Source organism: Manis pentadactyla, chromosome 12 (assembly GCF_030020395.1).
Source record: "Manis pentadactyla isolate mManPen7 chromosome 12, mManPen7.hap1, whole genome shotgun sequence".
Lineage (NCBI taxonomy): Eukaryota > Metazoa > Chordata > Mammalia > Pholidota > Manidae > Manis > Manis pentadactyla.
The window spans coordinates 22,076,807-22,220,985 of NC_080030.1; the positions used below are offsets into that span (position 1 = coordinate 22,076,807).

The following is a 144,179-nucleotide window of genomic DNA, read 5'->3' on the forward strand; positions in this document are numbered from 1 at the left end:
AATGCTGGCACTTGTCTGGGTGCAGAATTTCCACACTCAAGATCTGGTCCCTATGTGGTCTGCCATCCCAGCTGTGAGCATGCTCCCACCCAACTGCAGCCCCTTCTCCAGGCCTCCCAGTGCTCACAGTCCAACACAGCCCTGACATGTTTGTCCTCTCTTCCCCAGGGCTTCACGGCTCTCCCCTCTGATGTGTTCCTGCTTCTCACGCTGGCTTCAACTTAGATGTCACCTCCTCCTCCAGGAAGTGTTTCCTGACCCCCTTACGTTGATGTACTTATACCTATCATAACTCTTGTCTGTTGAAATAACCTGACACTGGCTCTTAATCTCTTAAAAGACAGGATCTTTGCTTCACCAAACTCTTTATTCCCAGAACATTTTCTAGTACTTTTCTCATAAAGTTCATTTACCTGTTTCACTAGCAAAGAGTTTCTAAATTTTCAAATTTACAATTTATAGCAAATGTATACCTTTTATTAATAATGTAAAAACTGTCCTAATAGAGTTTCCATCATTACTTTCCACTTTCCTATCTCTTGACATTTTCAAGAATAAGCGACAATAACTTTTTGATTAATACATTCCTTACCAGGGTATAATGTCCATTGTCAAATTCACTATTAAGCTAGTGGTCTACCATTTATAACTTTTCACTATTTGCCCATCTTCCATAAATAAATAACAGCAGAGAACCAAATCAGAAGTGTATAGTTTCTGGATCTTTTTATGTTAGCTGATCTTGTAGCTAAATTGTGTTCATTCTTTCTTTAAGCTATAACCCTCTTACCTTGGGCACATTAATCTTGTTTCCTTCCTTCAGCAACGTTTTAGTATTTAAAAGCCCTGTAAGAGACCATCAGTTAGCAAATTACTTCTCATAAACTGAAGCTTCTAGGATGGACTGTCTATGGCCAGGAGGGCACGGTTGCTTAAATCTGAGGCCAAAACACCCTTCTCTGTGGGGTTCCAGCCTAGAGGCATCCAATGAGAGGGGCTTCCTTGGGATCGGAAAGGCTAAGGGGAGGTAAAGGGGGGCCATATGGCCAAATAGGACAGCAGACAGACACAGAGGGGCCCAGCATGCCCTCACTCTGCTCCGGCTCCATGCCTGCCTCTACGTGCTCACAGCAGCCCCAGCCCGCCCCATCCTGGCACCTGCAGAGGCTGCAGATCCCACCCTCCACACTTTGAGCTCCCCTCTCATAGCCCACCTGGTGGCCACACCTGCGTGGCTACTGGGCTCTCTTGCAAGGTGCAGCTGGTAACTCACACCAGCTTCAGTTGGACAAGTTTGGTGGCTATTTCTCCTCCAGCAACTCCTGAATGCCTGAAAACTCCCCTTGCTTACCCATTACCTTGGACTGGCTCTTTTCCTGACTGCACCCTGACCGTACCCTTACTTAGTTTCTTTTTTCCTCTGGGGATGCCATCCTAGGAAAAAAATTGACAAGAAAAATAATCTTGGGGAAATCACATAAATGTCATCAAAACCACCACTTGGTCCAGCAGTGGTCCTCGTCGGTAATCACAAACCCCTGCACTCTTTCATCAGCTAGCATTGTGGGAAGGGGTCATGGACATGGTCCAGCACATCGATACTGATGCCCCTGTCTCCAGATGTCCTTTTGTCACCTGTCATCTCCCTGGTGGTAATCAGAATGAATGAACGAAAAGCTTCCATCAGCATGATGAAATTTTCCAATGTGAAACTCAATTATTAATTGTGATTGTAGAAAATATCACTGAAAATAAGTGTTTCCATTGGTTTACTGGTCAGATTAAGCTAGACTGTGTTGCAGTAATGAATAAACTCAGAATCTTAATGTCTAGAAACATAGGAGTTAATTTTTTGGTCATGTAAAATCCACTACAGATCTAGTGCTCTACAAGGCAGCTCCTTTCCAAGGGGTGACTCAGAGATCCAGTGTGCTTGCATGTTATAACTACGCACCTGAGACACACGGTTTCCAGGAAAGAGAGTGTAGAGAGTTATGGACCAACTATTAAATGCTTTGTCTTGGGAATGACTTCGGCTCACAGGTCTATGTGTGTGCACCATGCATTTCTCTGCCTGTACCCATGCATGCAACAGCAGTTTTGTAAGAGCTCTAAACTGGAAATGATCTAAATGTCCAAAACAGTAAAACAGATGAGTTTAATTTTGGGTTTTATGTTATTCAGTCATGAAAATGTGTGAACTGCAGATAAATATAATAATAATGAATCTCACTAACACACTTAGGATCAAAAGAAACCAGACACACAAAAATACAATTTGATAAGCTGTATATAAAGTTTAGAAATGGGGAAAACTAAGTGGTGTTAAATGTCAGAGTAATTGAGGATAATTATTACGTTTGGGAAAGAGAGGGGTCATGGGAACCTCTGATAGTTCAGATATATGCTGAGTGGTGGTTACGTAGGTGATCTAGCTAATCATGCTTGTTTTACTCACAAGTTGCATTATATTTCAAAATAATAATGGTAAAAAATATTCAAACCTATAAATTGTATTAAATAGGACTGATGATTATTTGTGTTTTAAAGAACTATTTGCTTTAACCTAGCATAGTACTAATTACATACCATACACCTTTTGAATTAAATAACAGACTCTTATTTAATTCAATTTAAATGTGATTTGAGTGACCAAAATCCTATTCATGCACAACTTTTCCAGGAACACAAATCATGAAGTCCTGTTGATTTACACCTCTAGTAATTATTTTTAATATGGGTATCATCTTCTGTAAGTGCTGTTTATAGGTGCTTTAATATTTTTTAACAATCAGAACTGGTCCTGCAGGATCGTGGTGAAAGAGGCGAGTGGCAATGGGTGTACACAAGTCCTGGAGAGAGTGGAAGACCAGGAGGGCTCTCAGAGGGCCGCCAGGGAAATGTGCTCAGGAGCTCGCTGGAGAGGAAAGGCTGGCATCACTGCAAATGCTGAAAATGAATGCCAGGCACAGACGGCTGAGCTGCACCGAAGGCACCCTCCCCACCCCATCCCCATCTGTAGTTTCCTCTTGGAAACTCCCCTTCTGCGTCTTTCCCAGCTGTTGCAACCCTGCCATTCCCCCTCTGTGAGAAGAGCCGTTCCCTCCTCTCAGAGCGGCTGCAGCACTCCCGCCCTCCCAGCTGTTCTGACCCTTATGATAGAAAAGCCTCCTTCCCAGACCTTTGCGGCAACTGATATGCTTCCAACTTCCCTCCCCAAACAACTTCCCTCCCCAAACACACGTCACAGAACCTCCCTGGGCCAAACATTTTCCGGCTGCCCAAATCCTCACAGATGATAAGAACCCTTTAGAAACTCTTCTTAACTATTGCAAAACCTTGATCTCCTCTAATTTTTCAGCCATCTGTAAGATAAGAACTGGCCACGTAATCATCTCCCAACAACTGTAGTCACCCCGGCCAGCAATTCTGAAGTGATAGGATGGTCCCATTCCCTTTCAGAAACTGCAACCATCTCTTTTTTCTAGATCTTCCCAGCTGAGGGCAAGGAAGCACCCACGTCCTACAATGCAGAAGAGAAAGGAGTTTTCATATATTCCAAGAGTTGTCAAAATCCATTACTGGGTTTGCAGTCATAGCTTAGCACTTTGAATGAATGTGTTCACATCCAAATGCCTTACTAGCCTGCCTAAGTCTGTCTTTAAGAAGAAATAATGTATCATGGCACCCATTTTCTGTCTTATGCATTCCAGAAGAATGTATCAGGAGGTGGAAACGGCTTCTGCACACTGGAACTGTGACGTTAATTTGATTTTGGATGGGAAGGTATGGGGTTAACTACATTACTGGGTGGAGGGACCCAGCTCATGAATTCTGCATGACTAAGCGATCAAAATGGGCACATCTGCACACATGTACTGGGATTATCTCTGGTCTTTAAGGAGTTACATGATTCTAGTAAGAGAGAAAATCTCTGTAAAATAACTGTAATGCAAGAGGGGGTAATGGTAAGTACAAAGTGTAGTTGAAAGAAGATACCTGAGGAAAGACTTCTGGATGGCGAGATGTGAACACCCTTCCTCAGAGACAACCGAGCAGACTGGTCAGAGCAGCCTTGTATTCTAGAAACACCCTCCTCCTGTCCCCTACCCTGTCTTCTGGGTGCTCATAAAGCTTCAGCACCTTATGGGCTTCACAGATCGGGCTCATAAGGGCCTAAACGTTTTACATGATTGCCATACTTTAACACTCACAAACTCTAAACACAGGCTATTATTTCCCTGGTTTTATAGATTAGAGAACGGTGGCTCAGGGAGACTGAGCTCTCCAAGGTTGCTCAGCTAGTGACTCCCCAGAGGGAGAGAATTTCCCTGCACCCTGTAACTTCACCCTCAAACCATCACACCCACTCTGGACCACAGGGCAATATAGTTATTTTAATAACAATATATATATTTTTAAGAAGCACACGTTTAGCTGCATGTCATAGTTCCTTTGCTCAGTGATTCAATATGAGGTACACAGATTATGTGACGAAACCCCGGCCAGTAGCAGAGACCAAGGAAACAGGCCTCTGTCTTCCAGTATGTATCAGGGGAGGGGGGAAAAGCACAAATGTGTGTGAAATATAAAACCTAAGAATTAGGGAGAAAAAGAGAGAAAGCCCATAATAATGCAGAAACTTAAAAGGCTGGGTAAAAATTTCCCCTTGTTAGCTATTTTTTATGTTTATGAAGATATTTAGAGAATTGCAGATTTAAGCTTATGCGGTTAAGTACAAGGCATATCATGTCCTATTGACATATCATTTTCATGTGTGTGTTTCACTAATTGAAGACATTTTAATCTATTCATTAATTCCATAAACATTGATGAAGGCCCTTAACTTAAAAACATGTTAATGGTGAAATATTTAATGTCTTAAAGTTTTTCTGTAGTTCTACAATTTCATTAATTCAGATGGCTTCTTCATCAGTCAAAATTGGAAAGTCTTAAATCGCATTTAAAAACATGTCATACAGTTCTCAGTGTCTGGAGAGCCCTTTCTTTCCACTGTGTTCGCATGGTTAAATCATAAGGGTCTTTGCCGGTCCAGCTAGAGATGTGGCCATCGTTCACCCTCTGTGGTCACAGCTCAGGCCTCAAGGGCCTCTCTCCTCTCACAGCCTGGGCTTGGTGGGCGTGGAGCAGGGAGAGAGACGTGAGGCTTCGAGGGCTTAGGGGAGAGGCCCCCACCCCTGCCACGCACTTGTGGGACTGACTCCTAGAGCTCTGTCCTCCCGAGGATGGCAGGGCACCGGATCTGGGAACCACGGGGGGAAATCTTCTGGGCTGTGCCTCCATAGCCCAGCTGCTCTCGAGATCTAGTTTCTGTAAAATATGAAACTCTGCCCTTTGGGACTTGAGAGTGCAGAGCGACTTCCTGTCACGTATTCCAAGGGAGTGCCTTCAACTTCATTCACCTGAAATAACCCGGAAGATGATTATGAGCAATGGGAGGGTTTTGTTGACTTAAAAAATATTAGTTTGCTTTTCCTTTAATCTTTACAACAGTAGTCCTGGGATTTTTTTTAATAGAATAAAATAAAATGAAAGGCAGAGAAAGACTGTCAGACAAGAAAGGACTCAGGGAAGCACCAAGCAAAATGGGGGCATTTGCCGGGTTCCAGGAACAGCCACTTCCCCAGTACCTCAAATCATGGCTGGCACATAGTAGGAATTTAATATGCATAGAATGGTATGATGAATGACATATTCATCATGAGAAATTATAATAGAGGGACAGCTTAAAGTGTACGAAGTCGGGAATGGTAAGACATACAGACACCACAGGGAAAGAGAAGTGGTAATTATCCATGTGAAGTGGGAGGTGTGCAGAAAAGCATTCGAGGAAGAAAGTAAAACAGGCTTTTCTTTAAAAGTTAACCCTTTTTAAAGTTACAAGTCACAGTTCATTATGAAGCTGTTTCCATTATGACTATCCACAGATCAAATAATGCAATACCCAGTAATTACAAGAAGTGCAAAGGGGTATCGATAAGACCATGAAGCAAGACAGATCCAATGAACCAAACATAAAGTATAAAGTAGCTAAACAACATAATCAAGGCATAGCTTACACCTATATATTAAGCTTTTCCAAAACACAACTTCTTCTAAAGTATAATGATCATTCACAAAGTGGATTATATATCAAGCACAAAGAAAATGTCTAAGTTCCATAAAGAATAAATATTACATGCTAAGCCAGATAAGTCAGACAAAGAAAGACAAGTACTGTATAATATCACTGATATGTGGAATCTAAACGAAAAAAAATCAAACCTATGAAAAACAGACTGAAATGGTAGTTACCAGAGGGTTGGTCGTTGGGGAGGAGGAGATTAAGACTTACGTTGTTTAAGGGCACAAATTGAAATAAGTAAGTAAGCCATAGAGATCTAATGCACAGTGTAATGAACATAGACAATAATATCATGCTATAATTTTTTAATGTGAAAATATTACTACCCCAGCAGTCATATTAGAGTGTATCAATACGTCAAAGCAACATGCTGTGCACCTTAAATTTATACAATGTTAGGAGTCAAATTTATTCAATTAAAACAAACAGGAGCTGAATCAGTGGTAGAATGCAAGGATCGTTTTTTTTTTTTTTTTTTTTTGCAGATAATTATTTTTTATTGAAGGGTAGTTGACACACAGTATTACATTAGTTTCAGGTGTACAACACAGTGATTCAACATTTATATACATGATAATTCTAGGTACCAACTATCACCATAGCAAGTTGTTACAATATTTTGACTATATTCCTTATGCTATACATTACATCCCGGTTACTTATTTATTTTACAATTGGAAGTGTGTACTTTTTTTTTTCTTTTTTTTTTTTGTGAGGGCATCTCTCATATTTATTGATCAAATGGTTGTTAACAACAATAAAATTCTGTAGAGGGGAGTCAATGCTCAATGCACAATCATTAATCCACCCCAAGCCTAATTTTCGTCAGTCTCCAATCTTCAGAAGCATAACGAACAAGTTCTTACATGGAGAACAAATTCTTACATAGTGAATAAGTTCTAACATGGTGAACAGTAGAAGGGCAGTCATCACAGAAACTTTCGGTTTTGCTCATGCATTATGAACTATAAACAATCAGTTCAAATATGAATATTCATTTGATTTTTATACTTGATTTATATGTGGATACCACATTTCTCTCTTTATTATTATTAGTTTTAATAAAACGCTGAAGTGGTAGGTAGATACAAGATAAAGGTAGAAAACATAGTTTAGTGTTGTAAGAGAGCAAATGTACATGATCTGGTGTGTGCCTGTAGACTATGTGTTAATCCAAGCTAGACAAGGGCAATAAAACATCCAGGTATGCAGAAGATTTCTCTCAGAACAGGGGGGTGAGGTTCTAAGCCTCACCTCTGTTGATCCCCAATTTCTCACCTGATGACCCCCAGTGACTGTGCCTGTCTTAGGTTGTTCCTCCCTTGAGGAATCTTACCTGTCTGTGGCTAAGCAGTCATCTTCCGGGGCCATACAGGGAAATGTAAACTTGGTAAGTGAGAGAGAAGCAATATTGTTTGAAAAGGTTAGCTTTTTACTTCTTTGCATATTTATGCCCTGTGGCTTCTATGCCCAACATTTGTCTTGAGGTATCTTTACCACTTGGAAGAATTATGATACTCGGTAAATTCGATATGAGGCACGAATTCTGTTTAAGGGTTGTAATTAGGAAGGAAGAAGAAAAGCTATAGAAGTAGCAGGTGGAAGAAAACATGGGAAGATTGATTATTTCTTTGACATATCTTCTTGTAGAGTAACTTCAGCATGTATAGGTTTTAAACTACTAGTTAAATTGTGCACACACATTAACATAATAGGAGTACAGTTACATAACCAAAGCATGCCTGTAATTGCCAGCCATCTCCAGTGAAACCAAGAAAACCAGTTAGGCACCTTAGGCATTTGTGAAAACTTATCTATGATATGGTGGATATTGTCCAACTGAACTTGAACAGTCTGAGGGAAATCAGACAAATTAAAGCAACTCATTCCTGGGGACTGTTCACATCCCACATGTTCTTTTAACAGTAAATAGTCTGTAGCTGTAAGATTTTGGAGCGCTACAATTTGCACTTATCCTAATTCTTGGTTGAGTTCCAACAGTATAGATCCAGTCAAATTTGTTGTTTTACTGTATGCACAGGCCAGCTTAGATATCTCCTTCTTCATTCCCATGGCAAGTCCAGGAACTGGTGGGATGAGTGCATCTACACCTGTAGCAGCGCGTGGATCTTTGTTGGGGTTTTTGATGATCATCTTCTGGCATGAGTCTTCCAGAGAGTGCTGATGTTGGAAGTTCTTTTTCATATCATATCTTAGTTCATTTTCGGGGTAGCCAAATTAGGCTTTGATCCTCTGTATAAACACAAACAGACCCTTTGCCTACACTTTTATATGCCCTTTATTTTTTATTTTATTTTATTTTTTTTAAGAAAATGCCTCTAATTTAATATGCTTTGCATTATCAAGTTTCAGGCTCTTGGCAGTAGAAATGTTACTACATGCCTGATAGGGGGTACATTTTCTAACAGTTTTTTTTTTTTGGAGATAATTATTTTTTATTGAAGGGTAGTTGACACACAGTATTACATTACATTAGTTTCAGGTGTACAACATAGTGATTCAATATTTATATACATGACAATTCTAGGTACCAGCTATCACCATACCAAGCTGTTACAATATCTTGACTATATTCATTACATCACGGTTACTTATTATTTTACCATTGGAAGTGTGTACTTTTTTTTTTTTTGTGAGGGCATCTCTCATTTTTATTGATCAAAAGGTTGTTAACAACAATAAAATTCTGTAGAGGGGAGTCAATGCTCAATGCACAATCATTAATCCACCCCAAGCCTAATTTTCGTCAGTTTCCAGTCTTCTGAGGCATAACAAACAAGTTCTTACATGGAGAACAAATTCTTACATAGTGAGTAAGTTCTTACATGGTGAACAGTAGAAGGGCAGCCATCACAGAAACCTTCAGTTTTGCTCATGCATTATGAAATATAAACAGTCAGTTCAAATATGAATACTCATTTGATTTTTATACTTGATTTATATGTGGATACCACATTTCTCTCTTTATTATTATTATTTTTAATAAAATGCTGAAGTTGTAGGTAGATAGAAGATAAAGGTAGAAAACATAGTTTAGTGTTGTAAGAGAGCAAATGTAGATTATCTGATGTGTGCCTGTAGACTATGTGTTAATCCAAGCTAGACAAGGGCAATAAAACATCCACATATGCAGAAGATTTCTGTCAGAACAGGGGGGGGTGAGGTTCTAAGCCTCACCTCTGTTGATCCCCAATTTCTCACCTGATGACCCCCCTGCGACTGTGCCTGTCTTAGGTTGTTCCTCCCTTGAGGAATCTTACCCGTCTCTGGCTAACCAGTCATCTTCCAGGGCCATATAGGGAAATGTAAAGTTGGTAAGTGAGAGAGAAGCCTTATTGTTTGAAATGGTTAGCTTTTTATTTCTTTGCATATTTATGCCCTGTAGCTTCTATGCCCAGCATTTGTCTTGAGGTATCTTTACCACTTGGAAGAATTATGATACTCCGTAAATTTGATATGAGGCACAAATTCTATTTAAGGGTTGTAATTAGGAAGGAAGAAGAAAAGCTATAGAAGTAGCAGGCGGAAGAAAACATGGGAAGATCGATTATTTCTTTGACATATCTTCTTGTAGAGTAACTTCAGCATGTATAGGTTTTAAACTACTAATTAACTTGCGCACACACATTAACATAATAGGAGTATAGTTACATAACCAAAGCATACCTGTAATTACCAGCCATCTCCAGTGAAACCAAGAAAACCAGTTAGGCACCTTAGGCATTTGTGAAAACTTATCTATGATATGTTGGATATTGTCCAACTGAACTTGAACAGTCTGAGAGAAATCAGACAAATCAAAACAACCCATTCCTGGGGAATGTTCACATCCCTTATGTTCTTTTAAGAGTAAATAGTCTGTAGTTGTAAGATTTTGGAGTGCTACAATTTGCACTTCTCCTAATTCTTGATTGAGTTCCAACAGTATAGATCCAGTCCAATTTGTTGTTTTACTGTATGCACAGGCCAGCTTAGATATCTCCTTCTTCATTCCCACGGCAAGTCCAGGAACTGGTGGGATGAGTGCATCTACAGCTGTAGCAGTGCGTGGATCTTTGTTGGTATTTTTTGATGATCGTCTTCTGGCATGAGTCTTCCAGAGAGTGCTGATGTTGGAAGTTCTTTTTCATATTGTATCTTAGTTCATTTTCGGGGTAGCCCAATTAGGCTTTGATCCTCTGTATAAACACAAACAGACCCTTTGCCTACACTTTTATATGCCCTTTATACTCTTGTGTAGAACTCATTGGAGGTTATCACATAGGAACTGCCCTTTTTTTTTTTTGGTATCACTAATCTACACTTACATGACTAATATTATGTTTACTAGGCTCTCCCCTATACCAGGTCTCCCCTATAAACCCCTGTACAGTCACTGTCCATCAGCAAAGCAAAATGTTGTAGAATCACTACTTGCCTTCTATGTGTTGTACAGCCCTCCCTTTTCTCCTACCACCCCATGCATGCTAATATTAATAACCCCCTACTTCTCCCCCTCCTTATCCCTCCCTACCCACCCATCCTCGCCAGTCCCTTTCCCTTTGGTACCTGTTAGTCCATTCTTGAGTTCTGTGATTCTGCTGCTGTTTTGTTCCTTCAGTTTTTCCTTTGTTCTTATATTCCACAGATAAGTGAAATCATTTGGTATTTCTCTTTCTCCGCTTGGCTTGTTTCACTGAGCATAATACCCTCCAGCTCCATCCATGTTGCTGCAAGTGATTGGATTTGCCCTTTTCTTGTGGCTGAGTAGTATTCCATTGTGTATATGTACCACATCTTCTTTATTCATTCATCTATCAATGGACATTTAGGTTGCTTCCAATTCTTGGCTATTGTAAATACTGCTGTGATAAACAAAGGGGTGCACTGATCTTTCTCATACTTGATTGCTGCATTCTTAGGGTAAATTCCTAGGAGTGCAATTCCTGGGTCAAATGGTAGGTCTGTTTTGAGCATTTTGATGTACCTCCATACTGCTTTCCACAATGGTTAAACTAACTTACATTCCCACCAGCAGTGTAGGAGGGTTCCCCTTTCTCCACAGCCTCGCCAACATTTGTTGTTGTTTGTCTTTTGGATGGCAGCCATCCTTACTGGTGTGAGGTGGTACCTCATTGTAGTTTTAATTTGCATTTCTCTGATAATTAGCGATGTGGAACATCTTTTCATGTGTCTGTTGGCCATCTGTATTTCTTTTTTGGAGAACCGTCTGTTCAGTTCCTCTGCCCATTTTCTAATTGGGTTATTTGTTTTTTGTTTGTTGAGGCGTGTGAGCTCTTTATATATTCTGGACGTCAAGCCTTTATCGGATGTGTCATTTTCAAATATATTCTCCCATACTGTAGGGTTCCTTTTTGTTCTATTGATGGTATCTTTTGCTGTACAGAAGCTTTTCAGCTTAATATAATCCCACTTGTTCATTTTTGCTGTTGTTTTCCTTGCCGGGGGAGATATGTTCAAGAAGAGGTCACTCATGTTTATGTCTAAGAGGTTTTTGCCTATGTTTTCTTCCAAGAATTTAATGGTTTCATGACTTACATTCAGGTCTTTGATCCATTTTGAGTTTACTTTTGTATATGGGGTTAGACAAAGGTCCAGTTTCATTCTCCTACATGTAGCTGTCCAGTTTTGCCAGCACCATCTGTTGAAGAGACTGTCATTTCGCCATTGTATGTCCATGGCTCCTTTATCAAATATTAATTGACCGTATATGTCTGGGTTAATGTCTGGATTCTCTAGTCTGTTCCATTGGTCTGTGGCTCTGTTCTTGTGCCAGTACCAAATTGTCTTGATTACTATGGCTTTATAGAAGAGCTTGAAGTTGGGGAGTGAGATCCCCCCTACTTTATTCTCCTTTCTCAGGATTGCTTTGGCTATTTGGGGTCTTTGGTGTTTCCATATGAATTTTTGAATTATTTGTTCCAGTTCATTGAAGAATGTTGCTGGTAGTTTCATAGGGATTGCATCAAATCTGTATATTGCTTTGGGCAGGATGGCCATTTTGACGATATTAATTCTTCTTAGCCACAAGCATGGGATGAGTTTACATCTGTTAGTGTCCCCTTTAATTTCTCTTAAGAGTGATTTGTAGTTTTCAGAGAATAAGTCTTTCACTTCCTTGGTTAGGTTTATTCCTAGGTATTTTATTTTTTTTGATGCAATTGTGAATGGAGTTGTTTTCCTGATTTCTCTTTCTGTTGATTCATTGTTAGTGTATAGGAATGCCACAGATTTCTGTGTGTTGATTTTGTATCCTGCAACTTTGCTGTATTCCGATATCAGTTCTAGTAGTTTTGGGGTGGAGTCTTTAGGGGTTTTTATGTACAGTATCATATCATCTGCAAATAGTGACAGTTTAACTTCTTCTTCACCAATCTGGATTCCTTGTATTTCTTTGTTTTGTCTGATTGCCATGGCTAGGACCTCCAGTACTATGTTAAATAACAGTGGAGAGAGTAGGCATCCCTGTCTAGTTCCCGATCTCAGAGGAAATGCTTTCAGCTTCTCGCTGTTCAATGTAATGTTGGCTGTGGGTTTATCATAGATGGCCTTTATTCTGTTGAGGTACTTGCCCTCTATTCCCATTTTGCTGATAGTTTTTATCATGAATGGATGTTGAACTTTGTCAAATGCTTTTTCAGCATCTATGGAGATGATCATGTGGTTTTTGTCTTTCTTTTTGTTTATGTGGTGGATGATGTTGATGGACTTTCGAATGTTGTACCATCCTTGCATCCCTGGGATGAATCCCACTTGGTCATGGTGTATGATCCTTTTGATGTATTTTTGAATTCAGTTTGCTAATATTTTGTTGAGTATTTTTGCATCTACGTTCATCAGGGATATTGGTCTGTAGTTTTATTTTTTGGTGGGGTCTTTGCCTGGTTTTGCTATTAGGGTGATATTAGCTTCATAGAATGAGTTTGGGAGTATCCCCTCATCTTCTATTTTTTGGAAAACTTTAAGGAGAATGGGTATTATGTCTTCCTTGTGTGTCTGATATTTTTCCGAGGAAAATCCGCCTGGCCCGGGGGTTTTGTTCTTTGGTTGTGTTTTGATTACCGCTTCAATTTCATTGCTGGTAATTAGTCTGTTTAGATTTTCTGTTTCTTTCTGGGTCAGTCTTGGAAGGTTGTATTTTTCTAGGAAGTTGTCCATTTCTCCTAGGTTTCCCAGCTTGTTAGCATATAGGTTTTCATAGTATTCTCTAATAATTCTTTGTATTTCTGTGGGGTCCGTCGTGATTTTTCCTTTCTCGTTTCTGATACTGTTTATTTGTGTTGACTCTCTTTTCCTCTTAATAAGTCTGGCTAGAGGCTTATCTATTTTGTTTATTTTCTCGAAGAACCAGCTCTTGGTTTCATTGATTTTTGCTATTGTTTTATTCTTCTCAATTTTATTTATTTCTTCTCTGATCTTTATTATGTCCCTCCTTCTGCTGACCTTAGGCCTCATCTGTTCTTCTTTTTCCAATTTCGATAATTGTGACATTAGACTATTCATTTGGGATTGTTCTTCCTTTTTTAAATATGCTTGGATTGCTATATACTTTCCTCTTAAGACTGCTTTTGCTGTGTCCCACAGAAGTTGGGTCTTAGTGGTGTTGTTTTCGTTTGTTTCCATATATTGCTGGATCTCCATTTTGATTTGGTCATTGATCCATTGATTATTTAGGTGCGTGTTGTTAAGCCTCCATGTGTTTGTGAGCCTTTTTGCTTTCTTTGTACAGTTTATTTCTAGTTTTATGCCTTTGTGGTCTGAAAAGTTGGTTGGTAGGATTTCAATCTTTTGGAATTTACTGAAGCTCTTTTTGTGGCCTAGTATGTGGTCTATTCTGGAGAATGTTCCATGTGCACTTGAGTAGAATGTGTATCCTGTTGCTTTTGGATGTAGAGTTCTGTAGATGTCTATTAGGTCCATCTGTTCTAGTGTGTTTTTCAGTGCCTCTGTGTCTTTACTTATTTTCTGTCTGGTGGATCTGTCCTTTGGAGTGAGTGGTGTGTTGAAGTCTCCCAGAATGAATGCATTGCATTCTATTTCCTCCTTTAGTTCTGTTAGTATTTGTTTCAGGTATGTTGGTGCTCCTGTATTGGGTGCATATATATTTATAATGGTTATATCTTCTTGTTGGACTGAGCCCTTTAACATTATGTAATGTCCTTCTTTGTCTTTTGTTACTTTCTTTATTTTGAAGTCTGTTTTGTCTGATACCAGAATTGCAACACCTGCTTTCTTCTCTCTGTTGTTTGCATGAAATATCTTTTTCCATTCCTTGACTTTAAGTCTGTGCATGTCTTTGGGTTTGAGGTGAGTCTCTTGTAAGCAGCATACGGATGGATCTTGCTTTTTTATCCATTCTATTACTCTGTGTCTTTTGATTGGTGCATTTAGTCCATTTACATTTAGGGTGATTATTGAAAGGTATGAACTTATTGCCATTGCAGGCTTTAAGTTTGTGGTTACCAAAGGTTCAGGGTTAGCTTCTTTACTATCTTACTATCTAACTTACCTTGCTTGTTGAGGTATTATAAATGCGGTCTGATGATTCTTTATTTCTCTCCCTTCTTATTCCTCCTCCTCCCTTCTTCATATGTTGGGTGTTTTGTTGTGTGCTCTTTGTAGGAGTGCTCCCATCTAGAGCAGTCTCTGCAGGATGCCCTGTAGAGGTGGTTTGTGGGAGGCAAATTCCCTCAACTTTTGCTTGTCTGGGAATTGTTTAATCCCTCCTTCATATTTAAATGATATTCGTGCTGGATACAGTAGTCTTGGTTCGAGGCCCTTCTGTTTCATTGCATTAAGTATATCATGCCATTCTCTTCTGGCCTGTAGGGTTTCTGTTGAGAAGTCTGATGATAGCCTGATGGGTTTTCCTTTGTAGCTGACCTTTTTTTTCTCTCTGGCTGCCTGTAATACTTTGTCCTTGTCTTTGATCTTTGCCATTTTAATTATTATGTGTCTTGGTGTTGGCCTCCTTGGATCCCTTGTCATGGGAGTTCTGTGTACCTCTGTGGTCTGAGAGGCCATTACTTCCCCTAGTTTGGGGAAGTTTTCAGCAAGTATTTCTTCAAAGACACTTTCTATCCCTTTTTCTCTCTCTTCTTCTTCTGGTACCCCTATAATGCAGATATCGTTCCATTTTGATTGTTCACTCAGCTCTCTTAAAATTCTTTCATTCCTGGAGATCCTTTTATCTCTCTCTGCATCAGTTTCCCTGTGTTCCTATTCTCTGTTTTCTAGTCCATTAATGGTCTCTTGCATCTCGTCCATTCCGTTTTGAAGTCCTTCCAGAACTTGCTTTATTTCTGTATTCTCCTTCCTTAGTTCTTGCATATTTCTCTGCAAGTCCATCAGCATGGTTATGACTTTTGTTTTCAATTATTTTTCAGGAAGACTGGTTAAATCTATCTCCCCAGGTTCCTTCTCAGGGGAAGATGTAGCAGATGCCGAAGTTGTCTGGGTTAGTCTTGTCTGGATCATATTTTTTTGCCTTTTCATGTTGACAAGTGCTATTGACTGTCAGCTGGGAGGGCCAAACTTTTCACTTGCTACTGGCCTTTCCTTACTGGGACAACTGCGACCCCTAGTGGCTTGTGTTGGGTAATTGCGTGTAAGCTGGGTCTTTGTGTCTTGTGTGGCCGATATGGAGGGATCTCCCTTTCTGTGGGCATGGTTTGCCTTAGGCTGTTTGTCTGCTTTTGCAGTGCCTGGAGGGGTAATGGATGGGGGGAGGGGGGGCTGTTTGGTTGTTTACCTCCGTGAGGGGTCTCAGAGCTGTTGCCCAGGGGGTTAGTGTGCCCGGTTTTCCCTGTAATTTCCAGCCACTGGGCTGTGACCTATGTTGTTTCTGTCTAGCTGTTAAGTCCCTGTCCCTTTAAGGCTTTCAAAAAGCACTCACTTTTCTTTGTCACAGGGGCATCAGCTTCAGAACCTGCTCAGAGGTCTTGCTGCCCTATTTCCCTAGTTTCCAGCCCTCCATGCATGCACTGTGTCTGCGCTCTGGTGCGGGTGGCTGGGGCTGGGTGTTTAGCAGTCCTGGGCTCCCTCTCCCTCCCGCCGGGAGCTAGGGGGAGGTGTGCTCTGGTCCCGCCGGGCCGGGGGTTGTATCTTTCCCCTTTCACCAGGCGCTGGGCTCTCGCACGTGTGGATGTAGTCTGGCTGTTGTCCTGTGTCTTCTGTTCTCTCTTTTAGGATTAGTTGTATTTGTTGTATTTTCAAAAATATGTATGTTTTTGGGAGGAGATTCCCACTGTGCTACTCACGCCGCCATGTTGGCTCTCCCCCCGCAAGGATCGTTTTTAATGTTATTCTATAAAACATCGATTGTAAGAATAGCTGCAACAGTTCAACAAAAACAGAGGGAAAACAGATAAACCCATGTCTGCAATCAGAAGGGTTAATTAGAAAGCCTGGGAGTGAGGAGTGGCTTACTGAGTCTACGCGGTAAATGACCAACCAACCTATCCTTGCAGGTAGACCACCGAAGGCACCAACCAAACTCTATGCAACATCCAAGGTGTGATGGAAACTCGTAGACATTCAGACGTGTGAGGACTGTAATAAGAAGGAGCCCCAGAAAGAGCATTCCTAAGGAGGATAGAACATCAAGTTGAAGCCTAAGCAGCCTCGTGATTAACTAAAAGGGCAGATGTGGCATTCCTTAGTGTAAATACTATTATATTTTATGAATGTTTAACTATTGAACTAAAAACAAGAAACTGTACAAACATTTTCTGCTCACAATGTAGTGAAACTAGGGATTATTAACAAGAATGAACAAAAATAAATGAAAATTTTAGCATGGAAATAAAACATCCAAAACTTAGAGAAAGTTAAATTACAACTGGCAAACTGTGAGAAAACATTTGTGATATCTAACAAAGCTAAAAGGTTACTCTTCCTCATACATAAAACACTCTTTAAAAAATAAAGGAGCAAAAGATGAAAATTTTGAAATAAATAGGTGAACAACGTGAGCCTGTCAATTCACACAAAGATACATATATGGTCCTTAAATACAGAAAAAGATGCTTAGCCTCACCTATTATAAGATAAATGCAAATGAAAAACTATACTGAAATCGACTTTGAAGGCTGGAAAAAGATAAATCATGTAACCACTAATAAAACACTAATGAAAAGAAAGCCAGAGGGCTAAAATCATATCAGGCAAAGTAGACTTCAGAACAAGGAAAATTACCAGAGATAAAAAGGAAAATACATAGTGATAAAAGTATTAAGTCACCAAGAAGATATTAATGCACCTACTAAAAGCATCCCAAAATGCTAACAGAAAGAAAAGAAAAACTAATAGAACTAAAGGGAAAGCACAGACAAGTCCATAAATCTACTTGGATATGTCAACACTTTTTTTCTCAGTAACTGATAGGACAAGTAGACAAAAAAATAAGCAAAGATGCAGAAAAACTGAATGGTATCATCCACCAACTAGATCTAGTGAATACTAATAGAACATTCCACTCCACAACAACAGAATTTTCAGGAGCATATAACATATTTATCACATAGATCACAAAAGTGAACTAAATTTCAAAGAATTGAAATCATACAAAATATGTTTGTTCTCTGACCGTCGTGCATTAAATTACAAAATCAGTAATAGAAAGATATCTAGAAAATCCCCAATCACTTGAAAATTAAATAACTTAATAACACGTGTGTTATTTACAATAGCCAAGAAATGGAAGCAACCTAAGTATCCATCAGTAGGTGAATGGATAAAGAAGATGTGGTACATATACACAATGGAATATTATTCAGCCATAGGAAGAAAACGAATCCTACCATTTGCAACAACATGGACTGAGCTGGAGGGTATGATGCTCAGTGAAATAAGCCAGGCGGAGAAAGACAAGTACCAAATGATTTCACTCATCTGTGGAGCATAAGAACAAAGCAAAAACTGAAGGAACAAAACAGCAACAGACTCACAGAACCCAAGCATTCACTGACAGTTAACAAACGGAAAGGGACTGGGGGATGTGGGTGGGGAGGGAGAAGGGGAATGAGGGGCATCGGGATCAGCACACATAATGCAGGGGGCGGCGCGGGGAGGGCGGTGCAACACGGAGAAGACATGTAGTGACTCTATAGCGTCTCACTACGCGGAAGGACAGTGACTGTAATGGGGTGAGTGGGGAGACTTGATAACGGGGGGAATCTAGTAGCCACATTGTTTTTCATGTGATTGTGTATTAATGACATCAAAATAAAAATAAATAAATAAAAATAACACGTGAGTCATCTCAGGAAAAATTACAAAGATCATTGAAAAAAATGAAAGCCCCCGCCTAACAGCCCTCGAGGCCAATGAGCGCGCAGCTTCCAGAGCAGGCCCGCCCCCGACTGACGGTAGTTGCAGCCAATGAACGAGCGGTGACGCGAAGCAGGAGGCCATTGGGCGCGCGCGCAGAACCCGTAACTCCGGCGGCTGCGTAGTAGCTGCAGGCGCCGTCGCCGCCGCCATATTCAAGAGTCAATAGCGTCGCGAGCGCCGTCGGGAGGAGCTGCTCCCTGAACTCTGTCCGTGCTGCGGTCCGCCGGCCCAGTCCCGGCGCCTCCGGCCCGTCGTCCCGTCGGCGCAGCGCGCCCGGCGGAGCCCAGATGGTGGAACCGCGCTGTGCTCGGCTGCGCCTTCCTCCCGGCACGCAGGCCCTGGCGGCACCGGCCTCGCCCCCCGACCTCGGATCGCCTCCTCGCGCCGGCTGGGCCCCCGGCGCCGCACTCGCCGCTTCGCGGCTCTCCCGCGGCGGGCGGAGGGCGGCGATCGGCCCGGACTTGGAGCGTCCGCCCCGGCCTGACCTGCGCTCGTCCAGCTGTGCCTCCTCTAGCCTGGCGCCGTCGGACCTGCGGCGAAACATCCAGAGCGCGCCCCGCTTCAGGGGTGAAGGCGACAGCGACGGCTCTGCGGGCCGGAAGGTACGTGGCCGCGGGGACCCCAGGCGCCGCGGAACGGTGAAGGGGCGGCCGTGCGGGGGGCTCGGCGGGCGGCGCGGGGCCGGGGAGCTGCCGACCCGGGTGGGGGGCTCGCGGGGCCCGGCCTGGGGCCGCGCCGCCGACCTGCCACCGCCGCCCGCGCCGGGGCCGCAGGCGGAGGGGCCGGGCCGGGCCGCGCAGACGGGGAGCGCCTCCAGGATTAACAACTGTTTCCCAAGGCTCTTGTCGTCCTTGTCATTTGGGATTACCGGTTCCGTTTCCTTGCTGGTCATTGGTCTGTTCAGATTTTCTGTATATTCCTGGGTCACCCCCTTGGAACGTTGCATTTTCCTAGAAAGTTGACCATTTCTTTTAGGTTGTCCTGTTTGTTACTATATGATTTTTCATAGTATTCTCTAATCTTCATATTTCAGTGGTGTCAGTAGTGATTTTTCCTTTCTCATTTCTGATTCTGTTCATGTGCGTAGACTGTCTTTTTTTCTTGATAAGTCTGGCTAGGGGTTTATCTATTTTGTTTATTTTCTCAAAGAACCAGCTCCTGCTTTTATTGATTCTGTTGTTTTATTCTTCTCGGTTTTGTTTATTTCTGCTCTAATCTTTATTATGTCCCTCCTTCTACTGACTTCGGGCCTCATTTGTTCTTCTTTTTGTAATTTAGTTAATTGTGAGTTTAGACTGTTCATATGGGATTGTTGTTCTCTCCCGAGAACAACAGGCTTGTATTGCAATATACTTCCCTATTAGCACGGCCTTTGCTGCGTCCCACAGATTTTGCGTTGTTGAATTATTGTTGTCATTTGTTTCCATATATTGCTTTATCTCTTTTTATTTGGTCATTGATCCATTGGTTATTTAGGAGCATGTTGTTAAGCCTCCGTGTGATTGTAGGCTTTTTTGTCATCTTTGTGTAATTTATTTGTAGTTTCATAACCTTGTAATCTGAGATGTTGGTTGGTATAATTTCAGTCTTTTTGAATTTACTGAGGCTCTTTTTGTGCCCTAGTATATGATCTATTCTTGAAAATGTTCCATGTGCACTTGAGAAGAATGTGTATCCTGCTGCTTTTGGGGGGCAGAGTTCTGTAGATGTCTGTTAGATCCATTTGTCCTAATGTGTTGTTCAATGCCTCTGTCTCCTTATTTTCTCTCTGGTTCATCTCTTCTTTGGAGTGAGTGGAGTATTGAAGTCTCCTAAACGAATGCATAGCATTCTATTTCCCCTTTTAATTCTGTTAGTATTTGTTTCACATATGTAGGTGCTCCTGTGTTGGGTGCATAGATATTTATAATGGTTATATCCTCTTGTTGGATTGACCCCTGTATCATTATGTCATGTCCTTCTTTGTCTCTTGTGACTTTCTTTGTTTTAAAGTCTATTTTGTTTGATACAAGTACTGCAACACCTGCTTTTTTCTCCCATGAGTTGCATGAAGTATGTTTTTCCATCCCTTCACTTTTAGTCTGTGTATGTCTTTGGGTTTGAACTGAGTCTCTTCTAGGCAGCATATAGATGGGTCTTGTTTTTTTAATCCATTCAGTTACTCTCTGTCTTTTGATTGGTGCATTCAGACCATTTACATTTAGGGTGATTATCGATAGGTATGTACTTATTGCCATTGCAGGCTTTAGATTTGTGGTTACCAAAGGTTAAAGGGTACGTCCTTACTACCTAAGAATCTAACTTAACTCACTTAAGTATGCTATTAAAAACACAATCTAAAGGGTTTTTTTTCCTCCTCGTTTTTTATGTATTAGGTATCATATTCTGTACTCTTTGTCTGTCCATTGTTGTTACCTCTGGTGACAGCTGTTTAACCTTAAGAACACTTCCATCAATAGCAGTCCCTCCAAAATACACTGTAGAGATGGTTGGTGGGAGCTAAATTCTCTTAGCTTTTGCTTATCTGGAAATTGTGTAATCCCTCCAAATTTAAATGATAATCTTTTTTAAAAATTTATCATTATTATTATTATTATTTTTGTATGATTAATCTACAATTACATGAGCAAGATTGTGTTTACTAGACTCCGCCATTGACAGGGCCCCCCCCACATACCCCATTATAGTCCGTGTCCAACATAGTAAGATGCTGTAGAATCACTACTTGTCTTCTCTGTGTTGTACAGCCCTCCCCATATCCCCCCTACATTATGTCTGCTAATAGTAATGCCCCCTTTTTTCCTCGTCTCCCTCCCTTCCAACCCATCCTCCCCAGTCCCTTTCCCTTTGGTAACTGTTAGTCCATTCTTGGGTTCTGTGATTCTACTGTTGTTTTGTTCCTTCAGTTTTTCCTTTGTTCTTATATTCCACATATGAGTAAAATCATTTGGTACTTGTCTTTCTCCGCCTGGCTTATTTCACTGAGCATAATACCCTGTAGTTCCATCCATGTTGTTGCAAAGGGTAGGATTTGTTTATGGCTGAATAATATTCCATTGTGTATACGTACCACCTCTTTATCCATTCATCTACTGATGGACACTTAGGCTGCTTCCATTTCTTGGCTATTGTAAATAGTGCTGCGATAAACATAGGGGTGCATCTGTCTTTTTCAGACTGGGCTGCTGCATTCTTAGGGTAAATTCCTAGAAGTGGGATTCCTGGGTCAAATGGTATTTCTATTCTGAGCTTTTTGAGGAACCTCCATACTGCTTTCCACAATGGTTGAACTAATTTACATTCCCACCAGCAGTGTAGGAGGGTTCCCTTTTCTCCACAACCTCACCAACATTTGTTATTAGTCTTTTGGATGGTGGCGATCCTTACTGGTGTGAGGTGATATCTCATTGTGGTTTTAATTTGCATTTCTCTGATAACTAGCGATGTGGAGTATCTTTTCATGTGTCTGTTGGCCATCTGAATTTCTTCTATGGAGAACTGTTCAGCTTCTCTTCCCATTTTTTAAATGGGATTATTTGCTTTTTTTTTTGTGAGGTGCGTGAGGTCTTTATATATTTTGGATGTCAACCCTTTATCGGATCTGTCATTTATGAATATATTCTCCTACACTGTAGGCTGCCTTTCTGTTTGTTGGTGGTGTCCTTTGCTGTACAGAAGCCTTTCAGCTTGATATAGTCCCACTTGTTCATTTTAGCTTTTGTTTCCCTTTTTTTTTTTTCGAATTTACTTTTTTTTCGAATTTTGTTTCGAATTTACTTTTGTGTATGGGGTTAGACAATCATCCAGTTTCATTCTCTTACGTGTAGCTCTTCAGTTTTGCCAACACCAGCTGTGGTAGAGGCTGTCATTTCCCCATTGTATGTCAATGGCTCCTTTATTGTATATTAATTCACCACGTATGTTTGGGTTAATTCCTGGACTCTATTGTGTTCCATTGTTCTGTGGGTCTGTTCTTGTGCCAGTACCAAATTGTCTTGATTACTGTGGGTTTGTAGTGGAGCATGAAGTTGGAAAGCGAGATCCCCCCTGCTTTGTTCTTCCTTCTCAGGACTGCTTGGCTATTCGGGGTCTTTTGTGGTTCTATATGAATTTTAAAACTATTTGCTCCAGTTCGTTGAAGAATGCTGTTGGTATTTTGATGGGGATTGCATTGAATCTGTAGATTGCTTTAGGCAGGATGGCCGTTTTGACAATACTAATTCTTCCTAGCCAAGAGCATGGGATGAGTTTCCATTTGTTAGTGTCCTCTTTAATTTCTCGTAAGAGTGTCTTGTAGTTTTCAGGGTGTAATAGGTCTTTCACTTCCTTGGTTAGGTTTATTCCTAGGTATTTTATTCTTGTTGATGCAATTGTGAATGAAATTGTTTTCCTGATGTCTCATTCTGCTAGTTTATCGTTAGCGTATAGGAAAGCAACAGATTTCTGTGTATTAATTTTGTATCCTGCAACTTTACTGATTTCAGTTATTAGTTGTAGTAGTTTTGGAGTGGAGTCTTTAGGGTTTTTTTATATACAGTATCATGTCATCTGTAGATAGTGACAGTTTGATTTGTTCTTTACCAATCTGGATGCCTTGTATTTCTTTGTTTTGTCTGATTGCCGTGCCTAGGACCTCCAGTACTATGTTGAATAACTGGGGACAGTGGGCATCCCTGTGTTGTTCCCAATCTTAGAGGAAAGGCTTTCAGCTTCTTGCTGTTAAGTATGATGTTGGCTGTGGGCTTGTCATATATGGCCTTTATTATGTTGAGGTACTTGCCCTCTATACCCATTTTGTTGAGAGTTTTTATTATGAATAAATGTTGAATTTTGTTCAGTGCTTTTGCAGCGTCTATGGAGATGATCATATGATGTTTATCCTTCTTTTTGTTGATGTGGTGGATGATGTTGATGGATTTTAGAATGTTGTACCATCCTTGCATCACTGAGATAAATCCCACTTGGTCATGGTGTATGATCCTCTTGATGTATTTTTGAATTTGGTGTGCTAATATTTTGTTGAGTATTTTTGCATCTATATTCGTCAGGGATATTGGTCTGTAATTTTCTTTTTTTGTGTGGTCATTGCCTGGTTTTGGTTTTAAAGTGATGTTGGCTTCATAGAATGAGTTTGGGAGTATTCCCTCCTCTTCTATTTTTTGGAAAACTTTAAGGAGAATGGGTATTATGTCTTCCATGTATGTCTGATGGAATTCAGCAATCAATCCTTCTGGCCCAGGAGTTTTGTTCTTGGGTAGTTTTTTGAATACGGATTCAATTTCATTTGCTGGTAATTGGTCTGCTTAGGTTTTCTATTTCTTCCTGGGTGAGTCTTGGAAGATTGTATTTTTCTAGGAAGTTGTCCACTTTTTCTTGGTTATCCAGTTTGATAGCATATAGATTTTCATAGTATTCTCTAATAATTCTTTGTATTTCTGTGGGGTCTGTAGTGATTTTTCTATTCTCACTTCTGATTCTGTTTATGTGTGTAGATTCTCTTTTTATCTTAATAAGTCTGGCTAGGAGTTTATCTATTTTGATTATTTTCTCTAAGAACCAGCTCTTGGTTTCTTTGATTTTTTCTATTGTGTTATTCTTCTCAATTTTATTTCTTTCTTCTCTGATCTTTATTATGTCTGTTCTTGTGCTGACTTTGGGCCTCATTTCTTCTTCTTTTCCAGTTTCAATAATTGTGACTTTAGACCATTCATTTGGGTTTTTGGGATTGTTCTTCCTTCTGAAATAGGCCTGGATTGCTATATACTTTCCTCTTAGAACTGACATCTCCGTGTCCCACAGAAGTTGGGGCTTTGTGCTGTTGTTGTCATTTGTCTCCATATATTGCTTGATCTCTGTTTTAATTTGGTCATTGATCCATTTATTATTTAGCAGCATGTTGTTAAGCCTCCATGTGTTTGTGAGCCTTTTTGTTTTCTTTGTATAATTTATTTCTAGTTTTATAGCTTTGTGATCTGAGAAGTTGGTTGGTAGAATTTCAATCTTTTTGAATTTACTGAGGCTCCTTTTGTGGCCTAGTAATGTGGTCTCTTCTGGAAAATGTTCCATGTGCACTTGAGAAGAATGTGTATCCTGCTGCTTTTTGGGTGTTAGAGTTCTGTAGATATCTGTCAGGTCCATCTGTTCCCAGTGTCTTGTTCATTGCCTCTGTGTCGTTACTTATTTTGTGTCTTGTTGATCTGACCTTTCAGACAGTGGTGTGTTGAAGTCTCCTAGAATGAATGCATTGCATTCTATTTCCTCCTTTAATTCTGTTAGTATTTGTTTCACATATGTTGGTGCTCCCTGTGTTGGGTGCATATATATTTATAATGGTTATATCCTTTTGTTGGACTGCCGCCGTTACCATTCTGTAATGTCCTTCTTTCTTTGTTTTGATGTCAATTTTGTCTGATACAAGTACTGCAGCACCTGCTTTTGTTTGTTTGTTTGTTTGTTTTTTGTTTTGTGGGGTCTTTTTTTTTGGTATCATTACTCTTCAATTACATGAGAAACGTTATGTTTACTAGACTCCCCCCATCACCAAGTCACCCCCACAAACCCCATTACAGTCACTGTCCGTCAGCATAGTAAGATGCTGTAGAGTCACTACTTGTCTTCTCTGTGTTGCACAGCCCTCCCCGTGCCCCCCTGACATTATACATGCTAATCATAAGGCCCCCTTTATTATTCCCCCCCTTCTCCCTCCCAGCCCATCCTCCCCATTCCCTTTCCCTTTGGTAACTGTTAGTCCATTCTTGGGTTCTGTGATTCTACTGTTGTTTTGTTCCTTCAGTTTTTCCTTTGTTCTTATATTCCACATATGAGTAAAATCATTTGGTACTTGTCTTTCTCCACCTGGTTTATATCACTGAGCATAATATCCTGTAGCTCCATCCATGTTGTTGCAAAGGGTAGGATTTGTTTATGGCTGAATAATATTCCATTGTGTATATGTACCACATCTTCTTTATCCGTTCATCTTCTGATGGACACTTAGGTTGTTTCTAATTCTTGGCTATTGTAGATAGTGCTGCAATAAACATAGGAGTGCATCTGTCTTTTTCAAACTGGGCTGCTGCATTCTTAGGATAAATTCCTAGATGTGGGATTCCTGGGTCAAATGATATTTCTATTTTGAGCTTTTTGAGGAACCTCCATACTGCTTTCCACAGTGGTTGAACTAATTTACATTCCCACCAGCGCTGTAGGAGGGTTCCCCTTTCTCCACAACCTCACCAACATTTGTTGTTTGTCTTTTGGATGGTGGCGATCCTTACTGGTGTGAGGTGATATCTCATTGTGGTTTTAATTTGCATTTCTCTGATGACTAGCGATGTGGAGTATCCTTTCATGTGTCTGTTGGCCATCTGAATTTCTTCTATGGAGAACTGTCTGTTCAGCTCCTCTTCCCATTTTTTAATTGGATTATTTGCTTTTTGTTTGTTAAGGTGCATGAGCTCTTTATGTATTTTGGATGTCAACCCTCTATCGGATCTGTCATTTATGAATATATTCTCCCATACTGCAGGATGTATTTTTGTTCTACTGATGGTGTCCTTTGCTGCACTGAAGGTTCTTAGTTTGATATAGTGCCACTTGTTTATTTGTGCTTTTGTTTCCCTTGCCAGGGGAGATATGTTCATGAAGAAATTTCTCATGTTTATGTCTAAGAGATTTTTGCCTGTGATTTTTCCTAACAGTGCTATGGTTTCATGACTTAGGTTCAGGTCTTTCTTTAATACATTTTGAGTTTACTTTTGTATATAGGGTTAGACAATAATCCAGTTTCATTCTCTTACATGTTGCTGTCCAGTTTTGCCAACACCAGCTGTTGAAGAGGCTGTCATTTCCCCATTGTCTATCCATGGCTCCTTTATCATATATTAATTGACCATATATGCTTGCGTTAATATCTGGACTCTCAATTCTGTTCCCCTGGTCTATGGGTCTGTTCTTGTGTCAGCAACAAATTTTCTTGATGACTGTGGCTTTGTAGTAGCGCTTGAAGTTGGGAAGCGAGATTCCCCCTGCTTTATTCTGCCTTCTCAGGATTGCTTTGGCTAGTCTGGGTCTTTTGTGGTTCCATATGAATTTTTGAACTATTTGTTCCAGTTTGTTGAAGAATGCTATTGGTATTTTGATAGGGATTTCATTGAATCTGTAGATTGCTTTAGGCAGGATGGCTATTTTGACAATATTAATTCTTCCTACCCAAGAGCATGGGATGAGTTTCCATTTATTAGTGTCCTCTTTAATTTCTGTTTGGAGTGTCTTGTAGTTTTCAGGGTACAGGCCTTTCACTTTATTTGTTAGGTTGATTCCTAGGCATTTTATTCTTTTTGAAGCAATTATGAATGGAATTGTTTTCCTGATTACTCTTTCTGCTAGTTCATCATTAGTGTACAGGAATGCAACAGATTTCTGTGTATTCATTTTGTATCCTGCAACTTTGCTGAATTCAGATATTAGTTCTAGTAGTTTTGGAGTGGATTCTTTATGGCTTTTTATGTACAATATCATGTGACCTGCAAACAGGGACAGTTTGACTTCTTCTTTACCAATCTGGGTGCCTTGTATTTCTTTGTTTTGTCTGATTGCCATGGCGAGGACCTTCAGTAGTATGTTGAATAAAAGCAGGTAGAGTGGGCATCCTTGCCTTGTTCCCGATCTTACAGGAAATACTTTTAGCTTCTCACTGTTAAGTATGATGTTGGCTGTGGGTTTGTCATAAATGGACTTTATTATGTTGAGGTACTTGCCCTCTATACCTATTTTATTGAGAGTTTTTATCACAAATGGATGTTGAATTTTGTTGAATGTGTTTCAGCATCTGTGGAGATGATCATGTAGTTTTTGTCCTCCTTTTTGCTGATGTGCTGGATGATGTTGATGGATTTTCTAATACTGTACCATCCTTGCTTCCCTGGAAAAAATCCTGCTTGATCATGATGGATGATCTTTCTGATGTATTTTTGAAGTCAGTTTGTTAATATTTTGTTGAGTATTTTTGCATCTATGTTCATCAGGGCTATTGGTGTGTAATTTTCTTTTTTTATTGTGTCTTTGCCTGGTTTTTGGTATTAGGGTGATGCAGGCCTCATAGAATGATTTCGGCAGTATTCCTTCCTCTTCCACTTTTTGGGAAAGTTTGAGGAGGATGGCTATTAGATCTTCACTAAATGTTTGATAAAATTCCGTGTTGACGCCATCTGGTTCAGGTGTTTTGTTCTTAGGTAGTTTTTTGATTACCAGTTTAGTTTCGTTGCTCGTAATTGGTTTGTTCAGGTATTTTGTTCTTTCTGGGTTAGCCTTGGAAGGTTGTATTTTTCTAGAAAGTTGTCCATTTCTTCTAGGTCATCCAGTTTGTTAGCATATAATTTTTCATAGTATTCTCTAATAATTCTTTGTATTTCTGTTGTGTCCATAGTGATTTTTCCTTCCTCATTCCTGATTCTGTTTATGTGTGCAGACCCTCTTTTTCTTGGTTAGTCTGGCTAGGGGTTTATCTGTTTTGTTTATTTTCTCGAAGAACCAGCTCCTGCTTTCACTGATTCTTTGTATTGTTTTATTCTTCTTGATTTTATTTATTTCTGCTCTAATCTTTATTATGTTCCTCCTCCTGCTGACTTTGGGCCTCATTTGTTCTTCTTTTTCTAGTTGTGATAATTGTGAGTTTGGACTGTTCAAATGGGATTGTTCTTTCCTGAGGTAGGCCTGTATTGCAATATACTTCCCTCTTAGCACCGCCTTGTCTCTGTCCCACAGATTTTGCGTTGCTGAATAATTGCTGTTATTTTTCTCCGTATATTGCTTGATCTCTCTTTTTATTTGGTCATTGATCCATTGGTTATTTAAGAGCATGTTGTTAAGCCTCCATGTGATGGTAGGCTTTTTCGTTTTATTTGTGTCATTTATTTCTAGTTTCATACCCTTGTGGTGTGAGAAGCTGCATCATTTTTGAGGGCTCGTCCGGGATAACTTCGGAGGTGAGTATCAGCATCCAAGCCTGCCTTTTCTTTCACTGTCCTTATAGAAGGAAGCCGTCTATGGCACACAACATCGGGTGCTCATCAGCCACTTAAATTGGACTAGCCCGGCTGCCGATCTTAAAGTCTCGAGTGACAGGTTCCCCTGCTTCTCCTTCAGTGGATCCCCCATCTCCCTTCGGAGCTGGGAAAGTCACCTGAATGGAGACCAGGATTCCCTTTCAGAGGCATCTCCTTGGATGCAAGGGACTGAGGAAGGCCATGGGCAACTGCGAGAGCCTAGGCTGAGGACGCACTTTAGCGGCTTCTCAAAGGCCTGCGTGTCTGGAATCAGACCCCGACATCCCGACTGGGTATCCATGAGGAGTGTCCCTCTTTCTGTCTCTCTGACTTCCAGCCTGCTTCTTCAGGCTGCCCTGGCCTCTGAGTGAGGCAGGGGGCATTCCTAACTCTCTTATAACTTCATCAGCATTACGGACCCCGATGCTCACCACCGCAAGGTAGGAGATCTACACTTCACTTTTATTCCTGTCTAAATGCTGTTCTTTTTATCTAATAAAAGTGTGTCTGTGCACCCGTTAGCCACCTAAAAGACAATTATCGTTGGCTACCAGTCTTAAGTCTTGTTGAAAGTTTCCCGGTGTGTGCCGTCCATGATTCCCACCTCTGGATAGATGGGAATGTCACAGAGTGGCTGTGCAGAGCTCCTGCTTTCCTTTAGTAAGCTGTGGTCTGGGAGAGCAGACTGGACTAGTAGACAGTGGTCCTTGGATCTCGGCTCCAGCCGATGGATCCAGTGGCGCTGTGTGAACCTCCGGCTAGGCTGCTGCCTATGGGAGAGTCACAGATGACCCCTGACCTCTTGTCTCACAGGTCAGATTTCTTACAGTGGGTGACTAGCAGGGTGATTCCCAGGCAGTGGCAGAAACTGGTGTTTAAGTGTATAGACCCCGCCCACCCCAAAATGTCCATGGCAGCCTCTGAATTTTTTATCTCTGGCTTTGGAAAAAGTTCCCCTGCTCCTCATGCAAAGCCATCCTCTTAGGGTTGTGCCACTTTCTCCTGTATAATGTAAATGAAGTCTGTGCAGTAGTCAGGCTGAAACCTGAGTCCAACATGTAAATGGTTCTATGCTATTGACCTCCCTTCCTTAGAGGCAGCCATCCTGGGGCTATGGCATTTCCCTATCTGTAGCCCCAGGGAAGTGAAACAGGCTTGTGACTCTGACCAAGGCTCTGGTAGCGAGAGGTCACATAGTCCCTGCACTTATCGGACAGGCAGGGGGCTCTCAAGGAATGATCCCGAGTGTACTATGCTAAGGCTTGTGCAAAGAAAACTAGGATCTAGATTACAACTTCCAAAAGGCGTAAAATAGGAGCACACTGATAAGGTCGCACTAAAAATCCAGAGCTCTTAGGTGACTCTTGCTTAGTGGGAAGGCTAGAGGGAAATCAAGGCAAGGTGCAGGCCACAGTGGTAAGCAGTGGTGAAACCCAGTAGGCCTGGCAGAGGAGGTGATTGACCACTGTCACCCAGGCTCCAAGGTGAGGAGACGCCCTGACAGAGAGAGAGGCCGACCAGGTGCTGGATGTGAGGCCCCACACAGGGAGCACCCTGGCTGGCCTGCGGGGGGCCGGGGCAGGTGCAGGCCCTGTAGGTCTTTGTGCCTATGCGCTGATGTCACCCCCGTGGTCCTGCCTGGTGGCCCATCTCCAAAGAGCATGGGTAGTCACAGGTAAGGGATCCTCCTTTTGGGGACACCCAGGGCTGGTGTGGGTTAGTGGCCCTTGGCTTGCTGAGGTGGCAGGCCAGCTAGCTTGCTGGGAGACTGCTCCCCTCTCTGATGTCAAGGTGGACGTGGCATTTCACTGCATTTAGTCACTTAGATGTGAGTGTGAGCTATCTGAAATGGAATAGTAGCTTTTAGAGCTATGTTTCTTTCTGTTCATATTGAAAAGGTGCTGAGCCTAAGGAGTTGGGTGAAAGTGGCAGGAATTGTAAGAATATTTATGTCCTTGCATTTCTGTTCAGAGAAGTGATTCTGAAGTAATTTTTTACTCGTGTATGAAGGTGATGAGTAAAGTCACATTAAACATGTCGAGATGGAGTGATAATGTAGTAGAAATAAAGCCCCCTACACCTTGGCCTGATACACAGGAGACACACCATTGGCGCTCTTTGCTCTCCTGTCCTGGTTTATTACCTTAAGTAACTTTATGGTTCAGAGTGGTCCCATCCACATTTCAAGCAAAATCTTTGTAAAACTGCATAGAAACACTTGTCAGGATATCCCCAGAGGCTAGTGGAAAAATTGCTCTTTCTGATCACTGTTTGTTTGCCAGTTGTTCTCTCTGTCCTGCGTTCCTTTCCTATTTTTGCATTTCCTCTGATTGTAGACCGAGAGGGGCAGTGGTGCGTGTCTCTGCTAGACGAGCCTTTGGGGACTCTTCAGGGGCCGTGCCTCTGTGGTGATGGCAGTGCTCTTACCTTAAACATAGCTTGTCCTCTGAAGTATTCACGTGGGGTTACTTCTCTTATGCAATCAAAATTGTAGAAAAACCGGTAGCTTTTTCTGTTCTGAGTTGTATTTCAGATCTAACCCAATTTCTTAGGCACGTTATATGTTCCTTTTGAATTGTAAGCATAAAGCAACAGATCACTTTTTGTGTTTACCTACATCATTAGCTATAAAGAATTAGATAAACGTGTAAGTTTTATCAAATTGTGGAGCATACCAGTGTTCTAGCTTTGAATAATTCTGTGTGATCGCTTAAGAATCACCTACGTCTTAGCACACAGTTTACCAGCACGTACCATCATTTGCAGGAATGTCTGTCTGCCAGTTCTAATTTGATTTTTTTTCACTGTTTGCTCACTTTCACCTAGGAACTGATGTTTAAGTATGTTTTAGATATTTTCTGATTAGAAAATGTCGAGATGAAACATAGAACATAGAATCTGTTCATGGTCACCTGTTCTCATTGTAATGTGAGTATTTGAGTTACAGACACTTGATTTTGTTTCATTACTGATGAAATATAGAGATATTCTTGGAGTTTGTGAGCCAGTCACACTGGCCCATTTTATTTTGTGTTCTTTTAAGCAGTCCTTTGAATATGTTCAGCCATGAAGTGAAATACACACCCATAGTATCTGAATCTCTACATATATTTATGATGACATTTTTTCATCGGAACCCCAGGACACAGCCATACCAGTTAAACAATGACTTAAAAAATACCCTGCCAAATAAGATTATGTATAATAAGTAAATAACACACATGCATTCTCCATTAAATGTGGAAACTGTAACACAGTTTGGAAATTACGTATCTTCTGGGGTTAATTATTTCTCTGTGACATAAATAGTATATTTAAACAACAAAACAGTAGAACTAGTTGACAATCAAAATTAATAGTAGTTTCTAGCAGATAGTTTAAAGATAATAAGTGTTAAACTATGAAAAGTGTTTTAGGAACTTTTTATTTTAAGATAGTTTCAGGTTTACAGAAAATTTGCAGATAAGGCAGTTTGCTCAGATCACTTCCCCTCTTACCATCATTACAGTTCGTTGTTACAGTTACAGGCAGTGATGCTGCACTGTCACCATCCGCCATCAATTCTTTCCCTCAGATTTCCGTAGTTGGACCCTTTCTTGAAGATCCAGTTCAGGACACCTCAGTACACCCAGTGACCTCATCTGCTTCAGACACTCTTGTTGTTGGCGTTTCTGAGACATTCTTTGTTTTGGATGATCTTTTCCATTTTCAAGATTCCTTGGCATTAATATTGTAGAATTTTTCCCCCATTGCACTTAAAGTGACATTTCTCTTGTTATTACTTGGAGTTGTGTTTTATGGGGAAGAAGGTCACAGAGGGCAAGTACAGTTCACAGCACCTCACGTCAAGGGCAAGTGCTCTGAAGGAGACTTACATTGTTGATGTTGTCCCAAATGGCAGGATTTTTTTTTCTTTCCTAAAGCTGAGTAACATGCCACTGTGTGTGTGTGTGTGTGTGTGTGTGTGTGTGTGTGTGTGCCACATGTTCTTTCATGTATCTATGGACATTTAGGCTGCTTCCTTATCTTGTCTATTGTAAATAATGCTGCAGTGAACATAAAGATGCAGATGTCTTCTCAAATTAGTATTTTCATTTGGGGTGAATACATAAAGCAAAATTGCTGGGATATATGAGAGTTTTATTTTGAATTGTTTGAGGAGCCTCCTACTGTTCTTCACATTGGATACACCAATTCCCATTCCCAACAATCAAGGGTTCCTTTTTCCTCCACATCTTTTTCTAGTTATTTTTTGTCTCCAATTTGAACTTCCATTCTAAAAGATTTGAATTGAGATCTCATTGTAGTTTTGATTTGCGTTTCCCTGACGGTTAGTGATACTGAGACTCTTTCCATGTGTCAGTTGGCCATCTACATGTCTTCCTTGGAAAAATGCCTGTCTAGGTCCTCTGCCCATTTTTTTAATTGGATTACGTTTTCAGTAGTAGTTGTAGGAGTACTTTGTATGTTTTATGTGTTAACCCCAAATTAAATATGTCATGTGCGAACATCTTCTACCATTCAGTACATCATTATTCTGTGTGGTTGATGGTGTCCTTCACAGTACAGAGCGTTTTAGTTGGATGTAGTCCCATATGTTTATTTTAGCTTTTATTGTCATCCACTCAGGAGAGAGATAATAAAAAACGTTGCTAAGACCAGAGTCAAAGAGCTTGCTGCCCATATTTTCTTCCAGGAGTTTTGTGGTATCAGGTCTTACATTTAAGTCTTTAATTCATTTTGAGTTTCTTTTTGGATATGTTTTAGGAAAGTGGTCCTCCTTTTATGTAGTTGTCCAGTATAACCCACACCATTTATTGAAGAGATATTTTTGCCATTATATATTCTTACCTCCTTTGTCGTAAACTAACTGACCATTTAAATGTGGATTTAATTCTGGGCTCTTTATTTTGTTCCATTGATATAAGGATCTGTTTTTGTGCCAATACCATAATGTTTTGATTACTACAGCTTTGTAGTATAGTTAGAAATTGGGGAGCATAGTACTTCCAGCTTTGTTGTTTCTCAGTATTGCTTTGGCTGTTCGGGGTCTTTTGTGGTTCCACAGACGTTTTGGGATTATTCTAGTTCTGTGAAGAATATCATAGGTATTTTTTTTCAGGATTCTAACCTTTATATTCTCTCTCTTTTTATTGGTGAAGGGGATAACTTGGTACATTCTTCAAATTATAAAATAATTTAGTCACAGGGATGGAAATATAGCATAGGTAATGTAGCTCATAGCATTGTAATATCTTCTTGTGCTATGAGTACTTTGACAGAGATTGCATTGAATCTGTAGTTTGCTTTCCATAGTATGGATATTATCACAATACTAATTCTTCCAATCCATGAGCACGGTTTATCTTTCCACTTATTTGTGTAGTTCAGCTTATTTCATCAGTTTTTTATGGTTTTGAGCATATAGTTATTTTACTTCTGTGGTTAAATTGATTCCTAGGTATTTTATTCTTTCTGCTGCATTTGTAAGTAGGAATGATTTTATAATTTCTTTTTTTTGCAATCATTCTTAGTGTATAGAAACACAACAGACTTTTGAATTTGATTTTGTATCCTGCACCTTTATTGAATTCATTTACTACTTCTAATAGATTTTTGGCAAATGCTTTTGAGTTTTCTACATATAGCATGAAGCCATCTGCAGATAGTGACAGTTTTACTACTTCCTTTCCAATTTGAATATCTTTTATTTTTCTTGGCTAATTGCTATGGCTAGGACTTTGAGTATAATGTTGAACAAAAATGGCAAGAGAGGGTATCCTTGACTTGTTCCTGTTCTCAGAGAAAAGCTTTCAACTTTGCACTGTCAAGTATGATAGCTGTGGGTTTGTCATATATGTCCGTTTTTCTGTTTAGGTGTGTTCTCTTTATACTCACTTTGTTTCAAATGTTTATCATAAATGGATATTGAATTTTGTCAAAAGTTTTTTTGCATTGGTTGAGATGCTCATATTTTGATCCTTCATTTTGTTACTGTGATGTGTCAGATTGATTAATTGTAGATATTGAACTATCCTTGCATCCCCAGAGTAAATCCCACTTGATCATGAGGCATGACCCTTTTATTGTATTGTTGAAATTCCCCTTTCTGGTCTCAGCCCATATGTGACCTCCTGGAAATGACTTCCTTTAGCCTGGTCCTCCTTCCCATCATGAACTGCTATCTCAGTGCCCTGTTTAGTGACTTAATGTAACTGGTTACAACTGGATCTTGTCTTCTTTCTCTTTTTTCTCACTTTGTTAACTTGGTCTTCCTTCCATGCTGAAGACTAGTCTTGAATGATTGTACTCCCTGGGCCTGGCACAGCAGCAAGCATAACACAAGTAATGAACATTATTTTGAATATTGTGATATAATGAATTATACAACATACATACTTGGTCATTCAGTAACCCATATACATAATTGCCAGGTATATTTATTCTTCTTCCACACTTCCTGAAAACACTGCAGAGCCTTAAGGGTGAAGTCAGTGTCTTGTCATGTTAATGAGAGACTTTTAGACCCCACCTGATGGTGGGGGCTGGAGGTTGGATCAGCCAATGATAGAGTCAGTCATGACTATACAGTGAAGCCCTCAGCAACATCGATGAGATGGGTATCTCTCTCTCCGGATCCTGCTTCTCTGTCGGAGAGAGCTTCCACGCTTGGGGAACCAAAAGGATTCCATGTGTAACAGAGCTAGTCCCCAGGCCCCAAACTCTGCAAGGATAGAACCTCCTTTATTTGGGAGCTTGCCCTATGTGTATCTTCATTTGGCTGTTAAGTTGCATTCTTTAGGGCACCCATTTTTAAACTGCTAAATGTGTTTTTCTGAGTTCTGTGACCACTCTAGCAAATCAATCAAATCTAAGTGGGAGGACATCGGAACCTGCAATCTGTAGCCAGTTCTGTAGAAGCACAGGTCACTGACTGGGGCCTGCGACAGGCATCTGGAGGGGCAGGTGGGGAGTCTTGTAGGATGGAGCCCTTCACCTGGGGAATCTGGTGCCATCTCCAGGCAGACGCCATTAGAACTGAGTTGAGTTCTCAGATACCCCGCCAGTGTTTAAGAACTGCCTGGTGTCTGTGAGATCACACACGCACGCACGCACACACACACACACGCACAATCTTGGAATCGTGTCCGCAAACTCAAAAGGAGTTGTACTACGATTTGTTTGAGAAAACACATTTGGTGTCAGGGTGCTGGGATTTGCTAGAATTGCCCGTGTGCTCTGAAATATGTGGTTTCTGAAGCAAAAGAATGGAAGGGCAGGGGATGAGGAACCTTTGATGCCTGGCCGGCTACCCACTCACCCTTGGTATGAAGGAGCAGCTGCCCTAAAATTGGTTACTAAAGGGTAAAAGTTAGCAGTGGAATTTAGAAATAGCAGTGGACCCACCTCCTAAGGAGTTGGCTTGGTGGCTATGTAAGGAAATGCAGATGAGTAAGAAGCAGGCTAAATATTCCTTTCCCTGGTTGTTGTTATCTGTAATAGTCAAAATGAAAATAAAAGTATGTGCTGGGTCAGGGCTTGATGCGGAACCAAGCTGGGATTTGGGTCAACCTGAGACTTGGCCATGAGCCTCAAAGCCGCCTAGAAAGGAAAAATGGTGTCAAGCAACACAAAGTACCTGTAAGACCTCTAGTCACCAAGAAAATGATGTAGGAGGAGGCAAAAGCCAGGAAATGTGTGAAACCAGGGAACATAGTGTGAGGGAACTGGCTCCCTGTGCGGACCGGTGTCCCCAGCTTCCTGAAAAACCTTTAGTAAAGGGCATCGTGAGGGCACCAGCCTGGGGGCTGTGTCTGGTTTTGAATGCCTCCGAGTGGCAGAGTGTGTTTGGGCTGATGCAGGACTCTCTCTCCCTCTTGGGCAATCACAGGGGGCTGGGAGTGATCCAGACACACGGGAGGTTATTCCCGAGGGAACAGCCTGCCTGGCGCACTGTGTAAAAGCCACTGTGAGGTCTGTATATCCTGAGAAGGGGGACTGCCCAACTGCCCCTCTAAATGCAGATGGAACACCCCAGATGAAAGAGTTGATAATGCTTCCTATGTGGGACTGGCTTTGCAGTGACTGAGGTAGGCGCCCACTGAATGTTCCCGTTACACAGGTCATGGTGAGCGCTGAGGCTAAGGGGCCCCTATTACATGGGCAGCCCGTGTAACCTGACTGCTACAAAATCGAGCAGTTTGAGGAGGCTTCTCAGATTTCTTACCTCAGCTTCCCCTCATGGGTCTTACGATACCAAGAACATGAGCATAACTAGGAAGATGGGGAGGGACAAAGGGGAGAGTCAAGGGACTCGGCCCAACTGAGTGGAAGTTTTCAGATGGTTATTGAAAAATTGTGTGAATCAAGCAGACACTGCTGGGGTTGAAAAAAGGTATTAATGCAGCACTGCCAGAAATTGGGTGAGCCGGTGGGAACCCCTGTTGTTGCTCCAACATTACAACAGCCCAAAAAACTCCACTCTACCCCAGGTGGGAGGAATTTAAAAAGCCTGAAGGCCGTGATTACAATGAGAAACCTGACCAGGAATCCCCGGGAGTGGTGGTCAGGCAGGTTAATCAATTTAAAGATAGACAAAAGTGCCAGGGTCTTCTGGCCGCACCCCAGCGTGGGACCTGAGACCGTTCGCATGTATGTGAGAAAAATGGCCAGGGGGAGGAGGAGATTGGCCCTGGGGCTCCTTGGTACAGGATCCCAATGCACTATGATACCAAAACCTGTTGGTGAAGTCTTATCAGGGGCTAAGGTTAGAGTGGGAGGATATGGAGATGCAGTGGCTGATGGTATTGAGGTTTAAGTTTGGATGAAAATTGGGTGTTTGAGCAGGTTTTTGTTTGAGGTGGTTGCATCCCCTTTACCGGAAAGGATTATTGGGATGGATACTGTGTCTGACTGGGGTTGGCTTCCCCTGGCTAATACAGTAACACAGAAGGCATGTAAGCCCACCCTCAGGCCTGTTTAGTTGGACATGCTAAATTGGGAATGGCTGGAACTTGACAAACATATCACCATTCTTAGGAGTGACATGCTGGGAGCTGGAGCGCTGCTGTCCCCAGATTTGCTGTGCAGTAGTCCTGTGTGGCCTGTGCAGAGGTGGATGGCACATAGAGACTATTCAAGCTTAGATGAAGTGGGTACCGCCCAAGGTCCCAGCAGTCCCAGGCATGGTGTCAGCTGTACAGAAAGTACGGCAGGCTGGAGGAGGCTGGTACCCCTGGATGGACCTTGCAAATGCTTTCTTCTCCATCTCAGTTCCTGAAAAGAACCGAGCCCAGTTTGCCTTCAGGTGTGAAGGATCCCAGTTTGCCTCTGCTGTGCTAGGCGGGGATCTGAGCTCCCCGGCTGATTGTCACCACGCGGTCAGGAGGGATTTGGACTTGGTGCAACGCTTGAGTGTAATAATACCTGATGTTGGTGACATTATGGTAATACCAGAAATGGAGGAGCTGGCTAGGACTCAGTTGAATACAACAAGGACATATGTGACCAACCAGGGCTGGTTAATAAATCTAGCGAAGGTCCAAGGTCCTGCTCAGTGAAATTCGTAGGAAGAATGCAGGCAGGAGCCACCCAGGATATTCCAGAAGTGTGACTATCAATAAATTGCTGTCACTCCCCCACCAGGTCCAAACAAGAAGCCCAGCACTTTCTTGCTTTATTTGGATTTTGGAGGACTCATATTCCACACCGGGGACTATTTCTAGCTACTGTGTGTAAGACTCCATGAAAGAAAGCTGCATCTGAGTGGAGTCCTGAACAGAAGTGGGCCACGTCAGAACTACACATAGCAGCTGTGTGCTTGACACCATCACGCCCTTGTGACCCCCTCTCAGACCTGATTTGGGAAGTGTCTGCCCCCCACACCCATGCAGACTGCAGCTTGTGGCAAAAAAAGAAAATGAGCACCTCCCAGCTGTGACCCTTGGGATTTTGGACCAGAAAATTCCCACATGCTGCTGCCTGGTACACACCAGTTGAGAGACAATTATTAACATGCTATTGGGAATTAATCAAGACTGTGTAAGTGACCGAAGTACATGAAACAATTTTGAAACATGAGATACCCATACGTGTTGGGTGATGTCAGAGAAACACCCTAATAGGGAAGGCAGAGCCCAGAGGAGTCCCATAATCAAACGGATATGGTTCCTGCAGGGGCAGGCTGCCGGGGGGCTGCAGGGAGGCCCCCACGGATCCATGAGCAGATAGCCTCATCTCCTCTGGGACCGACGCTGGAGCCCCCAGGGAGCTGCATGGACGGTGCTCTAGGAACAGCTCTCAGCTGAACGACAGAGCTGCTTGGTTACAGATGGCAGTTCCAGGAGGCATGGACAGTATCCTGGTTGGAGAGCTGCTGCAGTAAGACCCGAGGATGGCAAGACTGGCTGGAAGGAAGGAGAACAAAATGATCTCAGTGGGCTGAATTCCGTGCCCTTTTCTAGGCAGTGACGGGAGAATGGAGCAGTGAGGAAAGCCCCTTGGGCTGGGGTTCTTATGACCCGGGGCAGTGGACACTGGCCTGCCTGTGTGGCCAGGTAGACGGGAAATGGGAAACTGGACTATGAAAGGAATAACTGTGTGGGCGACGGCCATATGGATATTGCCCTGGGAATTTGAGGGGCACGTTAAAGCAGGCCATGTTGGTTTGCATCAGAAGAAGCCTTTCTGGGGGGGATAGGTGATTGGAGCCACCAGGTGGGCCTGCTGGTGCTGCCCTTGGAGGTGGCCACCAGGGTCCATACAAAGAGTGGCCGTGGGGAGCTGCAGCAGCACGCACACAGGCTGAGTCTACACGTATTCCTCTTGCACCCTGTGAGGCACGGAATGCCAGCAAGACCTGTTACGACTGTCAGCTAAAGAGACAGACACTGCATTTGGCTATGGGGAAAGTTTCCCTGTGGGCACGCCCTGCACATAGCTGGCCAGTGGGTGACATTGGATCAACGCTGGTACCTCTTGGAGGCTGTAAGTGGGTCGTTAGCAGAGTAGACACTTATTCGGGACTACACTTTGCATACCCAGTGGTAGGTGAAATGCTGAAGATACCATTTAAGGTTTGTAACTGAAGATTCTATACCAGTTTGGACAGTCAAGTTACATCTGTGACCAGGGGACACGCTTTACCGACCATGGTGTTCCACGGTGGGCTGAGAAACATCCCATCAGACGGATGTACGGTGTTGCATGTCACTCTCAGAGCAATGGTTTGATAGAAAATTGGAGCGGGCTGTGGGAACATTGGCTGTCTAAAATGGGAGATAAAGGCACGAGGGGCTGGCTTACATGCCTTCAAGAGCGGGTGCTCACACTCAACATGAGGTGGGTAAGGGAGGGTAGATTCCTCTGCTTCTCCAGGGGTCTGGGGAAGGGGGTCTGGGAGAGGCTGCTAGTGCACTGTTCTGTTCTTCCCCACACTACCACAACTTTGTTTTTTCCTAACTCATTCAATGGTTCCAGGAACACAGCTGCTTCTGAGGGTGCCAGAGCAGTGAACTTTACTAATTAAGCAAGAAGATGTAACCACGCCCTTAAATCTTTATGCCATAATTCCTAAGCGCCTGCTGAGGTGAATGGTGCCTTGACCCCAGGGAGCCAGGTCAGAGCTGATAGCACAGCTGTGCTTCCTAGTAGCCGGAAAAGCCCCCTGGCTCTGCTCCTGGGTAACCCTACCTTCCATGGGTGGGAGGGGGCTGAGGGGAGGCACTTGTGAGACTGGTATTACTGCCAGCCGTCTTGACCAGCACAGTGGCCAGACCAGATGTCCACTCCACAGGCAGAAAAACTGGGTAAAGATAAATGGCAAATGAAGAGAGGAAGAAATTACAGGTTAGGGTATAGGGATGGATAAGTGGGGTTGTGCCTGGAGAGAAATCCAACATTTTATTAATACCTCAATAGATAGAGCCTCAGACCAAGAAAGCAGTACCTGTCAGCCAAAGCACACCAGACACCCTGAATGGTGAAGCTCTGTGTTTGCCAAGACCGCCACTGCGTTTGCAGCCTGGCAAGGTTGAATGGCAGCCTGCAAAACGGAGGTACATCACTCTGCGAGAAACTCTGGTCATAAGATAACGTTGATAAACTGAACCAATATAAAATGCTTGTAATGAGTTCATAGGTCAAGTGAGTTATCAGTGTAAATCTGCCTCCACCCCACACTGGCGTCTCCAAATGTCAGGCCTGTTTGCACTGGTACTATTGTTCTATCTGTTGTATGAATGCTATGCCACATGTAAGGGCTGTGACAGGCATGATCGCTTTGCTGTGAGGAATCCGTGTTTGAGACCGAGGAGCGCGCTGCACGAAAATGCACTCCTGTTACTCTGCTCACTTTCGCAGGCACTGCCGTCTGCCCTGAATTCTTGCTTCCCTGGGATCATCCTCACCACTGCAACAGCAGCGCAGAAGGTGTTTAGCTCCATCCTGCACCTGAGCTAAGAGGCGGGCGAGGAGGCAGAGGAGCTGGCACTGCTGTGGGGCTGGGTAGCTGTGGACTGGTCCAGGGAGGGGCTGGCTCGTCCTCTGAGGCCTGAAGGTGGGTCGGATTGAAAAGGAACGGCAGGGGCAGGGCCAGAGCCTGGAAGAGTCCCGTGTGACTGCTGCGGAGGGGGCTCGGGCAGTGGCCAGCTTCACCTGCACCTGCGGCTGCCAGCACACCTCCGGGCCCTGTCATGTGGCCTCTCTGACAAGATGTTTTCAGAGGCTTTAAAAGAAAGAAAGAAAATGCTATTGTAATTCTCTTCCCGGTTTACTAAATAACCTGGATGTAACCCATAGAGTGTAACAAAGCAAACCCACTTCTCCCTGTCCCTGAATTGGGTGGGGACTTGGCCCACCCCCACTGCTGTGTAGTCACTGCTTGCCTTACGGCTCCCCCATGCTCGGTGGGATAGATGGACTTCAGTCTAGGCTGTTCCCTCTCTCCTGCCTGGCTTCTGGGGGGCCTGTGTGGCTGCCCTCCTGATCACAGCTGGGTTGGGCTGGGGCTTCTGCATACTGGGACAGGGATGTCTGTCCCCAGCCCTGGCCAGGACCCAGGCACGGCTCTCTTAACCTCACCTGCCAGGACTGCACAGCCCTGAGATGACCCAGCTTCCAGTTCCACTGACCAGCTTGAGGTTTCCATATCCCATCTTCTTTGGCCCTCTGCTTGCCTTCTGGAAACAGCTCCACTTAAAACTTCAGGATATCTGCAAATACAGGATTTAATAATCCAGGTTATGGCAAAGGATCACTGATATTGAATGATTGTGTGTGTGTGTGTGTGTGTGTGTGTGTGTGTGTGTGTGTGTGTGTGTGTGTGTGAGAAAGAGAGAGAGAGAGAGAGAGAGAGGCGGGGGGGTGGAGGGGAGAGGGCGAGGAGAGAGCATAAATTAGCAGAAGAGCTCTTTAACGGATTTATCCAGTTTTCCCAGCATAATTTGTCAAAGATTCTATCCTTTCCCCATTCCTATTTACACTTGGTTCCTTAGTAGTTGATTGTACGTGTTTATTTCTGGGCTCTCTCTCTTCTATTCTGTTGAGTTACATGTGCATCATTATGCCAGGACCATACTGATTTAATTACTATAACTTGTAATGTAGTTTGCAGTCAGGAGGTGTGGTTCTGTTGGATTCTCCTAGAGGAGAGCGCCGCCTCAAATCACTCACGGAAGGCGTCTCTTGATGCAACAAGCAAGAGGAATTTATTCAGAGGCCAGCTAGCTGGGGTCCATGCGTTAGCCCGACGCAGTGGGTCTCAGCGAGGACCCCGAACTCACAAAGCCAGAAGTTTTTATAGCATTTTCAAAGGGGCAGTATTTTCTACAGTCACAATACAGTGTTTTTTTTTTTTTTCATAGACACATAAGTTTTCGGCTGACGCCTCATCCTGGGGGTCTGATTAGATAAAATCACTTTTGGAATGTTTAGGGTGGTTCTAGCAAGATAAGCTTAACTGATTGAGGTTGGCTAACTAAAGGTCACTACAATTAACACTGGCTGACTAACTTGTTTTTCAAAGTTCTAGTAATTTTTCTCCTTCTAGGTTAGAAAATGGTGTTTGAGCCTTTAAGATGGCTGTGCTTATGCTAACTTTTGATTCTTCAGGTTCTACAGTTCCTCCCATTTTCTTCTTTCTCAAGATTGTTTACTACTTCTGAGTCTTTTGTGGTTCCATCTGAATCTTAGTTTTTTAAAAAATATTTTTGTAAAATAATCATTATGGTATTTATGGGGACAATATTGAATCTGCTGATAACTTTAGGTCAGATGCTCCAAAGCACAAGTAACAAACAAAAACAAATGAGGGGCTGCATAAAACTAAAAAGCTCTGTACCGCAAAAGAAATAATCAAATGGAAAGGCAACCTACAGATTGGGGAAAATACTTGAAAATCATATGTCTGATAAGGGGTTAATATCCAAAAATATGTAAGTAATTTCTACAACTTAGGAGGGAAAAGAATTGGAACATGAGCCAAGAACTTGAATAGATACTTCTTTAAAGACAGAGAAATGGGAAAGATTCACATGAAGAGGCATTCAACATTACTACTAATCAGAGAACTGTAAATCAAAACCAAAATATAATCACTCCTCATTTACTACGCTATTACAAAAAGAAGTGTTGGCGGGGATGTAGAAAAATCGGAATCCTTGTACATCCTTGGCCTGTGTCTGCATCCGTCTGTGTCTCAACAATTGATGTGGGAGATTCTTCCTCTGTCAGTAATTATTTGTTAATTCTGATTGCTGTGTGGGGTCCCAGGGGCTGCAGAGTGTGCTGTGTATATCCATTCCCTATTCACGAGCATTTGGTTAGTTTCTAGAACAGTGATTTTGACTCTGGTTGTTGGGACCAAACAGGTGCGCAATATTGGGGATGTTTGTGTGCAGGGACCACTGTAGGCGTGTACACAGCCTTAGTAGATGCCAGCTGTTTTCCAAAGAGGTTCTACTAATTTAAATTCTCCGTAGCCCTATATGAATGATCTGATCGTTCCAGAACCTGGGGAGCATGTGGTATTCCTGGTATTTTTTCATTCATCTAACCTGATTTCTGTCTTATAACAGCTCATTGCAACTTTTATTAGCATTTCCCTGAAACTAAACAGGGTAAAGCTTTTTAAAAACACTTCAGTTATTTGCTTATCCTCTTTTATCTAATGTCTATTCTAGCTTTGGCCATATTTTTCTAGTGGGATTTCAGTACTTTGTTTTATTGGATGAAATTATTTATCTAATTTGGCTTGATGTCCTTTACCAGATGCAGGTAATTTGAATCTCTCCCACCCAGGCTTTCCACTGCTCTCTCTCACTGGTGAATTTTGATTCACCATATATCTTAATATGATCTTATAAGCTCATAATATATCTTAATATGATCCAGATCGTCATTTTCTCCTTTCTGTGTTTCTCTGTATGAGAATGCAGAACCTGCATTTCTCCTCATTGTGAAATGAAAGAGCTCTGCTGTGCTCCAAATTAAGGCTATGTTTTGTGTTTATGTTAGAACTTAAATTAAGAAATTAAATTAAGAAGTGATTGATTCCAGCAAAGGCTGGATTCCTGAATGGCAAGACAGTTGAAGAACAAATATCTCAACAAAAGCGCAGTGTGAACAAAATTGGAGATGTCAGGACAGAGAGGAAGGAGAAGTGGGATGTGACTGAAAGAGGAGCAGAGGGAATGCGGGGTAAGGAATTGATACCACAGGTGAAAATACACAGCATGCTCCCCGCTGATGAAGGACAGCAATCCACACATGCAGTTGACATTCCCTAAGCACCATATTCACACTGTATAAACCATAAGGGGTTACAGTATGATAGAAAAACCAGAATTAACGTAACACACAACAAGGAAATCAGAGGCCAAATAAGCAAGAAAAAGGCTGACAGGTGATGTCTAAACATATATGCATAAGGTAGATATATCAACAGAGCACCATTTTTAAAATGCTCAAAGAAATTTTCATGTCAAACCAGAATTCTACATCCATCAGCAGTATTAACCACAAAGATGTTTTAAGAAAAAGTTAAAGTGAGACACTTCATAGTTGGCAGCCTTGAATTAGAAGAACTACTAGAGTGAGTTCTTAAGTCCAAAGGAAAGTAACTCCAAGTTGAAAACCGGCAATGTAGGGAGAAATGAAGAGGAAAGGACAAGGCAGTTCATTAAAAGAGGTGAATGTTAGTCTGTGAGTTCTAGAGTGAGCTCTCACGGAGATTAAACTATGTAGAATTAAAGTGCATGATAACAGTAATAAAAGTCAGGAAGGGTAGGAGAATTGAAAGTGTTCTAAGGTATTAATTAGCATTTGGGAAAGTGGTAAGAGTAATTATTTTATTAGACTATCTTTATTTTTTTTAAGTTTATTTTATTTTGGTGTCGTTAATGTACAATTACTTGAACAACATTATGGTTACTAGACTCCCCCTTTTATCAAGTCCCCCCCACATACCCCATTACAGACACTGTCCATCAGCATAGTAAGATACCATAGAATCATTACTTGTCCTCTCTGTGTTTACTGCCTTTCCCTTGTCCCCCCACCCCCCACTACATTGTGTGTGCTAATCATAATGCCCCTTTTTCCCCCTTATCCCTCCCCAGTCCCTTTCTCTTTGGTAACTGTTAGTCCATTCTTGGGTTCGGTGAGTCTGCTGCTGTTTTGGTCCTTCAGTTTTTGCGTTGTTCTTATACTCCACAGATGAGTGAGATCATCTGATACTTGTCTTTCTCTGCCTGGCTTATTTCACTGAGTATAATACCCTTCAGCTCTGTGCATGTTGTTGCAAATGGTAGGATTTGTTTTCTTCTTATGGCTGAAAATTATTCCATTGTGTATATGTACCACATGTTCTTTATCCATTCATTTACTGATGGACACTTAGGTTGCTTCCATTTTTTGGCTATTGTAAATAATGCTGCGACAAACATAGGGGTGCATATGTCTTTCTCAAAGTGGGGTGCTGCATTCTTACGGTAAATTCCTAGGAGTGCAATTCCTGAGTGAAATGATATTTCTATTTTTAGTTTTTTGAGGAACCTCCATATTGCTTTCCACAATGGTTGAACTACTTTACATTCCCACCAGCAGTGTAGGAGGGTTCCCCTTTCTCCACATCCTCACCAACATTTGTTGTTGCTTATCTTTTGGGTGTTGGTCATCCTAACTGGTGTGAAGTGATATTGTGGTTTTAATTGACAAAATTGCACTTCAAATTTCTTAGGAAAAAGAGACCTACGTGCATCTTAATAAACCTCGCAGTGTTTCCTTATGTAACTGCAGTAGAGCACTGTTTCCTCAGTTAAGTACCTGAGGAAGCAGCTGGTTTGCTCATCTTTAAACACCAAAATCACCCTTAGCTGGAGCCGCCCAATGCATGAAGAAAGGAGACTAATGACATAACCACAGAATCACATTTCTCATCTCAAAGATGCTCACTGCAGAACATATACTTATCAGGAAACAGTGTTTCATGAATATTTTCACTTTTGTGTATGGTCAGAACTTTCTGAGCAAACAGCTTTGGTATCTGGGTTAAATATGACTGCATAAGGATCCAAAAGATGGAGCCCACCAGACAAGATAGAAAGTTTCCTCTCTCCCTAGAGCCTTATGTTTACACTCCAGGGTATTTAAGAAATAGAGGAGACCTTTCCTTCTTTTCCAGAGTGAGGATCTGTTTACATTCCAGAGCAAACATCTCTATTTCCATCTACAGAAATGCAAATGGACCAAAGTGCCAGATATCAATGTAAGCTCCAAGTTTCATGATTTCAGAATTCCTTCCTTGTGGTGCAAACCCCAGTGTGCACATAGGGTATTTTTGCCTCTCATGGCATTACCCTGTGGAGAACTGAGACATAGGGAACCAGCACTACTCACTCTCAGAGTAAATAAAAGGTATGATTTCAGATGCAAAAAAAAAAGAAAGAAAGAAAAGCTAGGGAAGTCTCCCCCCTAGCCTGATATACTTTCTGGGAATGAAATGTGCTTGTCCTAGAGACAGACCACCAGGGGTTCAAATCCAAGCCCCTCCACCAGTTGCTGGAGCCCACACAGGACTCCTGCCAGGCCTCACCTCTCCTCCTCATCCAGGGGCTCCATGGCCTGGGAAAACGACATGAAGTGCTTGTCGGGCTCCAGGTCTTACAGCGCAGTCAAGTGCTTTTGAGTCCGGATCTAGTGTAGGATGGAAGCGGCAATCATGCACTGTCATCTCCAAGATTCACCTGTTTTCTTAGTGGGCCAAATGAATGACTTGAATAAGGGTATGTGTAAATCACAACCCCTACATCTTTCAAATCCTTGGTGGTGACATCAGTCTGTATCTCTCCTGGAATATATACCTTAGAGGGAGTTCTAGAGGCTTGTACTTGACCTGCCACACAGCATGAATTCCTTGCTTCCCTATTCCCAGTCTGGGGCTCCACCTGCAGCATAAGACCTGGAGACTTGTCTCCAGCCTGGAGCCCCCCAAGGGGGTGTTTGTGCTGATCCTGGAACTCCTCTCCAGGCCAGGCCTCCCCTCCTGGGACGGTGAACACATCCTGAGAGCTCTGGGGGAGCGTTATGGGGAGACCAGAGCCAAGTGCCTCTGCTCAGCCTCCCGAACCTTTTGTCACAGACTTCAGGCCGCTCAGTCAGGACCCAGGAGCGGGACACCAGGAGCCTCACACCAGCCTGGCCTGGGGATGGATGGCTGAGGGGCACCATGGGGGAGGACTGGGGACCTGGGAGCTTTGGGGGGTGCTCTGAGGTGTGAAGCGTGGGGAAATTTTTTGAAAAGGAATTTTCTGGAATGTGTGGAGCAGCTGTGTCTCATTAAATGGGACAGTGCTAGACTGGTACCCTGCAGCTGTGGGATCTACTTGGGTACATCTGCAGTGGTGTTCAAGACATGAAGAGACACCCTGGGGCTTCTAATCAACAAGTTTCTGTGTCTGATCATAATCTATAGGTGACAGGAAATAAGGTTCAGTTTCTGTTTGAACAGCCCTCCGCAGTGTTGCCAAGGTGTGCCAGCCTGGGGCTTAGAGCGCCCTGCTCTTCCTGAGTGCCTTATGGGGGGAGGACAGAGGATGGACGACAACCTGGCAGAGGTCAGGGCCACCCTGCGTCAGAGAGTATAAGGGCTGGGGGTGGGGTGGGCTGGGGCACATGATGTCTGCATGAGGGGCAGATTTTTGAGAAGAAAGAGCAGTGTGGTGGCAATCCGTTCATTATTTATTACATTCTGCACAGGGATGACCCCAACTCCCAGGAACCATTAACCTCAGACACAACACCCAGACCACACTGCGCCTGGGGAGGCTATTTCTCAGGGATGAGGGGAGGGAGTTGCACACGGGGCTCCCCTGAAAGCAAGCCCAGGAACCCTGAGACAGCCAGCCACCCCTGCATCTTCGGATTCCTCCACTGGGCACCCCGGGGGCCGTGGTCCCATGCAGCACTGTGACGTGTCCATGTCCATCCAGGGAAAGGCCGGGACTGGTGAGGATGGCCCCCATCTCTTCCTGGAACCCTGTGGCTACGACTTGGTGGCTGACAGCGCCCAGGCAGGAGTTGGCATCACGGTGGGAGGCCACCTGCACGAAGGGGAACATCCTCCACATGGTGGGGCGGCTCGCCTCTGTCCAGTGGTCCACGAGCAGAGGGGACGACACAGCACGAAGGTGGCCAGGTTGGCCGCAGCTACATACGGGTCCTTGAGGATACAGCGGCAGCCTGGGGAGCTGCCCGAGTCTGCCGATGGAGGAGGTGCCAGAGCAGCTGCCCAGCAGAGGCTCAGGATGAGCAGCGGGAGGAGGAGGAGCAGCAAGCAGACTGGGGTCCTGGCGCGTCAGGTGCCGCCTGCCTGAAGGGGAAGAAGCTCTCCTCCTCATGCAGCCAGGACACCAGCAGGGCCGAGGGCCCGATGACAGAAGCTACAGGGCACGCGGGTGAGCAGAAGAGGCAGGTTATCCCGGGTTCCCCCCATTATCCTGCTTCCTCCCCGTCCCCAGTGTGGAGGGTCCTGTCACAGGCAGGCTCCTGAGCATCACCTACTCACAGAGGAGGAGGCTGGGTCCCGGAGGGGGAGCGGAACCACCCTTCAGTCTGACAGGACTGGTCGGCCTTGGAGCTGGGACCCCAGCCCCACCGGTCTTTAGGACGCCCCACACCCAGCATGGCCCGAAGCTTCCCTGAGGCTGAGGAGCAGCCCACCCCCTGCCGATCGCCCCAGCCCAGAAACTCACCTGGCCCTGGCCAGGAAGTTTAAATCTTGTGGGACCCGAAGAACTGCAACAGTCCCTTTATGCCGGCGCCCTGGCCTGGGGGCTCCAGCTGGCAGGACAGGCTGTAGCTGCAGGACAGAGGGACACCTGTGAGCCCCTGGAGCCACATGTCAGGGGGCCCTTCCCCCAGAGCCTGCTGGCAGCTGCAGCCCATGCCTGACCCCGGCCGGCCTCACCTCTCCTCCTCATCCAGGGGCTCCACGGCCTGGAGAAATGACATGACGTGCTCCTCGGGCTCCAGGTCATACAGCCCGGCCACGTACTTGTAGATCATCATCTCTTGTAGGATGAAATTGTCCTGGGGCAGAGGAAGGACAGGATGCAGACAAGAGGGGGTGAGGAGTGGGGCACTGGGATGGTCCCGGATCTTTGCTCACACAGGAACCCGCCTTCCCTCCAATGCCATCCAGCCCTGCCTGTTCCCACTGTTGGGCCTCCAGCTCCTCCTCCAGGAAGGAGGCCTTGATGCCACCCCCCACCTGACAAAATCTTTAGTATCGTCAGCTCTGTGTGTCTTAACTCTCTCCAGACATGTTAGACCCAGGGGATGGGCAAGACAGGGTCCTGCCCAGGGGGTCTTGACTCCATCCCTCACCTTCTGTGACTGGGCGCTCAACTGTCTCTCTCTCATCCCGTCACCCTGGAAGGCAGGAAGGCAACCAAAGTGCATCAGAAACAGCCCCCTGAGCCCAGAACGAGGCCGGAACGTCCCTACCCTTTCTCAAGTTGGAGGACCTCCAGGGCCCTCCAAGGGGCAGGCCTGCCCAGAAACAGCACCCGGACCTGGCCCGGGATAGGGGCTACTGAGAAACGGGGACTGCACTGGAGAGCTGAGGCCAAGCTTTCCACGCAACTGTGTGATGGCAGACAGGGAGACTGGGGCCTCAGGCGGGAAGGCACTGCCAGCCCCCTGATGTGCTTCCTGCTGGGAAGGAGCAGCATCCCTCCCCCTGGGCAGGGCCTGAGGGGGAGACCAGTCCTGCCCAGATGCTGCCCCTGGAGCCCTCAGCCCCACCTGCCCTGGGGCCAGGACCAGGGCTTAAGCCGGTCCTTCTGGCAGTCCTCTCCTCTCCAAGAAGCCCAGCTCCTGGGGTGGAGGGGGGAATCAGGAGTGGGGGAGGCCCGGTGCTGAGAGGTCTGGGCTCACTGGGGGCTCTCTCCTCTCTAAATCTCATCCTGCCCCCCTGTGCCCTGCTGGGTCACTCACGTCGTTATTTTCCTGGAGTTGGTCTACGGGCATGTCACGCAGAAAGAATCCGATAAATGGAACCATGCCCTGTGCCACCGGGGTAGGGAGGTGATGAGTCCCCGCCTGCCTCAGGGGCACCCACAGAGCCTCCCCTGAACCCCACACCCGCAGCCCCCAGCTCCCTTGGACCACCCTGTGCAGCCTCCCTCACCTCCCTTCACCCTGAGCTCCTCTTTCAGTCCCTCCCAGGGCTGGCTTTTGGCCAATCCCAGGACCTGTGGTCCCTACAACTGTCCTCCAACTTCCCCTGTACCCAGCTGCTCTCGCCCTCCTCCTGGTCACCCCAGTGCTGGCAGCCCAGGGCTGGTGGCACCAGGGGCAGGTACAGGGTCGCCCCCACCGCCTGTGACCCGCGCCATGCCACTCTCACCTGCTTCTTCCTATGCTGGCATCCCGTGAGGGCCAACAGCTGTTGCCTCACGATGGCCCCCGTCTCCTGCAAGGACCAGGACACTCAGGTGCTCATGCTCCCCTCCCACGTGGCCTCCCACAACCAGACCGTGGTGGATGGCTGCCTTGCCCGAGCCCCCTGGCACCCATGCTGTCCCCACCTACAGCAGGCTCTCAGCCTAGAGCGACCTCAGCTCCAGCACACACTCATACTCATGGGGGTCCCTAGGCCTCGTCCACAGCCCTGAGAGTGTCAGGGGAGGTCCCTCTGCCTCCCAGGGTGCCCCGAGCACCCACTGTCACCTGGCTATCAGTACGGCTCCTCTCACATGACTGGGGGAGGGGTGGCACACAAAGCTGAAGCCCGTTTTGTGCTCCCTGGACCCTGCTCACCTGGGAGGCCCACACCCCAGGGTGACAGCAACCCTCCATGTCCACATGAGGAGCCTGAGACCACAGAGGGGCAGTGACAGGCTCAGGGGACCCAGGGGAGAAGCCGAACTTGCTCAGCCACAGGCCCCACCCCTGCTGCCGACCCCACGCCAACCCCAGCCCCAACTGGAGCCTGTCCTCTGGGTCCTCGCTGGATGCCAGGCCCCCAGTCAAGTGGAGCCAGGGAGGGAGACAGATGAGGCCCTCGGGGGCTTGGGGGACCCTACTTCCCCATCAGCTCCCCCCTCTCACCCCACACACCTTGAGTCTTCCCCAAGGCTGTGCCACAGCATGGCAGAGGACTTGCCCCGAGGACCCCTCCCTTCCAGACCTCTAACCTCTGTTTACCTTGAGGAGCCACTCTCTGTTAGCCTCCTCGTCCCTCTTTTTAAGTTTTTTGTAGGTCCAGGAGGTCTTCCTAAGGGGAGGGGAGAGGAGGAGGGAGAAACATGGCCAGCAGATGGAGAGTTTGGGGGCAGGCCCCTTTTCCTGGGGCACCCAGGAGATCCACTAGCCTGCATGAGGCTTTCCACCACAGCCCTGGGCCCTGGGGAATCCGTGGACTGGGGAGGGCGTTGCATGTTTCCACCCAGGGCCTCCATTCCCAGTTCTCCTGGGGGCGAATCTGCTTTGGGCCAGGTCGCTGTCCTTGGGGCAGAGACCTCCTGCTGCAGAGCACAAGCTCAAGATCTCCAATGGGCTTCAACCCATACCTGACATTGAAGGAAACTTATTCCTACAGGGGTACCCCTGGCCTAACCCACAGGGGGCCCCAAGAGCCCACCATCCCTGCCCCTAGGCTCTGCCGCCTCCCAGGAAGTCCCATCCCACTGAGGGACACTGCAAGATGTAGGGGTGTCACTGTCCACTCAGGTTCCCTGGTCCCAGGGACAGGACTACCCACCAGGAAACATGTCCCCAGGTGCTTTCCAGGCTAACTATGGGATGGCTCCGCAGGGCCAAGAGAATGGCATGGAGGGCAGTGAAATTCTTGAGGGCCAGACACTCCTGGGAGGGAAGACAGAGCTGAGAGCCCGGCCTGCTTCTCTGCTCTGTGCCCCCATGAACTCCTGTCCTTAAGGAGACAGACACCCAGGGAGCTCAGCACACCTGGTACCTGCTGAGCAGCCCTCCTGGGTGGAAGACTGTAGCTCAACCCAAGGAAGGGCCAGGCATGGCTGTCCCACCCCTGGGGCCTGCGAGTCCACATGGCTCAGGGACCATGCACGGTAGACCACAGACAACCATCCTGAGAGTTGGCAAAGGAGGGACCCCGGGGGCCATCCCATGACACACCTCAGCCACCCGAATCCAGAAGTCCACCACTTGGGCCCTGTCCTGGGCTGTCATGGTCACAGTCCCGAGGCAGGAGGAGATGACCAAGCTAACCATGGCATCAAATTGCCTGATGACCATTTGCACATTGGGGGCCAGGAGCTCAATGCCTTCCATCAGTGGCTGGCTCTCTATGTAGGCCTTGAATTCGCTGTATTCAATCCTGCTGTACTGTTTCTGGGGATGACAAGGGGTGTCATACAGCTCTGCCCCTGTTCCCAGGCAGGGTCACCGGTCAGAGCTGGGGCCCATGCAGCTGGGGACGTACTGTGAGCATTGTGGCCGTCCAGGCTTCAGACCGCATCCACTGAGGCACCCAGGATCGGATGCACAGGACCCCACAGTGGTGGGGAACGGAGGGGCTTTGCTCACAGGCACCCTCACTCACCTCCCCCCTGCAGCACAAGGCAGCTCACACCTGCCCATCCTGGGGCACCTGCCTCCCATTCTGCCACCCCGTGGATCCCGCTCCCCACACAGGTGCACTTTCCCCCGAAACACCTCCACCTGGGGCTTTTGTTGGTGTCTGTGTCTCCCACGCCATCAGGTCCATGGCAAGGGCCTCTGAAGTGCGGAGGCCTGCCAGGCCAATGGCCTGAGGACCTAAGGCCCTGGCAGCACCTCCCTGAGCACCCCTTCCCTGCCCTGCCCCTCCCAGCCTGGCCAGGTGCTGCCCACCTTCCCTCCGCTCCTCATTGGTCTGCAAGGATCCCTAAGTGCCAGCCCTACTGTCCTCCCGTGGTCAGGGAGGGCTTGGGGGTGAGGAGAGTCTCTCAGGGCACATGGTGAGTCCGTGGGGAAGCTGGGACGTGGGCCTAGATGACAGGAGTCCACGCCAGGGGACGGCAGGTCTGGGGCAGCCCGTGACACAGGGCAGGCCCACCCCCGACCCCGAGAGCCCGCTCCGCTCACCGCACACATCAGGGTCAGCTGCTCGGCCACCAGGTGGGCGGGGAACTGCAGGATGGTCCGCTCCTCCGTCCTCGGCACGTCCCAGGTGATCGCGACACAGGCGCTGGTGGGCCCTGGATCCGCCTCTGGCTCTGCCAGGCCCGGTGCCATTCCTGCAGGTGCCATGGGACCCGAGCCCGAGGACTCATGGGGCTCCAGCTCAGGGCCTGGCACCGGGGCTGAGACCACTCCTGGGATGTTCCCGGGGCTCATGGGGTCTGGACATGGCTCTGGCTCTGCAAGGCCTGGTACCATTATGGCAGTTGCTCCGGGCCCCAGGCCCGAGGGCTCATGGGGCTCCAGCTCAGGGCCTTGCCTCAGAGCTGAGACCTCTGCTGGGATGTCCTCCGGCTCTGCAGGGGCTGAAGCAGGTGACACCGACCGTAGCTCCAGCACAGGGGTCTGAAGGAGCTCCTGGACGGGCTCTAGCCACGAAGCCGGCCCTCCCTGTGTCTCTGGAGCCAGCTGCATCTGCCGTGGTTCTGGAGCAGGATACAGAGAAAGGGTCACCCCAGGGCTGATTCCCCGCACATTACAATGACAGAAGAGCCCTCACTGCCTTGAAGGGAACCCCAGTTCGGGAGGCCAACCCTAGATGGTCCCCTGACTGCAGCCCCTCACCTTCCAGCTCTGCCACCGTGGGCCCCAGGTGCTCCTCCTGGACCAAGTGGTGGAGAACTTGGCCCTCCAGGATGGATGAAGGCTGGCTGGCATCGATGACGCTGGGCACATGCTCGGGCTCCCAGGCAAGGCGCCTAGTCCATCCCATCCTGGGGCTGGGGGAAGGCCGGTGGGTGGCAGAGTGAGAAGCCTGGTCTTTCCAGCCACACTGGCCTCCCGGTCCACCCTTGTGTGGGCCTGGCCGCTGTGCACTCCCCTGCCTGTCCAGGCACCTGCCCCTCCCCCTTCCTGACCTGTGTGTCTGTCCTGGGACCCCATCCTCTCCCATCCTCCGAAGAGGAAGTCTCCAGTCCTCAGCCCGTCCATGGGAATCCGAAGATGAGTGACCTGCTGGGCTCTGCTGGGCTCCCCCTGCCCCAAGCCCCAAACTCCTCCTCCCCCCATTCTTTGAGACGGGCAGCGCCCCCTCTGGACCCAGTGAACGCTCACATTTTCAGTTCCTCCTCTGGCCCCTCGTCATGCCCCCTGTTGCTTGAAGAGGCCATGAGGGCATCACTTGTGACACTCCCTGGCCGTGACCTGCGGATGATGCCTGAAGTGACTGCCCGAGTCCACCCGGGATGGGGTCCCAGTATTGTGTCTGCGTCCTTCACTCAGTTATGCTAAGTAAGGGTCTGCACAAAGTGGGCACTGCGTACCTATTGTTGCTTAAGGAAATCCTGCCAGAACCTTCCCAGGTACCCCTCTGCTGCCCCCAGAGGTCCCTCATGTGGCCACAGTGAGGACAGGGACCTGGCCCAGCCACAGGGAATCGTGAGCCTCTGTTCCAAAGGCTGCTTTCCATGTGGTTTTCCAAATGAGCCAGGCTCCAGGCCACTGACGGGTGAGACCAAAGGCTTTCATCGGGTACAGAGAAGTAAGCCCCGACGTGGCCCAGCTTGGCCGGCAGTCCTCTCTGCACTGCTGGGCGCCAGGGGAGCCCCTCTAAGCCACCTCCCGTGTTCCCCATGGGCACCGTAACAGGTTGATCGCCAGCCACCCTGCCTGTCAGAGGAGCACGTTGTGGCTCAGACACATGGGGACACGCAAGACACACAGCGGGCTGTGGGCAGAGGCCCAACTGTGCCGAGGAGGGGGGTGGGTGCTCATCGGGGGAGCAGCTGGCCCGTGGCCGGCTGGTCAGCATCCCTTGCAGGAAGTAGGGACCAGGAAATGTTCCGGCTGAGGGTTGTCCCTGAAGACAGCCTTCTTGCCCAGAACAGTCCCTGCTTCTCCTTCACAGCTGGCAGCTGGTCGGTGTCCTTGGGAGGGAGTGTGGCCTCGGAAGTGCTCCGGCTGGTGTTTGGAGCTGGTTCCACTCGTACTGAGCGCTTTCTCCCCTTCCTCCTCATTCCTGTCTGGGGAGCCCTGCACGTGGGGACCTCAGTCCCATGGAGAGTTGGCTCAGGTTCACACTGAGAGGGGCAGCAGGGATATAGTCAGTGGGAAACCCAGGACCCACCAGGATGAGGGAGGTTTGCAGCTCACCCGAGAGCCCCGAGCCCCCTGGGGTGCGAACAAGGAGAGGCACGGGGTGCCCCTGGGAATGAGGTTCCAGGCCCCCTGGAGTGGGACTGTCGGCCACTCTCGTGGGAGGGTCCTGGCAGGTTGCCAGGTGTGGAACGGGGTCTTGGGGTGTAGACAGCCTGCCCCAGTTCGAGGGAGATGGAGTAGGTGAATCCATCCACCAGCTCCTCCACGCTCCCCCGGGTGGAGCTCTGCAAAGCCAGCACCTGGTAGCTGGGGAGGAGGCACTCACGGTTGCGTGGACCTCCCTGCAGGGGGCAGTGTGGGCCCCCAACCCTGCCCCTGAGATCAGTCAAACAGGGTGGCCTTCTGTGTAGACATCCAGTCGCTCAGGGAAGGAAAGGTCACCCCCGGGCTCAGGATTGACATGTGGGTGGAAGTACCTGGTCCCAACACTCACCTCCACATCCTGAATGATGAGACCAGAGCTGTGACACTGACTACCCCCCTCCTCCCCAGCCTGCAGTGCCACCCATGCCCCACGCCCACCGCACACACACAAGGGGCCGGGGTAAAGGTCAGCCCGGGATGGGTCACACTCGTGGTCTGGCCCTGGAGTGGCCTGCTCTGGGCTGCCCTGTGTTACCTCGGGGCTCCTCGGGAGACATGGACAGAGGCGTTGGAGGTGGTCTCTGAGTCAATGCCCACAGGCAGCAAGAGGCCACTCTCTCTCGGCTTCCCTGACTCCCACGCCTTCAGAAGGCTCCGCACAACAAGACCGCATGTTGCTCTGTCGAGCGCCTCCGGTCAAGTGAGCTGGACTGGGGTCTGCCACCAGGATCTGGGTTCCGTCCGGGTCACAATTCAGGTTCTACTGGGCGTGTCATCAGTGACATCACTTCTTCAAGGGTCCATTTCCTGGGCCCCTCCCTGCATTCAGACACGCCCACATGCCCCTCTGGGCTGCTGACTGCCCACCCTCCTGGCCCTTGCCATCCACGACTACACAGATCTCTATCAGAGCCCTCCCCTCGCTCTTTGGCACTGTCACTAGTGTCCCAGCTCTGAGGAGACAAGAGCTGAGAACTCAGGCCGCTTTTTCTCACCAGTTCCCTGTCCTGCTGAAGTCAGGGTACCTCCCAGGAGCTGCCCAACATCCCAACCTGCACAGACAGGGTCATGCCAGACATTCCTCCCTAGGAACATCCTCAGGGATATATGGATGACACCTCCCACTCCTGTGGGCCCATGTCACATGTGTCTGACACACAGACTCAGAGATGGAAGAATGCCAACCAGGCTTGGCATGGAGCGTGGAACACCACGCAAGTCAGGCCGGGGCCGGGCTTGTGATCTTGGGCAAGTCAGTCCCCTTCTAGGCCGTTTTCAGGTGTGCATCTTGAAGGGGCGGCAATGAGAGGACATCTAGGTGGTGTCATTTACTGGCATCCACCTTCCAAAGGTCCAGGCTGTCTCGAACTAGGTGCTTTCCAGACCAATGAGTGAATGGGTCAGAGTAGCACACCGGAAATGTGTGTGTGTGTGTGTGTGTGTGTGTGTGTGTGTGTGTGTGTGTGTTGGGGTGTGGGGTGCAGATACAGCATCTTATTCTTCACCTTAGAAGGGATAGCTTGGCATGCCCACAAGATAGACTTCTAGAAACTTCTCTAAGATGAAAGGTTCCTGAATTTTTGTTGGATTTTATTTCCCACCTTCTGACATGTGACTGCGCTATCAATATGCCTAGATGAGCTGTACTTCCTGATCACTGGGTCCAATCAGCATAGTACCATCAATGGGATGGGCCAGTGGGACGGCTTCTGGAAGGAAAAGGAGATGAAGCTTCCTTCTGTCTAAATGACAACCTAAGTCTGGAGGTCTGATATACCTCTGAGATACTTTTCTTTCCTTGCTGGCTAAAAGCTAACTGCCCTGCTGGTCTTTACTAACAGGAAGAGAACAAAGAGCATTTCCCTCATCAGTAGTTACACACTGGGTGCTTGGGGATCAAGTGATGAATCCGCATGTGCAGCAGGAACTGCAATTTATGACACTCCAATTGAGTTGATGCACTGTCATCTCCAAGATTCATCCGTTTCCTGAGTAGGCCAAATGAGTGACTTCAATAAGGGTATGTGGAAATCAACACCCCTACTTCTTTCAAATCCTTGGTGGTGACACTGGTTTCTGTAACCTCTCCTGGAAGGCAGTACTGCTTTCATTGTATACTTTAGAGGGAGTTCTAGAGGCTTGTACTTGACCTGCCACACAGCACGAACTCCTTGCCGGCACGGTCCCCTGTGGCTAGCAGGGAGGAAGCCGGCAGCTCTGTGTCCCTGACAACTCAGCCCTGTGGCCTCTGACACTGAAGGAGTGGCACTGCGGGCACTTGGTCAGGGTGGGGGGTGCTGCTCCTGATACCAAAACCTGGTCCTCTTCCCTGAGGTCAAATCACAAACACAATGACAAGGTTTTGAGGAAAGGAAAGAATAGTTTATTGACTTGCTATCAAATGAGGGAGTGGCAGGCTCCTGCCTTGAAGAACCACCGTCCTCCTGACACACAAGTGGTCAGGGCTTTTCCAGGGGAAATAGTACGAGAGAGGCTGGGGTGCAGACACATGAAGTTGTAGTTTGCAAGGGTCCAGGCAGACATTCCTGCACCGATTCACTAGCCTTTTGTTTTTCTTTTCTGCTCCTCCTCAGTCCCCGGGGACTGGATGCTTGGGGTTGAACAAAATCAGCTTTCACCTTTAACTCTGACCCTCAGACTCAGAAAACCTGGAGAACCATTAGAAACTGCCCCGCACCCCCTCCCCCCCAACCCTGTTAGTGATTACAAAGTTTCTGGGGCTACTTGAGTTCACTTTCCAGTGAATGTTAGTGTTCAGTTTTGAACAAAGATTTGATTCCCCTTTTCTTCTATTACAAATTCATTTCTTACTGTTACATTCCCTTAACAGCAGTCCCAAAGCAGATCATGAAAATGCCTTGAGGGAGAGTTTCTGACTTTATTACCTGGAGATAGCTACAAGTTGAAAAACACAGCTCTAAGCGTTTCTTAGAATATTAGTGCTGGCTGACAAGACAGGAACTGCCATCTGCGGTGCAGATTTCCAGTGGACTGTCTTACGTGTTCAAATTCTGCAAATGTTGCTGTTAGAATCAGCAAGGGAGTGTCTTCTTGCAACTGCCTGGAGCCGACAGCCTTGCATTTAATACTCGCATGCAGAATTTTCTCAAGGGCCCCTCCCCCACGTCTAGCACATGAACAAGTTGGGGAAATGAGAAGGGGACCCACAGAGGCCTTTATGTCCAGACCTGCTGCCCCACTCCCTCCACAGAGGCCTCAGGAGCCGAGGGGGCAGTGCTTGCAAGCCCAGGGCCTCCACTTTGCCTTCCAGGCTGCTCCCCTTGCTGCTGCTACACTTGTTACCACTTTCAGAATCCTATGAGAGAAACTCAAGCGCAACTTGGGCCTCACTGAGGTTTCGGTTCAGTGAACAGGTGAGCCTACAGCTCCCAGGAGTCAGCCTGTCCTGGCTCTGCCCCTGCCAGTCCTTCAGTTCATTCCGCGCTGTGAGTACCAGAGCTGGCCCTTCCTGCTGGGAACCTGTTAGCCGATGCTGTTACTGAGTGCCTACTGCCTTGTGCAGCCACGTATGGATCCCACCATGCTGCCCCCTCTCCACGCAATACCCTGGGACTCTGATACTACGTTCATGTCTTCTCTCATTCAAGTTTTTAATTTTAGCCATTCTCATGTGCATTGTCCATGTTTTCCACCTATGTTTCCCTTCCATTTCCCTCATGAGTCATGTTGTTGAGAAAAAAAAAATGTCAAGCCACACATGGACTTGGAGCAAATTCTTGCAAGACATACCTCAACAAAGGGCATGCATTTACAATACATAAAGACCTGCTACAGCCCAATGGCAAGAAAACAAGTAACCGTTCCTTGTTTCCCAGGAAACAAGAGAAAAGGCAAGTGAGGTGTCCCAGGAGTCCCGCCAATTAGGTGAGGGAAATGGCCCCCATCACGGAGCCTCAGAGGAGCTGATTTGAACAGCCAAGTCACCCAGCCAATGACATGTGCTGGGCTGCAGAGCCAATTCCAACTTTACCAGGGCTTTCATTTATCCCAGCACTTCCAAAATACATCATCCTTGACATTTTGAGCCAGGTCATTGTGGTAGGGGCTGTCTTTTGCATTATAGGACATTTAGCAGCAACCCTGGCCTTAACCCATTTGGTGCCAGTTGCACCCCTTCCCTGAGTTGTGAATTAAAAATGTCTCCAGATGTTACTAAGTGTCCCCAGAGGGCAGCTGAGAACTACTGTTCTAACCCTTTATTCTGTTGTATTGGGTTGAATGGTGCTCCCCATCCCCCAACCTGTGACTGTGACCTTATTTGGAAAAAGGGTTTTTGCAGATATAATTAAGGGTCTCAAGATGAAATCATCCTGGATTATCTAGGTAGGTTCTAAATCCAATGACAGGTGTTCTTTTAAGAGACAGGAGAGGAGAAGAGACAGACACACAGGAGAAGGCCATGTGAAGACAAATTCTTGGAATTTTAGTGGAAAGTGGAGTGATGTGGCCACAAGCCAAGCAATGAATGTCTAGAGCCACCAGGAGCTGGAAGAGGCAAAGAAGGATCCTCTTCTAGAACTCCAGAGGGAGTTCCAGAGGCTATTGACACATTGATTTCAGACATGGGGGTGTGGAATTGGGAGTCAGGGAAGACATCCAGGAAATGAACAGGTTTCCCATTGTGTTGACCAGGTACATCTGAAACACTGAAAAGGAGGGATTTCATTTCTGGGTCTTGTCACTTCCATGGGAAGGAAACCTGAAACATGTGTTTGTCAGGGAGGTGGCTCAGCTGTTGCTTCCTGACTGGGAAGGGCTGTTGGGTGAGGTGGTCACAGACACACTATTTGCAGTCTCTGCATCCCAGGGGGCCCAATATCTGAAGCTCCTCATTAAACAGACTTTTATTATTATTCAGGTCCCAGGAAAGTGCAAACCCTTGAAGACCGAGACTCTAGAAGGGAGGCATTCACGATGGCTTATTCCCTACCCTGCAAGTTCAGGTAGGTGTTTACCATCCATTTCTGTCTCCCCATTTCACGCAAGTTGTGAACACACCAGCTTTCTCTAATTGGACCCAGTCTGCATAATTTTGGTAGAAGCTATGGCATCTAATCCAATTAGCGATATCAGGAAAATGATTCTTTCAGTGTGAAAACATAGCTAATATTTTATGTAAAAAATACATTTGTAAGTACTGCTAAATAAAAGTAAAATACAAACACTCTGGTGTTTCATTCAAGATCCCCTGAATATTCTTGTATCTTAATCTTCATTCTATTTCATGCTGCAGATTCTGATCTATAATTTTTAAACATTTCTTACAGACATATTTGAGATTTTCAAACACTTTTCCCATTTCATCTCAATAGATTCAGGGTACATTTTTTTCACTTTATGATACCATTAGTTAAAATTTTTGCACTTCAATTTAATATAGTAATGAGAAATTATGATTTAACAGGCAAAGCACTTGTATGCTGGTGAATCCATACTGTCAGTAGAATGAAAGAGATCTCAACCTTAATTCCTAATTGAACATGTTAGTCCATTTTATTCATCATTACAAACTGTTCTCTTTTTAAAAAAAAATTTATTAGAATATCATTGATATACAACCTTATGATGGTTTCATACAAACAACATAGGGGTTTTAACATTCACCCATTTTATCAAGTCCTCATCCCCTCTATTACAGTCACTATCAGCATAGTAAGATTTTATAGAGTCATTAATTGTATTTTCCATGCTGTACTGCCTTCCCCGTGACCTACTTATATTGTGACTGAATTATAGTGTCCCTTAATCCACTTCTCCATCCCCACTCACCCTGCCCAACACCTCCCCACTGGCAACCACTAGTCACTTGTCAGTGTCTTGTGAGCCTACTGCTATTCTGTTCCTTCAGTTTTTCTTTTGTTTTTACACTCTACAAATGAGTGAAATCATTTGGTATTTATCTTTCTTTGCCTGGCTAATTTCACTAAATATAATACCCTGCAGCTCCAACCATGTTGCTGCAAATGGGAGGATTTCTTTTCTTTTTATGCTCAATGATACTGCATTTTGTCTATATACCACATCTTCATTATCCAGTCATCTATTGGTGGACACTTAAGTTGATTCCATATCTTAGCTATTGTAAATAGTGCAGCAATAAACACAGTGCTGCATATGTCTTTTTGAATAAGGGATCTTGTTTTCTTCAGGTCAGTTCCTAGGACTGAAATTCCTGGATCAAATGGAATTTCTGTTTTTAGTTTTTTGAGGAATCTCCATACTGCTTTTCACAATGGTTGTATCAACTTTCTCTGCATTCTCACCAGTATTTGTTGTTACTTGTCTTTTGAATGTTGGCCATCCTAACTGATGTGAGGTGGTATTAATTTGCATTTCCCTGATGATTAACGATATGGAGAATCTTTTAGTGGGCTAGTTGACCATCCAAATTTCTTCTTTGGAGAAGTGGCAGTTCAGAACCTCTGCCCATTTTTTAGTCAGGTTATTTGTTTTTTGGATGTTGAGGCATGTGAATTCTTTATGTATTTTGGATGCTAACCCCTTATTGGATAAATTATTTGTGAATATATTCTACCATACTGTAGGGTGCCTTTTTGTTCTTCTGATGGTGTCCTTTGCTGTACAGAAGCTTTTCAGTTTGATGTAGTCCCACTTGTTCAATTTTGATTTTGTATCACTTGCCTGAGGAGATGTGTTCAGGAAAATCTCGCACATGTTTATATTCAAGAGAATATAATTTTTGCCTAGGTTTTCTTCTAAGAGTTTTATGGTATCATGACATACATTTGGGTCTTTGATCCATTTCTAGTTTATTTTTGTGTATGGGGTTAGGCATTAATCTTCATTCTCGTACATGTAGTTGTCCCGTTTTCCCAGCACCAGTTATTTGAAGAGGCTGTCTTTTCCCCATTTTATATTCATGGATCCTTTATTGAATATTATTTGAACATTTATATGTGGGTTTATATCGGGGCCCTCTATTCGTTCCATTGATCTGTGGCTCTGTTCTTGTGCCAGTACCAAATTGTCTTGATTACTGTGGTTTTGTAGCAGAGCTTGAAGTTGGGGAGTGTAATCCCCCCAGCTTTATGCTTCCTTCTCAGGATTGCTTTGGCTATTCGGGTTCCTTTGTACTTCCATATGAACTTTAGAACTATTTGGTCTAGTTCGTTGACAAATGCTGTTGGTATTTTGATAGGGATTGCATTGAATCTGTAGATTGCTATAGGCAGGATGGCCATTATGACAATATTACTTCTTCCTATCCATGAGCATGGGATGTGTTTACATTTATTGGTATCTAATTTCTCTCACTAGTGTCTTGTAGTTTTCAGAGTATAGGTCTTTCACTTCCTCCATTAGGTTTATTCCTAGGTATTTTATTCTTTTTGATGCAAATGTAAATGGAGTTGTTTACCTGATTTCTCTTTCTGCTAGTTCATGATTAGTATATAGGAAAGCAACAGATTTCTGTGTATTAATTTTGTATGCTGCAACTTTGCTGAATTAAGTTATTAGTTCTGATAGTTCTTTGGTGGAGTCTTTAAGGCTTCTATATATAATAAATAACATGTCCTTTGCAAACAGTGTCAGTTTAACTTCTTCCTTGCCAATTTGGATGCCTTTTATTTCTTGGTGTTGTCTGATTGCCTGGCTAGAACCCTCATTATTGTATTGAATAAAACTATTGAGCGTGGGCATCCTTGTCTTGTTCCCCAATCTTACAGGAAAAGCTTTCATCTTCTCACTGTTAAGTATGAAGTTGGCTATGGGTTTGTCATATATGGCCTTTATCATGCTTAGGTTCTTACCTCTATACCCATTTTGTTGACAGATTTTATCACGAATGGATGTTGAAATTTTTTCATCATTTATTGAGGTGATCATGTGATATTTGTCCTTCTGTTTGTTGATGTGGTGTATGATTTTGATTGATTTACAAATATTGTACCATCATTGTATCCCTGGAATAAATCCCACTTGGTTATGATAGATGATCTTTTTGATGTGTTTTTTGGATTTGGTTTGCTAATATTTTGCTGAGTATTTTTGCATCTGTGTTCATTACAGATATTTGCTTGTAATTTTCTTTTACTGTGGTGTCTTTGTCTGGTTTTCATACTACAGTGATGCTGGCCTCATAGAAAGAGTTTGGAAGTATTCCCTCTTCTACTTTTTGGAGCACTTTGATTAGGAGGACTCTTCTTTAAATGTATGATAAAATTCATCAGTGAAGCCATCTGGTGTGGGAGTTTTATTCTTAGGTAGTATTTTGATTACCAGTTGAACTTCATTGCTGGTAATTTGTCTGTTCAGATTTACTGTTTCTTCCTGGATCAGCCTTGGAAGGTTGTATTTTTCTAGAAAACTGTCCTTTTCTTCTAGGTTGTCCAATTTGTTGGAATATAATTTGTTTTCACTTTTTCTTGGTATCATTAATCTACAATTACATGAGCAACACTGTGGTTACTAGACTCCCCCCATTATCAAGTACCCACCACATACCACATTACAGTCACTGTCCATCAGTGCAGTAAGATGCTGTAGAATCACTACTTGCCTTCTCTGTGTTGTACAACCTTCCCCATGCCCCCCCTATGTTATGTGTACTAATCATAATGCCTCTTTTCCCTCCTTAGCCCTCCCTTCCTCCCCAGTCCCTTTCCCTTTGGTAACTATTAGTCCATTCTTCGGTTCTGTGAGTCTGCTGCTGTTTTGTTCCTTCAGCTTTTTCTTTGTTCTTATACTCCACAGATGAATGAAATCATTTGATACTTGTGCTTTCTCCACCTGGATTATTTCACTGAGTGTAATACCCTCCAGCTCCATCCATGTTGTTGCAAATATAGTTGGATTTGTTTATTCTTACAGCTGAATAATACTCCATTTTGTATATGTACCACATCTTTATCCATTCGTTTACTGATGGACACTTAGGTTGCTTCCATTTCTTGGCTATTGTAAACAGTGCTGCAGTAAATATAAGGGTGCATATGTCTTTTTCAAACTGGACTGCTTTGTTCTTAGGGTAAATTCCTAGGAATGGAATTCCTGGGTCAAATGGTATTTCTATTTTGAGTTTTTTGAGGAACTTCCATACCGCCTTCCACAATGGTTGAACTAATTTACATACCCACCAGCAGTATAGGAGGGTTCCCCTTTCTCCACATCCTTGCCAACATTTGTTGTTGTTTGTCTTTTGGATGTTGGCCATCCTAACTGGTGAGAGGTGATATCTCATTGTGGTTTTAATTTGCATTTCTTTGATATTAGTGATGTGGAGCATCTTTTCATGTGCCTTTTGGCCATCTGAATTTCTTCTTTGGAGAAATGTCTGTTCAGATCCTCTGCCCATTTTTTAATTGGATTATTTGGTTTTTGTTTGTTGAGATGTGTGAGCTCTTTATATATTTTGGATGTCAACCCTTTATCGGATATGTCATTTATGAATATATTCTCCCATACTGTTCGATACCTTTTTGTTCTATTGCTGGTGTCCTTTGCTGTACAGAAGCTTTTGAGCTTGATATAGTCCCACTTGTTCATTTTTGCTCTTGTTTCCCTTGCCTGGGAGATAGGTTCATGAAGAAGTTACTCATGTTTATGTCCAAGAGATTTTTGCCTATGTTTTTTTCTAAGAGTTTTATGGTTTCATGACTTACATTCAGGTCTTTGATCCATTTCTAATTTACTTTTATGTATGGGGTTAGACAATGATCCAGTTTCATTCTCTTACATGTAGCTGTCCAGTTTTGCCAATACCAGCTGTTGAGGCTGTCATTTCCCCATTGTATATCCACAGCTCCATTATTGTATATGAATTGACCATATATGGTCAATTACATTTTGGCAGGATGGCCATTTTGACAATATTAATTCTTCCTGCCCAAGAGCATGGGATGAATTTCCATTTATTAGTGTTCTCTTGCATTTCTCTTAAGAGTGTCTTATAGTTTTCAGGGTATAGGTCTTTCACTTCCTTGGTTAGGTTTATTCCTAGGTATTTTATTCTTTTTGATGCAATTGTGAATGGAGTTGTTTACCTGATTTCTCTTTCTGCTAGTTCATCGTTAGTGTACAGGAAAGCAACAGATTTCTGTGTATTCATTTTGTATCCTGCAATTTTGCTGAATTCAGATATTAGTTCTAGTAGTTTTGGAGTGGATTCTTTATGGCTTTTTATGTACAATATCATGTGACCTGCAAACAGGGAAAGTTTGACTTCTTCTTTACCAATCTGGATGCCTTGTGTTTCTTTGTTTTGTCTGATTGCCGTGGCGAGGACCTTCAGTAGTATGTTGAATAAAAGCGGGTAGAGTGGGCATCCTTGTCTTGTTCCTGATCTTAGAGGAAATACTTTCAGCTTCTCACTGTTAAGTATGATGTTGGCTGTGGGTTTGTCATATATGGCCTTTATTATGTTGAGGTACTTGCCCTCTATACAGATTTTGTTGAGAGAGTTTTTATCACGAATGGGTGTTGAATTTTGCTGAATGTGTTTTCAGCATCTGTGGAGATGATCATGTGGTTTTTGTCCTTTTTGCTGATGTGCTGGATGATGTTGATGGATTTTCTAATATTGTACCATCCTTGCATCCCTGGAATAAATCCTGCTTGATCATGATGGATGATCTTTTTTTTTTATTTTTTATTCATTCATTTCCATATATTCTTTTAATGGGATAAATTGTCTACACAATTATATAGACTTACAAGTTTGCATGCATTTATTTTGATACCGTATTTTAGAGGTTAATGCTTCAAGTCTGTGCAGGAATCTGTATATATTTAAGTTATTCGTCAATTTTAGTTTAAGAAAGTATTGTTTTCAGAGGCAAGTCTTTTGTCATTGGCAATTGGGATGGCTTTTGCTTTGTAAAACCTTTTTTTCTTTTTTTTTTATTTTTTAAATAATTATTTTTTATTGAAGGGTAGTTGACGCACAGTATTACATTACATTAGTTTCAAGTGTACAACACAGTGATAAAACATTTATATACATAATTCTAGGTTCCAGCTATCACCCTACGAAGCTGTTACAATATCTTGACTATATTCCTTATGCTATAGATTACATCCCGGTTACTTATTTATTTTACCATTGGAAGGAATTTACCTTTTCTTTTGTGAGGGCATCTCTCATATTTACTGATCAAATGGTTGTTAACGACAATAAAATTCTGTATAGGGGAGTCAGTGCTCAATGCACAATCATTAAGCCACCCCAAGCCTAATTTTCGTCAGTGTCCAATCTTCTGAGGCATAACAAACAAGTTCTTACATGGAGAACAAATTCTTACATAATGAATCAGTTACATAGTGAACAGTACAAGGGCAGTCATCACAGAAACTTTCGGTTTTGCTCATGCATTATGAACTATAAACAGTCAGTTCAAATATGAATACTCATTTGGTTTTTATACTTGATTTATATGTGGATACCACATTTCTCTCTTTATTATTATTATTTTTAATAAAATGCTGAAGTGGTAGGTAGATACAAGATAAAGGTAGAAAACATAGTTTAGTGTTGTAAGAGAGCAAATGTAGATGATCAGGTGTGTGCCTGTAGACTATGTGTTAATCCAAGCTAGACAAGGGCAATAAAACATCCATGTATGCAGAAGATTTCTCTCAGAATGGGGGGGTGAGGTTCTAAGCCTCACCTCTGTTGATCCCCAATTTCTCACCTGATGACCCCCTGTGACTGTGCCTGTCTTAGGTTGTTCCTCCCTTGAGGAATCTTACCCGTCTCTGGCTAACCAGTCATCTTCCGGGGCCATACAGGGAAATGTAAAGTTGGTAAGTGAGAGAGAAGCCTTATTGTTTGAAATGGTTAGCTTTTTATTTCTTTGCATATTTATGCCCTGTAGCTTCTATGCCCAGCATTTGTCTTGAGGTATCTTTAGCACTTGGAAGAATTATGATACTCGGTAAATTTGATATGAGGCACGAATTCTATTTAAGGGTTGTAATTAGGAAGGAAGAAGAAAAGCTATAGAAGTAGCAGGCGGAAGAAAACATGGGAAGATCGATTATTTCTTTGACATATCTTCTTGTAGAGTAACTTCAGCATGTATAGGTTTTAAGCTACTACTTAAATTGTGCACACACATTAACATAATAGGAGTATAGTTACATAACCAAAGCATATCTGTAATTACCAGCCATCTCCAGTGAAACCAAGAAAACCAGTTAGGCATCTTAGGCATTTGTGAAAACTTATCTATGATATGTTGGATATTGTCCAACTGAACTTGAACAGTCTGAGAGAAATCAGACAAATTAAAACAACCCATTCCTGGGGACTGTTCACATCCCACATGTTCTTTTAACAGTAAATAGTCTGTAGCTGTAAGATTTTGGAGCGCTACAATTTGCACTTATCCTAATTCTTGGTTGAGTTCCAACAGTATAGATCCAGTCAAATTTGTTGTTTTACTGTATGCACAGGCCAGCTTAGATATCTCCTTCTTCATTCCCATGGCAAGTCCAGGAACTGGTGGGATGAGTGCATCTACAGCTGTAGCAGTGCGTGGATCTTTGTTGGGGTTTTTTGATGATCATCTTCTGGCATGAGTCTTCCAGAGAGTGCAGATGTTGGAAGTTCTCTTTCATATCGTATCTTAGTTCATTTTCGGGGTAGCCCAATTAGGCTTTGATCTTCCGTATAAACGCAAACAGACCCTTTGCCTACACTTTTATATGCCCTTTATACCCTTGTGTAGAACTCATTGGAGGTTACCACACAGGAAATGCCCTTTTTTTTTCCGTTTGTTTTCTTTTGTTTTGTTTTTGGTATCACTAATCTACACTTACATGACGAATATTATGTTTACTAGGCTCTCCCCTATACCAGGTCTCCCCTATAAACCCCTTACTTCACTTACATCACTGTCCATCAGCATAGCAAAATGTTGTAGAACCACTACTTGCCTTCTCTGTGTTGTACAGCCCTCCCTTTTCTCCTACCCCCCCCATGCATGTTAATCTTAATACTCCCCTACTTCTCCCCACCTTACCCCTCCCTACCCACCCATCCTCCCCAGTCCCTTTCCCTTTGGTACCTGTTAGTACATTCTTGAGTTCTGTGATTCTGCTGCTGTTTTGTTCCTTCAGTTTTTCCTTTGTTCTTATATTCCACAGATAAGTGAAATCATTTGGTATTTCTCTTTCTCCGCTTGTCTTGTTTCACTGAGCATAATACCCTCCAGCTCCATCCATGTTGCTGCAAATGGTTGGATTTGCACTTTTCTTATGGCTGAGTAGTATTCCATTGTGTATATGTACCACATCTTCTTTATCCATTCATCTATCGATGGACATTTAGGTTGCTTCCAATTCTTGGCTATTGTAAACAGTGCTGCGATAAACATAGGGGTGCACTGATCTTTCTCATACTTGGTTGCTGCATTCTTAGGGTAAATTCCTAGGAGTGCAATTCCTGGGTCAAATGGTAAGTCTGTTTTGAGCATTTTGATGTACCTCCATACTGCTTTCCACAATGGTTGAACTAACTTACATTCCCACCAGCAGTGTAGGAGGGTTCCCCTTTCTCCACAGCCTCGCCAACATTTGTTGTTGTTTGTCTTTTGGATGGCAGCCATCCTTACTGGTGTGAGGTGGTACCTCATTGTAGTTTTAATTTGCATTTCTCTGATAATTAGCGGTGTGGAGCATCTTTTCATGTGTCTGTTGGCCATCTGTATTTCTTTTTTGGAGAACTGTCTGTTCAGTTCCTCTGCCCATTTTTTAATTGGGTTATTTGTTTTTTGTTTGTTGAGGCGTGTGACCTCTTTATATATTCTGGATGTCAAGTCTTTATTGGATGTGTCATTTTCAAATATATTCTCCCATACTGTAGGGATCCTTTTTGTTCTATTGATGGTGTCTTTTGCTGTACAGAAGCTTTTCAGCTTAATATAGTCCTACTTACTCATTTTTGCTGTTGTTTTCCTTGCCCGGGGAGATATGTTCAAGAAGAGGTCACTCATGTTTATGTCTAAGAGGTTTTTGACTATGTTTTCTTCCAAAAGTTTAATGGTTTCATGAGTTACATTCAGGTCTTTGATCCATTTTGAGTTTACTTTTGTATATGGGGTTAGACAGTGGTCCAGTTTCATTCTCCTACATGTAGCTGTCCAGTTTTGCCAGCACCATCTGTTTAAGAGACTGTCATTTCGCCATTGTATGTCCATGGCTCCTTTATCAAATATTAATTGACCATATATGTCTGGGTTAATGTCTGGATTCTCTAGTCTGTTCCATTGGTCTGTGGCTCTGCTCTTGTGCCAGTACCAAATTGTCTTGATTACTATGGCTTAATAGTAGTAGAGCTTGAAGTTGGGGAGTGAGATCTCCACTACTTTATTCTTCTTTCTCAGGATTGCTTTGGCTATTCTGGGTCTTTGGTGTTTCCATATGAATTTTTGAACTATTTGTTCCAGTTCATTGAAGAATGTTGCTGGTAGTTTCATAGGGATTGCATCAAATCTGTATATTGCTTTGGGCAGGATGGCCATTTTGACGATATTAATTCTTCCTAGGCATGAGCATGGGATGCGTTTCCATCTGTTAGTGTCTCCTTTAATTTCTCTTAAGAGTGACTTGTAGTTTTCAGAGTATAAGTCTTTCACTTCTTTGGTTAGGTTTATTCCTAGGTAATTTATTTTTTTTGATGCAATTGTGAATGGAGTTGTTTTCCTGATTTCTCTTTCTGTTGGTTCATTGTTAGTGTATAGCAAAGCCACAGATTTCTGTGTTGATTTTGTATCCTGCAACTTTGCTGTATTGTGATGTCAGTTCTAGTAGTTTTGGGGTGGAGTCTTTAGGGTTTTTTATGTACAGTATCATGTCATCTGCAAATAGTGACAGTTTAACTTCTTCTTTACTAATCTGGATTCCTTGTATTTTTTTGTTTTGTCTGATTGCCGTGGCTAGGACCTCCAGTACTATGTTAAATAACAGTGGGGAGAGTGGGCATCCCTGTCTAGTTCCTGATCTCAGAGGAAAAGCTTTCAGCTTCTCGCTGTTCAATATAATGTTGGCTGTGGGTTTTTCATAGATGGCCTTTATTCTGTTGAGGTACTTGCCCTCTATTCCCATTTTGCTGAGAGTTTTTATCATGAATGGATGTTGAACTTTGTCAGATGCTTTTTCAGCATCTATGGAGATGATCATGTGGTTTTTGTCCTTCTTTTTGTTGATGTGGTGGATGATGTTGATGGACTTTCGAATACGTTACACATTTTTTAAAGTATCAGTTGAAATACAAAACAAAACCCTGGTGTGGATAGTTAAAAAATAAAGCAAAGCCCTGCTGTGGATTCACAAAGCATATAATTTTGAAAGGTGATTTTAAGCATGTACTTAGGACATAGGTAGGAAATTCACCTAGCCTTTATGTTTCTTTTCTGTAAATATATGGCTTTATTTCAAGTGTACTGGTTTTTACATTAAAAGAATTTTTATGCTGTTTTTCAAAGAAAGAAAAAATACATATTCTTCCATCTTTTTAGCTTTCTTTAAAGTCTACTCTTTCATTATTTTACCCCAAATACTTAAGTATAATTTAAGTTCATTGTAATCATTAAATTAACTTTTTAAGTAAGTAAAAATTTTGGGTTGGCCCCAAAACACACTTCTTTATTGTAACTAAATAATCTGCAATTTCATATTTTTGTTAATTCCATCCAGGAGCAGAAGTATATATATCCTGAACATTTCTACTTACCCATAAAAAATATCAGTACATACGCTAAATGTTTGTGTATTCTTTGCCTATTTTGTTTTAATTTTATTTGTAGTGTTTTGTCTTTAATTCAGTTGGAGTAAAAGAAAAATGACAAGTCAATCAGAAAATTTTTTTGTAGAGAATACCTTATTATTGTCTTTTAAAAGTAATTTTACATGTATAGTCTATGTGGGGGCACGGGGAAGGCTGTGCAACACAGAAGATCAGTAGTGATTTTACAGCATCTTACTATGCTGATGGACAGTGACTGTAATGGGGTATGTGGGGGGGACTTGGTGAAGGGGGAGCCTAGGAATCATAATGTTCTTCATGTAACTGTAGATTAATGATACCAAAATAAAAAATAAAATAAAATAAATAATTTTACTAAACTAAATCTATTACATCCCTTATTAATTGGAGTGCCCAAGGAATGAATATTCTGATGATTTTTTTCCAGAATGCTTTCTCTTAATGTAACTGAAATTTTTACTTCATGTATTTGTACAAGTATAAAATTGAATTATTTTTGATGATTTGAAGAAGGCAGAGGGCTTCTGGGTCCTGATTTAACAATCTGAGCTGTTATTAATCTTGTTTGAAAAACAGTACAAACTAATATTAAATATGGGTCTTAATTTGAGCAATGACTCTAGTTTTGTAAACAGCATAATGAAATATTAAAGGTGTAATGGTAATTTAAAAACACCAGAGATTCATCATATGGGAGATAAAATTAATTGCTAAGTGAGTGATATGAACAGGTATAATACTAGGAGTTGAGATAAGAGAACAGTGGTCGCTAGAATGAGTGGTGAAGGGTCCTTTAAGGAAAAGGATCCTGAGCTTCAAGCATTGAAGGACTTTAAACATTAAGTTTTATAACATCTTTATTAAGATATAATTTACATACAAGACAGTTCATACATTTAGAGTAGACAGTGCACCGATTTTTGGTGTATTACATTAAATTTTTTCAGTTGTAAAATAACATAAAAGTTGCCATTTTAACTACTTTTATTCTATTTTTTTTCTTACTGAAGTACGTACAATAAAATGCACAAATGTTGTGTACAGCTGGATGAATTTTAGTGTGTGTACCCTCTTGTAACTGTCACCCAGATGGAGATATCAAAGATTCCACTAATTTTCCCTGTTTATTTTTCCCATTTTAACTGTTTTTGAGTGTACAATTCATTGGTGTTAATTATATTTACAGTGTTGTGCAACTATCACCATTGTCTGTTTCCAAACTTTCTTGTCATCCCAAATGGAAACTCTAACCATTAAGTACTAATTCCCCATTCCCCCCTCATTGCAGGCCCCAGTAAACTTGAATCTATTTTCTGTCCCCATGAATTTGCCTATTCTAGACATTTCCCATAACTGGAATCATATAGTACATTGTCCATTTATGTAGGTTTGTTTTATTTTACTTAGTATAATGTTTTCAAGCATGTCAGAGCCTCATTGCTCTTCAGGTTCAGTAATTTCCCATCATATATACATAATACAACAAATATGACATACAGTTGACCCTTGAACAGCATAGGTTTGAACTGTGTGGCTCCACTTAGGCACGGATGTTTTTCAGTAAGTACATTAGAAAATTCTTTGGAGATTTGCAACAATTTGAAAAACTTGCAGATAGCCTACAAATAACCAAAAAAGTTAAGAAAGTTAGGTATGTCATGAATACATACAATATTTGTAGATACTAGTGTTTTATCATTTACTACCATAAAATATGCACAAACACAGACCATAAGGATGCCATTCACAGTTAAGAGAAATGTGAACAATATGTATAACAAAAAAAAAGATGCTGTTTGTTATTGGTAAGGCTTCTGGGTCAGCAGTAGGCTATTAGTAGTTAAGTTTTGAAGGAGTCAAAGTTATATGTGGGTTTTCAACGGCAAGGGATGTCAACATCCCTAACCTTCACATTCAAGGGTCAGGTGCATATATATATATATATATATATGCATATGCGTATATCACATTGGTTTATCCATTCATCAGTTGATGGACATTTAGATATATAAATATCTCTTCAAGTCTCTGCTTTCAGTTATTTTGGGTATGTGTGTACCTTAGAGTGGAATTGTTATGTCTTGTGGTAATTTTATGTTTAGCTTTTGGAGGGACTGTCAAACTGTTTTGAACAGCGACTGCATCAAGCATTACTTTTTATTCATTATGCTATAGATACAGAGTATATAAAAGGTTAGATGGAATGAATACTAGCTTCAGCACAAACCATACACTATTTTTAAAAGTAAACATAAAGCTATATATTATTCATGAGAACATTTGTATGTATGAAGAGCCACCTCTTAAAGTGAATTTTAATTAAATAATTAAGCCTTCTGGTTGTATGTAATCTCAGTTTTATACGTAATATTTTATAGAACATGGTTATCAAATTTCTATTTCTCATACCCTAGGAATCTGTTGTAAGAGGATAGGTAAAGAAGTTTCCACAAGTAATTAGCATAACTTTCTGCCCAATTTTAAGATATTTATTTTTTAGTTGCCCTTTTTACATTATAAAGTAAAATCTTAATTATATCTACCTAGAAGATATTCCCAGTATATTCTTTTCAGTCATTTTATATTAATTTATTTACTTCATATACATTAGCATTTTATATAAGTCTGAGAGAGAAGATGAGGTATTTCAGTGCACATTTTAAAGATGATTCTTAAAAGTGTAAATTCTAGTATTCAGTGTGAGCCAGAAAAATGTGTGGCATTGCTGGTAAGATAATAAAGAATTTAAAGGGATCAAAACTTAAAGAGGAAGGATATTAAAAGATAATATTGTTAAAATGTCCATATTGCTCAAAAGTGATCAGATTCCACACAGTCCCCGTCAAAATCCCAATGGGACTTTTTACAGAAATAGAAAAAACAATGCTAAAATTCTTACGTAACTACAAAAGGTCATAAATAGCCAAATCAATCTTTAGAAAGAAGAACAAAGCTGAAGACATCATACTTTCTGATCTCAAAATGTATTACAAAGGTACAGTACTCAAAATAGTATTAATACTGACGTAAAGGTAGACGTATAGACCAATGGAACAGAATAGGAGGGAGCCCAGAAATAAATCCACACATACAGTCAGCTGAAACTTGAAAACAATGCCAAGACTACACAATAAGAAAAGGCTAGTCTGCTCAACAAATTTCAAAAGTATTTGTACTTTTAGTAAAACTCTTACCAACTTTGTCCTTTCTCATTTTCTTCTTTCCATTTTTCTTTTATCATGCAATTTAGAAGATTACTTGTCACATGGTAGGAAGCATCAAATGAATCCTAGATCTAATTTGATTCCCAGTATCTTAGTGCATTGATTAAAAAACACACCTAATCCCCCATATTCAAATTAATCCCTGATACATAAGCAGACTCACATTTAGTAGACTTATTAATGCCTTAGACTTTTCTGGAACTAATAATATGTGAAAGTCAGATGAAAGTTTTTTAGAGAAAATTTTTTTTTCTAGGAAGAATACCTTTCCAAGTCTTAGTTTTCACTTAGTACTTGGAATTAATATTTTTTGTAGATATAATTTTGTCTTTATCTAGTTAATTTCTTTATTGCCACTTATTGAGAGGTTCTGTTCTAGAGGCTGCTTTGACTTTTTGCATAGTAAAAAAACCCCTAAACCGAAAGCTATCCAAATAGACTTGAAGGTTAATATTAAATTATGAAGAATCTTGCCCTTACCAGTTGATATAACATTTTCATTCACTTTGAAGGCTTCTCCAGGCCCACTAAGAAGACAGGGTTAAAATTAGTGTCTCTGACATACTCTCCAAGTCTAATTCCAGGATGCTGCCTCACACCTTGCTGCCTGTGACCCTGTTTAGATTGGATGGAATGGTGTTCCAGGTGTATTTGTGACCTAGGCCTGCTCTGAGAACACTGGCCTATTCCCGTACAGCATGCAACATGGGTGAACTTGACAGCCAAGGAGTGATTTTGTTTGTCTGTTACTTTTCCCAGGTCTGTCTTATTATCTTTCTTCTTTCTTCCTAGGTTGTCCAGAATTCCTTTTACATCCTTACTCTCTTGTACTGATTTGAAGTTTGAATTTCATTACCGACTCAGCTCCGGATCTGTTGCCTAATAAGCTTTTTCTAGAGTTCTCAGCAGATTTCTCCAGGTTTGGACTTTACTTCACTGTATCAGGCTACATTTTAGAAGGAAATGTCAATTTTGTTGTCCTCAGGAACACTGAGATCTCTTTCTGCCGTACGGCTTTTCTTTGATGGCCATCTAGTATCTTTTAGAAGGCCCTCATTATTCCAAACTTTATTTGGAGACTCCATGAATCTGTAATTTTCTTTAGTATAGTTTAGATGCCTTATTAGGGGTACTAATACTTCTCTGTTGGCATCTCCTGCAAAATGTTATACCTGGTATTGAACAGGGGACTTGTATGTGAGTGATGGATTATTTATCAGTCCTAATCAAAGTACCAATTTTTGGACCCTTCTTTGGATGTTTTATCTTAATTGTTAGGTTCTTTCACTTACTTCACACTTTCCCTTTCCTCACATCCTAGAGCACAACTTACTGAGGATGGAAATGGGACTCAATATTCAATTATGTGTCTTGGACCCCAAAAGGAGAGTTTTTAGGGTATCAGAAATTGGGAAGAGGAGAGCAAGACGCTGGTGGTGACGATGGTTCCCTGCCCGGTCCTGTGTTGTGATGCACAGTGTTTGAAAGGCAGGTCATCTTTTCTAAGCTGTCGCCTGAGTACTAATGGTATCTTCCCAGAAGATTTGGGTTGTTTCCTGAAATGGGCCTACCTGGTTCTTTGTGGAAGTACTGCCCATGTGTAAGGGGACATTCCTGCATCTAATAAGCAGCTACCAGAAGTCTACAGAGTCCCTCTCTGGAAGCTTTTCTAAAATCTTTATTGCCTAAAAAGGATATGTTTTGTCTTAATCTGTTTATTAATTATTCCCTAGACATGATACTGAAACTGAACTTTGTGGAAATTCGGACTCCCTAGTGTAATCTGGTGTATTACAGCCCCAATCCCCTGGAGAGCTGGGACCACAGGCCGCATCGCAAGGTCCAGTCTCTCCCTCCCATTGCCCTGGCTCCCGCTGTGTGTGCGTGGCGAGGAGCCTCGGGAAGGGCTGGACTGTGGTAAGGGTTACTTAGGAAAGGATTCTTGGGTGACTGAAGAGCCTTAACCCAGGTAGTCACATATCCTTGTAGAAACTTTTTTAGAAGAGTGGCAGTCCAGTTGTCCCTACTTCTTTCAGAATTCCAGGTGTTACAGCAGACTTGCCAGCCAGTCCTTGTAAGAGTTCTTTGGGAAGATTGCGACAGAAGACTCTTGGGAAGGAAAGATCCTTGGTTCAGGTTTCTCCATCCTTGTTATGATACGTGCGTGGCTGGGAGTTCCCACAGCTGCCCTTGCTGCCTCCAGCTTGAATGCTCCCTGGACACAGGTGGACAGTCTGTAATATGCAGTCAGCGTAGGCATGTCCACTTCTTCAGAGCCTTCATTAAGAGTAAACACAGTTATTTTCCAAGTGTTGAGTTGTCAGTTCTGGTTTATAGAAGCTCCCTTTGTACTTTCTGCTCTTACTTGGACAAATTGTTCTTTTTATTTTCCCGCCTGATATTTGGGCCATAAAATGAGGATTAATTCTCTTCTCTTCTTACCGTGGGATCTACTCATCCAGGCTGTCTGTAATTTTTCCTTCTCTTCTTATACTCATCTCAATCCCTTCTACTATCACATTTACCAGGTCTTTTTCTTTTTTCATTTTACTCAGTCTTATAACATCCTTAATATTACATACACAGGCCAACAGAGCAGTGAACAGTAGCTGATTATCATTACACCCCCACTCCCAGAGATTCTGATATAATTGGTGTGAAGTTGGGTCTTGGCATGGGTATAAATATTATTTAAATGTTGCAGGTGTTTTCTCATATACAGCCAGGTTGAGAATCATTACATAAAGGAAGTCTCAGGTAAAACTCTTTTGTTTTTTGGTAAAACAAAAGAAATATGGTAAAGAATTTAACAGTAAGTATCTGAAAACCTAGTGGGTTAAGGCACTAGGTCGGTTTTCTCTTCTGTCATGAAGTAAATCGTGCACTCCTTTTTTCCACTAGATTCTAAATTAAGATTTTTATTCAAATTTTCTGTAAGTGGACGAGTCCCTCCATTTGTAGTGGATTTCTTATTTTTATCTGAGGATAGTGTATAAGTCATTTTTATAATGTTACTCCTGCCCATCAAGATTTAAAATAAATTGTGATTATATAATAAGCATGAAACTTTGTAAATCAAGTTCTTTTTATTAAGGCGTATTTTGAAATATAATTGCTTCTGCATCTTTGTTTAAAATGTAACCTATATATACTTATTGAATGGCAGAAAGAAAGAAATTCATGTAAAAGTTTGTTAGAAGAATGTTCTGGACCTGTACCTTTATATATTTGTGTATAGTAGTTCATATTTATATTAAAAATTGCTGTTAAACTGAATGGAATCTCCTCTGTCTTGTATGGGACTCCGATATATGTCTTCAGTGACAGATGTTCAATATGAGAATGACAAACCAATGAGAATGATAAACCAAGTTACTTAACTGACCTCAGGGTCCTGCTGTGTTTTAAGTGAAATCAAACTAGTTAATATAAGTAAACTGGTAGACTCTAAGTCCTTATAATGAATTTGAGAACTTTTGTATAAATACAGAAAAGAGTTTATTGTGCTAATAGATCATTTGAATGGTAAGTCAAATTTTTAAGTTTCAGCACTATTAAAAGTAAAAGAGGTCTGGGTGCCAACAGGAGCGTCTGTATTATGTGCTTTATAAGTCAGGTTTATTGAATGGCAGAACAAATATTCTAATCAAGTGTAATGATTTGCGTTAATTATCAAATTTATATTTAGGAAAAGTTAAAACAAAGTATGGACATTGGTTTATTTTACTCAATTTATTTGATTAGTTTGTGGAAACTTTTTGAAAAGATTTTCCAATTTACTTTCTTATGTTAATAACCTTTTGGAATTAAACAGGTCCTCAACTTGCCAACCTTTCTGGATTGTCTTTTCATTCATTCATTCACTCATTCATTCATCCAATAAATACTCATTGAGTACATTCTGTGTGCCAGGACTGTTCTAGACTTCTGGAGATACTGTAATGAACAAAATAGATATATTAGTCAGTAATCTTGTGGAGGAGGCAGACAATAAGTATGAAAAATAAATAAAGCATATAGTGTTTTAGATGGTCCTAAATAAGGAGAAATGGTGTTAGTGATATGGTGATGATTTTTAAATAATGTGGCCAGGAAAGGCCTCATGGGGAAAGCCATGTGATAGGACATTTGAACATTCTTAACTAAACTTGCAGAACATTAAGAAAAAGGCATTACCGATGTATTAAAAAAAAAGTCAAAAGCATATGGAAAACTATAATTTAGAGATGCTAAATTGCCCAGTGTCAGATGCCATTAATTAAAACCAGAGCTGTAATCTAGGCCTCCTTATTCACAGTGTCCTGTTCTTCCTTCTTTTGCTCTTTTATTTGTAGATGTGAAGACAAGATGTGCTTGGTTATTATATGTGTTCTTGTTACACCTTTTTGCAGTTTATTTAGAAGACCTATAGTCACCTAAAAGAAATCCATTTTAGATGGATAAGAAAACATAGGCAATGATAAAATTTGTTGCTTTTAAATATAAAATTAGAGAAGTGCTAAAAGCATCCTATTGAATGCATTGATATTTACACTTCACAACAGGGTAGGGACTGCTGCATAAGGATGAAGTAGCTTTTTCCTACTATTATTGGAGTGGGATTGGGTTAACTGATAGAAGACTTGGAATGCAGGATAAATACTACGTTGTACTAATTTTAACAAGTATAGTGTGTCCAGCAAAACAGCCAGAAACATTAGAGTTAGTGTAGAATATCAAAACAGTTACCAAGGGAAGCCAAGGTCTTATATATGAGATCACCAAATCAGAAAAATGAGGCAAAATGGAAAGCTGATAGGAGTGACAGAACCAGAGTAGAATTAAGTAGAAACAGACTGGGTTCAAAATAAGGTTCACGAGTTGACAGGTATATGTCTTAACTGTCCCTCTTACAGGTCCTTAATATTTGTGGTTTGAGTTTGGAGTGTTAGATTAAAGGAAATGTGTAGGCCTCACTGGCCAACATTTTTTCACTTCAGAAACTGGTAACTGTTTTGTTATTGACAAGTATGCTTAAAACTTATTTTAAAGTTTTTCCTACATAATTTATTACCAGTAAGAGATTTTTCTAAATGAAGTTTATCATTTTTTTGAACCAGCTGACGATTGTTGAGAGATACTAACTCAGAATTCCTTGTCTGTAAAATTCAAATAATACCAGACCTGCCTACTTCAAGATTTGTTCTTAGAGTAAAATAAGAATATATGGGCACCCCATTTTTTTGGCAAACTGTCAAGGTCCATATAAATTTTGATTGTCATGCATTTTCATTCAAAGCCCTTTATTAAGATCTTATATTCTAGGGTCTAAGGCTCTGAAGAAGGTAAACAATAGTTCCTGCTCCTCAAGGACCTCACAGGGTGGTAGGAAACCAGATAACAAAACAGAAAATTGCTATACAGTACAATTTATTAAAGCTTTAATTAGGGAATATATGAGAGCAATAAGAAAGGTAAATACTAAGACTTCCTCAGTGAGGCAGAATGGTTCTCCCGGGTAGATAAGGAATGAGCTGAGACCTAGAATATGTATAGGAGTTTGGCAGAGAATACTGGAAGGGCATTTGAGGGAGAGTGAACATCATGTACCAAATACACAGTATGGATGCAGGAGAGACAAAAGTGTATTTGGGGCATGACAGGAAGTTTGTTCACTTAATGTATTAGAGGAAAATGAGACCAAAGAAGGAAGTCAGAGGACTCATTAAGAAGACATTTTTATGCCAGAGGACCTGGGATTTTGCCATATACGTGACAGTAGAGATGCTGAAAGGTTTTAAGTAGGGAAGCATCAGGATCAGAGTTTTGTATTAAAAATATTACTATTTGAAAAAACAAGAATTACTGTGGCTGTGTGGAGAAAGAATTGGAGTAAAGAAGCAGAAAGACTTCTTGGAAGGTTTTGCAGTATTTCCAGTAAGAACTGATTTAAGATTGCACTAAAATGGCGGTGGGAATACAGAGAAGATATTTAGGAATCAGGATCAACAGAAGGGAGTGAATAGTTTATATGGCTTAGAATCTTCAGGTTTACTTAACCTCTATTAAACTCTTGTGTTGCAAAAAATCTAGCTAGTCGTGTGTTTATTGGAATGAAGTTGTAGAGAACACGTCTGGTAAGTACTTAGGAACTTAAAATGTTGGGTAAACCTGTTAGTTCCCAAACCAAATTAATAGTTTTGCCAAGTTCAAAAAAATACATATATATAAAAAATATGGAGATGCAAAACTGACTAAATGGATGAATGCCTGAGAGAGTTTGGTAAGTGACACATGAAAAGTCATCCTGGGGGCATTCTATATTCAGTCTTGGACATAAAGAGAATACTGACTTTAAAATTTCAATAGAGATTGCATTAAGTCAAATAGCACTTTATCAGTAGAAGATCCAAATACTCTTTTTAAAAAATAACAGCTTTATGGACATATAATACATACATCATACAATTTACCCATTTAAAATATACAGTTCACCCTTTAGTGTATTCACAGAGTTGTGCAACAGTTACCACAATCAACTAAAACACTTCCATCATCCCAGAAAGAAACCCAGTACCCATTAGCAGCCCTCTGCATTTTCCCCAACCTTCCCACAACCCACGGCAACCACTAATCTTTCTCTCTATAGATTTGCCTCTTCTTGATATTTTATATAAGTGGAATCATGCAATATGTGGTCATTTCTGACTGGCTTCTTTCACTTAGCACAATATTTTCAGGGTTCTTCTGTGTTGTAGCATGTATCAATACTTCATTTCTATTCATTACCAAATAATATTCATTGCATGGATATACTACATTTTTGTTTATTTATCAATTAATAGTCATTTGGATTATTTCTACATTCATGTACAAGTTTTTATGTGGACATACGTTTTCATTTCTCTTGTGTGCATACTTAGGAAAAGAATTGCTAGGTCATATCGTAACTCTGTTTTTAGCCTTTTGTGAAACCTGAATATTCTAAACTTTTGAATATTTAAAGTGAAATATTTAGATGAGCATTTAAAGTACAGACATTAAAGTACAGTTTTGTGATTCCAATAAGTCTTTATGGTTCTATCATTAGACTACATTTATTTTAGTAATCAATAAACTATTTATAAAGGATATTTAATTTTTAAAAATCATTTCAACGCTCATTTTTAGAACATTACTATTGACTTGGTACTTTGTTTTATTTAGCAGAAATACTAAAAATATTAGCTCATAATTAATATTTCTTATTTACCTGTATTTAATTGTTAAATAATATTTTCTGTTTGTAGTGCAGGTCATGTTAAGACATGTTTAGGATGTATACTTAGGTCCTTGTATTATGAAGGTAGGCAGTTAAATTTTCTTTGAGCAGTGTTTTGGAGAGCCTTCTTGAATCTTCCAAATAAAATTTTGGAGTATTTTATTAATATTAGGGTTTCAGTACAGGAAGACTTGAACAAATTATAAGCAATTCAGAAACAAATTTAAAAATTATGAGGAAAATGGAAGAGGCATATTTGAAAGGATAAATTAGTACATAATTTGACTGAATTTTATAGCTAAGAGAATGGTAGAGGGAATTATCTTAATTATTTGTAAATTTTTGGAGATTATCAATGCCATAAAAGAGAAAACCTGATCCCTAAAAACCTGGTCTCAGAAAAGTTAACTTTTGAACAATGAAAGTTATAAAGTTATATATTAGCATTTCTGGAAAAAGCAGTTTTACTACTAAACTGAAAATGTCACTGTTACCTAAAAACAAAACCATAAATTATACTGTTGTCTACAGCTAAAGTCATGCTCACACTCTTGAGGAGCAGGTTGACAGGGTATAGCCTAATATGCTTCTTGAACATCTATTCAGGTTTACCTGTCAAAGAAGTCTGCAGAGAAGTGGAAATGCTCTTGATATTTTTAACTTACTTTTGTTCACATGTATCTTATGAAAGAAAGGGTATTGACTTTTATTGACCTCTTTTCCCACTTTTGTATATTTAGTTTGAAGAAAATAAAGATATTTTCTTCTGCATTCAGGCCAAACGTGTGAGGAACAAAATACCCAGCTGGAAGTGTGCGAGGCTGTCTTTACAATAGCTCTTTGAAGTAGATGTAATTAACCCTATTTTACTGATTCAGAAAGTAAGTCTCAACAGACATTCTCGCTATGTGTTGAATAATACAGTGAATTCATAAAAGAAGCATAGAGCTGTAAAAAGTCACCGTAATTAGCAGCTTCCTGGGTAGAAGCATTTAAGTGCCGTGTAGTTCAAAGATGGGAAGTTGTGGCCTGGATTAGTCCAATACAGCTTTATGGATTAAGTGACTCTTTAGTCTAGACTTGAAGGAATGTGGTATTTGTATTGTGGAAGGGTAAAAACAGAATATGTCTCGGTGTAAATAGCATAAGAAAAGATAAAAAAGACAAGATTAAACATGACAATTTTTAGTAAGTTTTCTAGCAGACTCTTTTGGTTGCAGCAAAAACTCAATTAAAATCATAGGTATTTGGAAAGTTAGAGAAAAGTCTCAAGATACAGGAAAATCTAAAAGGAGGGTCTGAGGTAAAGAATCTGAAATTGGCCACACTCTCATCTTCTGTCTCTCAGGACCACTTAGCTTCTCTGTACACCTGCAATTCCAACATTTCTCCTAACCCACTTTTCTTTAGCTTGTATATTCTTAGGCCCACAGCCTTTTTGACCTCCCACTCAGCAACAACTTACCCTACTTCTACTGGTTAAAATGTCTACGTCAGAGAGAGTCTGATTAGGTAACAGTGGAAGTCAGACTTCTGGTCGGCCATTGTCTCCTTGAGTAACATCTGGTTCAAGTAGCTTTTACTGTGAGAGTGGGGTCATGCGGCCCACTGTTGAGGGTCAGCGATTACCAAAATAGCAAGAAGTTCTATCTGATGAACTAGTTTATGCAGAAGCAAAAGTGAAGCACAATGGGGGCACGGATCTTTCTACTTCCTAGGTAGGGTTACAGGGTGGAATTTTACTTTCATGAAAACGGTCATTAAAAATTACTTCAAGGCCAACATATTTCTTTTTTTAATTAAAAAATTTTTTAATTTTGGTATCATTAATCTACAATTACATGAGGAACATTATGTTTACTAAACTCCCCCCATCACCAAGTCCCCACCTCATAACCCGTTACAGTCACTGTCCATCAGTGTGGTAAGATGCTGTAGAATCACTACTTGTCTTCTCTGTGTTGCACAGCCCTCCCCGTGCCTCCCCCCACATTATATATGCTAATCGTAATGCCCCCTTTCTCCCCCAACCCTTATCCCTCCCTACCCACCCATCCTCCCCAGTCCCTTTCCCTTTGGTAACTGTTAGTCCATTCTTGGGTTCTGTGATTCTGCTGCTGTTTTGTTCCGTCAGTTTTTTCTTTGTTCTTATACTCCACATATGAGTGAAATCATTTGGTACTTGTCTTTCTCCGCCTGGCTTATTTCACTGAGCATAACACCCTCTAGCTCCATCCATGTTGTTGCAAATGGTAGGATTTGTTTTCTTATGGCTGAATAATATTCCATTGTGTATACATACCACCTCTTTATCCATTCATCTACTGATGGACACTTAGGCTGCTTCCATTTCTTGGCTATTGTAAATAGTGCTGCGATAAACATAGGGGTGCATCTGTCTTTTTCAAACTGGGCTGCTGTATTCTTAGGGTAAATTCCTAGAAGTGGGATTCCTGGATCAAATGGTGTTTCTATTTTGAGCTCTTTGAGGAACCTCCATACTGCTTTCCACAGTGGTTGAACTAATTTACATTCCAACCAGCAGTGTTAGGAGGGTTCCCCTTTCTCCACAACCTCACCAGCATTTGTTGTTGTTTGTCTTTTGGCTGGTGGCGATCCTTACTGGTGTGAGGTGATATCTCATTGTGGTTTAAATTTGCATTTCTCTGTTGACTAGTGATGTGGAGCATCTTTTCATGTGTCTGTTGGCCATCTGAATTTTTTCTTTGGAGAAGTGTCTGTTCAGCTCCTCTTCCCATTTTTTAATTGGATTATTTGCTTTTTGTTTGTTGAGGTGCGTGAGCTCTTTATATATTTCGGATGTCAACCCTTTATTGGATCTGTCATTTATGAATATATTCTCCCATACTGTAGGCTGCCTTTTTGTTCTGTTGGTGGTGTCCTTTGCTGTACAGAAGCCTTTCAGCTTGGTATAGTCCCACTTTTTCATTTTTGCTTTTGTTTCCCTTGCCTGGGGAAATATGTTCATGAAGAAGTCTCTCATGTTTATATCCAAGAGATTTTTGCCTATGTTTTTTCCTAAGAGTTTTGTGGTTTCATGGCTTACATTCAGGTCTTTGATCCATTTCGAATTTACTTTTGTGTATGGGGTTAGACAGTGATCCAGTTTCATTCTCTTACATGTAGCTGTCCAGTATTGCCAACACCAGGTGTTGAAGAGGCTGTCATTTCCCCATTGTATGTCCGTGGCTCCTTTATCGAATATTAATTGACCTTGTATGTTTGGGATAATGTCTGGAGACTCTGTTCTGTTCCACTGGTCTGTGACTCTGTTCTTGTGCCAGTACCAAATTGTCTTGATTACTGTGGCTTTGTAGTAGAGCTTGAAGTTGGAAAGTGAGATGCCCCCTGCTTTATTCTTCCTTCTCAGGATTGCTTTGGCTATTCGGGATGTTTTTGGGTCCATATGAATTTTTAAATTATTTGTTCCAGTTTGTTGAAGAATGTTGTTGGTATTTTGATAGGCATTGCGTTGAATAAGTAGGCTGCTTTAGGCAGGATGGCCATTTTGACGATATAAATGCTTCCTACCAAGAGCATGGAATGAGTTTCCATTTGTTAGTGTCCTCTTTAATTTCTCTTAGGAGTGTTCTTGTAGTTTTCAGGGTAAAGGTCTTTCATTTCCTTGCTTAGGTTTATACCTAGGTATTTTATTCTTTTTGATGCAATTGTGAATGGAATTGTTTTCCTGATTTCTCTTTCTGCTAGTTCATCGTTAGTGTCTAGGAAAGCAACAGATTTCTGTGTATTAATTTTGTATCCTGCAACTTTGCTGAATTCAGATTTAGTTCTAGTGGTTTTGGAATGGAGTCTTTAGAGTTTTTTATGTACAATATCGTGTCATCTGCAAATAGTGACAGTTTGACTTCTTCTTTACCAATCTGGATGTCTTGTATTTCTTTGTTTTGCCTTATTGCCGTGGCTAGGACCTCCAGAACTGTGTTGAATAACAGTGGGGAGAGTGGGCATCCCTGTCTTGTTCCTGATCTTAGAGGAAATGCTTTCAGCTTCTCGCTGTTCAGTATGATGTTGGCTGTGGGCTTGTCATATATGGCCTTTATTATGTTGAGGTACTTGCCCTCTATACCCATTTTGCTGAGAGTTTTTATGATGAATGGATGTTGAATTTTGTTGAATGCTTTTTCAGCATCTATGGAGATGATCTTGTGATTTTTGTCCTTTTTGTTTATGTGGTGGATGATGTTGATGGGTTTTCGAATGTTGTACCATCCTTGCATCCCTGAGAAGAATCCCACTCGATCATGGTGTATGATCCTCTTGATGTTCTTTTGAATTCGGTTTGCTAATATTTTGTTGAGTATTTTTGCATCTATGTTCATCAGGGATATTGGTCTGTAATTTTCTTTTTTGGTGGGGTCTTTGCCTGGTTTTTGTATTAGGGTGATGCTGGCTTCATAGAATGAGTCTGGAAGTATTCCCTCTTCTATATTTTGGAAAACTTTAAGGACAGTGGGTGTTATTTCTTCTCTGTATGTCTGAATAAACTCCGCGTTAAATCCATCTGGCCCAGGAGTTTTGCTATTGGGTAGTTTTTTGATTACTGATTCAATTTCTTTGATGGTAATTGGTCTGTTTAGATTTTGTGTTTCTTCCTTGGTCAGTCTTGGAAGGTTGTATTTTTCTAGGAAGTTGTCCATTTCTTCTAGGTTTTCCAGCTTGTTAGTATATAGTTTTTTGTAGTATTTTCTAATAATTCTTTGTATTTCTATGGGGTCCATTGTGATTTTTCCTTTCTGATTTCTGTTTCTGTTGATGTGTGTTGACTCTCTTTTTCTCTTAATAAGTTTGACTAGAGGCTTATCTATTTTGTTTATTTTCTCAAAGAACCAGCTCTTGGTTTCATTGTTTTTTTTCTATTGTTTTATTCTCAATTTTATTTATTTCTTCTCTGATCTTTATTATGTCCCTCCTTCTGCTGACTTTAGGCCTCAGTTGTTCTTCTTTTCCCAATTTTGATAATTGTGTCTTTAGACTATTTATTTGGGATTGTTCCTCCTTTTTTAAATAGGCCTGGATTGCTATATACTTTCCTCTTAAAACTGCTCTCGCTGCATCCCACAGAAGTTGGGGCTTTCTGTTGTCATTTGTTTCCATATATTGCTTGATCTCTTTTAATTTGGTCATTGATCCACTATTAATTTAGGAGCATGTTGTTAAGCCTCCATGTGTTTGTGAACCTTTTTGCTTTCTTTGTACAATTTATTTCTAGTTTTATACCTTCGTGGTCTGAGAAGTTGGTTGGTGAATTTCAATGGTTTTGAATTTACTGCGGCTCTTTTTGTGGCCTAGTATGTGGTCTATTCTGGAGAATGTTCCATGTGCACTTGAGAAGAATGTGTATCCTGTTGCTTTTGGGTGTAGAGTTCTATAGATGTTAATTAGGTCCATCTGTTCTAGTGTGTTGTTCAGTGCCTCTGTGTCCTTACTTATTTTCTGTCTGGTGGATCTATCCTTTGGAGTGAGTGTTGTGTTGAAGTCTCCTAAAATAAATGCATTGCATTCTGTTTCCTCCTTTAATTCTCTTAGTATTTGTTTCACATATGTTGGTGCTCCTGTATTGGGTTCATATATATTTATAATAGTTATATCCTCTTGTTGGATTGACCCCTTTATCATTATATAATGTCCGTCTTTATCTCTTGTGACTTTCTTTGTTTTGAAGTCTATTTTGTCTGATACTAGTACTGCAATACCTGCTTTTTTTCTCCTTGTTTGCATGAAATATCTTTTTTCCATCCCTTGACTTTTAGTCTGTGCATGTCTTTGGGTTTGAGGTGAGTCTCTTGTAAGCCGCATATAGATGGGTCTTGCTTTTTTATCCATTCTATTACTCTGTGTCTTTTGATTGGTGCATTCAGTCCATTTACATTTAGGGTGATTATTAAAAGATACGTACTTACTGCCATCGCAGGCATTAGGTTTGTGGTTACCAAAGGTTCAAGGTTAACTTCTTTACTGTCTTACTAACTTCACTCACTTATTGAGATGTTATAAACACAGTCTGATATCCTTTATTTCTCTCTCTTCTTATTCCTCCTCCTCCATTCTTCATATGTTGGGTGTTTTGTTCTGTGCTCTTTTTAGGAGTGCTCCCATCTAGAGCAGTCCCTTTAAGATACCCTGTAAAGGTGGTTTGTGAGAGGCAAATTCCCTCAACTTTTGCTTGTCTGGGAATTGTTTAATCCCTCCTTCATATTTAAATGATAATTGTGCTGGATACAGTATCCTTGGTTCAAGGCCCTTCTGTTTCATTGCATTAAATATATCATGCCATTCTCTTCTGGCCTGAAAGGTTTCTGTTGAGAAGTCTGACGATAACCTTATGGGTTTTCCTTTGTAGGTGACCTTTTTTCTCTCTCTGGCTGCCTTTAATACTCTGTCCTTGTCTTTGATCTTTGCCATTTTAATTATTATGTGTCTTGTTGTTGTCCTCCTTGGTTCCCTTGTGTTGGGAGTTCTGTGTGCTTCTGTGGTCTGAGAGGCTATTTCCTTCCCCAGTTTGGGGACTGTTTTCAGCAATTATTTCTTTAAAGACACTTTCTGTCCCTTTTTCTCTCCTTCTGGTACCCCCTATATTGTGGATATTGTTCCTTTTGGATTGGTCACACAGTTCTCTTAATATTCTTTCATTCCTGGAGATTCTTTTATCTCTGTCTGCATCAGCTTCTCTGCATTCCTGTTCTCTGATTTCTATTCCATTATTGGCCTCTTGCATCTCATCCATTCTGCTTTTATGTCCTTCCCTAGATTGTTGTATTTCTGTATTCTCCCTCCGTAGCTCTTGCATATTTCTCTGCAAGTCCATCAGCATGGTTATGACCTTTATTTTGAATTCTTTTTCAGTAAGATTGGCTAAATCTATCTCCTTAGATTCCCTCTCAGGATAGGATGTCTGGGTTAGTATGGTCTGTATCAAATTCTTCTGCCTTTTCATGGTGATAGAGGTAGTTGTAGGCAGTTGGCGCGTGTGTCAACTTGGAGAACCAAGTTCCTTTCCACTTGCTCCTGGCCTTCCTTTCCTGGGAGAACAGTGACCCCTAGCGGCTTGTGCTGGGCAGCTGTGCACAGACGGGGTCTCTGATTCTTCCCTGCACCGCTGTGGAGTAAGCTCCGCGGTTGCTCTTGGCGTGGCTGGCCTCAGGCTGCTTCTCCGCTATGGCAGAGACGCGCTGGAGGGGGAATGGGCGGGATGCTGTTTATCGCTGTGAGGGGCTTCCAAGCTGCGCTGCCGCCCAGGGGGTTAGGGTGCCCGGAGTTCCCTGGGATTCCCAGCTGCTAGGGTGAGTGTACCAGGGCGATTCCGTCCAGCTGTGGGGTCCTGTCCCTATAAGACTTTCAAAAAGCGCTCTCTTTTCTTTTGTCCCAGGAGTGCCGGCTGCAGGGACCTGCTCGCAGGTCTTACTGTCCCGTTTCCCTAGTATCCAGCGCCCCATGCACTGTGTCTGCGGTCCGGTGTGGATGGCTAGGGCTGGGTGTTTAGCAGTCCTGGGCTCCCTCTCCCTCCCCGCTCCGACTCCTCTCCTCCCGCTGGGAGCTGGGGTAAGGGGTGCTCAGGTCCCACCGGGCCGCGGCTTGTATCTCACCCCCTCTGTGAGGTGCTGGGTTCTCGCAGGTGTGGATGTAGCCTGGCTGTTGTCCTGTATCTTCTGGTCTCTCTTGTAGGAATAGTTGTATTTGTTGTATTTTCAAAAATATATATGGTTTAGGGAGATTTCCACTGTCCTACTCATGCCACCATCTTGGCTCCTCCTGTTGTTGTTAATTGAAATTTTTTTTAACATGAAAAATAGGATATACAGAGGATTAACATGGAGTAGTGGACCAAATTTTGGCTTACTAGAACTAAGAAATACATATTAAACATGAAAAAATTTTGTTTTTAAACTTAGGGCCAGTCTAAGAGAAGAGTACTTTATGTATAAGGAGACTACTCAGTTCCCTAAGAGATCATACTGGCTAAAAATATGTATCTAAGGTAAAATAATTGAAATAAAATAATACATGAATAATGTATATTATAGAATGTCTAAGGAATATGGTCACATAAGCATATTTTTTAAAAAGAGTTAAGCTGCTTTCCTCTCAAGTGAACAGAAAGAACCAAGAATAATAGAAAATTGTATTCCTCCTGAAACTAAAAAAGGTCCCCAACCTCATACTCCTAGTTCTAGTTCCACTTTCTGAATTGCCTGGTTTACATTTTAATATCATTTTTAAACAGTGTTATTGTTAAGAACCTACTGATGCTTTATTTGTACAGATAGTGTCTCAGAGCTAGATCCAGCTATATATATGTTTTTAACTTCAGTAAGTATTTCCAGGAGAGGTAATCTCCAATAAGCGGTATAGTATGTAGAATCTATGCATGCTACCTCTGGGTTTTCCTTACTTTAGTCCTGATTTAAGTTATGTCCACAGAAAGAAATATACCTAGAGTTCATAATTTATTATCCTAATGACTTATATTTTGAGTTCTTATATACTAAGTACTTGGCTAAAGTGCTTATCTATATTATATCACCAATATTATTTTTGCTGTGGAGAACAAAGACAAATAAAATAAAAAACCAACCATTAGGGGGTGAGGATTCAATAATATGGTTAACTGGTGAAGCACTGTGCTGTTTATGTTGTGTCTGTTGTATTTGTGATACACATGAGATAGTATATCAGTGATAACTTTAATTCAGAAAAATACCATTATTTTAAAAATAATGCATTTTAATAGTACATTTAAGAAATCTTTGAAATAATTGTTACCAGCTATAATTTTATTTTAAATAGTTTTTTTCCCTGTAAGCTCTAGGTAAATAATCCACATTTTTCATAGTTAGTGATAGGAGACTTTTGGTGACAATAGTTTGTAGAAAAAGATGTTAGCAATTGATTGGCCTTGCTGTCAGGCAGCCATATGTCCCAGAGCTCTTTAGCGACTGTTTGGTGACCCATAAACCTGCCCTTTAAGCATTAGTTCCATGTAGCCATCGGTACCAACTCATGAATGCTGATAAAGAAAACAACAAGCTCAGTAAGAATATGGATGAACTCGTCATGGCAGTACTGTCGTCTGGGGAGGTGATTGGCAACAATGCCAGAATATGAAGAGAAGATTTGAAGTGTGTGAGATTGGAAAACTCATTGAAATGGCTTATTGATGATGTTTGTCAACCTGAGATTACCTTCACTACATGTATCTACCTCATCATCTCTATTCCGTATGATTGGATCAACATTGAAATGTTAATCCTCCATTATTTTAATTGGCCAATATTTTTGTATGAAAAGCAAACAATTTTTCTTAGGAAACACATAGTAATCATGCAGGTTGGTTGTAGAATCCATACAGAAATATTTTTTATGGTTATACTCTTTAAATGGTGGAAGTTTGCTTGTGGATGATTAGAAGTTCATATATAGGTGAGCAGTGTCTCTCTTTGTTTCTTCCTGTGAATTGTATACTTATTAAGGTGACTGAACTTCATGATTTTCCTGGTTAATTGTGGGATCAGTGTATGTAGAGAGCGTTTAAATGGCTAAAACCTATTCTAGATTTAAAATTTTTTTATTGAGATGTAATTGATGTATAACATTATTAGTTTCAGGTATATAACATAATGATTCAATATTTGTATGCATTGTGAAATGATCACCGCAATAAGTCTAGTTAATATTCCTCACCGCACATAGATACAATTTTTTTTTCTTTGTGGTGAGAACTTTTAAGTCTACTCTTAGCAACTTTCAAGTATACAAAACAGTATTTGTAATAATAGTCATCATGCTGTACATTACATCCCATGATTTATTTATTTTGTTACTGCAAGTTTGTACCTTTTGACCCTCTTCATTTCTATTCTACATTTTTAATATCAATATAAGGCTAATGTAAGATTGTACCCAAAACAGCTGAGCAAATCAATAAAGATGCTTTGAAGTGGCTGAGTCATTATAAATGGGTCATACTAAAACCATTTTGAGACCATAGTTCAAATTTGACTCTGGTAAAAACTCTAAAATGTATTTGTCTTTTTTAGGGGTGGGGCTCACTGTATGGGGAATTACCAGGTCAGATTCAATGCTTAAGACTTATAAGCATATTGCTATCTAAATTTAGAAGGATTACAGTCCATTCAAAGTGGTAATATTGATTCATTAAGATAGTATGGCTATTTTGTTGTAAGTTATGAAGTGATTAAGGAAGAATAAGTTATTATGTTAATCTTCCTAAGGTTCTATCAACACACATTTGTGTGAAGCTATATTCACACTGCTATTAACTGGGGTTTTCTTTTTGATACAAGGAAACCCAAAGTCTATTAGAAGAGGATTTGGTGTACTTACCATTAAACTTACTCAATAAGTTTCTATTTTATAATTACTTTTTTATTCCATATTTTGTATTTGTGAAGAATGTATATTTCTAAGCTTATTTCATATTTTAAAAGCTTGCTTAAATGTTTGACTTATTTTAAATATGTTTAATTCTTTTGAATAATTCCACTATTTAATACTGAGTGAAATTGAATATTTTTTGCCCTCTGGTAGATATGGAGTCTGGAGAACGGTTACCATCCTCAACAGCATCTTCCACAACACCCACTTCATCTACCATACCTTCTGTGGCCTCTTCAGTTTCAACAGGGCGCCTTTTCCACAGGAGCTGCTTCACTGAGCTCTACAATCAACCCATGTGGTAAATGCTCTTTATTTATTAACTCAGTTTTAGAACGCCACCCTTTTACTGATTTGCATCTATACTGATTTACTGAACTCTGAATCAGATGTTCTCATTATTACTTCTGTTGACCTGTTGAACAAGGGCTAGGTGAAACATCTAGTCTCTGCTTTTTCTGGATTTTATCAGACACTAGGATAGCACTAGTTATGCCATGCTTTTCAAGCTTATTAGAAGCTCTCTTTGAGAGTTTCATCTTAATGTATTAATTGGACCATTTAAATTAACAATGCATGCAAAATCTTTTAAAACAGTAGGCTTCGAGGGAGTAAAGACATCCAAATGAGTCCTTGGTGGCAAGTGCCAGTGCTATGGACCCTTTGCCCTAAATTTGCTTCCAGTATTTGAAATGACCTTCACCAAACTCCAACTACCCAGTTCACGGATGTATAACAAAGCAAATCATTTACTTGAAAGAAAATATTTTAAGTTTAGAGAATGGCAAGTTTCTCTTAAACATGAACAAATTTTATATTGTGAAAAAAGAGCTTTATTTCAGAAGAGAAAATACCCTCACTTTTGATTAGTTATATAGAAGGTATTTTTAATTACCCCCCAAAATCACTCTGTGCCCAAACACAGGTTTGGTGAGTACATACTTTTTTTTTATAAACACCTAAACTCGATTAATTCATTCCTTTATCAACAGGAAGATTTTTAGCCCTAAATTTTTTTCATTCAGATTATCTAATATGTTTATAAGCACTGGAGCTAAATGATATTTCAATTTTTTCAAAATTAAATTTGTAATTTTTTGGGTAGATGGAATTCATAAATATGGAAATGTTTGCTAACAAAATACCCTCACAAATAGTCAAATACATATTTTTCAATTGTTCTGATTTTTTTCTAATCACTGGAATGACAAGGATGCCATTTTGTCATTGTTTCATCAGAACAATTTTCTAAAATTTTCTTAGTGAATAAAATAAAATAGGGATACATAAATAAAAGAAAATCCTTCTTCTCCTGCATCCTGTACAGCTTTGCTTAAGTTATATTTAAGAACCGGATATATACTTCCCTTTTATATAAAATGATGGCTATATATAAAATAATAAATGCCATTGATGATTTCTGTGTTCAGAAATAGTGATTCCATGATTGGCATTTCATCTTAAGTTACTTTAAATGATTGCTTTCCTTTGTTGTCACCTTCTTTCAGGTATATTCTTCCAGTCTGCTGTCTTACTTTGTATTTACTTCTCAATGAGAGTTTAAAATATGTAGTGTTTTAGAGAAATGTCCTTATATTATGTTGACAGTTTCAGCAGCATGCTTGAATACAGAGCCTTGAATTTTCTGGACACTTTGCTGCCATCTTTTTATCACTTAGTTTTCTGAATTAGTGACACTTGAATTGTGAACGATTCTGATTAGTCACATGTTGGGTGCTATATTTTGTTAGGAGTAGTTGGGAGGTGCAGAAAGGGTGGGATATGGTGATTTGCTGAACAACATGAAAAATTTCCTTGTCTAGAAAGGAATTATTTTTTATCATTTATTTGCCAACTTAAAATGTCGTAGAGTTGCTATGTTGATACGCTTACACTGAATGAAAATCCAGTTAGTTTCTATGTTTATTCAGAAATACATCACTTGCTAACACATTATACTTTTAGTACCTGTAGCACAAGTTTTTTCACTTTGTGGGAAAATGATTTTTTTGTTTTTTAACCTTCACAGTGTTATGGTTTATGTTTAAAGTAAACCCTTGTATTAACTTCCAATGTACAGGTTACTTAAGAAAATGCTCAGTTGTCCTGCATAACTTTTACTATCATGTTTTCCTGTGTTCTCTCCTTTGATTGAATACTTTTGGCCTATTCATTTTCTGATAATTCTTCCCTTTTAAAATAAAATCGCAGAGTCGTAATGGGTGGCCTCTTTATCTTAAACAGTTGGAATCTCCTCAGTCTTTTTGATGTATAGAGACAACAAAACAAAATTTTCATCTTTAAAATGTCAAAACCTCAAAAAGTCCTTTAATGGCCCTTTGAGGTCATTCTGTTGTCTTAAACAGTTATTTTAATTGGCCTTTTTCTGCCATCTTCATTCATTAAGGTATGTCTGTAGGAATTCCTCTGAGTTACAAAGGATATAATTGTGAATGGAACTGTTTTCCTGATTTCTCTTTCTACTTGTTCATTGTTAGTATATAGGGATGCAACATATTTCTGTATATTGATTTTGTATGCTGTAACTTAGCTGAATTCAGTTATTAGTTCTAGTAGTTCTGCCATAGATTCTTTAGGGTTTTTTATGTACAATATTGTGTCATCTGCAAACAGTGACAATTTAACTTCTTCCTTACCAGTCTGGATGCCTTTTATATCTTTGTGTTGTCTAATTGCTGTGGCTATGACCTCCAGATCTATGTGGAATAAAATTGGGGAGAGTGGGCATCCTTGTCTTGTTTCCAGTCTTAAAGGATAAGCTTTCAGCTTCTCGCTGTTAAGTATGATATTGGGCATGGGTTTGTCATATATGGCCTTTATTATGTTGAGGTACTTGCCCTCTGTACCCATTTTGTTGAGAGTTTTTATCACGAATGGATGTTGAATTTTGTCAAATGTTTTTTCAGCATCTATGGAAATGATCATGTGATTTTTGTCCTTCTTTTTATTGATATAGTGGGTGATGTTGATGGATTTTTGAATGTTGTACCATCCTTGCGTCCCTGGGATGAATCCCACTCGATTATGATGGATGATCCTCTTGATGTATTTTTTTTTTTAAGAAAAAATTTTCATGGCATTGCATTTATTATATTATAGACTTTCCTTGTCTCATGCTTACTGATTAAAAGACAGTGCCTACTAGCAGAATTAGTATGAGATAACTTTAAAAATAAGAAATGTAAAACATAAAAACTCATAAACATGCATTTCTTACAAATAAGTCATTGTATGGAATTCCGTATATGTAAAAGTTACATATAAAAATGTCTTTTTTATCAGATCAAAATGATAATATACATGTTTTGAATCTCAGGCAGTCAGCAATGCATGTAAATTTTCTTTTCCATTTTCCTGTCCATTGAAGATAATTACTTGTGATAACGTGGATTCACTGTTTTCCAGGCTATACTTTGGATTCACTCTCACTTCCAAGTTGCTCATCACTTGTGTCCTCCTCCTCAGTTCTCCGATTTTTCCATTCGCAATAAACTTTCAGCAGGATAAAAATCAATACACCAAGAAACGGAATGAGTAAGGAGGACAGATTAGGTAAGTTGTCAATACTTCCACCAGGCCATGCATCTTGAGCATGTTGGCAATTTGGAGGTAAATATGTGGGGTTACAGTGACAGTGTTTTTTATTATTGCATACACCATGAGAATTGCATTTTTCTGCAGTATAGTCATAGCCCAGGAATCCAACATCTACACATTCCTTATTCCTGCAAGCCTTATTTGAATCACAAACAGTTCCATCTCTCACCCACATTTTTGTGCTGTCTTTATCATTATATGGAAACTCCATTGCGACACAGCGATGTCCACTCACGTTGATATAAGTAGCAGAGGCATTTGGAATAGTAATTGTGTGCTCGATTGTATATTCACATATTAATTTTCCACACTTCAGATCCTTAGATTTACACTTAGTGTATTCTGAAGCGCTTGAGCCACAGTTCCCAGATTCATCAGTTTCAGTGTTAATTTGATTATAGCACTCTGGAGGACCAAAAGTTGAACCTTCACCAAATGTATCCTGGCATTGTGTTGTGCTACTGACACAGAGGCCACTGACACAGAGCCACTGATTCTCTCCACACGGATGGCCATCCCGAACAAAAAGGTTTGCTGGACATGATGCAGAGGATCCGTTGTAGTATTCAGGGAGATCACCTTCACCAGAGGCAGACCTACATTCTTTTCCTTTCTGTGCGTATTGACAGCCTGTACAGCATGGTCCTGAGGCACAGACTGAACCGACTGTCAGTGTACACGTCTTGGAATCACAGCACGAGGCTGGCAAAGAAGCACACTCCTCCTCACTCCCACAGTCACATTGCTCTCATTGTTCTACTTCCCTGTTGCCACAGATGGCAGCTTTGTATGATGGATCTGAGCGTGGCTGATTTCGAAGACACCGGGAACTTGGCTTTGAAATAAAATGTGCAAAATCCTCCATGCTGCAGTTACTAAAGCTCTTCACACCAGTGGAATGAATCGCTTCTGGGTTCATTGTGCAGGTAGCTCATGAGCACTGGCATTTGTTAATGTCATCATAAGCTATTCCCATACCGACGCTCAGTAGTTGAGCCATAATAACTGCAAGTGATTCCAGATTTAAGCTTCCGGGATACAGAGCAACACCTCCTCCATACTGATTGTCACACATCTTCCCTTGAAAGGTTGCACCAACACACTTGGATTTTTCTCTGTAAACAAGTAAAAATGCTACATTGTGTGAACGCAAAACAAGATATGATCTTTCCCATTTTAATATCTGTGTAATAAGTCATTAGCGTCTCTGGTTACCGTAATTGTATTTACATTTCTCCAAAGCTCCAATGAAGATAGAATTATTCTAATATTAAATGAAGGAAAAATAGTGTTAGTCAATCTCATCAACTGGAAGATTTTTTGAATAACAACATCTGCATCAGAACCCATATGAGTACACTTTTTTTTTTGACTACAACATGCATTTCTAAATACTGAGTTAACTCTGTAAAAGGCTCTATGCTTTGTATATACAGCACTTCTCTTGACTGAGCATCCTTCTCTGTATATAAAGAAATGCCTGCACTCTTATGTTTAACTTGATAAATTATGTGTTCAAACAACTCTATAACTTGTATTCAATTCTATAACTTGTATTTTCAAACTGTATTAAGCCCAAGTCCAGCACATGTGCTAATGGTCACCATAGACTTCGGATAACCTTCAGTATACCCTTGGTAGTGGCAAGAATGCTTTACATTAGGTTCACAGTGTATGTTTTCCCTTCAATTACAATGTTGTAGGACACATGTGATACAAATCCTTCACTATACAGTGACCATATTTTCTCTGGAATTGTAATTTGCTCACGTAGTCTTTCAGAATCGATGCCTTCCTGGAGCCCACTGAGCCCAGTGAGCAGCAGCAGAATGCAGAGCATGGCTGGATGTCCAGGATGCTAGCCCGAATAACGGCAGTTGGCTTGGCCGGTGGGCAGTTGGGAGCACGAGGAGTCCTTGATGTATTTTTGAATTGGGTTTGCTAATATTTTGTTGAATATTTTTGCTTCTATGTTCATCAGGGATATTGGTCTTTAGTTGTCTTTTTTTGTGGTGTCTTTGCCTGGTTTTGGTATTAGAGTGATGCTGGCTTCATAGAATGAGTTTGGAAGTATTCCCTCCTCTTCTGTTTTTTGGAAAACTTTAAGGAGAATAGGTATTATGTCTTCTCTAAATGTCTGATAAAATTCAGCGGTGAAGCCATCTGGTCCAGGAGTTTTGTTCTTGCATAGTTTTTTGATTACCGATTCAATTTCTTTGCTGGTAATTGGTCTGTTCAGATTTTCTGTTGCTTCCTGAGTCCATCTTGGAAAGTTGTATTTTTCTAGAAAGTTTTCCATTTCTTCTAGGTTGTTCAGTTTGTTGGCATATAATTTTTCAAAGTATTCTCTAATAATCATTTGTATTTCTCTGGTGTCCATAGTGATTTTTCCTTTCTCTTCTCTGATTCTGTTTATGTGTGTAGATTCTCTTTTTCTCTTAATAAGTCTGGCTAGGGGTTTATCTATTTTGTTTATTTTCTCAAAGAACCAGCTCTTGGTTTCATTAATTTTTTTCTATTGTTCTTCTCAATTTTATTTATTTCTTCTCTGATCTTTATTATGTCCCTCCTTCTACTGTGGGCCTCATTTGTTCTTCATTTTCCAGTTTCAGTAATTGTGAATTTAGACTGTTCATTTGGGTCTAAATTCTTTAAATAGCTTTATATATATATATATATATATATATATATATATATATATATATAAATAGGCCTGGATTGCTATATACTTTCCTCTTAGAACTGCCTTCACTGTGTTCGACAGAATTTGGGGCATTGCGCTGTTGTTTTCATTTTTCTCCATATATTGCTTGATCTCTGTTTTAATTTGGTCATTGATCCATTGACTATTTAGGAGCATGTTGTTAAGCCTCCATGTGTTTGTGAACCTTTTTGTTTTGTTTGTACAATTTATTTCTAGTTTCATACCTTTGTGTTCTAAGACCTTGGTTGGTACAATTTCAGTCTTTTAAAATTTGCTGAGGCTCTTTTTGTGGCCAGGTATGTGGTCTATTCTTGAAAAATGTTCCATGTGCACTTGAGAAGAATGTGTACCCTGCTGCTTTTTGGGTGGAGTGTTCTATAGATCTCTGTTAGGTCTCTCTGTTCTTATGTGTTGTTCAGTACCTCTGTGTCCTTACTTATTTTTTGTTGGGTTGATTTGTCCTTTGGAGTGAGTAGATTGTTGAAGTCTCCTAAAATGAATGCATTGTTTTCTATTTCCTCCTTTAAATCTGTTAGTATTGGTTTCACATATGTAGGTCCTCCTGTGTTGGGTGCATAGGTATTTATAATGGTTATATCCTCTTGTTGGACTGACCCTTTTATCATTATGTAATGTCCTTCTTTGTCTCTTGTGACTTTCTTTGTTTTGAAGTCTATTTTGTCTGGTACAAGTACTGCAACAGCTTTTTACTCCCAGTTTACATGAAATATCTTTTTCCATCCCTTCACTTTTAGTCTGTGTATGTCTTTGGGTTTGAATTGAGTGTCTTTTAGGCAGCATATAGATGGTTCTTGCTTTTTTTATCCATTCTGTGACTCTTGTGTCTTTTGATTGGTGCATTCAGTCTATTTACATTTAGGGTGATTATCAATAGATATGTACTTACTGCCATTGCAGGCTTTAGATTCATGGTTACCAAAGGTTCAAGGGAAGCTTCTTTAATATCTAGCAGTCTACTTTAACTCACTTATTATGCTATTATAAACACAATCTGATGATTCTTTTTTTTCTCTGCCTTCTTTTTCTTCCTCCTTCCCTATTTGTATTTTAGGTGCCATATTCTGTATTCTTTGTGTATCCCTTGACCGACTTTGTGGGTAGCCATTTTAATTTTGCATTTGGTTAGTAGTTAGTTGTTCTATTGCCTTTGCTGTGGTTTTATTTTCTCTGGTGACAGTATTTAGTCTTAGGCACACTTCCATCTAGAGCAGGCCCTTTAAAATAAACTGTAGAGATGGTTTGTGGGAGCTAAGTTCCCTCAACTTTTGCTTATCTGGGAATCCCTCCTTCAAATTTAATGATAAACTTGCTAGGTAGGGTATTCTTGGTTGTAGGCCCTTCTGTTTCATTCCATGGAATATATCATGCCACTCCTTTCTGGCTTGTAAGGTTTCTGCTGAGAAGTCTGATGATAGTCAGATGGGTTTTCCTTTGTAGGTAATCTTTTTTCTCTCTCTTGCTGCTTTTAATACTCTGTCCTTGTCCTTGATCTTTGCCATTTTAATTATTATATGTCTTGGTGTTGTCCTCCTTGGTTCCCTTGATTTGGGAGATCTGTGGACTTCCATGACCTGAGAGACTATTTCCTTCCCCAGATTGGGAAAGTTTTCTGCAGTTATTTCTTCAAAGACACCCTCTATCCCTTTTTCTCTTATTCTTCTGGTACTCCTTTAATGCGAATATTGTTCCATTTGGATTGGTTACACAGTTCTATTAATATTCTCTCATTCCTAGAGATCCTTTTTCTCTCTCTGCCTCAGCTTCTCTGTATTTCTGTTCTCTGATTTCTATTTGATTCACTGCCTCCTCTACCTCACTTAATCTGCTTTTAAATCCTTCCATTGTTTGTTTTAGTTCAGTTATCTCCCTCCTGAATTACATCTCTTAGCTCTTCAACATTTTTCTGTAGCTCCATTAGCATGTTTAAGACTTTTATTTTGAATTCTGTTTCAGGAAGATAGGTGATTTCCATCTCACTGAGTCCTCTTTCTGGTGTGTGAGGGATTTTGGATTGAACAGGGTTCTTCTGCTTTTTCATTATCCTGAAATGCATGGAAGTGGTCACTGGCGAGTGGCGCAGGTGTCAGCTGGGAGGACAAAGTTCTGTCTTGCTTGCTGGTTGCTGTGCCTGTCTCCCCTGTCTTTGATGCTTAACCGTGCGCAGGGAACAGCCTCTGGGTTAATTACCTAAACTGCCACGGGTGGGCTGACCCTCAGGATGGCATATGGCAATGGCGGGTGTTGCAGGCAAGTGGCGAGGGTTCCACCATGATAACAAAGCCCCTTTGTGGCCCCGTCTCAGTTCCCATTTCCGCTGTCTGTGCCAGTGAACCACATACATGGAGGAGCCTCTGGGTCTGGGCCGGTTAGCCGCATGCAGGGAGAAGCCTCTGCACTGAGCTCTGTAGTTGTTATAGGTGGGGCTGCCCTCTGGCTGGTCTGCAGAAATGGCGGGGACAGCCAGTTCGCACATAAGTGCTGCTGGGTAGGAAGGAGTGGCAGGCTGCTTATTGCTATGAGGGGCCTCGGGGCTGTGTTGCCAACCAGGGGGATAGGGTGCCTGAAGCTCCTGAAAGTTCCCAGCTTCCTGGGCTGAGTGTACCAATATGATTTTGTCCTCCTCTTCCTTCTCTCAAGCCCTTGCCCCCCGAGCAGCCGTCTGACCGTTGAGAGGTCCTTTCAAGTGCCTGCTTTTCTTTTGTCCCACAACAGCTGGCTGTGAGAACCTGTTCACAGTCTTAGTCTCACACTCTGCCTTTCAGCCCCTCCAATCTCCAGAGCCCCATGCAATGTGGGTCCGTGCTCCCAGGGAAGATTTCTAGGGCTGGGTATTTAGCAGTCCTGTGCTTCCGCTCTCTCCCTGCTCTGATTCTTTCCCCCCGCCCGTGAGCTGGGGTCGGGGAAGTACTTGGGTCCGGCTGATTTGCAGCTTTTTACCTTACCCTTTTCCGTGAGATGTTGACTTCTCCCAGATGTAGACTGGCTGGTGTACTGTTACTTCTGGTCACTCTTTTAGGAATAGTTGTAGTTGCTGTATTTAAAAAATATATGTGATTTTGGGAGGAAATTTCTGCCACACAACTCATGCTGCCATCTTTTTCTCTTTCTTCTCTTTGCATTTCTTATGTATTATTTCTAATCTTCCCAAGGCAGATGGATGCCCAGGCCTTATGGGGAATAGGTCACCAAATCAACAAGCTAAATGGGAAATATTTTTAATTTAAATATTTTTAATATTTTCTAATCACCACCATTATACCTTCTATCCCTCAGGAAGAATGCATCTCATTTCTAATTGTTAGTGCTTCTTGGAAACACAACTTAAAAATTCACGATTTTTAAAAAGCTTTTCTTGACTTACCTTATACCATTCTGTCAATTCTTTCAGTCTAGTTCCTACATCAGTAATAACAACCTTGATAACTTTTATACAACCATGTCTACTGCAGTTATTATGCATCAGGCAGTGTTCTGAGAGCTTTACATATATTGACTTACTTAATCTTTACAGCAATTATGAAATAAGTAACATGGTTTTCCCATTTTATGGATACGAAATCTGAGGTCAAGTTTTATAGCTTAGAAGTAGCAAAGATTCAAACACAAGCCGCTTAGCAGCCAAGACTATTCTTTATGTGTTTATGTCTGGGTTCAATCTGTGATCCTTTCATTATACATGCAGTTTTTTTTCTACTGATGCAAATATTTTCTCAGTATTTAAAAATTTCTTTAAATGGGCTAGGTATTGTCCTTATAATCTTCTTGAGATCAGGATCCTGTCTAAGGCTCATTTAAGTTTCTATAATTAATACAATTTCCAGTATAAAGTGGCAGCTTAATGTGCATTTCATCTAACTAGATTATACTTGATAGTTGATTTCCTTCAGGAACTTTAAAATTTTAGTATTGTCTTATTCTCTGTGATACTGGAACACCTTGAATCTTATATAGAGAGTGAATGAGGAATATGTTACAAAATAGGAATACCTGTTAATTCATGCAACGAATATTTTTTGAATACATACTGTTTCTGGCCCTGAGCAAAGTGTTTGTACACTGAGCTCTCATTAACCTTCAGTCCAGATAAGGAGATCCTCCTAATAATCCACATATGATAGTAAACTATGATGAATGCCATGAAAGAGAAAAAACTGGGTGCTGTCAGAGGAAAAGGAGAATTGGTGTGGGCTGAGAGTTAGGGAAGGTTTCCTGGTGGAAGTGATGTTTGCGTTGAGATCTGAAGGCTGACCAGATTTTGAACAGCCCATGGAGCGCTGGGCAAGCCTGACTCCTGTCTGCCTCTAAACTCATTTTACATTCCTCTCTCTCTTGTTCTTTTCATTCCTCTCACACTGGCCATATTTAAGATCATTAAATGAACCATTCTTTTGTTCTCAGATTCTTTTATGTGTTCTCTCTGCCTATGATTACTTTTCATACACTTTCAATTCTACTTCTCTCATTTTAACTGATGTACTTTGGGACAGTGTATCAATATTAATTCTCCAGAGGAAAAGAACCAGTAGGAGATAATTATATCTATATATCTATGTACATCTGTATCTTTACCTATCAGTATACACACACACACACACACACTCTCTCTCTCTCTCTCTCTTAAGAAACTGGCTGATGCAGTTGTAGGGGCTGGAAAATCTGAAACCTGTAGGATAGTCTGGCAAGCTGGGAACCTAGCAGGACTTGATGCTGCAGTTTGCTGCAGTTCTGGGGCAGATTTTTTTCTTCAGGAAACCTCCATTTTTGCTCTTACAAAGTCTTTGAAATTACTAGATGAGGTACAGCCACAGTATCAAAGGTAATCTCCTTTACTTAAAGTCAACTGATTGTAGATGTTAACCACATTTACAAAATATCTTCACAGCAATACCTGCATTAGTCTTTAATTAAATGACTGGATACTAAGTCTAGCTAAGTTGACACATAAAACTAACCATCACAGACATTAATTTCCATGTTCAAATAGTTTATAGTAGTGCTACTTTTATGGCCTTTATTTATTATATTCCTGACTTACCTTCATCTTTATAGGCCAGAACTTTCTACCCACTCTCCTCTTAGAGGTCCTATTCCTATATTTTGGAGGTCCTATTTGTATATTTTAAGAACATCATTTGAACAGTGTTTTCTATTTTACATTAAAAATTTTTCTTGTTGGGAATATTACCCAAAATTCACTAGCACTTTAGGTCTGTTCCTTCAGAGAGTAGTCTACAGTAGCTACTAGCTTTGACATTTTTCTGAGTTTAAACTGATAGCTTACTGTGAGCCTGGTATTTATTCATTCATTCATTTAATTCTCCATCAACAATGATTTTTTGTATTGACTGTATTAATGCTCTATCCTATATGTTCTGATGCACATATAATATTGAATAAGACATCTTTATATTCTTTTTTTCCCTGCATTACTGTTTAGTTGACCACAGAGAAATACATTTACCACTATTCAGCTCACTTTCAAAGCCTTTTCAATCTTCCTGCAGTTTATCTCCATTGACTGAGTTTTCTACCTGAAAGGTACCAGTATTGTCTGCAAGCATAGGGGTTTCATTAGATATTCCCTCATTTAGATTATTTATAAATACGCCTTGGGAATTTTCAATTCTTAAATTTATCCATCTAAAGAGGAACTTATTTGTCCCTCCCCTTTATAATTTAATTTAGCTTCCTGCTTATAACTAAATATCTCTTTTAGCCCATTATGACTTTTTAAAATGAAGTTTTCACTAAAGTGTAACAGAGAAATTATGGAGTGATAAATTTTCACAAAATGAACACACCCATGTAACCACAACCCAGTTTGAGAAATAGTTATCAGCATTCCTCAAAATCATCCTTATTCCCTCTATCCTCACTACATACTCCTGCAGGTAAACAGAAGCTTTCTGATGTCATAATTAATTTGTTTTACCTGTTTTTTAACTGTATATGATGGAATTATATATTATGTGCTATTGCCAGTCTGGTTTCTTTCAATTAGTATTATTATCTGAGAGATGTAATGCTGCTACACCCATGTTGTTTGGAGTATCAATAATTGGTTCATTCTCAATGCCATACTGCCCTGCATACACATATACAATTTATTTGTGCATTCTATTATTTATGGACATTTGGGTTTACAGTTTTCACTATTTAGTGCTGCTGTAGACATTTGGAATTGTCTTTTGATACACATCTGTATACATTTTTATTGGGTGTATGTCTACGAGTGGAATTGTTAAGTCATGGGATGTGCTGATGTTCACTTAACAGATACGGCAAGTGATTTTCCAAAATGATACCACCAATTTATGAAAATTCCTGTTGTTCCATATTTTCATCAACATCTGGTATAGCCAGTTTGTAAATTTTAACATTTTATTATTGTGTTTGGATCTCCTTTTCCTAATAATTAAAGATGTTGTGCACTGTTTATAGATTGACTAGCTTCTTTGATATTCATGAAGTGCCTATTACGTCTTTTGTCCTTTTGTTGGCTTTTATTTTCTTACCAATTTGTTGGAATTATTTATGTATGTTAGATACAAGTTCCTTATCAGTCATATATTACAAATACTTCTCTGTGACTTGCTTCTTCAAAATGGTGTCTTTTGGTGAGTAACAATTCTTGCTTTTAATGTAATCCAGTTTATCAATTTTTTTCTTTATGACTAGTATTTTGTATATTGTTAAAAAATATTTGCCATCCCTAAGATATCCTGTTTTCTTCTAGAAGGTTTATTGTTTTTACTTTCATAGTTAAATGTACCATCCACCTGGAATTGTTTTTATGTGTAGTGGGAGGGTAGGGATCAATATATATTTTTTTCTATGTGTACATTCAGTTGACCCAACCAGAGTTATTCAAAAGACTGTCCTTTCCCCTTGCCTTCAATGTAATCTTTGTCATAAATCAAATGACCACATATGTATGGATTTGTGTCTGGATTCTGTTATGTTCCATTGGTCTATTTATGTTTTGGGGAGCCAATATCACAGTTCCTAATTACTATAGTTTTACATTAAGTTTTGATACATCTTAATATATATTTCAGTTTTGTTTTTATTCTTCAAGAGTTGTTTCACTATTCCTGGTCCTTGTACATCTGTGCACATTTAGAATCAGCTTATCAAGGTATACACACATGCACACACGCACACACAGAGAAATCTGTTAATTGTTTGAGATGATAACTCTATAGATGAATTTTAGTAGAATAAATACTTTTACAATATTGAGTCTTTCAATACCTTAGTATGGTGTATCTTGTCAATTACTTAGATTTTTTTGGTAAAGTTTTATCAATAAATCTTTTGTTTTATTACTGCTCTAAGGAAATACAATTAATTTTTAAATGTTAACATTGGAGATCTTACTGAATTCAATTAGTAATTCTAATAGTTTATATGTAAATTATTCTGTAATTTCATGTTGTTTTAAAATAATTATAGTTTTATTTCTCCCTCTCCATTTCTTAGACCTTGTTTTTTCTTTCTGTGTTGACTACTGGGATTTTTAGTAAAATTCTGAATCAAATTGGTGATAGCAGTCATCTTCATCTTGTTCCCAGTAGTAGGAAGGAATTTAGTAGTTTGCCATTGTTATATTTGCTGTATGGTTTTTGTAGATACTCTTTGTGGTATTAAACATTCCTGGAGAGGAGGCCGTTCAACATGGCAGCGTAGGAAAATCTTGAGCTTACCTCTATTTCATAGACACAACAAATCTACAGCTATATATAGAACAGTTCCTTCTGAAAAGACCAGTTTCGCCAAAAACTCTATACCCCTGTTGTGGTGACCCACAAACTGGAAGGATCTCACAAATATGGAACTTCTAGGGAGGGGTTTGTGGCCATCAGGCACTTCAGCCTTTGGGACCTTCACCAGAGAAACGAGTCCCCAAATCTAGCCTTGAGAACCAATGGGGCTCATGTCCAGGCTATAGGGAATGGAGATTCTGCTCTTAAAAGAGCTTCCATGCAGACTCACTTTTTCCCTGGGACTCAGTGCATAGCAGTAGTTTGAAAGATTAGACCATATGTAAAAGAGATTTGTTCACTAATCTTGAAGCAACTGCCAGTGGGGCAAAACCCTGTTGGGACTCGCCAGGGATGGAGGAGCCGATAAGTGCCCTTTTTTATGTTCTCCTTCTACCTTGCTAATGCTGTTGCTGGTGGCCCAGTTTTTATACTTGCACTTTGTCCTGCTAGTGCACACCCCACTTGTGCTGCTGCTGTGGCTACACTAGAAGGAGCAGGTAACCAACCACCCACCCCTCCTTCCTCTTGCTGCTACCGCAGCCCCATCAGAGGAGGAAGGCTAGTGTCCTGGCCCCTGCACCACTGCTGTGGCCCCACAAGGGGTGCACTATACCCTTCCCACTATCCTTCAAGGACAGTGGGTTTGAGCAGTCCACGCAGGGGACACTCAGGAGTCACTGTGTTTCTGGATCCCAGGGGTCTGAAACAATTGGGGAGGCAGTTTAAGAGACAACAAACAACTAGTTAGAACAAAGTTAAATGATAAAATTCATCTCTAGAACAAAGTTAAATGATAAGGCTCATATCCTATGCAGGGACATGCCTTCAAGACCAGGAGAGATAGCTCCTTTGATTACCACATTGAAACAGAGTATGCAAAATGAGAAAGAGGAATATGTTCCAAACAGAATAAGATAAAAACCCAGGAAAAAGCTTAATGTAGCAGAGATAAGTAACTTATTTGAAGAAGTTCAAAATAATGGTCATAAAGGTGCTCACTGAACTCCGGAGAAGAATGGATGAACGCAGAGAGAAACTAACAGAGATAGGAAACAGAAGAAAGTCCCAGAGAGAAAGTCATGGAGCTGAAGAATACAATTATCAAATTGAAAAATATACTAGAGAGGTTTGACAACAGACTAGATGAAGCAGAAGAATCAGTGATCTGGAAGACAGTGTGTTCGAACTCATCAGAACAGAGCAGCAAAAAGAAAAAATAATTTTAAAAAGTGCATATAGCTTAACAGACTTGTAGTACAACATCAGGTGGAATAGCATTCACATTATAGGTGTCCTAGAAGGAGAACAGAAAAAGAATGGAGCAGAAAACATATTCAAAGAAATAATGGCTGAAAACTTCCCAAACCTGGGAAAGGAAACAGATATTCAGATGCAGGAAGCCTCGAGAGTTCCAAACAAGATAACCAAGAGACTCATACCTGTGCACTGGCCTTTTCTGTTAATTGATTTGTTTTCCTCGTTGTTAGTGAAGCATGTATTAGAGCAATACATCACTACCTTACTCAACTCCCACAGTTTAAGTATGCCTTATTTGTTCTGTGATCAGGAGCATTGCGCCCCAACTGTTTGGGGGCGGTTAAACATTGAGTTCGGGAAAAGGTTAATAATTGTATGATGTGTAATACTGACTGCTTTCAAGTGTAGTTTTGTGATCAATAAATATGAGAAGTGCCTTTTCGGCACCACTCTTGCGCTGTTACACCTTGAGTCCCTGGTTGGCCCTTTCAGGTCTTTGACAACTCATTGCGTCTCCCTCCCTTCTGCTGGTCGGGGGTCAGGGAATCCAACACATACCAAGATGTGTTACAATTAAATTGTCAGAAGTTAAAAATAGAGAATCTTAAGAGCAGCATGAACAAAACAACTTTCTACATACAAGGGAACCCCCTGTAAGATTATCAGCAGATTTCTCAGCTGAAACCTTGCAGGACAGAAGAGAGTGGCATGATAAATTCAAAGTACTGAAAGGAAAAAACTTCCAACCAAAGATACCCTACCTGACAAGATTTTAATTCAGAACTGAGGAAGAGATAGAGTTTTCCAGAAATACATAAGCTAAAGGTTATGTATTTATACATATCCTTAAACCAGCCCTATAAGAAATGCTGAAGGGACTTCTTTAAGCTGAGAAGAAAGAGCACTGTTTAGCCACCAGAAAACCCATTAAAGTAAAAATCTCATTGGTAAATTAAATATACAGTAAAGGAAGTATATCAATTACTTATAAAATTAGTATGAAGGTTAAAAAGGCAGAAATAGTAAAAATATAACAATAATAATTAGTTAAGGGATACACAAAATAAAAAGATTTAGATTGTGACATCAAAAACAAAAGATGGGGAGGAGGAGTAAAAATGCTTCTTTCTCTAGAGTACATTCATCCTATATCCTGGCAGAGAGCAAAAGTGCAAACCAGTTGTCACAATACAGTCAAGGAGAGATGTAATGCAAAGATAATTGTCAGTCTAAGACTTGGTTTGCCTCAAGTTCACACTGACTCCTAGGATATAGTAACTAAAAACCTGTGGTCTTTACTGGGGTCTTTTCTCCCTGTTGGGTCTTGATTTCCTACTTTTGTCTTGTGGATTTAATGAGATTTCCAAAAATTCCACTATGCTTTTCACTTGTTTTCTCTTTGGTTTCACAGTTTCTTGTCTTGCCATTTTGATCAGGAAATGCTGGTGGTGGTTACAGGGGGCTGGGGCAGCAATTGGGCGGGGAGGGCAAGCTTGTGTGGAGTGCTGGGCTTACTACTTTGGGCCTCCCATGTCTCTTGGATTTAGCCCTTCCTAACCACAGTTGTCTGTCTAACCCCATAAGATTGCCAGAAGTTCTGCTGGATTCTTTGCCGTTAAGCAGCAGATCTTCTACCTGATTTCTTAACCTTCATTCTGGGCAAGAACTGGCAAGCTCCCTAAGGAGAAAAGAAGCCTACAGACTATGGGTTTGCCTCAGCATAGTTTTCCAGGATTATGGTCCCTCAAGTCCTGGTTGCCTCACCAGCTGTCTGATCTTAGCTGCAATCAGGTTTCATGGCTTTATTTTATTAATATAACCTTTGTTATAGGATCTTGAAGAATATCTAGAAAGATCATATATCCTGGGATTATTCAATTCTATTGTAGTTGTTCATAAGTGAATATTCAAAAACATAGATATTGGGATTTGAACTACATTAGCAAAAATTCAAATGCTTTCTGGACATGTCCTAATTCTCAGTCATAAATGGAAGGTAGATAAAAAGCATAATCTGTCCAACCACTTAACATAGGAAAGACACATAATAAGGTCAACAGAGAAATAATTTTGTATTTGTCCTAATTTGCTGTGAAAAAATTTCTAACTTACTTGTTCATTTCTTAGAACATTTCTTTGGCAAAGAAGTTAGATGAATTCTAGGATTAGGGTAGCAAATTTCTGTGTGGCCAAATTAAAAATTAGTAGGGGAGTTTTCTGCTTTGGCATCTGGACCTTTCACTGCTGAATTCTTTTTACAGACTTTCTGCAAGGCAGTGTCTTCTGTAGGGAGATTCTTAGGCATAGACATAAAAACATGGTCACACGAAGTGCTCCCTGGTTGTATCGCTCTGGGGAAGTCTCCAGCCCTCAGTGACCCTCAGGTGTCATGTGTAAAATCGAGAGGATAAACCCTGCTGTGCTCTTCTCATGGGAGTTTTGTGAAAATGGAAATGATAGTGTGCATAAATGTAGTCTGGGGACAAGAAACTACTATACAGATGGTGAGACGGCAGATTCTTTGACATTTAAAGTTTCAAGTCATTTCAGAGCTCTGGATCCTTATTTAGAACTTGTGTATTCCATATCAAAATTTATCAGAGCGTTAGTTCTCTACATGCAAAGAGTAAACCAAAATATCTTTACCCAAATTTCACATTTAAATCCAAGTTAAAGCTCCATTCTGCCTCCTCCCTGCTGTCCTGTTATTCAAGATGCCCCTTGATTACAATCAACAGTCCCTATCTGCAATCCTTTTAACCCGTCCTTAGCCTTATTTTACATCCGTATGTGTCTCTGCCAACCAAGTAATTTATTTTCCTCCTCCTGTTTGGATTAAAGGGGTTAAGCCACATGGGCTTCTTTGGAACCTAGTTAAGACACATTCTCAGACCCAGCCAATAGCCCTCAATTTTATTTGTATGGTGAAGCCATTCTCTACTGATCCCCCAAACTGAAAGACCCAAACACAGCACAGGGAGCACTCCCTGGCATTCCTCTCACCGACTTCATTTTCTTTTTCTTCTGGTCGAGGCATGACTTTGCTTATACAAGGCTAGCTTTTTTCCCCTGTTCCTTAGATGATTTTGGCCGGTTATCAACTCTCATTCTTTCTGTGGCAATGGAGTAGTTAGTCATTTGTGCATTGGTGAGAAGAGGGATTTAGTGAATAGGAAGACCATACACTTCTCTCTTTGGTCCTTTCTTGACAAAGTAAATCCCACTGAAAAACAGCATTAATAGAGCATGACGGTTTGAAGAATAGAGCCCTAACTGTTGACATTTCTGTTGTCAAGCTAGGTATTATGCTGTGATAAAGAAAAGACACATTTTTTTACAAAGACAATCTCGATGGCATTAGGTTTATTAGTGTAATATCATTGTCATTGTCCTCATCTCCCCAATACACTTAAGGGTCTATCAATATTTCCATTAAAAAATCCCATTTGCTGTCATTTAAAAGTAGTCTTGCTATGTCAGATCATTTAAACTGAAATTATAGATCAATTCTTTTTAGGTTTATTATTGAACATCAAGGGTGGTTAAATTTACTGAATTGGTAGGGGCTGAATGTCACTGCTCTGCAGGAAAGTGGTCACTGTAAAGACAGGATATTGTGCAGGTCCTAGGGAGAATTTGAAACATTTAACTCAGTTTAACATGAATCACTGTTAGTTATCCATGTGTATCAATGAAAGAATAGATTTAATTCTTTGTGATTGGGATCAGAAATGACCTAAAAGAAGCTTAGTTCTTCATTTGTGAGAAATGAGACCTAATTGCTAGCTAGATATAATGGGAAGCAGTCAGCACCTTCTGGCCTCTGGAAAGACATGCCATCTATTGAGCACTCACAGTGTGCCATATTGTATGGTTGATAACCAAAAATCACCCAACAAGTTAGGGCTATCGTGTTTTAGAGATGAGGAGACTAAGATTTTCAGAGGTTACCAAACTTTCCAACAAGGTAAGCAGCTAATGAGTTGTTAAGGTTAGGGCTCTTGCACTCCAAAATCCTTAATTTCCTTATATATCCCTGATACAGGTGATTTTTTTTCATTGAAGTCTACTAGTCACCTGGCCATAGTTTTTCCATCCCATTTGACAGTAGGGAGAATTTGTCCATGTCAGAAAGCTGCTTTCTGCTTCTTGGAATTGCCATTAATGTGTGGATTGTGCCTTATCTTTTTAAAGAGTCCATGGTCACATATAGACTAGCAAAATTTGAAGTTGGCCTAGGTTTTTTAAATCTCATTTTACTAATCCATTTGGCTAAAACATTTTATTCGGTCCTACCAGCAATGTATCCAAGTCTGCCTTCCCTCATATTCAGTCTGAAATAGGTGTTAATTGCATTTTGAGTTTTTTGCCAGTCTGATTCTTGTATAATGATATCCTTGTTAAAACATTTCCTTCACCATGATACTGAATTTCAGTATCTTTTAAGCATATCCCGCAGTTCATGTGAATTGTCTACTCACATACTTTATCTTATTATTTTTTTCCCTTGATGAGGTTATTTGTCTTTTGTTTGGTTGTATTTTAATTTAAAAATCGCTGAAAAATAGGTTGGGCTATTTGGACATAGGTTAATTTAACAGATATTCAAGGTGTCACTAAGTCATACATCCATTAGAATCACAGATCTTGAGAAGAATTGTTCTGGAGAACCTTGTAAATCTTTCCCTACTATGTCAATAAGTGGAATTCTGAACATTGAGACAAGCCTTTCTGTATCTTCCTGAAAACTACAAGAGGAAATTGCTATAGTGTCTTCTTTCTAGGTTTTAAAAGTTGTTTGCTTATGTGCACAGTAATTGTAGCTTAAGCAATTGACTATGATAAAACTGGAAGAATATCTGTTTGAGTCAGTAATATTACTTTCACAATATTTTTTACTTCACAGTGATAATATTTGAGGCCAGTTGAATGGAACTCAAATCAGTATTTTTTTTCCATTGAAAAGGCTATGTTTCTCATTGAAGACTATTTCTGTGCAAATTGGATGTTTTACCTTTGAGTTACTGAAAATGTTTTTTTTTATCTTGTAAATAAAATTCTTCTATTACCCTAAAAGAAATAAAATTTACTCTTGCCTTTTAAAAATTAGAATCTTCAAGCTGAAAGCAAATAGGGTTAGTTTCAGAGACTATTACTAAAGATAAATGGTTTATTGATATTTGAAGGCCTTACATAAAAAGTATTTTGTGCTTTTACTGATGCTAAAAACAGTATCTACTGGATAATTGTTCATTCCTTTTTTTTCTTGTTTCAGGTTTAAGTATTTGGGGGACTTGATTTTCTTCTTATAGATTTTGTAGTTTCTCAGAAAATAAAGACTAAGTTGAAACCTCTTCCTCCTTTGTGGGGCCACTTGAATTATTATTCCATAGAACCTGTTCTTACCTTTGTCAGGGTGTTTATGGACTCCTTCAATAACAACTCCAAAGACCAAAAGAAATTGAGAAAGATATCTGATATTCTGAATGTCTGCTGTTTCCCAAGGACTGTCTTAACCATTACAGATGGGTTATTTATTTACTCCTCACATGGGATATAGGTACTCTTATTACCACTGATTTTATAGGGCACTCAGGCCTTAGGGAGGTTAAGTACCTTACTCAGTGTCAACAGAATGTGTTAATGCTCTCGGTTTTTTAATTCACCCACAATATTCTCTTAAGGCAAGTGTCAAAATCTTCATCAAAATACATTCTTGATAACTTTGCTAACTATTTGGGCTGATCATGATTGCTTTTACTTTATTTTAAGGCTGAGAAAAGGCTTGTATCAGATACCAGGAGATGAAACACCAGCTCTGCCGCTTTTTCATTGTTCATTTGTGCCTATATTGTTTTATATTCTTCAGTGTTTGATTTCTTTGCAGGTATCATTTTAGCTGCTCTCATGTTTTGAAGGAGAATTTAGTTAGTGTCTTAGTTCAGGCTGCAATAACAAAATACCATAGAGTGGTGGCTTATAAATACCAGAAATTCATTTCTCATAGTTCTGGAGGCTGGGAAGGCCAAATCAGAGCACTGGCAGGTTCAGTGTCTGGTGAAGGCCTGCTTCCTGGTTCGTGGATGGCTGTCTCTTTCATGTCTTCCTGTGGCAGAAAGGGTGAGAGAACTCTCTAAGTCTCTTTTATAAGGGAACTATTCTCATTCAGGAGGACTCTGCCCTCATGGCCTAATCACCTCTCAAAGGCCCCAACCACTAAATAACAGCACATGGGGGGATTATGTTTCAATATATGAACTTGGTGGGAACACAAATAGTCAACCTACAGTTAGTAATAGATGATACTCGTAAGTCTGTAAACTCAGGTATAGTAGCCTACTTGGAATTCATAATTGTTAAAAGCAGAGCCATGAGTAAGGAAACCCCACTGCTAGACTTTCTGCAAGGGGACACTTCATCCCTTGCCTCCATATTCCTCTAGGACTCACAGTGATGTGCAGTTGGTTGCCTAGTTCCACAGAGACTGAAAGAAGAGAGTGGTGGAAATTTGCTTATTAAATATTATTACTATTTAATTTCATGAAATATATGCATAAAATGCATATAAGAGAAATGCAAAATTAATGAGTAATTATGAAGTAATTATGTTAAACACTGTAACAAATACCATGGTCAAACAATCGAATAATGCCAATTTTCCAGAGTCCTTTCTAGATTGTAACGTCTCCTTCTCATCAGAGGTCATTATCCTGACTTGCATGATAATTGATTCCTTTCTTCTCTCTTTAGTTTGGTCACCTATGTATGCATCTTTAATCAAGATGGTTAGTTTCACTTCTTTTTGAACCTAATTAAGTAGAATCATAAGCTGTGAATTCTTGCTTGAACGAAGCTTGTATCTTACTTCTTTCCCTTAACATTAAGTTTATAAGATTCTTCCATGTTGTGTTTGTAGCCAAACTTTATTCATAATGAATGCAATGCAGTATTCCATAGCATGTCTATTCCATAATTTTTCCATTTGTGCTGGATTTTGATATGTTAGTTTGAGTAAGCTATAAATGATATTTTCCAGAATTCCCTTCCCTGTGGGGTTCTGAGTTAAAGTTGGCCAAAAGGTGACCCATGCATGATATGTGGAAGGCAGAAATAATGCAGCAACCATTACTCCCTGAAAGTCTTCATGGTGATGAAGATAGAGTGACAGACCTGGAGGTGCTGATGGATTCCAGCTTGTTCACACTTCCCCTTACCCATTCTTACTGACAGTTGGCCTTGTTGACCAACAGAACCTACATACCCCTGATGAGTGATAGCTACCCAGAGGCCACTGCTTACTGAAGACACCTCTGAACTTTTCCTTCCTCTTTTCACTTCAGCTTGGCTTTTAAGATTGCCTGGTTAGTGACCCCTTCTCTCATCCTCCAACCCCCCCTTCTGGACCTTAATTTTTTCCCTAGATTGTCCCACAATTGTATAAGGTTGAAATCCTACAATAAATCCCTTTTCCCAGTCAGAGTTCTCTAATTGAGGGTCATTCAGCAATTAATGTAGATCTGAGTTGTTTTCAGTTTGGGGTTATTAGGAGCAGTGTTGCTTCTTGTACTTGTATCCTGAACAATTTTATCCAGGCAAGGTAGATACAGGATTTTTGGAGCTTTAAACCCATACCGTTTGCACAACTCACTCTAAAATGCATACAACCAGCCCTCTTACCCCGAGTTGTATACCAGGATGTGGAGGGGATCCATGCCAGTGAGAGGCCTTGAAGCTTAAGCCTGATTAGCTTCATGGTAAAATTGCTCTGTCTGTAGGGTATATAACCAATTCTAAGATGTACAAGTATTCACTTTTAGTTGATAATGTCAAATAGTATTCCAAAATGGTTGCACCAGTTTGTTCTCCTACTAACAGTATCTGAGTTTTTGTTTTTCCACATTCTTACTAATACTAGGTACCATCAAAATTTTAGTTTTTGCTAATCTGATGGGTATATTTGGTATCTTGTTGTGGTAGCTCACTGATTACAAAAGAGTTTGAGAGGCTGTGTAAAAGATTGTTTCTCCTGACAGTCTGTGGTAATAGGAGAGGGGGGAGGAAGAATGGAAGAATGGAGAAGAATTCATTCATTGCCTTCTGTCTTCTACTAGTCAGAGATAGGTATCATGGGATATTGATTCCCATACACTTCTGGGCTCTGCATGTATGGGTGTTAAGTTGTCCTGTCAGCCAAAAAGTCTGAGGGAGGAGGTAAGAGGTGCTTGGCATAAGTTTGAGCTAGTCCTGTTGGGTTGCACCTGCATGTTGGTCAGAGTCCCTTCAGAGTTGGTATCCTTGACAATGGCTGGGGCTGGAATAAGTGTCCAGAGGCCATAAGACAGTTCTAAGGCCAAGAAGATCTGACATGGTTCATGTGAGGTACACATATGTTTATTGGCTATTTGGATTTCTTCTGTTGTGAATTATCAGTTCATTTTTTTAAATGACCTTTTTACTGTTGGACTATATACAAATTCTTTGTATATTCTGGACACTAGTCTTTGAGGGAAGATGCTTTGAAAATAATTTTCCATAATCTCTGGGTTATCTTTAACTTTTTATGATTTATTTTTGTGAAGAAAAGATCTGAACTTTAATTTTCATAAAATATATAAATATCTTCCTTTTAGTTAGTACTTTTTGGTGTCTTATTTGAGAAATCCCTCCCAAACTCTGAAGCTATAAAGATGTTACCTTCTAAAAGTTTTAGAGTTTTATTGTTCACACTTAGAACTGCTTTTTGCCCTCACTGTGAGATATGAATTGCCATATGCATATCCCATATAACCAGCATGTTTTATTTTAAAAAAAGTTATTTCCCAATGATCTGAAATACCAATTATGTTGTAAATGAAGTTCCCATACATATACAGGATTGTTTTTTGGGCAATTTGTTTATCCCAAAATCAGCAGTATTTTATTTTTTATTATTTAAAAAATAACTCTTCATATCAGATAGAGCATATCTTCTTATCGAATACATCTTCCAGAGTGTTTTGGCTATTTTATTTGTGAATTTCCATATAAATATTAGAATCATATTGCTACTTTTCACAAGAAACATTGTGATTTTCATTGTGATTGCTTTTAATTTATTAGTTAATTTGGGAGAATTGATACATTTATACTACTGTGTCTTCTAATACCATAAACATTGAATATCTCTCTGTTCATTTAGGCCTTTTTTAATGTTTCTCAATATGCTTTATTATTTTCCTCTTTCCTAAGGGGAAAGAGAAATTCTTGGAATCTTTTGCTATATTTATTCCTAGGTATCTCATATATTTGATGTTATTTAAATGGTATTGTAAATTTTCTCTAATATTTGTTTATTCCTGAATATTCCAAATAAATCTCTAAATAGAGATTTTAAAAATATTGACTCTTTATCCTGTTAAACTCTTGTTAAACTCTCTAAATACTAAAACTTAGAGTCATAGATTTTTGGTTTTACACAATTAAATGATCTGCAAATATTAAGTCCCCCAACAATACACCTATACCCCTCCCCTTATTGTTCTAGGTGAGACTTCCAAACAAATACTGAAAAGAAAATTTTATCAAATGCTTCTTATGTATCTATTGACATGATCATCATTTTCTTGCCTTTAATCTAATTAATGTGGCAAATTACAATTGATTTGCTACAATAAAAGCAACTTTACATTTCTCAAGTGAACCTAACTCAATTCTGGTGTTTTGTGTATTGCTGTATTCAGTTTGCTTTCATTTTGTTTTGGAATTTTTAATATAGGTTCATGACCGACGTTTTTTAATTTTCCTTTCCTGTGTGCTGTTTGTCAGGTTTAACATATCAAAGTATTGTTAGTCTCTTAAAAAAGAGAATTACAGAGTGTTTCCTCTTTTCTTGTTCTCCAGAATAATTTGTATAAGTTTAGAATAATTTATTTTCCTTAGATGTTTGATATAGCTCAATAGTGAAGCTATTTGGAGTTTATTTGCAGAAAAGTTATTTTGATTCAGTCATTTCCTGGATATAGGTCAGGGCAATATTTTATATCTTTAACATTAGGTCGGGAATAGGCCTAGGCCAGCTAGAGTGCACCCCTGACTGATCAAATGGGTGCCATCTGTAAGCAAATGATGTGACTCCTGGTGCTCGTAAGGTGAATTATCAGACTGTTATTGAACTGTTCAGAATTTGTTTCTTTTGGTGTTAGTTTTGATAAATTATATTTTTCTAGGTATCTGTCCATTTTGTTTAAATTTTCAAGTTGATTGGCAGTTATGCCTAGTTACTTTTCTTACTATATCAAAATTATAGGACAATATTTGAAGAGGTTTATATTATTTTGATGGTGCTAAAAAGCAAAATAGTGAAAAGCCATTGCTTAAAGAGCATGAAAATTTTCTGTACCATTGGCAAAACTTGAATATATTCTCTAGAATAGTTTTATTTTGTTTTCTTCACATCGATATCAGTTGAAAGGTCATTTTCTAAAATGCAGATGTGGTCAGTTTATGCTCCTGGATATAACATAACTTTGATACCCAAATGACAAAAAAAATTAGTGTTGTCAAAGCATGGCCTGGACACTCCTGGAGGTCCTTGAAACTCTTTCAGGGGAACTAAAGGTCAAATTATTTTTATAATAACACTGAAACATTATCTTTTTCACTCTCTTTCTTTCAAGAGTGTATAGTGGAATTTTTCAGTGGATATCACACGATGTCGCAACAGACTGAGTGCAGAAATAGAAAGGAGAATCCAGCTACCTTTTACTAATTCAGATATTAATGAGATTTGCAAAAACAGATAAGTAAATTTTTCTCACTTTGTTTTGGGAAAACAGTAATTTTTCTATTAAAGTATTTATGTTGTCATGCAATGGGTTTATCATCTTAACTAAATTCATATATATTTTAAACACTTCTTAGTTTTAATTTTAACATAAATATTGATAAATACAATTTCATAAGCAGAAGCTCTTAGAGAACTTTAATTTTAAATTTTCAAGTTGATTGGCAGTTATCCCTAATTACTTTTCTTACTGTATCAAAATTATAGGACAATATTTGAAGAGGTTTATATTATTTTGATGGTGCTAAAAAGCAAAATAGTGAAAAGCTATTGCTTAAAGAACATGAAAATTTTCTGTACCGTCAGCAAAACTTGAGTATATTCTCTAGAAAGGGATTCTGAGTGCAAAAAGTTTAACCCACTGACTTACAGGAGACTTACTCAGCTTCCTTAGCAAGGTAGGCAGGACTCTGCTTGATCTGGTTCTGCTCACCCTGTAGCACTACCCTCTCTGCTAGAACATGAACAGAAATACCTGCAGTTTCTCTAAGGCTTTGCCCCTGCTGGTTCATCCAACCAGGACACTCTCTCCTCCTAGTTTTCCGTAGATTCCTAATCACTGAGGAATTTTCTCTGCTGACTCTTCCATGAGTTCAGCCCCTCTCCCTGTTCCCTCTCCCACACTCCTTCCCTGTGTCGCTTGTACTTCATACATATCTCTGTTGAATACTGCATTACACTGCAATTTCAGACCCTTCTCATAATATATGAGTTGGCTTTAAGTGAATTTGGAATAGTAAGATCTTTTTACTTTTTGTTAATCAGTGTGAGCTATAGTTTGGACAAGAGTGGCTGTCAATAATGCTTATTATTTTATCACTATGTGGCACTCATGTCCTAGAGCTTTGAATTACCACTGTGTGTTTTCCTTGTTGCAAGATTCTCGCATGGGTATCTTGGCTTTGTGTGAGGTCAGGAAAGAGTATTCTACTACTGTGGGACAGAGTTAGATAGGATAGTAGGTGTTCAGTGATTCTTAAGTGAATGAGGGGATGGAAGGATGGATGAATGAATGAAAGAAAGAAGGAATGAATAAATAATGAGAGGTTTAACCTTTCTTTGTGGAGACATCATCAGTTTTGGACATTAATTTTTAAAATCTTATAGCATACGTCCAATATGCAGTAACTAAAAAGGTAGTCAATTACAAGTCAGAGGGAATTCCTAAGGGTTTTCAACCCAAAATATAGATTGTTTCCAAAGGGCTTGAAGGAATTGAGGAGCTCAGAAATCCATGACTGTGATCAGAATTTCTTTATAAGCTTTTGTTTATTTAGTAGAACATGTCATTTATAAGAGTGGAATTATTTTTCAAAAGAATATTTGAAAACATTTACATCATGTTTTACTCACACTTTGATATAATGTTGATTTAGGAAATTTTCTTTCAAGAAGCCCAGAGAGCTTTTATGAATCTTACAGAATGGGTATTAGTGTCACAGGTTGCACTGCAACAAAGATGATCAAAATGCACAAGGACCAAATATGGTTAGCATCTTCTGAAAGATCATCTATAGTAATCAAGTCTGTGGATTGCTAGAATTTTTAGAGTATAAAGACTGTCTAATGCTCAAGTTCCCCTCCCCCACTTACCCATCTCAAAATGGCCCATTTTTTATGATAGTGGCATTTCCCTGGTTTCCCTTATATTCTGCCTGCTTGGAAGGCTTTGTTAATTCTAAATGTCATTAAATCAATTCTCAATTCAAAATTCGGCACTGCCTTACTAAATTAAAGCTTGAATCCCCTGTGGTTATACAAAGAAAGATATGGGAAAGTGATCATTTTTCTTGATGCTGAGACATTCCAATCATCTGCCATGGTGGTTATTGCTATGAGGAAGGAGAGAGAAAAAAATCTGTCGGAAAACCCTGAGTGGTGGAAGATACTCAGCAGCAGCAGTATGTGTATGCATCTGAGAGCTTTCCAAATGAATTGCAGAGTTCCAAATACAGATCTCCCTCTATCCCAAATTCCCGTTAATCACATAATCCTTTTTGAGAGGCTCCTTGACATATAAATTGAATGGCATATTTGAATTCCACATCATTCTTTTTCTAAAACCTAATTAAAATCAATTCCCTGGCATTTTGCTGCTGTTAGAAAAGATGATGCTGTTAGATGTTTCAGTCATTAGCAATATGTTCACTGGATTAAAAACAAATTTCTGAATAAGATTGTAATGATTAGTGAATCTATGATAATCTAAGCAATTATTAAGGAACAATGCCTACCCTGACTCAGTGTCTTGATTATTTGTTGATGACATCTGAAAATGGATATGTCAGGAGGCAATATTGTATTGTTTAACTGTGTTAATTTACTTATGTAAATTTCATGCTTCTCAGTATTTCATAAACTTGAATACTGGTTAATTGTCTAACCAGTGAAGACAGAAAATTGGGTATAAAAAGTAAATGACAGTCTAAGCACACTAAAGATTTTCTTGAAAAATCTCAGCTCTTAAGATCAGAAAGGCACTTAAAATTTTAATGAGACTTATTTTGATTTCTGACATGAGAACAATTGTTAAATGTACCTAAAAGGTTGGCTGGGTTTGGGGGTTGTAATCATTCATAATTATAATCATTATAATTATTCATAATGAGAGGAAACTTTTTATTGCTAAATGTGAATTACGCTATCAAAAAAGCAAAAAAACGTATCTGTGGGAGTCTACTTTTCACTCTAGAATACTGAGTGTCTTGATATTCAAACCTATTTTCTCTTTACATATGAAGATATATTCTGTAGTTTATTGTAGGTTATTTTCTTTCATGTACTTGCTGTTCACTTGATTGCTTCATAGATTTTGCTATAGGATGAGGAAATGAACATGCCAAATTAGATTATAAGAGAGCATACTGTAAAATCATGGATGGAAATAGAAAGAAGTAACTTTGCTTATATCTTCAGGCACCAACTGTATATCATTAAGCTGCACAGGGTGCAAGAGTTGGGTAAAGGCCTATGTGGTGAAGTCAATAATTTAATAGATCCTGAAACCTGAATTTCAGTCCCACAATGAGGCAATATTCACCATCTGCTGGTTTAAAGAGGCTTAGAAAAACATTTTTATTAGCAAGAATTTTCACACCCATTATTAAAAAAAAAAAAAACACCTTCAGTGGAAAACAACACACCTTCAAGTGTTCTGCCTTGGGCTAGCTTCACTGAGAGGCCTTCCTCTGGTCAGGGGAGACCAGAGTTGGGGATGCAGGAGGGAGAATGCTGAGCATGGCCCTGGGTCCCTAAACTGGCAGGACTGCTCAAACTATAGTGAGGAGCCAGCAATCCAAACGTCACTGTCTGTTGGAGATGGGAAGGGGGTGGAGGGAAGCAAACACTAGCTCAGTCCTGGCTGGCTGGTGTAGACAGGAGTGAGATAAAGTAATTGGTGCAGTGAAACAGAAAGAGGCTCCCTACAGAGAAGAGGAGATGGGGGGCTGTCATCACTCCTTTCTGGGTGATCTATGCAGCAGAGCGGCTGCAGGACCATGGCTTGTGTGGAGCTGGTGTTTTTGGAGACATAGTGTGGCCTTGAGAGAGGTCTAGGCAGGGTGTCAAAGCCTTAGCTAACTAAGCTGTAGTTCAGTACCAGGATCCCGGTGAGGGACTCGAGTATCCAGTAGAAGTCTAGTCATGAGAGCTGGGTAAGCATGCTTGGGAAAGGAGATAGCCCAGCTTGGCAGACTTACCCCAAATACGATTCACATCTGCTTGGGGTGGCAGGACTGATTCCAGACACGCCTGACAATGGGACTGGTATTGCTGGAAGTTCGCAGTGCTTGAAGCTGAGCAGGGCAGGGACTGAGAGACAGTGGCTTTTGCTGCAGGACAGAATTTCAGATTTCTCTTTAAAATGTCAGATCTTGTAGCTTTATTCATTTTGATATGGCCTAGTATTTGAAAAGGTCTTATTTGTTTTTGACATTTATTTGACATTATGTTTTTCATTTATTCGTTTACATCAATATTGATTCATCATTTATTGTGTGACTGTTTTTGTACTAATTCTAATGGTAGGCTCACAAGTACTTGTAAGTGAACTTTATAGGTTATAAATTGTTCGTCTCTATAGAATTATTTTGGAAGTACATTTACTGTTAAGATATATCATCCTCCACATTTTTTGTTCCTCTTTGAAGCATCTTGACTATCTCCTTTTCATTAGATAGGTACATGTTGCCTTCAGGAAGTCTATACTACGGTTTGGTGGGGTGGGGAAAAAAGACTGCTGTGTAATTACTTCTGAAATGGAGGGTTCAACAAGGTATGGCTGTGGTATGTGGGGAAGTGGTTCATCTCAGCCCAGCAGGTATTCGGGAACTAGCCGCTGCAGAGAAGTTCCTTACCTCGTCTTTGTGTGATCTGCATCCTTGGCCAACTCCTGCTCATCTTTTAAGGCTGAGATCCGAGTTTGCCTCCTTGGTGAGATCTCCCCTGACTGCAGGCAGAGGGCCCTGCACACTCCTCGCTGCTCACCCAGCCCTGTCACACTGGGCTTTTAGTTCATATGCTTCTGTTTCCACCACTGGACTGGGCGGCAGTGAGGACAGGGACTGTGCCTTGCTGATTTTCGTGTCCCCAGGGCTGAGCACAGGGTCTGGGCAGAATAACAAAGGTTGACTGAAGCAAGTAATGCAAAGAATATTTCCAGCCACTGTTTATCTGAAAAAACCCACTGTGGCATAGACTGTCTCAGGTTCTTGACCAGAATGGAGGTTCTCATTATTCAAGTTGGTCAGTTGAGGAATCACAATTTACTGGCTCTCAAGATAGCTGAAAATGCCATTACCATTGAATCTATGATGATGCCTACTTTTGCACAGGTGATTTAATCCTGGAATTGGTACCATCAAGCTGATATGACAAATAGACTCATGAAATAGAAGGTGTTTGCATTTGGAAACTCTTTTCTGTTTTTTTTTAATCCTGGGAATTTGATGGAATGAACCTGGGTAAAAGGAGAGGTAAAGTCAAATTAGCACCAGGCTTCCTTTTATGGACTACATAAGAAATAAATGGGGGAACGTCCTTTCAAAAACCTGCATCAGTGTAGCACTGTGGATAAGATGAACCGGAAACACAGCAAGGATGTCAGCTCACCAACTTACAGTGGCCTTCCCTTTGTTTCCTGAGGATGCCTTGGAAAGAGGAATGGGTGCAAAGACTGGCCAAGCATGTACTGAGATCCAGGCTTTGTGTGTGTTGTCTTTCAGCTCAGAATAATCCCATAAATTAAATATTATAATTCCCATTTATAGTGCTTTGGAGCTCACAGGGGTAATAGGTCCAAGGTGCCAGGATTCAAACCTAAGTCTCTCTTAACACCAAAACCCCTGTCCCATTTGCTTCTGACCTAAGACTTAAAAGTAAAAACAACCTCCCTTCCCAGTCTGCCTCCACCTCTCCCCCTACAAAATTATACTGGTTGTGGACAGATGCAAACATCTTCTGATGAGAGAAGAAACATGATCACAGTTACTTGTTAAGATTTATTTTGCTTGATATATCTAAGTATCTGGATATAAGAGAAAGATATGCATGATTGTTAAGGAATACATAGATCGAGTTATACTACTCAATGATTATATTCAATGCATTAGTATAATATAGTCAATATATGAAGTCCTCATTTCTATTCCAGGACACCTCCCTTGCTTGTCTTTGTGCCTAGGGTTTCACACAGTTGTGTTCCACCATAAGCCAAGTGGATGCTTTGACTGGTGTTTGCCTCTGAACAGTGTTGTAAAAGTTAGATTAGGTTATAGCTGTAAAATGGTTACATGCTTTAGAAAAAATAGCTGTAAAAAGTCTCTTTAATAGTCTAACTGTGTTAGCACTTGTAATTCCAACATTCCATGCTTTTTCTAGGTGATTAGTCAGCAATTTATAGCCCATGGACCAAATTCCACCTTCTTTTTTTTGTTTGATCTGAAAACTAAGAATGGTTTTCAACCATTTTAAGTGGTTGAAAGTAATAATAATATTTTATGTAATATTAAAATTATATGAAATTCAATTTTTAGTATCCATAAATAAAGTGTTAGTTGAAACAGCCACATTAATTTATTTATGTGTAGTCACACAGTATAATATATTTATGTATAGTTACTTTCATGCTGTGATGGCAGAGTTGAGTGTGATGGAGACCTCGTGGCCCTTGAGACCTAAAATATTTATTATCTGGCCTTTTACAGAGAAGTTTGCCCACCTCTGGTTTAGGTGGTAATGGAGTACTTATCTGAAGGTATGTAGTGATGCCAATGAAATCTGCTCCCTAGATACTTGGGCTGAAATGTTGGGTCTGTGAGAGGAGTCATTCTTCAGATGTGTATCCAAAACTGGGGGAAGGGAGATGTAGTTGAAAAAAAGGACATGTAAGATTTAAAGTGGCATTCTATATCCAGACAGACGAGAAACAGAAAAGAAGTAAAACATGTTTCAGTCTGCCTGGCTCACGTGTGGAGCCCATACTTGTGGTGCAAACAACGCGAAGCAAAAGTTAATGTTCATTGCTGTGGTCCTGCCACCCTTGCTCTTGTGGGAGGACAACTGATCACCCGTACGTTTGCTTGGAAGGGCATTTTCATTACTCTTGATGTTCGTTAGACTTAAGCGCTTGAGGAAATACCAAATCAGCATCTCTTTCATTGTTACTTTCTTTGTCATAACCTCTCCCACTAAGCCCTAAGTGTAGCGGAAGGACTTGACATCCAGGTGCAGGTAGCTCTGCTTTTCTCTGCCTCCTTGAGGAAACAGCCTCAGTGGGAAAGACATTCTGGTCAAGAGTGTGCAGCCCAGGATACTGCCAGTTCCTTGAGTGGCACGTCCTACCACCCATCATTATCGAAATACACTTGGCTGCTAATTTCCTGGAAGATTCAAATGCTCCTACTTCAAGGTCATCTCAAAGGAGTTTAAAGAGCATTCCTCTCCCCCTCCCTTCTCTTGTAAAATATGTATATTTACAAGACCGTGCATAAAGGGCCACCAGGGAAGATAAGCTATCAGAGAGTTGGGAGATGTCTTGCCTCATACAGTTCACACATCACTGAAGCAGATAAAATTGGTTTTGTACCTAGTCTCCAAATACACTGTTAAGGACTCTGTGCTGAAAATTGATCTATACCACTATGATAATATTCAGAGCATCCCTTTCATAAATATCTAACTGTGGCACCAGCAAGTGCTGCTCCGGCCTGGCTCCCAGGGACTGTGCTCAGGCAGGCAGAGAACGGCCCGCAGCTCACAGCTTCGTGCGCACCATGGTTACCATCATTGGTCACATCAAAACTTAATTATAGCATTAGGTTCACTGCAGTACCATGTATGCCTCAGTTTACAATTATAAAGTCAGTTGCATGACTGCCATGGAATGTTAGATTAAATCTGCTTAATTTTAGTAATACTAATGATGTCATCCAGGATCTACAACTTGTCATTTTCCAAATGCTGCTTTTTTCATGCCAGCTGCCTTTATGACCCAGAAAGCTGCATGTGCTACTGTCAGGCTTTGTAACTCACTAAAAGCCTAGATGACTGCAGATTTCTTTGTTCCATTTTACTAAACGCCTTTTGAAAAGTCAATGCATCCTGGTATCTAGAGTTTTACATAAAGACCTCACTTGGAAGCCATATGTGCACCATACATGGCATCTATGAAAAACAGAGGGAATAGAGTAGATAAAAGTGAAACAAACATATCAGCTCTTCAGCACTGCCTCTAAATATGGAAAGATTGTATTGTAGTGTAGGAGAAATGTGAGACAGTCTTCAAGTGGTAATAGATGACCCCAGGATTGAATCAGAAGCCTGACACATAGTAGGAGCTTAATAAATATTTTTAAATAATAGAATGAAGGATAATGAGTAGTGACCTTAGAGGCAGAAGATGTGGGCATGAGGCTTTGCTCTGTCCTTCACAATCTCCATTAGCTAAGGCAAGAAACTCAGTCTCAGTTACATTCCCTCGAAAGCAGAGAAATAAGTACTTCCCAAGACTTTTGGATGGGCTGAATTGGATCCTTAATGTGAAAGTTCTTTGTATACTTGTGTGTAAATATATGCAATGTATTGTTATTCTTTAATAAAACTACTACCCATGGATTCATGTTTAAACAAGTATTAGAGAGTCTAGGATACTGTAGGACAAGAGATAAATTATTAACAATTAAAAATTGGGTGTTTAAAAGACAGCATGTAAATTCAAACAAAAACAATACATTAATAACAGAATAATATTGGTGACATAAAAAAAGACTGAGAATCACAAGATCTAAAACCTAGTACTGGCTTTGGTGATTTTTGGCAAGTCCTCTCTTTGCAGACTCAAAAGCATATCAATTTTCCACTATTAATTCCATATGCACGGGTTTCTTTGTACCTCATGGAATCTTATTTTGTTCCTGTGTGAAATATTGTCTGCCCTTAAAAGAGTCTCAGGAGTTACAGAGTGGGAATAAGAAGAAAAGGGGAACTGGGAAAGCACACAATGGGTTTTTGGGTTGTGTGCCACCTATCATTTTACAGAATTGAGTATTTTAAATGCAGCTAGAAGTCCATAAGTGAGCTCGAGGCTTCTGATACGCTTTCCTGAACTTTCTTGTTCCCTTTTCTTTCTGCCTTCAGATGACTCTTACAGAAGAGTAGTGGCATCTGAGGCTGGAGATGCTGGCCTGTTGGGATATTGCCAGTGACCCCCTCTGGGCTCTTTGTTCTGGTTGGGCCATGGACAGAAAGCTCTCAGGTGGTCACAGCTCATGGAGTCTTTATTTGCTTTTCAATAACAAAATATTTGTGAAGAGCCAGTGGAGGTGGAAATCCTGACCTAAGCAAATGGCAGTTACCCAAGCATTTTCTGGAGGGAAATTGCCTAAGTCTCTGACATTGTGGGGAGGGCATTTGTGGTGATGTCAGCAAACCTACCACTGTCATCCTCTTCACTCCTGCAGTAGAATTGCATTCCTAAAGCTTTGAACATGCTTACCTGAATTTGCATTTTGAAATTATTCTGATGCTTGAGTTACAAGTGATCTCCTTACTTGTTAGGAAGACAACCCTTGCATATATGCAGAAGGAGGGTCAGGATTGATGGTTTATTATATAAATTAAGAAAAACAATACTTATCTCTAAAATAATTATATTTCTAAAAAGTCCCATGATGAGGGTTTCCTTCTTGTTCACCATCACCACCACCACCACCACTACTACTACTACTACCGTTATTTACTTAAAATGATTTGGAGGTCATGTGAATCCGTCTATATGATATCCCATTTTTATTTATTGGGCCTTTTTCTGCATAGCAATTTGAGTCCTTTGGTTCTTTCTCGAGGGTGGTTAATAGTGAAATAAACAATTATGCTCCTGGGAGGAAACAGATAAAAACCCAAATAAAATGTAACCATCATATCTTACTTAGGTTCCCTCTGAAGTCTCTTTTATCTAGAATTCACTTATGCTAACCTGAGGCCTGCGGTCTTATTTAATGTCAGCCAGTAATAAAGAGCCCTTCAGCGAACTGTGGCCATATTCCACTATTAGCTGCAGCTCTTGAAGCAGTTCATCGAGGGAAGGGGAGTCGGAACCCTTCAATGTCAAGACGTTTTAGAGGCACTCTAGCATCAATCAAGATGTGCGTCGCTAAGTGCCTGCTTTCATTTACATGAGATATTCATATAGCATTCCGTTTTGCTTTTCTCTCTCCTAATCATCACTTTTCGGAAGAAGCTACAATCATCCCAGTTAGGGGAGGGTGTTATGGGACGTGCTGTACCTTTCAAAGTCAGGCTTCCTGTAGATAGCTAGTTCTGTAATGAGGCAGCAGACTGCATGGACCACCAAAGGTCTCCCTCACAGAGGCTGGCCTTGTTATCACGTACTATTCATCTTGAAGTATACAACTTAGTGCAAATGAAAAGTAATGAGTTAACCGTAGCAAACCTATCAAAAAGCTATTTAGGATTTTGACAGACAAAAAATTTAACATTTGCTCTAAGTGGAAAACAAAAATCATCTAGCTCAGAAAATTCAGAAGGGTCTTTATTTATGCAAGCTTTCCTGTTACTGCTCTCTCTTAATTACATGATAAGTAGCATTTAAATTAATTTCTAGTTCTATTGACTTATATTAATTGTATGTTACTTTTATAGTTGATGCAGGTTTTCAAAAAAGAAAAAAAACCCTAGGTGGAAAAATTTGCCCCTATATAAATAATTATAAAAAGTAGGGTAGGGTAGGGAGGGATTAGGGCAGGGAAGAATAAAGGGGTTATTATGATTAGCATGTATAATGTGGGGGGTGGGAGAAAGGGGAGGGCTGTGCAACACAGAGAAGACTAGTGATTCTACAACATCTTACTATGCTGATGGACAGTGACTGTAATGGGGTATGAGGTGGGGACTTGGTGTAGGGGAGAGCCTAGTAAACATAACGTTCTTCATGTAATTGTAGATTAATGATAACAAAATAAAAAGGGGGGGAAGGGGAAAAAAAAGAAAGATGAGAAGAATCATAAAAAATAAAAAAGTAGGTATATGTAGACTTTTGATCTACTTATAATCTACTTTTCTGTGAGGACTTGTTTCCTTACTCCTGCTCTGGCGTGCCTGATCTGAGACCCACAACGCGGCCTGCATTTATCCTTGAAAAATGACTCTGGTAGAATTATATAATCAAAGTAATATTTAGTGTCCAAATTTAAAAATAAATAAAGAAGTACAATTAAATTAATATTAACTAGATTATAGATACATCAGTAATACCATTGCCTTTTAGTGCTTTGTTACCATGGGATTGTTGCAAATTTTGAAAAATCAAAACTCTTTACTTACTGTTGTTGCTTTATATTTGTATATTGGTATCTCATACCATGCACAGTCTCTAAGGCAGAATGTATATGAGGGTCTATGCTGTAATATTTTATTAACATAATCACATACAATTATAAAACTGTTGAAAATCATCTTGCCTTAGCCTTTCATTAATACACTGTTTATTTGAAAATTCTAAGGTATTTGATTAATACTTGTTAATTCTATATAATTATTTGTTAGTTTTTGAACCATTCAAATTTAAGGGACCTATGCTTAATTTAAAAATTGGGCATTTGTGTTTCTGGACTCTTTGCAAAGATGAACCAGAAATCCATCAAACCACCTTAGGACTTTTAAACTTCCCTTCTTTTACATCTGTCTGTAGTTCTCATTACCCAGAAGTTCTTCTGTCCCCTCTGCGAAATCACATTACGCTGCGGCTTAAACGAACATGTGTTGCTTTCATCTAGCATTTCAAATTGGGCAAAGACTGCTGTACAATTTCCAAACACAACTGTGCTAATAGAGATGAATTACTAGAGTTTATATAATTTATATTAGGAATTCATACACCTAGCAAAAGGGATCAGTACATTTTATTTCAGGGCAGGAGATGATCCTGTCATTAATGGTCGATACTTTCATCATCTTTTAAATCTGAGGAATTTCCTGGGTGACAAGACTGTAAGGACACATCAGGAATTCACAGCTGTGAGCTTAATCTGGACATGTACCGCTTTACTCACAGTATGTGGACTACGTCCCATCAAAACTGGATTAGGCTGTCAATCACATCTTCTGATATATATTGTATTATGATTTTTTGAAAGTGTCACCGAGATCATAGTAATTTCTTGGCTAATTCCATCTTGTCTCTTAATACTGTGCATTAATGGTTTCATTACCTGACATGACAATCACAGTTCCTGGTCCAGTATTAAGGGCAGTTTTATTTCTCTTCTTTTTTTGCATACACATACACACACTCACACACACATAAGTACTTCTTTAATGAGAAAGAAAAACAAAGGCGCTTCTGCATTCTGTGAAATAAAATGTATGTGTAGAATTCCTTGTGTTCCCTGTGGTTTAACATACACATAATAGTTGAAATTGTTTCTGTAATCCCCAAAGCATACCCTCATGCTTAATACAGTATTTTCTCTCTCTGATATGGAAATAGATTAAAGAAGATATTAACTTTTAAGAAACTATCACTCATTACTCATATTGCCTGTGCCTTTCTCTAGAGAATCTGCTCAAAACACAAAAATATTTGTGTTTCAGTATTACCTCTTTAGCCAGGAGAGATTCATCTGGATGAGCATTAGGTTTCATTAAATCCTACTTTGGTGCCTGCAGCTCTAAGACTACCTATTAACTGGTAGAAAAATGGGTAACAAGAGATATTTAAAATCCTGATAATAATGAGTTATGCTGAAGAGGTAGTTATTAAAAGTCTCCCTGAACGCACTCAGGATAGGGACAGAGATACATGGGTGAATAATGTGATACGCTAATCTCTCACTGGTAAAGATAAATTGTTATATGATTGCTGGGGAGAAAGAAAAACAGGACATAGGCTTTTCTTCTGTAGCTTTTCAAGAACATCTACAGTGCCACATGTGGTCTCACGGTCTTTGGGGGTTTAGCTATAGGCTTGACGGGAAAGTGCTTCAAACAAAGGTTTATGAGACGATGTTGTTCTTACCACTGAAATAACTCCCACTGCGTTCTGTTGATTATATATTACAAGGTAAAATGATGGTGGTGGTGACTGGGGGACAAGCGCTAGTTAAGGAAAAGTACAGAAGCGTTTCAGGGATGGATTTTGTTCAGTTGTTGCTTCTGACAGCTCTCGTCCATCAGTGAAGGGGAAGAAGCTGAACTTCCGGTGTCCTTTGATTTTCCTTCGCCACTGAAAATACTAATTGTGAGCTACAGGGTAGAAGATACGGGTGAAAGATGGGAAGGTTTTGCCTGGCGTTCTTGGCAGGGGGTGGCAGCTGAAGGAGGCACTCCTGTTTGGATCTGACAGCAGCTGTGGTATCCAGTTCAAATTCACTGTGGCAGGAAGAAAGAGTGTGAATGCTAAAGTATCCAGGGTGTTCGTAAATACTCTGCTTTGCTAACCATTCAAATCTGGTTGGCATAGATGGCTGCAGTTGCCGGTGTAAATGTAGAATGACATTTATAAAATAATGTGCAACCGGTGATGAGTTTTTCTTCTAAATGTTTTTTTTAAACACTGCTGCACAATTCATTGGTATTCATATAAAATAGAGAAAGAATGGTGATTAAAAAGCAGCATCTGACTACTGTGTATTTCAGGGGAGAAAATTAATTGTGATTTCATCAAAAGCTTCCTGCACATGGGTCCAAGGATCACCTGTATTTTAGTTCAGGTAGATTGCAAATTGATGAACTAGCCATTTGTCTTGCAGAAAGGACTTGCTATACGGGTTGAGAATTCTTTTTTCATTAAATGGGTAGTGGAATGTCAAAGAGCTTTCAGACCCTGAAAAGTCCAGTAACATTCACTTGGTGGTAGATATCTTTATTGGTAGTCCGACCTTAGTGCATCTCTAAATGAACTTGTAAGTGGTGCATTCAGTTCTCTCATAAGGACCAGAATGTGGAATTTATTCATCCTAGAGACCCTCTGAGGTGGAGAGTGTCCTGGATATACTTTCATACTGGTTTTCTCAGACCCTGCTGGAGGTCCCATCATTGTGAATAAAGCTACCAACAAAATGGGTAAAGATAAAGATAACTTGGAACTCCATGACCTGTTTTGTTTGACCTGTGATAGCAAAGAATAGATTTGGGAGAAGTTACTGGGGATTTAAAAAAGAGGAGAGATGGGATAAGCATAGATACGTTTTAGTTTTAACATGAAAAGGATGCAGTCACAGAGCTGCATTTTGGAGCCATATTTACCTTGGATTGTGTAATTTCTTAGCACATTCAGGCAGATGTGGACTTAGGCTTTAGTTGTCAGGTGGTTCCTGTTTTATTTCCCTTGGACGTCTGTGGCCCTGTGCAGAAAGGCTCTGGCCTAGCCTGTGGCAGTGCAGGACATCAGATTTCACTGCTGAATAGCTTAGATCTTCCATTTTTGACCTGTTCACTTGGCATCACCCTTGTTGCCCTGGCTTATAAATGAGACGGCAACTCCATTTTGGCCTGAAGAGTCCAAGGTGATAGGTGGCCAGGTGATCCTCAACTGTTTTTCATACTGCCTTCTGAATGGGTAAATGTGTCAGAATTAAAAGACAGTTTATGCTGTGGCATCAGGGAGAGAGGGGGGAAATGAAATAAAGCTATGTTGTCACCTGCCTGGTAATGAATAAACACCAGAAATCGATGTGTGTGCTCCTTTAGAGAAGATCACCAGTGACATTGGAGCTCTACTTAGGAGACGACAAGAAATGCCTTGTTTGAGAACTGCTTAGCCAGTCTTTTAGTGGTATACTTGGAATTACACTTGACAACTCCAAGTGTGTCATCAGTAGAGTCTTGGGCTGTAGTGGACATCTAGGGGCAGCATCCTTTAAGTTAGAGGATCCTTAGTGTGGGCTTCAGTAGACTTAAAATGCTCGTGGAATGGTATGCAAACTTTGTGCAAATGCACATTTACCTGTGTCTCAAAGAGTCTGTGGTTGGAAAATGGAATAACCACAGTAATGAAATGTCAGTATCATTAATGGGAATATGCCACCAACATTGAGCTTTTATCATACATGGTGGAAAGCATGTTATAGACCAATACACTTTCTTTTGAAAAGGACACACAGTTGGTTTTCGCTCTCTCTGGCCAAGCCCCAGATTCCTACACCTACTTCATAGTCATCATTGGTACAGCAGATGAAAACACTGGCACAATTTAAATTGTTCTCCCTGTCTCTAAACTTTCGCTGAGCACATGGCTTCTACTGCATTTGATCACTCCCATAATATTTGGGGATGAGTAAGAAGGTATAAAATTATTCCCATTTTATGTATCAGGAAATGGAGACCCAGAAAGGGTGACTGAACTATAAACGTTGTAGTTTTTAGATGACAAATCTTACTACCTTGACTGAAGGAGATGAATTATACTATTTCCTATAGTTCCATATAGTAAGTGGCAGAATGAAGACTAGAATTTATTACTCAACATCTAATTCAAGAGTGTTTTCACCAGGAAGAGAAATTCAGAAATGCTAACCAGAAAAAATTTTAAGTAAATGGTAGAAGGAGCAAAATACTGTATTTGCAATATGATGATATTCAAGGTCCTTTTTAAAATCTCTTGCTTTGTGTTTATTTCAGTAACCTAATTTTCTATTTCCTCATTTTCCTGTGCATTCATTTACAAGTTCAAGTTCCTGTGAAAACACTAAATATTATTCAACTTTGCATACTTGTCATGTTAATCATGCCATTGGAGTTTTTCTGAGTGTCTAATGGAATGACATACATGAAGGTCTTTTGACAAATCTACAAATACAAGGCATTATAAATATCAAATTTTATGAACAATATTATTGCTATGGATATTACTACTGCTGCATTATCACGACTATATACAACTGTGCTTTTCAACAGGAATAATGGGTGGGAGAACAAAATATGTATGAATGATCCAGGAAGATTTTTCAAAGTGTACATTATGTACATTTTAATCCTAACTCGCTTCCCACTGTCCTCCACTCTTCAAGATGTCTAAGAATCTCAGAGAGACCGAGGTGTGCATATTTTAAACAACCAAAGAAACAACAGAGATAAACTCTCACATGACTCTGGGTTTTATCTTTTGACTGCTATTAATCAATACTCTTGGGAGTAAATTCATTAATTTACTCACTCATCCATCAAATACTTTTGAACATCTACCATGAGCTGAACACTGGGCTAGATGGGCAATTCATTTACTTTAGCTCAAAAGACATGGTTTCCATTTTTGTAGCTTCCCATTTATATTTGCTAATAGAAGCATGCTTCATCCTGATGCAAGTATTTAATGTTGTTTATGAGTTGATAGAGACACATTTAAGAACTGCTGTCCTATTAGAAACAGTGGACCTTGGCAACTGCCAATGTTTATGTCTCCAATCACCTCTGTCTGTCTCATTTGGACACTGGAGGAGAAGAGGCTGGGCAAGGAAGAGTCCCGTAGATGAAGGATCCTGCGGCACTTCCGTAGAGATGTGCTACGACGTGTGGGGACTATGAAAAGCAGTGACTTACTGTCACTGTATGTACTTTTTTGTTGGGCTTCAAAATAGATTTTTATACTGAAAATCAGCAGATACATAATCAAGATTATAGGACTGTAAAATATCAGATATTCAGTTGATGCTACATACAGCAAGGGAATCTCCTTGGCTAAACTGTGAGGCTAAGGTAGACAAGCATTTGTCTCTGAGACTATTGAGTGGCACCTCAGACAGTTGTTAGTGCTTTTTCTCTTTACTGTATGTATACTCTTTCCATTTTATTTAAAATCATTTTTATTTTTTCCTGTTGCCTACCTTGCGTGGCTCTTTAACTTTCCACTCCTTTCCCTGCAACAAAGCATCCAATACGGTGGCTTACTTCGCAGACCTAGCACTGAACCTCACGATTTATCCAGTCATTGCGCTCAATTCTCTCCTGCTTCAGAACAACTTAACAGTTTGGAATCCTAGCTCTTGATCTTCGTTTTTTAAGTTATTGTATACTTTTGATCTGCTTGTGAACAACTTGAGCTCTTCTCAGTGGGGCTACACTACTTTAGATTACTTTGGGAAAAGACCCCTCCCATTTGGAGCTGGCCATTTTACCCTCAGCACACACATAGTTCTGATAACCGATCTCCAAGTGCCTTTCCAATTTCTTCTAATTCTGTTCATGCTTCCCCATGACATATTTCCATGTTTCTAAAATCTGGCTCTCCTCCAGAAGTACCCAGCGAGTTTTTAAAAATATAGATAGATTCTAGGGCCAAATGCTAGACCTACTGAACTGAACTTTCCATGGTGTCACTTTCTGGGATGATGAAAATGATCTATGTCTGTACTGCCCCATGTGGTAGCCACCAGCCACATGTGGGCATTTAGATGTAATGTTTAAAAAAGTTACGTAGTTCCAGGTTGTAGGTCCCAGGAGACTCACAGAGCAGCCGTGCTTGGCTTCTCATAGGTTTGAGAACCATGATGTTGGGTGACCAGTAAATTGCCATGGATTTTACATTAATTGCTTTACTTAATATTTTTTAAACATAATTTAAAAAAATCTATTGCTGGTTTAAAAATACCCTGGTTAGCAGTTGCACAAATGTCCACTGAGTCTGGTCCAGGGGCTAAGGAAGGGAGGGCCTTAAAAGGTGAAGGGATGGATAGTTTAAGAGCACTGGCTGAGTCATGTCCTAAAACAGGAACTTGAGTAGTGTAGAAAAATACTGGAATGAACCCAATATGCATGTAGTGGCATCTGTCTATGACTCAGCATTTTAGAAGTGGACGATACAAACAAATATAGTAATGACTCTGTCATGGGAGAGGATACAGTTGGTGACACTCAGAAAAGTAACTAATTATTATGGCAGAAAATGCTGGCAGAATATTTGCCTGACAATATGTGCGTGCACACACACACACACACACGTAGATGAAGACACTCCAAGATGTTCTGTTGAACAATGAAGGAAAGGATGCAGACGCTTTCTGTGCGTATGAATTAGAAACACGAACTTAGTAGGTCGGTGGGACTATATCGCAGTCATGTTGGGTACTGTCACGAGTGGAATAATGCAATGAAAGTGCTGAGATATGTGGTATTTTTCTGGGCTTACAGCTTAAGGTGGTGGCCAGAGTAAGTGACATAAGAATGAAACAATGAAAGTTAAACTAGAGGTCCTAGTTCCCTTGGAACTCCTAAGTGATTTTTATAGGAAAGATTCAATGGTAAATGTAATAATGTTGAAATGTATGAAGTCCACTTTTAAGATATAAGATCTAGGGCTAATATATTTCTTCTTTGGACCACAGATACACCTCTACAAAGTGCTTAGCACAATGTCTTACATGCTACACAGGGCCACTGCCCATACCACCATCCTCCCAGCTAGCTACCCATGGCCCAACCGTTGTTTGGGATTATCATGGGAAAAGATTTATACAAATAGGAAAAAAACAGAATTTCTATGTGTAGAGAGGATTCCAGGAATCAATCAAACTCCTGCAGAGAGAATCTCCAGAGTAAAAAAAAATTCCCCACAAAAAATGGAACCTGTTTGCCATATGGGTTATTTCCATCTTAGGCATGATGTTTAGGTAATGTCTCCTCTTTTTCACTTGGTTCTGATGAGATCAACATAACTACTAGTTCTGCAAATTGTAAGCCTCACTAGGGGATAAAATTATCTACATCACTTGTCAAGAAACATGGCAAGGAAACAGTTTTCAGATGTAAATGTTAACTTTCCTTTTCATCTGACATTTTCTATTTCCTCTACCACACTGCATGGCAATCTCTTAAAAATACAGAAGATATGCCTATTTGAAAAGTGTTCCTGGCTACCATTGTTATAAAGATTAACTAAATCACTAAAGGTATCTTATTTGCTCAAATTCAGTAAAATACTCTAAGATCTGTCATAGAATAAAAAAACAGAATGACAAAACAAGGACTATATTTAGTTTGGTATAATTGTTGAGTTGTGGTATGAACTAAACATGTTGCATTTGTAGTTAATTTAATCAGCAATTTTTAATAGGGGATCTTATTTCACTAACATTGCAATCCTCATCTGAAATATTTAAATGTATTTCTATTTTATACAGTCTTTACCTTCTGTAGGGTTACAGTTTAAGGTAATAGAATTGTGGTGAAAGTTTAGGTCATAATTTATACCAATTCCTAACATAAATCAATAATTATCACCATTATAGATGCAGATTAGCCAGTAGACTAGACAGAGCAGAGAATTTTCAAAGGTTATGATCCTGTGATGTTAGCTCTATCTCCATCATGTTTGAAAGAGGTATTGTTATGGTTAAAGAATATTCTTTGGAAGCAGATGGGCCTGGATAGAATTCAGAGTCTGTGTGTGAGTCTGGACAAGTTCTTTATTGCCCCATGACTCAGTTGCTCTATCTATAGAATCATTTAGAGTGTTGTGCAGAATAAATGAGATTATGCATATAAAGCAGTTGGCATGGTGCCTGGCACATAATGTATATATTAAATGAATACTGAAATATTGTTGCATTCTTAATTATTTCAATTGATTCAGATTCTTAACTCCATTATATAGACCTTACTTTTCTTGAGGATATACTTTAATGCTTTAGTATTTCTTAGATATACGTTAGTTGAAAAGTATTTAAACAGCATAGAAATATAAAAGGAGAAAAGAAAAGAAAAAAGGAAAAAAAATCATGAACTTTTTTACAAAGTGTCTCTTTAGATGCACATAGAATGATTTTTCTTGAAATGGTTTTATATTATGGTTCTGCATCTCACTTTTATTAGTTCAGTGATCCACTTTGTTAGTTTAACCACTGCATGGTATTCTACATTTGGCATAAATCCCATAATATATTTAACCATTTTCCTAGTGAAAGACAACTAGATTCCCTTTTATTTTTCAGGATAGGCTTTTTATTTTTTAAACAATTAATTTTTTAGGATCCCAATTTCTCTGAAGCCTTTATTTTTTCCAGTGAATAAGATCTAGGGGGCGGAGCCAACATGGTGGCATGAGTAGGACAGTGGGAATCTCCTCCCAAAAACATATATATTTTTGAAAATACAACAAATACCACTAATCCTAAAAGAGAGACCAGAAGACACAGGACAACAGCCAGACTACATCCACACGTGCGAGAGCCCAGCGCCTGGTGAAAGGGGTAAGATACATCCCCGGCCCAGCGGGACCAGAGCACACCTCTCCCCAGCTCCCGGCGGGAGGGACAGGGAGCCCAGGACTGCTAAACACCCAGCCCCAGCCACCCGCACCAGAGCGCAGACACAGTGCATGCATGGAGGGCTGGAAACTAGGGAAATAGGGCAGCAACACCTCTGAGTGGGTTCCGAAGCTGATGCCCCTGTGACAAAGAAAAGTGAGTGCTTTTTGAAAGTCTTAAAGGGACAGGGTCTTAACAGCTAGATGGAAACAACACAGGTCACAGCCCAGTGGCTGGAAATTACAGGGAAAACCGGGCGCACTAACCCCCTGGGCAAACAGCTCTGAGACCCCTCATGGAGGTAAACAGCCAAACAGCACCCCCTTACCCCCATCCATTACCCCTCCGGGCGCTGTGAAAGCAGAGAAACAGCCTAAGGCAAACCACGCCCACAGAAAGGGAGATCCCTCCACTCCGGCCAGGCAAGACACAAAGACCCAGCCTACACACAACTACCCAACACAAGCCACTAGGGGGTCACAGTTTCCGAGTAAAGAAAGGCCAGTAGCAAGTGAAAATTTTGGCCCTCCCAGCTGACAGTCAATAGCACCTGTCAACATGAAAAGGCAAAAAAATATGATCCAGACAAGACTAACCCAGACAGCTTCAGCATCTGCTACATCTTCCCCTGAGAAGGAACCTGGGGAGATAGATTTAACCAGTCTTCCTGAAAAAGAATTCAAAACAAAAGTCATAACCATGCTGATGGACTTGCAGAGAAATATGCAAGAACTAAGGAAGGAGAATACAGAAATAAAGCAAGCTCTGGAAGGACTTCAAAACAGAATGGACGAGATGCAAGAGACCATTAATGGACTAGAAAACAGAACAGGAATGAAGAGAAGCTGATGCAGAGAGAGATAAAAGGATCTCCAGGAATGAAAGAATTTTAAGAGAGCTGAGTGACCAAACGAAAAGGAACAATATAAGAATTATAGGTATTTCAGAAGAAGTAGAGAGAGAAAAGGGGATAGAAAATGTCTTTGAAGAAATAATTGCTGAAAATTTCCCCAAACTAGGGGAAGAAATGGCCTCTCAGACCACAGAGGTACACAGAACTCCCATGACAAGGGATCCAAGGAGGCCAACACCAAGACACATAATAATTAAAATGGCAAAGATCAAAGACAAGGACAAAGTATTACAGGCAGCCAGAGAGAAAAAAAAAGGTTACCTACAAAGGAAAACCCATCAGGCTATCATCAGACTTCTCAACAGAAACCCTACAGGCCAGAAGAGAATGGCATGATATACTTAATGCAATGAAACAGAAGGGCCTTGAACCAAGACTACTGTATCCAGCACGAATATCATTTAAATATGAAGGAGGGATTAAACAATTCCCAGACAAGCAAAAGTTGAGGGAATTTGCCTCCCACAAACCACCTCTACAGGGCATCCTGCAGAGACTGCTCTAGATGGGAGCACTCCTAAAAAGAGCACACAACTAAACACCCAACATATGAAGAAGGGAGGAGGAGGAATAAGAAGGGAGAGAAATAAAGAATCATCAGACTGCATATATAATACCTCAGCAAGCAAGGTAAGTTAGATAGTAAGATAGTAAAGAAGCTAACCCTGAACCTTTGGTAACCACAGACTTAAAGCCTGCAATGGCAATAAGTTCATACCTCTCAATAATCACCCTAAATGTAAATGGACTGAATGCACCAATCAAGAGACACAGAGTAATAGAATGGATAAAAAAGCAAGATCCATCCATATGCTGCTTACAAGAGACTCACCTCAAACCCAAAGACATGCACAGACTTAAAGTCAAGGAATGGAAAAAGATATTTCATGCAAACAACAGAGAGAAGAAAGCAGGTGTTGCAATTCTGGTATCAGACAAAAGAGACTTCAAAATAAAGTAACAAAAGACAAAGAAAGATATTACATAATGATAAAGGGCTCAGTCCAACAAGAGGATATAACCATTATAAATATATATGCACCCAATACAGGAGCACCAACATACCTGAAACAAATACTAACAGAACTAAAGGAGGAAATTGAATGCAATGCGTTCATTCTAGGAGACTTCAACACACCACTCACCCCAAAGGACAGATCCACCAGACAGAAAATAAATAAGGACACACAGGCACTGAACAACACACTAGAACAGATGGACCTAATAGACATCTACAGAACTCTACATCCAAAAGCAACAGGATACACATTCTTCTCAAGTGCACATGGAACATTCTCCAGAATAGACCACATACTAGGCCACAAAAAGAGCTTCAGTAAATTCCAAAAGATTGAAATCCTACCAACCAACTTTTCAGACCACAAAGGCATAAAACTAGAAATAAACTGTAAAAAGAAAGCAAAAAGGCTCACAAACACATGGAGGCTTAACAACACGCACCTAAATAATCAATGGATCAATGACCAAATCAAAATGGAGATCCAGCAATATATGGAAACAAACGAAAACAACACCACTAAGACCCAACTTCTGTGGGACGCAGCAAAAGCAGTCTTAAGAGGAAAGTATATAGCAATCCAAGCATATTTAAAAAAGGAAGAACAATCCCAAATGAATAGTCTAATGTCACAATTATCGAAATTGGAAAAAGAAGAACAGATGAGGCCTAAGGTCAGCAGAAGGAGGGACATAATAAAGATCAGAGAAGAAATAAATAAAATTGAGAAGAATAAAACAATAGCAAAAATCAATGAAACCAAGAGCTGGTTCTTCGAGACAATAAACAAAATAGATAAGCCTCTAGCCAGACTTATTAAGAGGAAAAGAGAGTCAACACAAATCAACAGTATCAGAAACGAGAAAGGAAAAATCACGACGGACCCCACAGAAATACAAAGAATTATTAGAGAGTACTATGAAAACCTATATGCTAACAAGCTGGGAAACCTAGGAGAAATGGACAACTTCCTAGAAAAATACAACCTTCCAAGACTGACCCAGAAACAAATAGAAAATCTAAACAGACCAATTACCAGCAATGAAATTGAAGCAGTAATCAAAAAACTACCAAAGAACAAAACCCCCGGGCCAGATGGATTTACCTTGGAATTTTATCAGACATACAGGGAGGACAAAATACCCATTCTCCTTAAAGTTTTCCAAGAAACAGAAGAGGAGGGGATACTCCCAAACTCATTCTATGAAGCTAACATCACCCTAATACCAAAACCAGGCAAAGACACCACCAAAAAAGAAAACTACAGACCAATATCCCTGATGAACGTAGACGCAAAAATACTCAACAAAATTTTAGCAAACCAAATTCAATAATACATCAAAATGATCATACACCATGACCAAGTGCGATTCATCCCAGGGATGCAAGGATGGTACAACATTCGAAAGTCCATCAAGATCATCCACCACATCAACAGAAAGAAAGACAAAAACCACATGATCATCTCCATAGATGCTGAAAAAGCATTTGACAAAGTTCAACATCCATTCATGATAAACTCTCAGCAAAATGGGAATAGAGGGCAAGTTCCTCAACATAGCAAAGGCCATCTATGATAAACCCACAGCCAACATTATATTGAACAGCGAGAAGCTGAAAGCTTTTCCTCTGAGATCGGGAACTAGACAGGGATGCCCACTCTCCCCACTGTTATTTAACATAGTACTGGAGGTCCTAGCCACGGCAATCAGACAAAACAAAGAAATACAAGGAATCCAGATTGGTAAAGAAGAAGTTAAACTGTCACTATTTGCAGATGACATGATACTGTACATAAAAAACCCTAAAGACTCCACCCCAAAACTACTAGAACTGATATCGGAATACAGCAAAGTTGCAGGATACAAAATTAACACACACAAATCTGTGGCTTTCCTATACACTAACAATGAACCAACAGAAAGAGAAATCAGGAAAACAACTCCATTCACAATTGCATCAAAAAAAATAAAATACCTAGGAATAAACCTAACCACAGAAGTGAAAGACTTATACTCTGAAAACTGCAAGTCACTCTTAAGAGAAATTAAAGGGGACACTAACAGATGGAAACTCATCCCATGCTCATGGCTAGGAAGAATTAATATCGTCAAAATGGCCATCCTGCCCAAAGCAATATACAGATTTGATGCAATCCCTATGAAACTACCAGCAACATTCTTCAATGAACTGGAACAAATAATTCAAAAATTCATATGGAAACACAAAAGACCCCGAATAGCCAAAGCAATCCTGAGAAAGAAGGATAAAGTAGGGGGATCTCACTCCCCAACTTCAAGCTCTACTATAAAGCCATAGTAATCAAGACAATTTGGTACTGGCACAAGAACAGAGCCACAGACCAATGGAACAGACTAGAGGATCCAGACATTAACCCAGACATATATGGTCAATTAATATTTGATAAAGGAGCCATGGACATACAATGGTGAAATGCCAGTCTCTTCAACAGATGGTGCTGGCAAAACTGGACAGCTACATGTAGGAGAATGAAACTGGACCACTGTCTAACCCCATATACAAAAGTAAACTCAGAATGGATCAAAGACCTGAATATAAGTCATGAAACCATTAAACTCTTGGAAGAAAACATAGGCAAAAAGCTCTTAGACATAAACATGAGTGACCTGTTTTTGAACATATCTCCCTGGGCAAAGAAAACAACAGCAAAAATGAACAAGTGGGACTATATTAAGCTGAAAAGCTTCTATACAGCAAAAGACACCATCAATAGAACAAAAAGGAACCCTACAGTATGGGAGAATATATTTGAAAATGACACATCCGATAACGGCTTGACGTCCAGAATATATAAAGAGCTCACACGCCTCAACAAACAAAAAACAAATAACCCAATTAAAAAATGGGCAGAGGAACTGAACAGACAGTTCTCCAAAAAAGAAATACAGATGGCCAACAGACACATGAAAAGATGCTCCACATCGCTAATTATCAGAGAAATGCAAATTAAACTACAATGAGGTATCACCTCACACCAGTAAGGATGGCTGCCATCCAAAAGACAAACAACGACAAATATTGGCGAGGCCGTGGAGAAAGGGAACCCTCCTACACTGCTGCTGGGAATGTAAATTAGTTCAACCATTGTGGAAAGCAGTATGGAGGTACATCAAAATGCTCAAAACAAACTTACCATTTGACCCAGGAATTGCACTCCTAGGAATTTACCCTAAGAATGCAGCAATCAAGTTAGAGAAAGACCAATGCACCCCTATGTTTATCGCAGCACTATTTACAATAGCCAAGAATTGGAAGCAACCTAAATGTCCATTGATAGATGAATGGATAAAGAAGATGTGGTACATATACACAATGGACTACTACTCAGCCATAAGAAAAGGGCAAATCCTACCATTTGCAGCAACATGGATGAAGCTGGAGGGTATTATGTTCAGTGAAACAAGCCAAGCGGAGAAAGAGAAATACCAAATGATTTCACTCATCTGTGGAGTATAGGAACAAAGGAAAAACTGAAGGAACAAAACAGCAGCAGAATCACAGAACTCAAGAATGGACTAACAGGTACCAAAGGGAAAGGGACTGGGGAGGATGGGTGGGTAGGGAGGGATAACGGGGGGGAGAAGAAGGGGGGTATTAAGATTAGCATGCATGGGGGGGTGGGAGAAAGGGGAGGGCTGTACAATACAGAGAAGACAAGTAATGGTTCTATAACATTTTGCTATGCTGATGGGCAGTGACTGTAAAGGGGTTTATAGGGGGGACCTGGTATAGGGGAGAACCTAGTAAACATAATATTCGTCATGTAAGTGTAGATTAATGGTAACAAAAAAAAATGCAGTTCCTGTGTTGTGACCGCCAATGAGTTCTACACTATGGTATAAAGGGCATATAAAAGTGTCGTCAAAGGGTGTGTTTGTGTTTATACAGAGGTTCAAAGCCTAATTTGGCTTCCCCGAAAATGAACTAAGATACGATATGAAAAAGAACTTCCAACATCAGCACTCTCTGGAAGACTCATGCCAAAAGATGATCATCAAAAAACCCCAAGAAAGATCCACGCACTGCTACAGCTGTAGATGCACTCATCCCACCACTTCCTGGACTTGCCATGGGAATGAAGGAGATATCTAAGCTGGCCTGTGCATACAGTAAAACAACAAATTTGACTGGATCTACACCGTTGGAACTCAATCAAGAATTAGGAGAGG

General features: G+C 40.7%; 1 protein-coding gene and 1 long non-coding RNA gene across 3 annotated transcripts; one reads left to right on the forward strand and one right to left on the reverse strand.

The window, feature by feature from the left end:
* The first annotated feature begins 18,646 nt into the window (after positions 1-18,646).
* LOC130680109 (uncharacterized) lies at positions 18,647-96,893 on the forward strand. The gene is made up of 4 exons (XM_057490226.1): positions 18,647-19,101; positions 60,329-60,413; positions 92,249-92,396; positions 95,522-96,893. The coding sequence occupies exons 1-4, from the start codon at positions 18,787-18,789 to the stop codon at positions 95,652-95,654; spliced, it is 681 nt and encodes a 226-aa protein (XP_057346209.1). The 5' UTR covers positions 18,647-18,786; the 3' UTR covers positions 95,655-96,893.
* Positions 48,281-50,053, reverse strand: LOC118922090 (uncharacterized). Of its 2 annotated transcripts, none has more exons than XR_008993140.1 (3): positions 49,010-49,309; positions 48,795-48,901; positions 48,281-48,482 (listed from the first exon to the last, which is right to left on the reverse strand). It is a non-coding gene; the product is annotated as an uncharacterized LOC118922090 (long non-coding RNA). The 2 variants fall into 2 exon arrangements; XR_008993139.1 differs by lacking the exon at positions 48,281-48,482 and adding an exon at positions 50,041-50,053 and having other exon boundaries at positions 48,584-48,901; positions 49,010-49,131.
* Positions 96,894-144,179: the final 47,286 nt, after the last annotated feature.

Bases quoted from the DNA above. Each gene is read 5' to 3' on its own strand.
- LOC130680109 (XM_057490226.1), top strand. From the start codon at position 18,787: ATGGTGGAACCGCGCTGTGCTCGGCTGCGCCTTCCTCCCGGCACGCAG. The intron at 19,102-60,328 runs GTACGTGGCCGC...ATTATTATTCAG, and splicing joins ACGGCTCTGCGGGCCGGAAG to GTCCCAGGAAAGTGCAAACC. The intron at 60,414-92,248 runs GTAGGTGTTTAC...GCCCTCTGGTAG, and splicing joins TCCCTACCCTGCAAGTTCAG to ATATGGAGTCTGGAGAACGG.